Source organism: Anser anser (genome assembly GCF_964211835.1).
Source record: "Anser anser genome assembly, chromosome: 3".
In the NCBI taxonomy this organism is placed as follows: Eukaryota; Metazoa; Chordata; class Aves; order Anseriformes; family Anatidae; genus Anser; species Anser anser.
Genome location: NC_139722.1, coordinates 121,951,001 through 122,072,168, shown reverse-complemented (window position 1 = coordinate 122,072,168; position 121,168 = coordinate 121,951,001). Strand labels below are relative to the sequence as shown.

The window sequence follows — 121,168 nt, the reverse complement described above, 5'->3', positions numbered from 1 at the left end:
AAAGCCCCCACTTTGCATCCACAGCAACAGGAAAGCTGTAACAAAAAAATCATCCAGGGTGCCTTGAAAATGGCCGGTGTAGCTGATGTCCAAATCAAGTTGTTTGTGCAGATGAGTTTAAAATTTCATTCCAACCAAAAATACACAGTTCTACTTCTGATCACTTAAGCCTGGGTCATGCTAAGCACCACAGCCTGAAGTACAAACCAACTGTGGCAACTCCAAGGCCCAGAAAAATAATGCCACTGAAAAAGCTCATAGAGCATTTGAAGATGCTCATGTAGAAGACAAGATGAATACAAAAATAGTCAGTATCCTTCTGAGAATCTGGTGTAAATCCAAAGAAGGACACTAGAAGCCACTTGTAACAAAAGGGCAATGAGTCACTGGCAGCATAAACATTCAAATAGTAAAAACAGACCAGAAACAAAGGGCAGTTACAACAGGCATCTACAGTCATCCTAACAAAGAAAAATAAAGGAATGGTATTACTTTGTCTTCAAGTCCAGCCTCTTCTGACACTAACTGCTCTTTCTGGCCTTTTAATGACTCTTAGCAAGAGCAGCAGAAATACTTCGTTAAATAATTTAGCCTAAGTGGATATTTTTATCAGGTGTCCACCACAAGCCCTTTCTATCAATTACTGGAAAGGCAGTACACGCCAGCACAGAGAGCATTCCCTTTTATTCTGGCAGTCCCTTAAACCTCCAGAGATTCACTAGCTGTGCTGAAAATGCCAAACTAATTCAGACTTAAAATGAGATTTAATTTGGTGAGGATACAGCTACAGTATTTTGAAACTAAACTGAGAAATGTTGTGCTACCTCTGGTCAGTCTGTAGCTTAGGTTTAAAAAAGAGTGTCTATATAAAACTGTGCAACATCACATTTAAACTATTTAAAGAATGAGTTAGTCTGCACCTGGGTACCTGCCCTGCAAACCATTTCCCAACTGAAGTAAAGTTATGGCTCATGTCATTAAAAAGCAGAGTAGCAGAAGATATCTTTGAAAATTCCAGGTCAGGGCAAGCAGACCAGTTTGGGAGATCCTGGTCTTTGTACTGCACTAGTGTCTGAAGGCCTCAGCCATGTAAAGAAATTTCTGGGACAGGCATTTTGTGATTTTGAGGCCTGTTTCTCTACAATCTGTTCAGTGGTCAGACCAACAAATTACCAGAGGAGCGTGTGGCAGGAGTAAGCTCAAGCATCAGCATCCATCTGCTCACAGGTACCTGCCTGCCTGCGCTTGCTGCTCAGTGGACGAGGGGTGAGTACCTGCTGTGTCCCTGGCACATCACAAGACAAACACTTGCAAAAGGGCAATTACAGGCAGCTCACTGGCACTTTTATGGTAATTTACGTCTCTGCCTGCGTTCTGCAGAGATCAGATGTATGCAGGGAGCAGGGAAGCAAGGCAGGAATAGAGAATTCAGTGATTTATTACAAGGCATACAGCGAGTTGAGGAAGATGCACCAAGATATCGGACCTGTCAGGTCTGTGCCCCAATCACTAGTGAGGAGTCTTGAGGCTAACCCCCAGGGATGTCTCGCATCTTCAGGAGCTAAAAAACAACCAAACAAAAACACTGTAGCAGTGACACAGGACAATGGAAAAGAAGCGTGGCCTCAAAAATTTTCCCTGTTGTGATACAGCCTGCTGGACTTGGGGGTAGTGTATGTGGCACTCCAGGCCCAGGTGAACTTAGACTCACCTTTCAGTTAAAATGCTCTGGAAATGTCTTTTTTTTTTTTTTCCTGCACTCAAATTAGATTAGAATGGCTTTAAACATACTAAACACAGACTCTTTTCCCTTTTGAAAACATAACATTTCTAATCAAAATACAGATGTAAAAGTACATGGAAAGAAGGAAACTGAGCTTGATGTAACTTTGTTTTAGGGAGGAAAAATAATATAATTCAATAAGACTAGCTTAAACTCTCTGATTAAAGCTTTTTGAACATAACAGATAGGGAGGCTGAGATCTCTGCTGAGATAAAGATAGTTAGCACAGATCAAAAGAGCTTGTGTTCATGCCAGCTAGATTAAATGACAGGATGTGGTGAAGTGCTGCGTACCATATCTGGTTACTTCACGTATAAAGCTTTATTTGCTGAATGCAGATATATCTATTAGGTTACATGTATTTATATATGAAAACCAGAGAAATAAATGGAAGGCAATCTACCATGCGTGGAGTATTTGTTCTGATACTGTTCCAAGATTGCATTTTTTCCAATTAGTACGTAAAGCTATAATTTTTATAGCTGTCTCTCTCACTAAGATTGTAAAAGCAAATTGTATTAGAAATTGAGATACTTTTTCTAAAGGCATTAGCATTCCACCATTCTCACTTCCTAGCTTCTGTGCATAAACTCAATAGAACCATATATTTCATTCTCCAACTTCATTTTAGCATGAAGCCTGGGACAATTTCAGGAGTAAATCAAAACTGGGACCCAAATTGCTGTTGTCATTTTAAAGGATTTTTTCCTTGGTATTTATTTACCTGCGCACGTCCCCCGAAGAGGCAGGATGCTGGGCTGGAAGGCTCTGGTTTAACCCGCTGTGGCTGCTTTTGTGTTTGTCACACGTTCTGCAACAGCAGATGTGTGAGGAAGATTATGTGAATGTCAGGAAGGGAAAACGCTGATGGCTAGGAAGATGCCAGAGGCCTGTGCCACTGCGCGCTTCTGCGAGGCAGCAGGAGGGGTCTGTCTCCACATCTGCTGAGCAGGCAGCCCTGCCTGGTCGAGCTACACCAGCAAGAAACATGAAGGAGAAATTCTGTCAGCTCTGCAGGAAGATTGATGACTCAGAAAATGAAAGGTTTAGCATGGGATGCACCTGAACTGAGCAGATTTCATTAACTGCACCTACATTTTATTATTTTTCGGCAGTGCTGCCTAGAAACCTGAGCCTCGTGGTGCTCCAAGCTGGAAACCCTCAGGAAAAAATTGCCTTTGTTTCAGAAATCTTCCAATAGACAAAAAAATGAAGAGAGCAGGAGGGAAAAAGCCTCTCATAAACAGAGCGCATCACTAGCGTTGGAATATTTCTGATGGACAGATGCTGGAGCAACATCCCTGCAAAATCAGAGCCAGAAACAGCTACAGCTGCAGGAGAGGTGTACAGTCCCGTTATGCCCTAGGACATCGGGAAGGGGGTAAGAGGGCACAGCTTCCTTAGCCCCCAGCAAATCCACAAATAAGAATTTAAGGCTTTGCACCACACGTGGTCACTCTGTGCAAAGTGAGAATGAAGTCACGTTTGTGCTGTGTTAATAGAAACTTTAACACACAAAAATAATAAAAATCGGGTCCTAAGTATTTTCTGAGACACAAACATAGCTAGCGGGGGGTTTTCATGTAGGCAGTCCCGACCTGTGAGAGGAAAAACTGGAAGCAGCTGGGACTCGGAGAACCTGTGCTTTACTTAAAGTACTGTGGGCCTTACTGCCATTCTACAAACTACACGTCCTCCAGCTTCAGAGTGTCTTCACTGTTTCATAACCTTAAAACCCCAAGCAACCTAGGAGAGCTTGCCTGTGTTCGTTTTATTTATGTTGCTGACGGGCTTTTTATAGTGATGAAAAACATTCAGGTTCACTGCCACACTTAAGGTCAGGGTGTAATGTTCTGAGCAGGAAACATCCTGAGAGGCTGGCAACCTCGGGAGGCTTCTTGCACGCTGACGAGAGAGGAAGAAGCTGTTGTTGTGGGACCGGAAGCCCCGCGTGCGCGTTCCGGACAGGCTGTTCTTACTGACAGGCCCAGAGAGGGGAACTTGGAGTTACCGCCGTGTGGTTCTGTAGCCCCGCACACAGAGATGGTGACTGAGGGTGGGGAGAGAGTTACTAACAGCCTGCGGGCCTGGGAGTACGGGCAGGCAGGAAGCAGACCTTTTGGAGGCAGAGAAAACTGGAGCAGACACATCTGTTCCGGGGACTGCAGCTGTACCCAGCTAACAGCGACGGGCTTGCTGTCTGGCTCAGAGAGCAGCCGGCGTAGCTTGCGATCCCGCTTAAAATCGAGCTGGTCTCCAAGGCAGGGCTGCCACGTGCCTGTTAGCAGTGGCCCCTGCTCACGCTGTAGTCCTGAATTACCCAGCACAATGGCTGCTTTATTGGGGTAACTCCTCAAATGCTGGCATGCTCCAGAAGTTTTCACAGAGTCCTTTTCTTTTATCTGATGGTTCTTTTGATGCTGGTTTTGAATACCTTCCATATCACGGGTGAACTTTGGAGAAGTCAGAGACAAGAGGTGATGTTTCATCTCCCTCACCAGCACACTGTACTGAGGCTTCCCCTACAGAGTTATCACTTGTGTTACTTCGCTTGAAATTCAACCCAAGGCACGGATAAGCCTTAATTTATTTTTTGGTGACAGGAAGTATATGCTATAAACCACACATAGGCTACCTGCACAGAAAGCTTGGAGGGCTGTAATCTCCAAGAATCCGTATGAATGATGGAAGTCAAAGTTACTGATGTGAAAGAAGAGCCCCTGATTTGTAATAGCCAGGGATCTGGGTGGCACCTGATAAAAAACTGTGTAACACACACCTATGTTCTGTTTGCAGTCATGCCCATAAACAGGTTCTTCTCTGCCACGTGCGCATGGGGATGATTTGCACAGGAAGCAGGAGAGAGCTGCCAAGCAGGTATACTTAGTAAATGTGGTCGCTGATGGTAAAGCCAAACAACTCAGCAGCACATTCCATTCCCAGCCCCTGGACGAAGCAGGGGTTTTCCAGAGCATGCCGCGGTACTGCATCAGAGGGGACTCGTGCATTTCATCCCTGATGCGTTACGATTTTATTTAGAACACGCTTCAGCTCCCCAGCCTCCAGGCTGCGGAGGCAAGGTGCCAGTCTTCAGCAAGAGAGGGGGAGAGCTATAAATAGAACAGGCTAGGCCGCTATGGGCAGCTCTTGGTCTGCTTAAGTTTCTTGTTTAGCATGGGAGAAGCAGAAATTCAATCTGCTGAGGAGATGAAGCATAGTACAGGCACTGGCAGCAGCTCTTCTCTTCCAACCACTACCTTTCATTTTTTAGGTACACAGAAACAGCCACTCACCTTTCCTGAACAGGGGCAGCACTATCATTTGTCTACGTTTTCCTCTTAGTTTTTTGCAAACTCTCACCATGCAAGGCTGTCACTTTTCCATGAAACAAGCTACTCACGAGGGAAAACCATTCCTTCATTCTCAAAGTAACAAATAAAATGAATCCCATAATTAAGCACCTAGAGGTAGCACAAATTTAATCTTTGAGGCCCATGGAACACTAAGAAGTGTTTTTTAGGTTTTGTTCTTAATTACCGTTATCTAGGCTCACTAGGAGCTCTCCCTGAAGTTGCTTGTATAAGGAAGGAAAATTGCTGCTGCAGTCTAAGTATGTAACAGAAAATATCACCGAGAGCCTGGTCCTGCACTTGCAGTTGTTTGGTTTTGCTCACAGGTACCTACACTGAGAGCTTTTTCTTCCCTCACTCTGTACTTCACTCAGAATTGCTATTGAAGAGAAAAAACATTTTCCACAAACTTGTGCTGCCCAGTGTACCTTTCAGCGAGTACAAAGCATTTGCATGACAAAGCAAATGGAGCTCATCTTTAAACAATGCATTTTAACTCAAGTGCTTGAACTGATTCTTTGAAGTTCAGACCCCAGCTTTTCAAAGAAATCTGCAGCCAAGATTGCAGAGCAGTGGTTCCCCGTAATCCCTCCCACCCAAGATGCACACTAAAAGGGACAACATTTAAAATAATTTCAGGATACGCTCTCACTGTTACGCTATGTATGTAAGCAGATGGGATTACTTGTGTCAAAAAAAAAATGTATGCTAAATATTACACTTGCAAGCAAACCATCAAGTCTCAGGAAGACAGCTGGATCTCATAAATCTTTGCTTTCTGCCAGAATCTTTAGCCTACATTGCTTGAAAGAGCGCTTGTGGGCCAATACACATCTCACGCTACGCAACCTGCCGCTTGCTTGCTGAGCCAGAATGAAACCTGTGTGTGTCCCTGCGCCACACCAGAGGTTAGAGCTGCATTTTTGACAGATGGACAGACCTCCTTAGCTCCTCCTCAGGGATCCTGAAACTCTGGACGCAACCTCAGCAGCTCCGGTGCCTGCCCACAGCACAGGGAACCTTCCTCGCTAGGCATCCCCACGGCTCTGGCCATGCAAGGCACCTTCCCACTGCCAACCCAAGCGAGCTGCCTCTTTCGTGGCGGGGCAGATCCCCACTGGCCAAATCTAATTGCTCTTTTACTAGAAGTAAACTTTTGTTCCAGTTAACATACCCAAGAGAACTCTGTCTCACTTGTATTTAGCTGGAATCTTCTAAGATCAGAGACAAAGTGCAAATTTCTCAGTCCAAAGCTAGTCCCCTTCTGCCGCACATCTGCAAGACAGGGCTGACTGACAATGCACTGGCAATTCCGAGTCCTGTTTCTCTTAAATTTGTGATTTAGCTATCCCAATGCCAAGCCATTAGTGGGGGGGAGGGGAGGGATGTTTTTAGGTTTTGGAAAGCTGGTGAGACATGTAATTTATTATGAATACTTGCAAAACATACAAGCATACAAGTATAGCAAGGTCCAGCGTGGATCCATCAGCACATTTGGACCAACCTCGCCCTCTAGCATGTGACTTGCTGCAGCAGTGAACTCACCAGCCCCCCAGACAGAGGTAGCTTTGTAAGATTTCACGGCTATCCCCCAGCAACTTGCGCACTCCTCACAGTGCAAGGTTTGTGAGTTTTCATCTCTCCCACTACCTCATCCTGGCTTTAGTGTCACCCTTCTGCCACAGCTCCTCACCTTTTGGGTCAGTTTCAGCTCACCTTTCCAATTTCAACAGCCTTTGGCTTCCACACGGCTTCCCCCACTGCCATTTCCTCTACTTTAATCTTCAGTATTTTGCTGTTCCCTTTTCTTCCTGCGTCTTGCCTGGAAACCAGCTGGTGGCAGGACCAGCACAGACACAGCCCTGGTGCCTCCACCCTCTGCCAAGCAGCCTCTAGTTGTCAGGAGCAGTCAGCAGAAAGCCAGGCAGGAAAAGCAGAGCAGACAGCTCACCTGGATTTGTCAGAGAGCAATTCCTCATTCCAAAGCCTGAGAAAACTGAACTTCTTCACAAATGGACACAAGGTCTCTTTTGCTGTTGGCATGGACAAAGTTTACGTTTTTTTACCTCAGTCTGTTTTCAAAAACAGTTGAATACTTTTACCTGAAACTTGCATTTACACAAACAAGGCCAGACAAAGAAAGCGACCAGTGAAATGACTAACGCTTGCTGAAATCAGGAAGCCCCCCACCACACACACACAGATAGAGGCTAAGTGGGTGTGCCTGTTAAAACGGCTGGCAGCAACATACACAGTTAAAATCAGAAACACACCGTGGATAAGAGGAATTACAGAGTTCAGGTGCAACTACAGCACAAAGCTACTGTGTCACAGCAGGTTTTGAAGAAATACTGAATGTTATAAAAAAAAAAAAAAGGTAGTGATTTGGCAAGCTTATAAATTTTCTTTCAAGAGGGAGGTTAAGTTTTAGTAACTTTTGCTGCAAAATGATGAACTTCTAAGCATTACAGGCTGTTCTTGTAAACCTACAGAAGTCTGTTCCTTCCCTACATCTCCGAATGTTTGAATAACGTATTTTGTTTATATCAAGACAACACTCCATATAATTTTATTTGTAGAATACAAAGTTAAAAACAGATATAAAATCAACAGAACATAAAAACTTGTTACAAAACCAAACTAAAATGGTAAAACAGTGCATTTTGCTCAATAGTTTAATAGCAATACGATCTTCAATAAGAAGTCTACTCAATTAAACCTGAATATTTTAGTATTCATTATAGTTTCTATCATGTATTAAAGAACTCCAAGTCACTTTAACAAATATTCTAATTAACAAGCACAAAGAGTTCCTATGGGGAGCACACAGTAGTTCCCACTGCACGAGTGCATATGGACAATACTATATGCAGAAGAGCCAGACCATTTAACAAGCACCAACAGATTTGCGCTGCGGTTAAAATGAACACAAGCAATTTCAAGTTATCGCTGAAGTTACAGGCTGCGTTAACACAAAGGCACATCTTGTTTTAACGTAAATTCACATTTCCAGAAGGTGAAAGTTGCGTGCCCAGGCCGCTTCAAGTCATCACAGCACAATCAGCCAAACAACTCTAAGTGCACGTATCTGAACTTTCAATAGAAAGATCTGGTTTCTATTTCTTTAATCCAGTTTTAATAAGGGAGAAATTAAATTAGAAACAGGAGGTCTCTCCCTCCCATATTTACAGACTGCAAACTATATTGCTTTCTCATCAGAGATACGAGTTTTCCTGTCAGACTTTGTTAAGCTTGGTAACTATCAGTACCCTCACAGTTTGGTCAAAGGCACCACAAACACACAGCCCCTTCTTGTCAGGGCTCCAGTCTAGGCTAGAGATCGGCTGCGTTGACAGGGTCACGTTCTGCAAGAGGCTGACAGAACCTGCCACCCCCATCTCTGCTCCTTCAGAATCCTTCTTTGAGCGCTGAGCAGGGTACTCGCTGGCAATAAGAAAAGTAAAACACGCACTTAACATTTACCGACACAAACACATTGTTATCATTTTGTTTGCAAAAGACCACACAAAAGAGGCTGTACTCAAGATAAGGCAAAGAAACATCTTCCAAATAATGAGCCATCATATCCAGCCATATCCATGCTACATCCTTAGCAAATATTTCATGACAAAACAATGAGGTAGGAAGTTCTGAATCCTGGCACGTCTCTCCTATAGCCCTTTATTTTTTAACAGTTTGGCTTTTGCCACGGGCAAGTAAATTTCATCTCAGAGCTACCCCTCTGAAACCTAATGCGCCTACTTCACATTCGGGACGATTAAATTATTTTGCTATAATAAGACATTAGGACAAGAATCATTACAAGTCCAGGTTTTCAATATTTTTCAAAGATGCAACTGCAACCATACAAAAACTTTAAGAAATCTATTTTCTTCCATTTATTACCATGTTAACTGAGGATATAATTAGATCTTGAACATGTTACGAAAATTGACAAGGGCAAAATTCACCTGTGCTGCTGTCAATCTCATTCTTTTAGGAATCAGTTCAGGATTCCAGATTGAGTACTGACACCAAAATCACCATTTCTACTGTACTTGTAAGCAATAATTTTAACTTGATATTCTGAGCTTGGAAGCAGGACCCCGCTCATCATTTTCAGGAAGGTTCCTTCTTAAAACAAAAAAACGTTGTTTTGGTTTCTTATTCCCCGTTGTAGGCTGGAGAGTGATCACTTACTATTTCCAGAGATGAAGGCTCCCAGCTCCTCCGCTCGTCATAAATATATCTCTGTTCTGTGGTAGGTGCCGAACCTGCCATATGGTAGATTTGTGGGCCTAATAAAAAAAATAAATAAAAAAAAAAACAAAACAGCATTGTATAGAAGCCATTTACAGATGAGCTTCACAAGGACACAGACTCTTAAACAGGAGTCGCTTGTACGAGAAGACCCCATCCTTCTCACGGTGGACACTGGAACGTCCATTCTGAGGCCCCTTCCCCTCCTCCTGCCAGTCCCCACACAAAAAAGGCCAAGTCAGGTCCCCAGCACGCCCCATTCCTCCGCAGAGATAAGGTGGCAGCGGCCCTACCAAGGCCACCAGGGATACTTCAGCTTCTTGAGCCATCTGAGCAGAGCTAAACAGAGGTGAAGTGGCGGCAGTTCCTCTGGAACCGTTCTAGAACTACTTGATTCCCAGGCTCTTAAGAGACATGGTCACCACAAGGGGAGTTTCAATGTCTGACATCTCTTAAAGTCATTATTGCAAGCGAACGTACTACAAACACTGTGCAAACACACAACACACACACCTACAATTCACATTTGTATTTCAGCCGGGGCACAGAAGATCACACAGCAACAGAAATCACCTGAAGAAAACCCCCAACACTCGTAGCCCAACCTTATGCGTATCTGCCTACAAGCATCCAAAAAGAAAAACTTAGATGCGGCTAAGGAAAGATAAGAAATTCCACTTTTATATTTTGATTATTACAAACGCTAATTCAGCAAATAATTGTGTTATCTAATCAAAGTACTTCCAACATCTGATCTGCTTTGCCTGGTGATGTGGAAAATAGGAATTTAAAGGTACTAAGTTGAAATTCAGATTTTTCTAATTTAGGCAGTCCTGGAGAACTTAAACTAATTTTATTTTTTTTTTTTTGTGGTTAAGTTCTCCACATTCAAGAGCCTCCAGGCCCCTACGGCTCCCCTATATATTCCTTTCACTCACCCTCAGTATAGCAAGCCGAAAACGTTTGGTTCTGAAGAAAAATAATGATTTCTGTGGCTCATACGAGGTCTTGTGACAGCAAGATAAAACAGCATTTGCAGTGGGCTCACGTTATTTTTGGATATATTTAAGATTTGAATCTGCACGCTCATCCTACTTTGATGTACTCCTCCACTACACAAGACTCCCAGACTAGGGGCACAGCAGCTGAGGGCACAAACTTGAAACTGCAACAGGACCCGAAGACAAGAGAAGCCCCCAAAATCCAGGTATAAGAGAGGACGCCTCGGTGAGCACTGGCAGGATGGACAGGAGCCCTTTTGCTGCTTGCACCTGGGCCACACCAGCCACGCCACTGCACAGCTTGTTCCCAGGAACCTGTGCACCTCTTACTTACCAAAGACAGTAATTTTAAACCTGCAGTGCTTCCAACAACTTTAGGAGCATATATTGCAAAAGTTTGTCTTGTTTAAGAAGTTATCTGTCTCCCCATACCTTCTCTGAAACAGAAGCAAAGCCTTTAGTTGGGTGCTGAGTCCTCATATCGAAAACGTGAAATTTTCCCTCGAGTGATGTAGCCACTAGCTTGTTCATATTTACATCTTTTCTGTCAAACTCCACACTGCAAACCTGGAAACGCATAAAAATAAATGTATTCAGCCTTCAAGTTAGCTACTGCTAAAAATAATATTTTTTGTGTGATTTGTAAATCTCTGGTTATCTTTACAACAACATCACCACCAACTTGGACTTAACGAGATCACCCAAAAACACGGATACACTGAAGCTGGAACGAAACCCTATTTTTATGGTACCTTACCCCATTCTTAATGTTGGTCTCCCATCGTAGTGACATGGTTTTTAAGTCAAACAATTTAATGTCCCCATTGTCGTACCCAGCACAAACAACACGCTCCTCTTGAGTGTAAGCGTTACCTGGACACAGAGACAGAATTGGTTAGAATATAGAAACCCTCCTCAGGCTATAAATTTCAGATCTCGTAAGTCTGCAATTTCAGCTACATTTACACCAGAAAAATATTACTATTGGAACAGTAAGATTGAACAAGCAGGCCAGTTTTCTAACCTGAAAGGTACAGAAAGCACAGCTTCAGAACTGGCAGTCTGTTTCTTTAAACAGCGTGAACAAATTCTTACTCCCCTGCTAAGCACTGCCTAAATTGCACAGACTGCTTCAGCTGCTGTAAACCACACTCCCCAGGCAGGACAATGGCACCACAGCACGGAGCAGTCCAGCTGATCACCAAACGGCCCCTCACGCGTGAAGTGTTTCAGGGACAAAACTCTTCTGCAGACACGGGCATTCAGGGAGGCCCTGAGTGTTACAGTAGCCCTCAGACGCACACCCACAGAAGCCTGCCTCCAAAACCTGACTCCCAGCAGACAGGCTCAAGGAGGCGCATCAGCGCCTGGGAGAAGTTAGCCTGCGTGGACAGTGCGTAGCTTGGGATGGACCTGGCCTTGGCTCAACCACCAGGAACTCAAAAGCAAGCAGAAGAAAGTAAGAGGCCGCTTTTCTCTCCATTAGTCAAAGCAGAAGACAAAGGTCTCAATAGCAAGGAGCATTATAGCTGGACTTTCTTGCCAAGAAACGTCATCTCCCTACTATCAATTTTGTTATTATAACCCATGTACTTATTAGCAGTTTGTAAAACTTACTGCCTGAGTCTGGAGGCAGAAATGGAGCTAATCCAGAAATACCAGCCCGTGTACTACACAAACAGCTTGTTCTCTTCAAAGGAAAAATGCTGAGCCCAGGCGAAGCATCTCTGCTGTCTTTAATTAGCTCCTAGCTTCAAGGATTTTCTCTTAAATTAATGCCTTAATGCTTGACAGTTGGAATTACGCTACACCAGTGATCGGCTCTCCGAGCACTGCAACAGTTACAATGCATTAGGACAAGGTAGCTTCTCTGCTTTTACATTCCTAGACAAAAAAATTTTAAATTCCTACACCTAGGACTGTAAAAGTACCTAGGGATAAAGTGTGCACAGCTTACCTGTGAAGTGACTGACCAAAGACTGTGAGAAAATTAGGCCAAATCCAAATATCAAAAAACATACATCTTTGGAAAAACATATTAAAAACAGGTAATTTGATAATGTTGAAAAATAAAACCTGCTACTGACTCGTCCATACAAATAACTATTCCATAACACCTTGAAATAGTTTGATAATTGTCAAAGCACGGTCACATTAGAGGGGGGAACAGTAATTATCTGGTATCTTACCAAATGCTACTGTCCAGCAGTCTCTCTTGCTCTCTCCCTGAACAGGCTCCATATTAGCCACAGGAGTGTCTTTCTGCCTTGGGTCCCACACCTTCACAGTCCCTGTAAAGCAAGAGAGGGGATTTTGTATTAAGGACACGCTGCACTCATTTTCCCAGGAAAGGCCTTTGCTCTTCGGCCTGGTCATTCAAAGCACAGGAGCATCTTTTTACATTCCAGAAAGCCAGACTGGTTTAGTGGATAGCAAAGCGAAACAAAACAGAAACAAACGAGAAGTATGCTAAGGATGTATGTTCTCTAGCTGGTATTTTGTGTTTATTCTGCTTTGCATTCCTTCTGTCCCACGCTCAGCGACAAGAGTATCTTTTGCTTCTCTATAGCTTCTAAAAGAATTAGAGATCACTTGTCCCAAACGAGATTCAAAAGACAGACTTCATACAAGAACCAGTTGCAACAGGTTTGTAACTAGTTCAGATGGCAGACTGTCCCCTGCCATCACAGCTTGCAGGCTGCTTTCTTGGAATAATTGAAAAGACTCGTAGAGGTCACTAACTCACCATCTCGACTGCCAGTCACAATTTCTGGTGCACCTTCCCCAATTCCTAAGCCACCTACACCATCTATACTGTTTATGATTTCCTTATGACCTTTCACAGAGTACACTGGTATTTCAGGAGCTTCTAAATTCCTAGGCAAGAAAGAAAAGAACAGACAATATGGCATTTACCTTAACAGTCAGGATCTGTATAAAAATTGAGAGGAAACATGAGCACAAAAGTATGTGAGCTCAATTCTGGGAACGAAAAACGGGTGTCAACGTTATGAACGCTTTTTTGATTCCTTTGGCTGCTTCTTTAGACAGGTCTGAAAGCTTTTGGTCAGGTCTGGATTTCTCCATTTGTAAAAAACAGTTGCGGATTCACCACAGCAACCCTCGGGAATGGGTTTTTATGCTGGGCTCAAAGCAAATCACGCTACAGTTCAAAATGCTCCCATTAGCTTTACTTCCAGTAAGCATTTAAGGCGACCTCTCATCTATCCCCACCTAGCTCTGACAGCTGGCCTTCAGAGGACGTTTGCATCCACCTCTGGGTTTCGCCGCTCTTTCCCACTGATTCTCATCCTTGGAGAATCCCTCATGACGTTGTATTTTTAATCTCCTTTCAAGGAGGGACTAATCATAGAATATCCCGAGTTGGAAGGGACCCCTAAGGATCATCAAGTCCAACTCCTGGCACCACGCAGGTCTGCCCAAAAGTTCAGACCATGGGACTCAGTGCACAGTCCCATCGCTTCTTAAATTCAGACAGGCTCGGTGCGGTGACTACGTCCCTGGGGAGCCTGTTCCAGTGTGCGACCACCCTCTCGGTGAAGAACCTCTTCCTGATGTCCTGCCTAAATCCACGCCATTCTCAGCATTCCATCAAAACAGAACCAATAGCTAGCTCTTTAGCAAATTAAATACAATAGTAATTTTTTTAAAGTGCTTTTTGGACCCTATTGCTTAATTGATGATTGACTTTATCTACAAAAATTTATTATACAAACCACTGAGGGACCAGGAAAACCGATCAGGACCATAAAATGCACGCAGCACGGGCATAATGCTAAGGCTGAACGCAGCCTCTTACGGCCGGGCACCCACGCAGCAGCCTCTTTTACAGGAAAAGGGCCTCGATGAGGTGCTTGTGAACGCAGGAGGGGCAGCACCGGCCGAACCGCTGCGCAGAACCCGTGTTTTTTGGGGAAAACAGGCAGGTCGCCGTGCGGCCGGCTCGGACGAGGCTCGCTTACCACACGTTGAGGCTCCCCCCGAAGTCCCCGGTCGCCAGGTATCTCTGCTGCAGCGAGGCGGCGCCGAAGGTCCCGCATTTTATGGGCTTGGCCTTCTCGATCTTGCGAGGAAAGGACACGCTGCGCTCAGCGGGCTCCCCTCGGGGCCGCCGGCCCGGCACGGAGCGCGGCCGGAGGGGGGAAACGGGCGCCGGGACGCCGCCGCCCCCCCGCCGCCCCCTCAGCGCCGAGGCGCGGCCGCCGCCGCCCCCCCGCCGCCTTCCCGCCGCTCACCTCGCGCAGCAGCTCCAGGCGCCCGGCGCGCAGCTCGTACAGCTGCACGACGCCGGTGCCGCGCGCGGCGCTGCCCAGGCAGAGGAGGCGCGCGCTGCGCGGCACCCACTTGCAGTCGAACAGCGTGTAGCTCAGCGCCTGCTGCACGTGCGCCACCACCTGCGGCCGCTCCGGCCCCGCCGCCGCCGCCATAGCGCCCGGCGGGAAGGGGCGGGCCGGGCGCGGCGGAAGCGGCCCCCTCGCGGCCCCTTTCCGGCCGCGTGCGGGCGGGCGGGCGCTGCGGCGGTCGGGGCGCTGAGCGCGGCTAACGGCGGTCGCCATGGAGACCGAGGCGGCGGCGGGAGGGGACGGCTTCACCTCAGCCACCGGGCGGCGGCGGCGGCGGCGGGAGGCGGAGAAGAAGGGGGAGGACGAGGAGATGGCGGAGCCGCGGCCCCGCAAGAGGCCCGCCTTCCCGGCCCTGCCCGCCGAGGCCCTGGGGGTGAGCGGGGACGCGGGGCGGGCTCGGCCCCGGCCCCGGGGCGGCTTGAGGCGCCCGGCGCGGCGTCCTGACGGCTCTGTCGCGACAGGTCGGCGGCGGGGAGGTGCGGAAGGTGGCCGTGCCGGCCAACAGGTACACGCCGCTGAAGGAGAACTGGATGAAGATTTTCACGCCCGTCGTGGAGCACCTGCAGCTGCAGATCCGGTTTAACCTGAAGACGAGGAACGTGGAGATCAAGGTGAGGGGGTGCGGGGGGTCCTGGGGTGCTCCCGTGCGGAGCCCGGCGGTGGGCGCCGACATCCCGGCGTGTTCCGGGTGCTCAGCGGCTTCGCCTGGCTGGAAAACCCGCACCGGGGCTCAAAGTAAACTCGTTTAGAAGCAAGTAGTTTGTACAAGTAAAATTTAAAAGCCTTAAGGCTCTTCTAGAGGTGGCCTGTGTAAGCTGGCGGTTTTTTGGGGGGGACTTTTATAGAACATATACTTGAACATTAAGGAAGAGTCACAGTCTTGCACTGAACATGATTTGCAATGTGTATGTTTCCCAGACATTACGCTAAGTGCACATGTGGCGCTAAGGAGTCAGGTGACTTTTGAGGGGGCCACCAAAACTTTCAGTATCTTTGGCTTCTTACAGAAGATACAGCAATGTAGGTTAATAGTGTTTTTTTGTGAGTTATCCTGCCTTGCTTTTTCCAGTTTGTGACTACACTTTTCTCACTTTTCCCTGCTGGAATCTGTAAATGTAGATGCATACACAATTTTTTCCCCTGGCAGAGGAAGACGTTGGCCAAGTTTTAGGACAAGAAGTGAAAGAATGCCACCTGACAGCAGATGCTGCTGCCTCTGCTAGGGTGAAAAAAAGTCTAAAACTTAAAAAACAAAGCAAAACAAAAAATTTGATGCTTTGCCAGGTTGGTTTGTTCATGTTTCAAATATCTTGTTAATCTTTTTATTATCCCATATGTTTTATTGAACCTGTCCATGTTTTGTAATCTGCTAAAACATCTCAAGGCTACTGTCCTTAAAATAACTTCGCCTCAAGTTGTCTCCCACCATTGTCCATCTCTTCTCTCTGCTGTTCTGTGGTCTGGGTTTTGTTGGTTTTTTTTGTTTGTTTGTTTGTTTTTTGCAGACAACATAGAAGGGGCATTACCTCAGTGTGTCTTTTTTATGGTTAGCTTTCTTATCTTAAGAATTTTGAAGTCCCAATTCTGCTTGCATGTTCTTACTTTGCAAACTTAACTTTGTGTCTTGCAGACTTGTCAGGAGACAAAGGATCTCAGTGCTCTAACGAAAGCAGCCGATTTTGTGAAAGCATTTATACTTGGCTTCCAAGTAGAGGTGAGTCCCTAGCAGCTGGATTGGGAGGTTGGATGAACTTGCTTGAAATCTTTGGCTTCTCCAGAAATTGTATTAAGAAATGAAAATCTTCAGGGTGGTTTCCTATAAACAAGTTTGTTTGAAATTATGACTGAAGTGGAAGGCTAATTTCTGAAGCTAATTCAGAATAAAAAGGTAGTCTTCAAACAGCACACAAGTAAAATTGTGAAATGGAGGAAATACCTAGTAGTATATGAGCGTTCATTTTGCTTTAGTCCAAGCCAGTAGTCATTAATGTTCAAAACTCAAACTTTACTTCGAGAAAACAAAAACCTTTTGTAGTACAGAACAGTCAGGTTGTTGTCACAGGCTTGTACCGATGCTGGTGGTAAAGGTGGGTCTGGGTAAATGTGGTAGGGTCTAAGTACTTGCAGGGTTCTCTACACAGAATTTTTTATTTCTATTGAAAAGAAGCTGATCTAGCTTTAGCCAACTGTTGTTTGAGACATCAAATGGAGAAATATTGTTCACGTGATCTGTTGAGAAAGAAAACATAAGCTTGCCCTGTGTTGTGGTGCTGTAACACTCGTGCTGATAACAAATCTCTTAATATTCTAGGATGCTCTTGCTCTCATCAGATTAGATGATCTTTTTCTAGAGTCATTTGAAGTTACAGATGGTAAGTGGCTTCTGCTGATGTTCCCGTAGTTGTGTGTACCATCTGCGAGTTCTTGCTGTCTCTTTCCCTGCTCCATTTGTGTCATTTATCCTTGCAGATCAGGAAAATCTTCATGTCAGTACATGAAATTATTGTCTAGGTACAGGAGGCTTGAAAGAATTGTCATTTTTTTAAATGATTTCCTAAGAAAATGCTCCAACTCTTCATCCTTAGAAGTATAGCACTTCGTCAAATTGTCCACTGATGTGACTCATTACAGGAATTATTTTTTTTTAACATAAAGGTCACATGGAGTGCTTTGGGGAATATATACATTTATTTTTTTAAACTGGAATGGGCTCTGTTCCTCCAAGTATTATGACAGAGAGGTAGGAAGTAGGCATCAAAGCGTTTGTTTTGCATATTACTGGGACTCCATGGAGCTGGCTCCAAGGAGAACAGCATCTAAACTTGATCTGCGTCACTTCTACTCACGTTAATCGTGTGCTCTTGCTTGGTTTCTTTCTTCAACGTTAATCGCCCTGTAACACAGGGAATGCCTTCCATTGCCGATTTCTCTGACAGGCCTCACGGTCACATATCACTGGATTTTTCCCTTCTAGTCACACAGGTGAACATAGGTAATATTTCACCAATAGTAAAATTGTCTTAGTATTACTTAAAGTGAGTTATTTCAGTCACTTGAACAAGGGAAGCATTACAGAGGGATATGTACTACTGCTGTTTTACCGTTTTGTTCTCATTTTAGTCAAACCTTTGAAAGGAGATCATCTGTCGAGAGCAATAGGGAGAATAGCAGGGAAAGGTGGAAAAACAAAATTCACGATAGAAAATGTAACAAGGACACGAATAGTTCTTGCTGACTCGTAAGTATTGACTTCCTTCCTTCTAGACAGTATATTCCCTTAACTAATCTATCTTGTCTTCTAGGAACCACCATGGTTCAAGTTACTGTAAACTTTGGTAGACAATCAGTAAGACAAATGATTTAAGTAGCATTTTTAATGAATGCTAATTGAGTATTTGACCTTTTGTTATGGGAACAATGACACCAGCTCATCTAGTATTGCTTCCACAGTTGAAGAACTTCTTCCTCTGAGTAATCAAAGTTGAACCCACCAACCCTGCAACACTTTTTTCTCCTAAAGCTGCTATAGCGTTAAGCTTGCAAATTGTAAAAATCTATTTCTAAGAAGATTTAGAGGAGGACAGGTTCTATGGTGTAGTTTAATTACGGCTGTGGAAAAAGTAAGTATCCAGAATTCTGTGCTGACTTCTGAACTCCTGCTTGAGCTATGTGCTATTAACTATGCAATCATGGAGAATCTTTTACCCCATTAACATTGCTCTAATTTTTTTTTACAGGAAAATTCATATTTTAGGATCTTTTCAGAACATCAAAATGGCACGAACAGCAATTTGCAATCTAATTTTAGGTAAGTCCTGTTACTTAACCTTCTCCATTACAGGAAAACAGCTTCTGCAGTTTCAGACTGCTTTCTGGGGGGCTCCAGTTATGCCCTGGTGTGTCCACACCTGCTTTTGGGGGGTGGAGCTTGCTGAGAGTTGTCTGCTGCACTTGAGAAGGGTCAGGGGAAAATACTGGGAGGGGAACTCTGCTCATTCTCAGTTTTCTTCCCCTTCCTTTGGCCCAGGGCTTGGTTTCTGGCTCCAAAGCCCTCTGCACGGTGCAGAAGGAAAATTTTTAGCTTTTTGCTACTGCTGGTGCATTCCCTGAAGGGTTCAGTGTCAGGGAGCAGTGCTGTTTTGAACGCACTGTCAAGGAGCATTTAACAGCCATAAAGTGCAGTAAAGTGCTTGGTGCTGCTCTGCAGAACTGCTGCCAGCAGGACTGACGCAGAGCTTGCAGTAACCAACAAAGTAGCTAACCATGAGCATCCATCTTACCCCCTGGGCAGGTTCTCCCCACTAACACAGACTTAAAGCATGCTGACAGGGGAGCTGTTTCTGTAACGTGTTACCATGTTTGCTGACTCAGTTTGTGCTTTCTTCTGCAGGAAGTCCTCCATCAAAAGTTTATGGCAATATCAGAGCTGTGGCCAGCAGAGCAGCTGAAAGGTTCTGAGGCGCAGTGCAGCTGCTTTACCAAGGACTGGGGCTGGGAAGTGTGCTCACCATATGCACAAGCTGCGCATTCATGGGGGCTGCAGAAGTGCTCAGCCTTGGAAGCCCAGAAGAGAAATGGGACTGTTTGTGCAGTCTGACTTTCTTCAGGCACACCATCTGATATGAACAGTCTTGGTGTTGAATAGCCATTAAACGCTGTTCTAAAACAGTTGTGTATCTAAAGTGGTATACTGAAGTGTGAGTGCCTGACTTTACTTTATCCTCAAACCAAACCACAGCTGACTCTCTTTATCCACGTATTAAGAAACTGTTCACAGTACATCAGAAAGCCTTTGAGTTTTGAGCCAGAACTAATCAGCATAGTTGAGCATTCACAACCACACGTCATGGATCAGCATCTTCCTTAGGAAAGGTCAGCTAATAACAAAGTTTAGCAACAGGCTGCTGGAAGACTGCTACTGCTGCAACACTGTCACAGAAAGAAACTGTATAAAGACTAAGAGGTAAAGAGCTTATTTGCACTTGATTCTAGAATCTGCACCTACCAGGATTCTTGTTCTGTTCTCACAAATGATGAGTGAGGGCAGCCTAGTGAGGCTGAGAACCTCCCGGTACGGATGCTGGGCAGTGCCCAGGACTGGAGCACCACCAGCTGTCAGTGCTGGACATCCTGCCTCTTAAAATGCTGCGTGCAACAGAACAGGGAGCTGCAGTAACCATACTGAGTCGATTTATTACACAAGGGCCCTTTTCTCCTGCCTTCCACCAGCCAAACTTGTTACAGATCTTGCAAAATAACACTCAGCTTAGGTCTGTGAATCAAAACAGAAAGTGAAATGAGATTATCAAAAACATTAACGAGCAAGCATTTCTTTGTCCACATGAACAGTGCAGCACTTTATAGCCCAGCAATATCTTTACAGCTGAAATCATTCAAGCCTTCAGCTCCTGAGATTTAAGACTTGCTGAGTTACCTAAATCAGTTACCTCTGAAGTCCAAGCTATAGAGAAGAAAGAGCTTCCACTTCAAACAGCTCAAGGTAAAACAGTGCACTACCAACGTGGTTTGTTCAGCTGTTGCTTATGTCATTTATCTCAACTTGAAAGGTAAGAGGGGAGAGTGAGTCAAGGACACACAGAAGTGATAAGCCTTCCTCCTGAAGCAGGTACATACTGATCCTGGCCGACCAAAAGCTGTGGAAGGCAACGGGGCAGCATGCAGAAGGCCCAGGTAACTTTGAGACTTTTTGAAGGCTGCCTTTTAGGACACATGAAGCAATGGAGGCAATGCAAAGAGCAAGAGCAAAGGACTCCCAGGCTGCTTCTGTAAAAGGAAATACCTGCCTACAGGGAGGGTTGGTTTCGCCAGCAGGGGTCTCAGACCTTTCCCTGAGAAAGAAGCTGCCTTTTGGTTTCTACCTATTTAGGTTAGGTTTTTTTGTTGTTGTTGTTTTGGTGTTAAACGGCTTAAAAAACAATCATTCCCAATTTAGTAAGATTTAAATAAGATATTTTATCTCATTTGGGCATTTAACAAAGTTTCAGGTGTGCCCTTAAGAAAAACATTAAAGATTGGGCTCGAAACACGAAAAGCCTGGGAGTGTTCAGGGGACTGTCTGCACCCTGTGCCACTGACAGTAAGTCTTTAACAAGGAACAAAAAACTATGAACAACTTTTCTTTTTAGAGCAGGGTGCAGAGCTGCCCTAACTTTAACAAGAAGCATCTAGGTAAGTACTGAAGCACCCCAGCCAAGGTTCAAATATTTTATTTTATATTCATATAGTATGAAGGTTCTTATAGTTCCCACAACATATGATGTAGCATGCAGAGGAAAAACTAAACATTCAACGTAAATCATTTTTCCCCACACAAACTAAAAAACCTCATCCCTCCCCTTCCAATCCCCCTAAGGAAATAACGGTAGCACTAAATTTCTATAACGCCAGCCAAGATATGCACAAGCAAGTAAGAGAAAATCAAAAGCATTTGCTAAAATGTTTGTAACAAATACTTATGTACAAAAAATTCACAAAAGACTAGTTCCCCCTTGAAGCAGAGCACATGGCAGTTGACACTGGAACAGATACAACCACTGGCTGGGATTACAAGCCACGTACTGATCCAGAGGAAGAAAGTTACATGTAGTGGAGATTTTTGTTTTGAACATTAACATTTACCAAAGTTTGGCAACATTATCTTAAATTATGCAAATTATGTAAACAAGAGGAACATTTCAAATCGATCTACATGCAAAACTTCATGTCATGCAAGGACACCAAGCACCTGGATTTCTCTCTCACAGACAGAGCCCATGATGTGCAGCACTCAGTTGAAGGAACAGCTATGGCAGACAGGTGCTCAATAGAAGTAGGTTCAGACAACCTGCGCTTTCCACTGCTGATTATAAAACAATTGTTTTTAATAGAAAAACTACTATACAGGAAAGATGTACTGTCCTAAAAAATCTAGCAAATGTTTGTCTTCCAGCCAATAGTACCATTGCAGAAAAGGGAAGGGATGATATAAAGTTGTAAAACATGGCTCGCTACTTTTATATCACACAAATATATCAAGTTACCATCCATTACAAATTATGATATGGACAAATCTAGAAAAGAAAAAAATTCTCCAGGCAAAGGACTGGAGAACCGCAAGAGGTATAAATTTAGATAGTGTGAAGTTTTCCTCCTCTATGGCATAGGTTAACAAGATTTTCCCCCTGTATGAATCCTATATACATATATATATATTATATATAAAACATTACCAGTTATTTATGCTACCTGTAGTATTCTTTAAATGCAGAGGGGAAACTATCACTGTTGAAACAACAGAATTTAAATGGCAAGAACACTTTATAGTCTAAGAACTGTATAAAATAAGTAGATGGGAATCCTGCACACTTACGTAGGTCCTAATTTCATTAAGCTAAGCACAAAAGAAAATCATGAATGTGTCTAACACCTTGAGCAGCCGTATCTAAAATGAATCCAAAACAGCAGATGTGCACTAACTGTGGGACAGCTCTAACTGTTCCCGATCCCTAGGTGACAAAATCTAGTGGCCACCGAAGCGTTCTGCAGTTACTATACGCACATGAGGGCTAGTTCTTGGCAGTAGCATTAAACTATATTCTCATATTAAGTAGAATTGTACTAAGTTATTTAGCAAAGAGACACAGTCCCTGGTAATATATTAACAGGTATAAATAAACTTAGTCTCCTGTGTTACAAAAAATGTCATTAAGGTAAATTAATAAGAAGCAATGCTTTGTCAGCCAGTCAATATATAGAAACATCTGAACAGTCACAGGAAAAGGAAAAGAGTTGACCTAACACCCAGTTAAAATTTTACATTCTTCTACTATATATATAAAACTGTGTGAAATAAAAGTAAGGATGTATATCCATATATTGAACTGTTAATATTCTGCTTGGCACTTTGTACTCTAGTTTTGTTTCTGAATCAAGTATATTAAATTAAAGCCCACCTAGCTACTACATATAGAAAGCTACATATATATCTATATATAAATACACACACACATATATATATATAGATAGATATTTCCTTGTTATAAAAGATGAAGAAAAATAAATTAAAAAGCCAACCCCTTCCCTTTCTCCACCACACTGATATGCTCTTTCCATCTTTGCTGTCCTTCAGACTTTAAAGTGCTACACCGAGTTATTGAGAGAATAAAAGTTCAATAACACTTAGTTGGCTTCATGAGGCTCATGTTGGAAAATGTGGCTTCACAGAGAAAAATACTTCCATTTAAATACACAGAGAGCATTGCTGGACGTCTTGAGCAGATCTTCAGAGATGGAGAAGAAAGCAAAAGTGTTGGGTGGTGCCCTACAGAGTCACACATCTACCACCATCTTTTTGTGGATATCTAGGCCGCCTACAACCTGGGAGAAAAACAAGCACTCGTAAGTAGATAAGAATTGAAAATTGGCAAGACAACAAGCACACTTCATTCAAAAAGATGCATTTATCTCTATTATAATCACAATACTCCTGTCCTCTTCGATCTAATTTACATTTCACAAGCATTGCATGATACGCAAATTAATTAGGTATTACCCAAGGTAATTATATTATACAGGTTATACAATCATGTAAGTTACACCATCTCGGCTTTCTTCCCCCTCATCTCCTATTCTGACCTTGTATTATGCTGCTGCATGTTAACTGAAACGCTAACTTATTTCTAAAACATCCTATAAAACCGTGCAGCTTTACAAAGAGAAGCAAGGAGCAACAGCAAAGCAACACCCCCAGTTTTTAAGAGATGCCTTTCATCTGCTTGTCCTTTTTCAAGAGCAGCACTCAAGGGGTTACTCTCCCTGTAACTGACAAATCCCACTACCCTGGCCTCTGTAAAATCCCTGTGTGCTGCAGACCTGATAATCTCCCCAGGCTCTCTCTCCGCTCTGTGCAAAGATAAACCTTTCTCAAGAGTGATTTGGAGCAGACACCTAGTTTAGTGACAGGAGATTAACCTGAAGTTAACCTCTGCGGTACACACCTCTCCCCTCCAGCTACCACCTCTGAGAAAGAGGCTTTGTAAAACAGAGATCCGCTGTGAAGTACTCCTTTTACAGTTTACACATAATTTGAAGCATTTGTCTTCACTCAGACTTACATGCCTGCCCACTGTTCTTTGATTTTTCCAGTCTATTCTACTAAACAGCTAGAAACAGAACAACTGGAAGTGCTGTTTCTTTTTTAATCAAACTGTTGAAAACAAAGAAAACCAGGCTCCTACGACAAGCCAGTCACTTGCAAATCATCTTTAAATTTGCTATTTTCTACCAGCATAAGACCTGGAATCCAACACATGTCTTCAAGCTAGCTAGCTTTGTCTCTATATTTAAGATTATTTAGGACTGGTCTTGCATTTAGTATGCCATAAAATAGCATAGAAAGTATTTTGCAAAAGTTGCTATTCTCTGAATGAAACCCTCCTCCCCTTCAGAGGCACTAGATTCAATGGGAAAATTGCATCCCCCCAATGAACCAATTCATGACTTACTCACACATCAGAAGACACGCTGCACTCTACTGAAAGCCAGAAGACAACGCCATCTATAATAAAGCTGTGTTGTGAGGATCTTTGGCCAGATCAGAAGAAACGTTCTGCTTTTACAACCTTACCCTTTATACTGTTTACCCTCCTTTTATTTTAAATAAAAAGTTTTCCTTAGAGGTTACTTACAGCACAGAATTCTTCAAAAGATATTCTTCCATCACCATCCTTATCTGCATTAATTATGGTTTTATCTACAATTTGCTGTAACTGAGTGTCTTTGAGATTGTTCCCAACCATCATCTTCAGCACCTGGAAGAGCTCTCCATTTGAGATATACCCATCTTTGTCCATATCATAAATGCGAAAAGCAACTGCAGAAGTAAAACGTTAAAAAAATTTAAAAAACAACTTTCAGCAACAAATGGGGTCAGAAAAGAGCAATAAGAATTTGTGTGCTTTGCAACAAGGCTGTGCAGGATTGTGTCATCACAAACAGAAGAACATACTGCAATTTAAGTGGGATGTACTTCTAACAGCTTTTCAGTTTCATTCTAAAAAAACATGAAACATCAGAAACAATAAAATGAACAGTATTACTACAGGACTTGGAAGAAAATATACTTTGGAAGTGTCAGCTAATACTGTTTTTAAGCCCCAACAGTAGAAGAATCCTATAAACACTAAATTGGAAAATCTTCACTATCAGAATTAAAGTACCCAGGTAGCAGTTCATTTGCAAGGAAGACAAAAAATTTACAACCTTCTAGGGAAGGAATGAATCAAAATCCCACCCTGTTACTTTGCTGCAGTTTGACATAGGACTGAATTTATTTTTAAACATTTAAATATAGCAGATTTCTTTCCTAAACCTCTATTGTCTCTTACGCTACTGAAAGCTACATCCACGACTGAGCCTCTCCCCTCCCCACACCAAAGTCTTAGGACGTGTTCCTGAGATGCAGTCCTCAAACAAGAAGAAATTAGTGCTGTTCTACTGAAGCATCCAAAAAGCCATCTTATTTTTATGCTCCCATAAAGCAAAGCACACTGCTAACAGTTTTCTGAAGTATACTTAAATATTATTTGCACTTCCCCCACCCCTGAAATGGGAAACAATTGAGGATACTCAAAAGGTACCCTCCTGAAACCTTCCATGAAGAAAAGAACACTGGCAAAATCCTCACACAAATTAAAGTGTGAACAAAAGCTTCCAAACTACCTTCATAATTTCCCACTTTCAAGAAGTATCTGGACTTACTGTTTTATCAATGTTAACTAACGAAAGTACATTTTTGAGGGCTCAGTTTTGTTAAGGAAAAATCAAAATACTTACACCTCAACTTCTGTTCCTTATCTCCTTTGACACTGAACTGGGAGACTCCTTCTATAAATTCTAAAGGACACAGCACAGAAAAACATTTACAAAAATAGTATGTTTTTAATAAACCAAAGGAAACAGTTCAGAAATGGAGAGATTTTAAGACTCTAAATTACTATAAAATCTTTAATACATTGCTTACACCCTGCAACACTTAAACTCACATACTTGGACACTGTTGATTAGCGGGAAGTACTTCAAACCCAATACTGCACTCACTGAACAGATTTTTCCACGTCAGTATTAAGTAATTCTGAACTATGTTTTCATGACAGTCTCATAAAAGCCCATCTACATCTCTACTAAAACTACTCTCCTGTGAGGATTCCAGTTGCAGAGCTCTTTTCAACAGTGGTTTCTTCACTTAAGGCAAGCATTACATGAAACTGAAAACTTCTCTATAACACATGCAAAACAATTTTAGATAAAAACAAGGTAAAAAAGAAAGTTTACATTATTTACCTATGAATTCATTATCCCAAGAACAAACTTTTGAGTTGCCAAAAAAAATAAAACTTTGAGATGTGATGCATCTGGATGAGTTCCCATAACTAGACTACCTAGAGCTTTGAATGGTGAAAGTGACAACTGTGTAAAACTGCAACTGTGGTACAGAAAAAACAGAGGTATGGCAATATAGCATTAGATTGAAAGGCCTACCGCAGCTTCAGCAGGTTTTGTGAAATTAAGTGAACAACTCAAATACTTGGCTAGTAATTTTTTCTTTCTTGAACCATTATGTTTCTGAAAGATTACGAAAAACTCAGGTTTTTTAACAAAACAAGTTTCCTCACACTAGTAATTTATTTTTTTTTGAGCTTCCATGAGACAGAAGTCAAGTGAGTCAAACTTGGCCAGATGACAACAGCAGAATTCATTACCGCCGATTGCAACAGCATGATTTTACTACACCGAAGTGATTTTGACAACTTCCTGTTCCCACCCAAGAGAAACAGCTCTTGGTAATTTTGCTAATCACAGCTCAATGTCACACACAATATAGCATCATCTTTCCTCACTGCCTGTTTTTCACATGGGGATTTTTAACTGTAAAACAACACAGTTTTGGAAACAGATACAAAGGAAAAAGTCACAAAAATCAACATTCTGGTTACGCTGTAAGTCTCCCTACAGAAGTTTGAGGGGGTTTGTAAAGTCAAAATCTTTGTCATTAGTTTTTTCTGTGTTTGTTAACATGGATAATAATTTGAAAGGTCAGTCTGTCAGTATAAATGAGATTTATTAACTTTCAATTTAAAATAAAAAGCAAAAAATACCTGAACAACTTTTTCTAGTCATGATCTATAAGAGATCTGTAATAGCTTCAACACATGTTGGACACCATCACTTCCAAGAGTAAGATTGTTTTAACAAAGTAGAAATTAAGTTTTCTGACCTGCTGATTCTCATAATCAGCAATGGTTAAGATAAATTAGCTAAAAGCTAAAGCTTTGGAAAAATCTAAGTCAAAGCTCTTGGTTTTTGCCTTAAGTGTCTACCCAAAACCATTAAAAAAAACTCCTGTAAGGGAAGTATCAACAGAGAAATGTACATCACTTTCACAATTCGGAAAACTATTTTCAAAATACTTCAAAAGATATCTTGTAGCAAGTTTTGTGTAAAAAAGATATCTTGTAGCAAGTTTTGGGTAAGTACAATTCAAGCAGAAACACAGCATTTGCAATCTACCCCACCTTCTTTCATAATGTCTTTATACTTCAGATAGCACCATGACTGAAAGTCTGAATCAGTGCACGTAAGAGATACTTAATGAGTAGTCATAAATCAATAGGACCAGGAAAGCATATTACTAAAGACTTTGCTCTTTTAATCAATTTAGGCCGAACTGTTGCCCTAACACACCAGAGAATTTTTCTGGCTGGCACAGTTTTACTGGCACTCAATTTCATTAGGAATTAGTATCTATTTTGATTAAAAAGTTTTCTCCACCCATCCGTTCTCAACTGAAGTAAAATTTAATTTCCGAGTCTCCAGTTATTCTGATAAAATGCCACCACCTTTCAGAAAGCGCTGTATCTTACCTTTGAAGTCCACTTCTCCGTTGCCATCTGTGTCAAATATATCTATTACTCGCTGTACTAACGGGTTCTGTTGCAATTCAGGTAAAGACATGAACTCTTCCACACTCAAAGAACCAGAGTTGTCCAAATCAAGCTTCTTAAATCTCTTTCCTAGTCGTTTAATCTCATCAGCATCAACTGAAAGGAAAAAAACACCTATTCTTAGTATTCTTAGCTTCACAGTAAACCCTTTGCCAGTTAAACCCAATGCATGTTTCTCCCTAGCTTTCTGATCAGCATTTCTCCTACAGTATTAGGGCCATCAAACGCTTGCATGGAAGATTATAAAGATAATGTCAAACTCTGAAAACAAACACACGCCTTTTCATTTTATTTTAATTAAAACTTACCTTTTTTCCTCCCTGCACCAGCCATAATACAGTTAGCCTTGTGACTCACTGAACATCACATGCTGACACAACATTTTAAAGGATTGCGGATGCTTAGCTAGTTCTTAGTCAGAGAGCTCTTACAAATACCAGGTATAAAGAAATAATAAAAAAAAGACCAAATTTCCTTACAGGAAACTACCATTAAGTTTACAGTAGACTAACATAGTAAGTTATGAAGACAGTTATATTAGTAAATATATTAGCACACCAAACACAAGACCTCCTGGCACACATGCCAAGTGAAGCAGGTTAGCAGTCTGGCTGCTGCCCAGCTACCACTCACCTACTCACTCATCACCCTGACAGATCTAAGATAATTTGTCTCTCCATCTCAAATGGGAAATAGACATGCATGTAGCCATAATATTCGTACACCTATTTTCTGTCACAGAGTTAAAACAGGTTCAGGTTCTGCAGCAGTACCGCTTCACCTCCCTTCAAGTTTAAAGCAAACCCTTAGTTACAGCATATACCTCGTACCCTACTTCGCATCTGATTTCACCAGGACTAAAGCTGTGAGCATATAACCACTCCTTAAAAAAAAAAAACACACCACTTGTCTCTCCCTGTCAGTGCTGAAAAGCTTGAAATTTTTTCTCCATAACAACCTAGAAATTTCCTATCAGCAGCTTGATTTAACTCACCGAAGTTAGTTCACAAATTACTCACCATGTTTGGGTATGAAGGAGGAACTGTGGTTCGTAGGAAGTACTAGAAAGTGACTAGCATACAACAAACCACAGCAAATATATCTTACAGCACCTGAAGGTTTCCAACTTGCCATACAAGTTTCTTTCCTAACATTAACAATCTCCTCAAAATTTCTTAGCTCTGTTTAATGCATTTCCTCTGATAGCAGAAGAAATTGTTTCGCAGCTTCTATGAGGCACAGACATACCACCTCATCCATTTCACATCACATTAATACCCTCTTAGGCTTTTGTAAAAGTGCAACATAAAAACAAATATCACTTAGACTTCCTGACATGTAAGGACTGCCAACATGCAGAGCTTTATGTTTAGAAATTGTAGCAGATTCAGAGACCAAAAGATTCCTCTACACCAAAGCAGTCAAACTTTCAATTAAGTTCCTTGGTATCAGTGTTTACAAATCAACCAATAAAGATATATGCATTATTTAGTAACAATATTTAACTTCACTTTAAAATATTTAAAAAGCAAATTCGAAGTATTATCTATTGTGTACGTAATACTGTCCTTCTCTTACCAGATCAGTGAAGTGTCACTTCCAATCTTAATAAAAAAGGTAACACTGACTGAAATTGAACTATTGCTCCCTAAGCAACCTGAAATACTTTATAGTTCTGTAATTTCACAAAATCACAACAGAGAAAAATTAAAGAAGCAGTAATATACCTGATCTTACCTCCCCTGCCAAACAAATCAATGAGCTATGAATTGCAAGTTTTGAACCATTAAGTTACATTTAAGAAAACCACACGTATTCAAAAACAACTACAAAAAAAATACTAAACCAGAACACAAACAAAGAGATGTCTGAGCCAGGCCTGAAGACCGGCAGCCACAGCATCACTGCCTCAGAATGCTAAAGCAGCATTCAGTAGAGTCCTGTCTCATGACGACTCTAGTCCATTTCCTCCTTTGGAAGCTGAAGTCCATGGTATTTTTCCTCTTCAGTATATAAGCAAAGACCAAAAATGAAACCCAGAGTTCTGCCAATAGCCTGCCCTAAGTTGAGCTGATCACCTCATACACAAGTCAGTCCAACACAGCTTTACACTCGATTATTACACAAAAATGACACTAAAGTACTGGACCAGTTCTGCCATCACACTTACCTGCTTCAACAGATAGCAAAGAACTTCCACAAGATGTGCTAAGAAGGCAAACTACAAGGGTATTTTATCTTAAGCTAGTCTCTATCTTTTAGCAGGACCTACCAATATGAATTCAAAAGCTACATTTTACTAGGACATTCAGAGACTGATCTACAGCACACAATCCTGACAACCAGTGCTATAACAGTGCTCTAACATCACCTGCTAAGCGTACAAACCGCTGTTAACCAGTCATGCATGAGACTTGAACTTACACAATCACAATACTTAAGAGGAGATGAAGCACTTTTCTTAAAATTTATTTTTTAAAATTTGAGGATCACAGTCAAGGATTTTAAGATTAAGGACAGTGAAGACGAGAATCAAAGATGCGAATACATTGGAAAGGTACCTAAGGAAACCACTCCAGAATGCTTTGTCTGTTTTGCTGAACACTGGCAAAGCAGCAACCACTCAAATCATGAAATCACAAGAGTCTCCTGACAGTTCAATTGCAGTTCAGAATGCAGATGCTGAGCAGAGAAAAGGGGTATTAGAAATTTCTCACCCCTGACTTTGACACATTGAAACAAGGGTTTGCCTGCACTGCAGAGCCAAGGAGGTTCTACCCTTGGGAGGGGCAGAGCAGGTCATGCAGGGACAGGGAGGTCAAAGAACAGGAGTAACGAAACTGAATCTCTGCCAAAGCTGGCCATGCGTAGGTTTTGTCCAAAGCTTTGTTTCTGGCAGCAGATACACCATGGATGAGCATACTGGGAGAAAAAATTTCACGGTAATCAGAGCAGTTATGGGAACAGGCATATTTCCTTTAACAGTTCACATGTATAAAAGCTGCTGTTCATCATGAACATATAGATAAAATCAGCACCTGCAGATCAGTTTCATAATTTTAATTTACTGAGCATTTCCCATCAGAACGATTTTTTCTTTAAACACACTGCAAGCATCACCTACATTTTCAAAAGACCTACCTTAAAGAGCTTATACACTTAAAATCATATTTCAGTAAATACTTGTCTTTATAAAATGGCTTTCAAAAAATCAAAAAATAATAAAACAGATTTTATTTTAATTTTTAAAGCCTTCTTTGAAATTTCAAGAGGTTTTGCCTATCCTTTTTCCTTCAGTTCAGTCAGCACCTGTGATAACTCTCTCTGGCTGAGCTGAAACATGTAGAGATTTTGTTTGGCTAGCTTTTAAGGAATAAAAGCAAACATTTATTGTAAGAGCAAATTCCAGTATTATCCTATGCATTTTTTGTTCAGACTTCCTCTACAAATACACACATACAACAGTCCTCACCTATGATGGACGTGCCCCCTTCTTACAAGGCTACTCTTTCCTTAGTATTTAGCAGCAGGTTGACTCTCCTAGAATTTCACATAGCTATCGCTGAAGGCCAGAGCAGTGAATTAAGTTATCAGAGGCTGAACAAAAATACTTCTTTCCTTCTTCTCTAAGGTCTCCTTACAGGCAACCTAATGCTGACACAAACATCCTGAAGCTCTACTGGAATGCAAGGCATAGGATAATCCTGATGAAGGTATTTGAGCCAGAAGGACTGATGGTGGCAGTAGCAGGCAGAATTTTACAAGACTCAAGCTCAAGGAGACCAGGATAGAGATGAAAACACTGGGAAATCCAAGGAGGTCCAAGTCCACTGAAGTGTAAACAGGGTGATAACATCACTGAGCAGAATAAGGAGTATCAAGCTTTGTTTACATCATTTGAGGCAGAGCTTGCCTGTGACTCATCACAGTGGTCTGAGCTTCCTCGAGCTCTGGCTGCAGTGAGCGTTCCTCTAACCTCAAACTCAAGTTAGCCTTTTTTGTGCTCCACTCACCCGCTGACGTAAGGCTTCTTAAGCTTTTACACAGAAAAATATCCCATCAGCTTATCACTCATGCCTGGCCTTACAGAAGATACTAACTAGATAGAAATTATACCTAGTGATTCTTTTAAGAATGCTTTGCTCACAGCCCTGTAAAAAATAAAGTTATTCAAGTTTTTTCATAATCCAATTTGAATTTCTTTCACTTTTTAAAGAAATATCAGTATTTTCAAATGATTCCTCTTCCAGACAAGTATTACAATTCCAGAGGCAACAATACCTGCTTCATATTCTGAACTCATTTGCATACACCTAGAAATGCTATGAATCAGGTTAAAACACAAGACCTACATGCTTCCATGAAATGACATGCAAATAGATTTGCGTAACTCCATTTTAGTACAGCAGCTTTATCTTCTAGCTGGACACTCTCTAATATGCTGCTACAGACTATTGAATATACCACTCCTTTCCTTAACACAGAACAACAGAGATGATGATCCATAAAGTATTTTTAAAAATAAGTTTGTTTCAAGCTGTTATTCACATCACTGATGCTCAAACAGTATTATAAAGGGCATTCAAGTGGCAACTCAAAAAGCCCCATTAAAAGCATATCTGAAGTGCATTGCACTCTACTTTGAAATAAGTTATTTCAGAAACATTGTTTTAGTGTTATTGCTTCCAGTCGAAGTAAAGGTGCACCTGCATGGTTAGTTTGCTATTAATGTGAAAGCCACAAGTAAAAGAATACCTTAAAATACACATCTCTTTAAAATCCACTAGATTTAGTGATATTTTAACAGGGTAACTGCTTGTGTCTTCAGAAGTGCTGGGCATTCATTGCTGCACAGTGCACTCCCCTGAGAAAAGCTGTACATCTCAGCAAAGAGGTGCACTTCTGAAATCTAAGTGTTTATCTAAATACTTAAAGATACACATAAAAGATTGGCTTTTCAGATACCCTTAAAATACTAACTCTAACTCATAACTAAAAAACTGAAGAGAAAATATGGTGACAGAAAGCCTACGTTACACTTTTTAAAATATCAGTAAAAATAATACTTTCCTAATGTTTCAATATCCTTGTAAAACATTCGAAAAAAGCTTTCTGTAAAGAGAACATTACTAAATTTGAAGTGTTTCCAGATAAAAAAGATACACATTTTCCATAAGAATGGACTGCAGAGATCTCAAAATAAAACAGAGGTGAGAGCTTTTGCTGAAGGTCTAGCCACAGCCTTGTCTGGTGCAGGAATATAATGTTTCAGAGCAGCAACCAAGACAGCCATTTCAGTCTTGGAGATCAAATTTCAAAAAGATGACGCCCTTGAGAACACATTCAACCACTTGTCTTGTATATGCTTACACGCAGCTGGTCTAATCCTTTTCATGACTTCAGATGTGTCAATTACAATTTCTAAGTTAGAAAAGAGGTACTAGTCTCCTTAACCTAAAACCAAAACATAAATATAAAACTATTTTCTTCACAGTTTTTTGCTATGATATTTTTTTCTTGTGGATAATTTGACAACTTGGTTCAAATCAATTTTTTTCCATGTGAAACAGCAGTAGATTTTCAGTAATTTCTCAAACAGCACAGCTGAGAAAGTAACTTTTTTTTTTTTTTTTTAGGGAATCCAGCAATGCCAATTCACCTACAGAAAAATAATAGTATTCTAAAATGAAGGGTAGAGTAAAAGAAATATTGTAGCTTTGTTAATGGTATACATACCCTGCATAATATCCTGAATTTCCTTTCCATTACTGCAAACTTCAAAACAAAATTCTTATAACATGAGACACCAAGACAGCAGTGGCTGCAGGGCCAGGTAGGGGGTTATGACCCTGCCACCAGGAAGACAGCATAAATTTGTTACTGCTTTCAGTCACCCAGAAGTTTACCATTCAAAAATCCTTATCAAATGATCTTTAAAAACATTGTCCAGTCTGTACCCATGCCCCTCAATCCCTAGATCTTTCACTTTTACTCAGGCACGCGGAATCTTGAAGCACAGTGCAACCATTCCAGAGATCAGTCACAAACGAGAGGGACTTCTACACTAACTACATCTTCCCCACTGTTTGCAGTTGCGTTGCCCAGACAAGCAGTGACACGCTCTCTACCGTGAGAAGGTCCATCAGAGCAGAAAGTTTTAATCATGCAAAACCTCAGATTTACATGATATCCTCAAAATACTGTTTAACCACAGAATATAACAGAAATCATCTCCTCTGCAATAAAAGTGGGTAAACAAGCTCAGCAATGAACCTTTAGGTTAATAGTAGCTACGAATAAATAGAGCTTGTCCCAGAATTAAAAGTTTATAATAGCAACTTGCTGCTTACAACTCAGACAGAGATATGGCTAATAAAAAGTTATCTTCAAAGGTCAACTTGTCCCTAAGGAAAATCTGACCAGTAGAGCAGTAGCATAAAACCAGATGTAAGATTCAGAAAAAGACTGCTAATGTCTGCACTGCCTGGGAAGTTCTACCCACATATACGTACTTAACAAGATATATATTGAGAGCATAAGACCATAGTGCAGTGCTTTAGTGAAGTGGGTAAGATGCTCCTCATGTGCAAGTCTCTGCTAGCTGATGACAAACTAATTAACAAGGACATTCACTAGGCATTGAAGACTTGCAAGTTATTAGCAAAAGCCTCATTTCTCTGAAAAATGCTTAGAAAAAGATTCCTCTGCATATACTTACTTCACATTACTGTTTGACTTATGATGAGAGCTGGAATTCAGGTATGACTAGCATTGTGAAAGCAGTCTAGAAGTTAATTCCTAATTTGAAGGATTTTTTCTATTTAAAAACAAGAACTGATTAACCAAAGAATACTAATTCTATTAAGAGTTCAGACATATATGCACAGGCCTATGCATGGTTTAGTGCTGAACTAAAATGGTCAAGGAAAGAAAACAGTTAAAAATAAGTACATTCAGCATAACGCTGCCGGGACATTTCACAAGACAATCCTTTCTTTGGGCAGCTTTAGGCAAGAAATATTTTGGTATTTTTACAGGGTAGCCTAACCTCATGAGACAGAGCAATGAGTTTTATTGTCACATGGCCAAAAGCAAATAACACCAACTTAAGTGGCTTCTCACCTAAATGCCTGGCTGCAAGCGTACACAGGAAGGAGAGAAAAAAAATCCTCTTACAGCTTCAACCTCTCTTTCTCCAAGGGTGCCAAGACAGCCTAGGCAATATCCTTAGCTCCTGAGATAGCACATACTGCACCACAAGCTGTTCCACAGCCCTGAGAAACTGGCATTGGGACCCATGGAAAAGCCTGACTGGTTGAACTACCAGTTAATGCTTCATTGTATGGACACCAGAATACAAAACAAACTTATGTTAGTTTCCATAGAAAAATAGAAAAAAGATCAGTCAAACAGCAAAAGCCTACATTTTTCAAAGGTAATCTTTCACCTTTTAATTTTTGCGCTTACTGTATAAACTGCATTAACTTTTCAAGCAGCAAATTCTGTAAATTCACATGAGAAGTTGTACATAAATAATATTAGCCTGTAACAATATAATGTAGTGGTTAAAAAAAAACTTACAGTGCGAGCACATTTCCAAAGGGTAGCTTGCCTCATTTCCCTGCAACACAAAAAAGAACAAAGCCGCAATTATTCCCAGGTTCACTTAGAGGAACTATTGTAAGTTTCAGCACTGTAAATATCTTCAGTAATACAAGTTATCCATATTTATATATATATATATACACACACACACACTAAACCAACAACAACTTATTTTATTTGGATAGTTCTATGTTACCAAAATATACAAAGTAATATAAAACCACTGAGGTTTCTCTCTCATGAGAGTTCCCATGAAAATATCATCAGTCCACATGATACAGAGTAGTAACTTCAACCCTATATTGTAAAAACCAAAACTGAAGTTGCCAATTACTTATAAATTATGCAAATGCTACTTTTCAAGCTAAGATAGGATTTAATTTCAAGACTTCACACACATGGAAGCTGCTTTACCATTTTATTTTAAGAACAAAATCATACATGTCCTTATGAATTGCCACGACAAACTTTGCCCAATGAGCAAAAGAAAATCCCAGTATATGTTCTCCCCCTCCCCAAAATATTCACACAGGAAAAGTGATGGGAAAGTGAGGTTTACATGCCCAGAAATTAACTTTACATTTAAATATTATTTTGTAAGTAGTATCTTAATGTGTTCCTGCATTGTAGCTGAATGGAAAGTTAAACGCTAAGATTTAAAATCCTTGCTGTACTACAATATCCATAGCAACAAAAATTAAAACTTTATGGGGGTACAGTCACTTTGAACTTAAATCATACAGAAACATATAGAACTTAAGAGGAAACCACAACTACTGTAACATGAACTCCAAAAGACAGTAGAAATAAATGCTGGTATTTTTCCTCAAATGCCTTTGAGCCAGAGAAGATCGCAATGCACACATACTTAATATTTATGTGGATTCAGTCAGCAAAGGAGTGACCAGGTAGCTGAAGAGATTCACAACCAAACCTTATCAAAAATTATTTGAGGGAGTGTTTTACAGAAGAAAACATATTTAAGACGAGTATATAACACATTCTATTCATAAGTAGTTCTCTTTTGGTGTGGATTGTAAGGGATTCCACAGCTGAGCTCTGGCGCAGAAAGAGTCCTTAAAATTATGCAAATTGTACACAAATTAAGAGATTACTTGACAGAAGAAAAAAGAGAACTACATTTAGCCTGGAAGCATGCGATTGCATTTCCTATTAAGGACAGAAAGGGGCAGAACAAACATCTCATGAATCTAAACATGTCTGAGAAGAGATGTGTTGGGTTGTGTGCGTTGTTTGCTTTTTTCTTTCTTTGCCTCCAGAACACACATTCATGATCCTTATGCCCCCATAACACACAAATCCTCTTGCTTCTTTAAAAAAGTTCATACCTTGCTTTATAAGTAGAGTAGCAGAAGAGAGCCTTAACATCTTCCCCAATGTCTACTTATAGCAAGTCAAAGAAGCAGAATAGGAACTGACAGGGTGGGAACAGTCAGGTCCCTAAACCTAAAAACCATGACTGAAATACTCTGCAAGAGCAACTTCTTTCACTGCAGCTGGGAATCAAAGAGAACGGTGCCACGTGGAAAATCTTGGACGGAACCCAACCAAAGTCTTAGAAAACCAGTGAAGACCAAAACAAGCAGTAAAAGCTTAGTGTATGTATGTGAATATAAAAAGGTGTAGGATTTAAAATCGAGGAAAGCAGAATTTTGGAATAAGAAGAAACAGGAACCAGGGGATCCAGCTAGGCTGCTCTTAAGACACGAGGCCATGAAGAGGCAAGAAAAACACCAGACTGGAAGGCTGCAAATTAAAGGAGAAAGTTGAATTAAAACCAGTGCACTTGTGCACATACACATACAATCAGAACTACATTAAAAGACTGTTCTGGGAACTTATATACTTGGTGAGATGTTGGGACAAAGTTAATTTCTAGTGCAGGCCACTGAAATCAATCTGGCTAAAACAGCGTAAAATGCTTCTAAAAATTGGGAAGGAATGGGAGTAACTTTCTTCAGTTAATTAACTAAGTATAATGTTTATAAGCAGTCTTACTATGAATCTAGATGCACATGCTAAGCCATAATCAAGTTATCTATGTGAAGTAGCCTACGAAGTGTTTGGAGAGTAGAGAAAAAAGTGATTCAACTTCAGCTTAGTTTTTCTGTGAAATAGTTAATGCTAACAAGAAATGTTATGAATACTTACCTATCCAGGACTGGAACTTGGATCTCTACAAAAAATTAGAAAAATCTAGTAAGCGGCAGTGCAAAGCATACATGACTATTCAGTATTTGCTATATTTAAATAGGGTATTTTAAAAAGTAGTTACCTGTTTTTGATGTGCTGTGTTCACTTCACAGGAGAATCCAAAAATCCACTATATTTTCAAAAATGTTTTAATCCCCCTTTTTTGGCGAGAATAGAGGCTCAACCTACTCATGCCACAGTTGAGATTCCTGTTTGCACACCTGTAAGCTGGACAAACACAAAGGTTTTCCTATGCACCAAAGACTTGTTCCTCACAGATGAGTTTAATGATTTGGTCTTGGGAGCTGGCATTTTTCACTGCATTTTGAAAAGCAGTAAAAAGATGTCCCTTATTTGTCTCCAGATACAATCAGTATGTGTTCAGACAGCACGAAGTGAAACGTAAGCCCTGAAACACACGTGCTAAAATAGGTCGAATATTTTCTTGCTGTTGAATGACAGATAGGTGGTGGGTAAGATTAAGGCCTACAACGACATCCACCTTAATGGCTTAAAACAAGCAGGCAAGTAAGCACAGCTACAGAACTTCATGAAGTATCAAATGAGCCCTTTAAGAAAAGGGAAAAAAATGGGTGTACATTGTTATTTATACGGTTTTAATGCAGAGTTAAGATTTAACACCACGTAGTATTCTAAAGAATGCTGGAAAATATTAGATTCCGCATACTAACAGAAAAATTGACGATAATCACATTTTATAATTATAAACCTTATTCAGCAAATGGACACTGCAGTGACTTTATTCCTAAAGTTTTAAGATGATACTCATTTATAAAGGCAAAAGTTATTGTAAAATCTCCGAACAGCAGCTGTCATTTATTCTCTGATGAAGTGATACTTGTATAATAATGTGTAGCGTAAAAGGTTCTGACAAAACTCCAAGATTGCCAATTAAAAAAACACATTATATTATTAGTTCTTGCTGCCAGATATATATTTAGCATACCTCACATAAGTGAGTATCCTGTCACGTACACCATATTAGCACATTTAGAGATGAGTGACGCAGCCTCTTGAAGAAACGCAGCTTGTACAGCATCAACACTCCCCAACAGATTTATTTGGCACCTACACCTAGTATAAAACATGCTTTCCCTAGCTGCATCTGGGTATTACTACCATACTGCTGGAGTTTAACTCTTTTCTCTTGAGTTACGTGATTAAAACAAGTGGCTGGAAAATGACTGATATTTTGAAATCCTTTTCTTTTTGAAACAGTCCTGAGACGTTCTTGAACGCTCTTAGATCCCTGCAAGTTCTTTCTTCGTTAACCACCAGCAAAATCATGACTCCTAGACCAAAAGAATTACCTATAAAGGAACAGTCCAGAGTCTAGTAACAAGAAAGCTGACCAAATTCTGAATGCTGCAGAAATATCAGTTCACTAAAGATGAATCAAAGCACACCACAGAAGTAACTTCAGAAGTTCGTATGACATGCAGTTTGCTCATTTAAGAAAAAAGCAAGCTTTGCAATTATATTCTCTACTAATCTCTCTTCTTTTGGCAGCTATGTCTTTTTATTGATTAAGGATAACCTAACGGCCTTTAGTCTTTATTTCTCCCATATATTATCCATTAAAAAAAATATGTTTCTTGATGTCTTTCTTCAGCAACTATTTCAAATAGTAATCATTCTCTCTTCTTGAGAACAATTTTGTACATGCTCCTCCACAGCAAGCTAGTTAAGGTCATTCTGTTCATGAAAGCTTCCTCTTAGTGAAAGACAAAAAGCTGTGGACAAAAAAAAGGAAAATTGCACTTTGCAAAATCAACAGCAGAAGCTAAACTTCACAGCTGAAGCTGTTCACACAGAAAAGCTTGTACACAGTAAAACATTAAATTGCAAAACTGTTCTACATTAGCAACATTTCTAGACCTGTTTGTATGCAACTTGTCTGCACATCTTTTTGTCAAATGTTCAGGGGGTTAAGCGTCAGCCTTCAAATACTTTTCTGCTTTTATAAAAGCAGATTAAATGTATTTTAAATGCCAGCAAGCCAGTCCTAAAAAAAAAAAAAAGTCCTCAAAACGTAAAGCATGAGTGGCTACCAGTACAAACACCTGCAAGAGGTGAGAAGCCAGGTTGTTTCAAAGCTTCTGTTTCCACAGCCAGACAACGAATGAATTCACTGAAATGTCGAGAATGAATTCAATGAAATGTCGAGAATGGTCTCTTCAAGGTTAGTTAAGTACATGCATAGGAGTAGCTGTCTGAGATCTGCTATTTCTTCAGCAAAGTACAAGTGCAATAGCCCATCCTTGCTGTGAATGGCCTTAAAACATGCCAACTGCCTTGATACTGCAGTTGACTGTTACACCTAAGTACCAAAGTCTCCCACAGCAACGTGTTCCTGCATTTTTTTTAATGCACAGGTACATCATGAGGTCTTGTCAACACTGCTATATGGTGAACTTCATTTGCTCCTGCATCTTCTAAATTACTAACTAGAATTTTTCACAAGGAAAAATACAGCCTGCAAATGCAACAGTTAACCAAGCCACACCACCTGGGAGTCAGAACTAGGGCTTAATCAAGATAATTAATTTCAATTATCAAATTACACAAAAAGCTGTTCTCCATCACTTACTACTACAAGTGAAGAGGAACAGGCACAGTGAGACTGCAGAGGCTTGTAGTCAGCATTTAAAAAAAACTATTCCTCCTTCACAAACAAGCAAAGTGCTTCTCTACCTCTTCCTCCTTATTCTCCATACCACCTAAATTAACGATTAATGAAAATTACCACCTGTTATAGAGAATTTTTCCTCCTCCAAGATCATCTTCCATATATTGCTGTTTTCCAAGCTTTAACAATGAAGAATTGCCAGCTTGGTGAAGAGCGGTTCTTTTTTTTGTTTTGTTTTGTTTTTTTAAATGACCATTATTTAACATGTTACTTGAGTTTTGGCTGTCATATAGATTGGCACTGTATTCTCCATTAACAACTAACAGGCAAGTTGGCAAGCTGATTTAAGACAGATGGTGTTTCTTATCAAGACCGCAAAAACTTTTGCCTGAAAAAAACATGCCATACATCCACAGTGGTTTAAACATTTATTAAAATAAGTTTCAGACAAAGCCCTAGAGACTTCAAGACACATTAATATTCAAGTATCTGAATTCATGATCAGAAAAGCATGCAAGATCTCACCTTTTATAATTTGTATATTTCATATGTGACTTATGAGAGCAATGAAAACCTACAAGGAGCTTACCAGAGCACAGGGGAAAGACACGCCCAAAGTTTCTGTAGACACCCCAACAAATCAGCAAGTATGGCTTAGAACAAGACAAGCAGGAATAAGGTACAACTGGAAAAAGCAGCAAGAACATCACCTAATAGAATATACTTTTTGGTTAAATTCAATGGATGAGGGTTTTTTTTGGTTTTGTTTTTAAACAAGTTACTCAACATATAGAAGTTGTCTTAGCCTGAGAGGAGCCTGTAATACCAGAAAGACCAACAGGTCAAGAAAAAGATCTTACTGATTATCACAAGCAAACTCGTAAAGATGATGTCATAGATAAGACTGCCAGCAAATTCAGCATTCGTGTTTGGTAATTAAGCCACCTTTTAAGCTTTTCATTGCAGCCATTAAGAGTAAAAAAAATCTACTTAAAATTGGGATATCACAGCATAGTTACTGGAAAACAATGACTAAAATTAAGAGCTGATAATAGGGCAGACTAACTGCCAAAATGTAGACATTAACATTTAACATAACTTGGTCGCTGCTACACAGTACTTGCTTCATATAAAAGTAACGTACTTGCTTTCCATAGAAGTCCCCCAGGCAGAGCCCTAACACTACCTCAGAATTAGAAGCTCTCTAGCACTTCTCCAAGAATATTGAAAGAATAAATCTACCCGAGGTCCTTTTAAAGCAATAATTTTGAGTTAGATGTTGTGATGCAAAAGAATTAAGTGAAGACAAGAAATCAGATGGCTTAAAAAGACACGTAAAAGTTGGAGCAACTCAAGAGCAGTGAGTTTCACTGTTTACTCCAAATTCTCAACCTCATTCCTGAGATTCTGAGCTACAGAAAGAATTAAACGCATAAAAATGCCTGACACCTGCCCCAGTAAGTTTCCAAAATGAGGTATCACCTAGTGGTACTGCACTGGCAATCCTACATTATTTTTCCAGGCCATCCACAAATCCTGTTACTCTTTTGAGGGGCAACTCATTTCCTTGCCCCTCTACTCATGGAACTAAAACAGTATGACAGAAGTTCAGGATGCATTACTTCCAAGCTGAACCCAACTCAGAACATGATTCACGGAACCTTCAAAAGAATTAGTATTTTCAGAGCCTCAGCTCTGCTTACACCTCTCATTTTTGTGCTCAAAGCTGTGGAAGAGTCCCTCCGCATATTTCATGGTCATCGTCTTCTCTGTCCAGAAGTCCAATATAGCACGTGGGAGTTGGCAACAATCTCATTTCTCTTCTGGCATTTGGACTGTCAGATCCGGCCTCCATGTTACACGTTGGTGTGAGCATTTAGTTTATCCACAGGAGCAACAGAAGGGATTAAGCAGCAAGGAAGTACAAGCAAGGAATTCTTACAGGGTATCCAGACAAGCAAGGAATTACAGAAAATAAACTTAGGGAGGGGGAAAAAAAGGCAAGAAAGAAAATCATAAAAGCAACAGTATTGGTACCCAGTAAGTAGCACAGACCTCAAATGTGACAGTAAAGGACTGCATTCATCTGATACTTAAGAGTTGTGCTTTTCTGCTCTCCTCTGGGTAAAATTTCAATTAAAAAAAATAATGATTATTAACAAAAGCTGAACACCTGGAGTTACCATCAATGTTGAATTCACAGAATGGTATCAGTCATGGAAGAAACAGAATGTAGTCTTTACCAAAAAGATTTTGCAAGGTTTTGTTAGCAAGCTTTTTTTTTTTTTTTAAACAGACTAGCATCCACCACTTGTTTCTTATTCTTTAGTAAACCAGAAATAAAGTATACAGAACTTACATCTACAGAAATAAACTATGAAGTTATGTATTGACCAAAATTCTCGGTACTGAGCAGTTCCTATGAAAAGTCATAAAAGGAAAAGTTTCCTAGGGATACAGAGATAAGGAACAGATTTAAAACCAATCAAGTTTTAGGATGTTCCCTAAGCGTTAAAAAACATAAACCAGACTTCAATAGTCATTTGCTTTTAAGTTCCTCCAACAAGTGCTTTTGGGATGCATTTGCTTTCCCAACTATGACTGCTGCCTATTAGGAAAATTGCATGAGAAATGGAAGTTACAGAAAGGCTATTTGTTCTAGTACAAAAGTTTATTTTATTTAGGAATTTCTCTAATGATTCTTATTTCTTTGACTCAGCTACAACCCAAGTTCTTGAAGCTTCTCATGTTGAGGACACTACACCAAATGCATCCCACAATAAAGAAAAACAAACTGAAAACTGCTTTCACATAATGCTCGCATCTTAATGCAAAAAAGTACATATTTTTCAACTCTAAATTTGCCAAGGTACTGCTAATGTGTTCTCCTCTACTTTCTACTTAAACAACAGAAATATTCTCCAAATACTGATTCTACAATTGTTGAAAAAAATGTTAAGTATGTTCTTAATGGCCGAGATAAGAACTGACTTGTTAAATGCCTTAGAATGTAACATTTTCCCCACCACCACCACACACACACTGAATCTAAAAGAGAAAAAATGGAGGCATTTCATTTGGGATAAGAAAAATGAATATTCTCTTGCATTTGCTAGACTCCACTCTGAGACTACAGCATCAACTGTGACCTCTCAAATACCCACTGACAAGCATAACCATCATTCCTTGTAGCTGTGGTATTACTTCACTCAACACTTTCAGTTTAGCTGTTTGAATTCTGATAAACCTCTGAACTTTCTGCTCTCAGTTTTTAATCACCTTAATACAAATGAAATAATTATGAAGTTCCAAGGGACAGGTCTCACAGCTGTTGCTAACTCAGCATCTCATCTGAGCACTAATCAACAGCAAACATCAAGAAAATCTCAGGAGCATTTTGCAGTCAAAAAAGGGCACTACTAGGAAAAAAATGCAGCTTGTTTCAACTTACCTTTGGAAGAAGATTTCAGCTTTTAAATGTGTTATCTACAAAACAGCCAGAATTCATTAATCCTGCCTCTAAAGAAAACACTCAGTGACCTTCAGTACCAAAGGAATTCAAAAAAGATTAATACCTAATTCTTGAACATGGCATTTAAATTGCAGACATCAGAGATAATGAACCAAGGCAAAGGGGATTGCTGGATTTGGGATTACTGTAGGGATCAAGTCAGGTTAAAGCTGTTACAGTATTCTGGCATTGTTGTTCTTTGTACGAATGCAAATGAGGTGTGTTAGTTCACTTGGACGCATTTAAAAAATAAGTAGTATTATGAAAAACTTATTTCGGACACATTTTTTTAATTTGTTCACAATAAATCAGGTGATGTTTCTTTAGAAGATTGTCCTCTTGCTTGTACATCAGGTTCCACCACACACCCCCTCATTCCAAGGTGCAGCAGGCCAGGAAGATGGCACAGGTCTCAGGATAAGGCCACAGGTTACTCCTCAGTCACCACCAGCCGTGGCTGTGCTCAAGCTCTGCCAGTCATTTCAAGGGAAGCCACTTGTCCTCTGGCTGGCAGTTGGCCAGTCACTTCTGCTATGCTTTAAATCCTACGCTGTCCAGGGGTCTCCTCCAAAATGAGATATTAATGGCTTAAGGCCATCACAGGCAAGTAGCTATTCTAGGATATCACAGGGAAGCCCTAGACCAATGAAGCAAGAAGCGAACCCGATATTAGAGAGAGATGCTGTTGCCAAAACCTCTACCAGACAGGAAAACTGAAAGAATCAAGAGCAGAGTTAAAGAAGTTCAACCTTTAATATGCCCTTTTACTTTATTAGTGTCAAAGGGAAGATAGAAAAAATAAAGTATATATATTTTAAAATTTAAAACAAGTGGGTTTTTTCCTCTTTGAATTTGAAGTGTTCAGGACCAAAAAAGCAATCAAAAATCTGTCCAGTTATAGCAGGGACTACGATTTATATTCATATAAACATCGCGGCTTTTAAAATCTAAATATAATTACAACTTCACAGCTTTCAGAAAAAAATCTAAGCTTTCATGATCTTGAAGGTAAAATAATATCTATACATGCACACACCACACTCATCTGCAGATAATCTAAAGGTGTCTCCTAGAAAAAACCCTGTCACCTAAGACATACCAATTCATAAAGACTCAGCAGAAATGCCAGAGAACAGTTCACAAAACCACTTATGCAGAACGCACAATCAGTGACAGAACAGTTCTACTGCAAAGTCCTTTTCCTAAGCCTGGAGGTAAAAATAATCCATCAGGTCTGAGGGTACAGTCAGCATCAATAATACACTGGGTTTGTGTCTACCCCCACAAGTATTCTTATGCAGGTTTGATATAGACATAAAAACCTAAAAAGGTAACCGGGTTGCTTTAAACTTAATATAACTCAACTGTTGTATCTTTGACGTGTTTAAGTTTTCTGGTCTACTTGAAGAACCCCCTGTAAGCATTTGTAAGATGTCTGGCAGGGAGATGATTAGCAGCACTGGATTCAAACATGCTGCTGTTTTTAAAACAAGGTAAGGCAGAGGCAAGATTGTACCATACATTAAGAAAAGTAACAAATAATCCTCGTTATTTGAAGTTGAAACCCCAATATGCATGAGTAATCAAACTCCCATACAAAACAACAAGATCTGTCATTGCAGAAACATACCTAAGTATCACAACCTGTAAATGAAGCTTGAGAGAAACACACTGACAGGAACACAAGTGGTAACTTCATGCCAAAAGTGAAATTTTCTCATAGCTCAGTTTCCAGCTACTACTCTTTAAAGGCAACAACCCAGTCTGCTTCGCAATCACTGCGGAGTTAGCATTTCTAAAGCTTGCATCAGTCTTGAAAATTCTCAAAAGCCTGTAATTTTCAGTACATAAATAGTGAATCCTCCAGAAGACAAAGACAGGACATTTTCCCAGAAAGATGCTGAAGCAACTCAACCTTTTGTAGGGGAACAATAAGGTTCTGTCATTGCTACATCAAAGTTCTGATGCAATTAAGAGTTCACATTAGGAAATCTTTGGAGTAAGACAGGTTGGTCCTCCATAGCTTCTGGATAAGGCATAAAAAGTTTACGAGATGCCAATTTAATTGCTCTGATTACATTAACATATTGGTTGCACCCATAAAACTTCTTACAAGGTTTACTGCTGTAGCTGGGAACAGCAGAGACCTTCCAGGCACTCAAGTTCAAGCCACAGATCCAGAAGAGCTTGGCATGTTGTCCCTGGTTCTCCCCAAGTGACCACAATACAAGCCACTAGGAGGCTTGAAAACTTTTGGCAAACAGAGGCAATTGCTAGTGGCAAGCCAGATGTGCTCTCAAAAACATTAACGATTTTTCACAAGTTACAACTTCTGTTTTCAAACCACAAAATAAATCAGCTTTGCACTGTCCAAAAATTGTTAAGTGGTTGTATTCCAAACTGATACTCTGGATGAGGATATATACCCACATACCAAAACCTGGCTTTAACCACTCTTTCAGACACATTCACCATAACATCTTGAGAGAGGGTCCAAAAAAGACAGCACCAAAACAGCACCCCACTCTAGAAGATAGAAGAAATGATCAGAGTCAGAAAAAAAAAACTAGTGATAGATAACTGTGCTAACAATCCTTTCCATTTAGGAATGCTATCACAGAAACACAGGAAACAAACACACAAGGCTCTTCACTGAAGTTTACTCAATAACCATAGCTAAAGAGACCACAGCAGCCTTCTTTAGGGACTTAAACACAAGAAAGTTGCCCCACCAACCCACCCTAAGACACTGCCCTTACACAAGGATACCTTGTGCTACATGCCAGGGAAAACAAAAGCAAGACCCCACTGCCGTACCAGAAAAGTTGTAATCCAAGTACAAAGCCTGGTAAAACACACAGAGAAGCCTACAAGGAAACAGATGTATCAATTACATGTTTGAAAACTACATAGATCTTCATGAATAACAAAGTTGTGTTGAAGAGTTTTATAGAGCATCTCAGGGAAGACTTTTTTAAGTTGGCAGAAGCTTGTAATTAACATCATGGGAGAAAGCAAAAAACACGACTGAAGATCACAAGTGACTGAAGTATCATTGGATTTTCACAGTTAAGGGTGAAGAAATGACAGTAAGGCACCAAATATGTCAAAAAATCCCTTCCAAAGCCAAGTACAACTTATACTTAATAGGATAATATATAACAAAAAAACAAAGCATAGCACATTGATCTTGTTCTTAGGGAAATTAGTGGATATAAATTGGCTATTAATAGTGATTTATAATCTTCTTTGCTTTAAAGCTTTGACTTATAGAAAAGACTGTTTTCTCTTCATTGGTGATTATGAACATAGGAAAACCAAGAAACTGCAAACAGTAAATTGCATGCACTTGTGATAGAATAACAACTTCCGATTTGGAAAAATTAAGTAACCTGTACAGCAAAGGAAACAAAACTTGATTCAACATTAGGCCAAAGTATGCGAGTATCGCTGAAAAACTGGACAGACTAGGAGAGAAGTCACACAGTTTTGACTAGTAATAAAAACCAGATCACACTTAAGCTATTATCTAGCATCTTATCTGTCAAATGGTGAAACAAAACTGAAGAGTCAAAACACCTGTTTTGCAGGTAAAATATTTAGTAGGTACTTAAAGCTCTTTCAGTGTCTCCCTTTCTCTGTAACAATCTGGAGACAAAAGTTTTTGTCCAAAGTAACCTCCCAGAAAACTGTCAGCATTCGAGACTTCCTCTCCAACACAAAGCCATAAAAGAGTGGTCCAACAAAACTGAGAATTAATCACTGGCTGACCTACATAGAAAAATAGGAACAGAAGAATTACTTTTTATAAAGATATTAATTTGACCTAAAGCCATATTGAACTATAATTTGCTTTATAGAGATGCTCTCATGAGGCTGCTTTCAATTACGCCAGTTTAATTCTCAGCACTTCCAGGTACTATAAAAACAAGAAAAAGCCAGGGAGCTTTAGCAAACAGCTCCTCAAGAACCATCTGAGCAAAAACTCGGCCAAGTTAATTGGTATTTCAATACCTCCCTCCAAATTTACCAGAAATAGTAAAAAAACACACCTTTAAAATGTTATATTACCTATAGTACTTCCAACCAAACTCTCTTGTCACTGGATCAATGAGAGCTGTACAAGTAGGTTTTTATCTTCTGAATTGTTTTTAAAACATGCTCTAGTATGTTGTGGAAATCACTGTTATTTGTTACTATGCTTGGAAATTTAAACTTATTTTTAGAATAATTTTGAAAAAGTTATAGCTAAGCATTTTCAGTATCTGTAGAACCAAGAATTCTACCTCTTAAAAATATGACTTGTGACAATACAAATACAAAAAAAGCGAGCAAAGTTAACGGTGGTCCAGTCTTCTGAAGTTTCTGAACTACCTCAGTTTGCTTGTACCAAAGTCAGATATCAACACAAAGCCATAACTCTAAACATGCAGCAAGAAAACTGCTAATCATTAGATCAGTTTCACTAATACTCAAAGCTACAAGCATTAGGAAGGAGTAATAATACTTCTATTTGCAGAGGATTTTCCAAAAGCAGAGAGTGAGCTGTAGCAGTCAGAGAACTCCCAGGAGAGAAAACAAATCTTCCTAACTTTGGCAAGAAAAGGCTACAGGCCTGCTTGTGACTAATCAGATATATCTGAGGTACATATTAGACTGAGGCAAATATGAAAGATGAGAACCTAGCTGGAAATCAAGTGGAGCATGTCACCCTCTGACAGCAGACAAACATATAAATTAACTTATTTGTTCCCAAAACAAAGTTCCCTTGCCATAAACTTATCTGAACTGTGCAAGTGAAGACGGGATACTGGTATCAGAAGATCAGCTGTAAAGGCTTCATTTTTTTCATGTGGTTTAGACATAACAGATTCCTGTACTGCTGCAAGTTGTATTTGGAGAGAAAAAGAAATAACAAAGATACATTCTATAACATAAACAAAAATAACATTATACTACATCTTGCAATAGCATACTGCTTGGTATTTAAGGTTCTACTTTGTATTACCATTTAATATAACTCCCTATTCAAGGAAATAGGTTAGAAATACTCAAAAACAACATGACCAAGGTATCTCTGTCTATGAACAGATCACTAAGTTTTTAGATTTCAACAGTTTATTCAGTAATGTGTTGACTGCAAAAGTTAAGGCTATGGGGCCAGTTGCACAGATATTTTGAAATTGATCAGAGAGGGCCTAGAAGAAAAAGAAAGCTGATGCAACTCTATAGCATAGGACAGCCTAGTAACAGTTTAACAGAGGCAAATGTCCTTGAGCAGGGAGGTTTAAGTGTGAATTTGAGAGAATCATCAATTCACAAAGGCTATGCCACAAGAACTTAAAAGTTTCAAGAAAGTCACACAGGTCAATGCACGGTACTTAATCAATGGCAGTGAACGCACACAGGAACAAGCTGCATAAATAGATGCTGTCATCAGCCCTCCTTCTTGTTTAAGCAGCTTAGAAAGAGTTTGATACCACTTAAGAGTGAAAAATGGAAGTCTGAGTTTGAAACGAGATGAGAGTCTTGTGGCTGGCCAGAAGGAGAGAGAGAAAATGGAAAGAGCACATCAAAAGAAGATAAAGGAAAGTAGACAACTAATAAAATGTCCTTCACGATCTGTCACAAAAAGGGCTGAAGAACATTACGAAGAACTGAGTGAAGGACATGCATCTGAGAACAGAAAAGACACAGGATTTGATTCATGAACTGACAAGAAAACAATCAAGGAGGCAAAGACACAGAATTGGGCAAGATGTGCAAACCAAAGGAGAACCAGACTGTGCTGAAGAGGAACAGCTGCACACATAAAAAATCTGAAAAAGATTGTATTCCAGTATTCCTGTCTCTAATAGTTAAAACTCATCTTAATACTTATCTCTTCTTTCCAAAAAGAAAATAACTTCATCAGAACTTACAGCTGTCAGATACTGAGACATTTTAACAAGCTCTGGTTTGGTTTATGACACTCACGGATGCATGAAGAATTAATTCAGTAAAGAATAAAGATGAGTCATGGTTTGAAAACAGGCCCTACCAAGACAGTGATCCAATACAGAGGGATCAAAACCAGTATAATTAAAATAACAAGAATTTAACAAAACATTAAATAGGTCTTCGGGGGCATTACCATCTCACCTTCTAAGGGAATCTGCAGAATTTCTAGCACTGCTGCTCCAGCAAATTAAGAATTTATTTTCTGAAAGAGATGCACTGCAAATTTCCAAAGTCTTACAATTATGACTATTAGTCTTTCAGATCAAAGGAATGCAAACTGAAAAATAGTAAGACACAAAAATACCACACTGCTTTCAATTAAGCTTTTCGCAGCTAAGGAACATTTCAAAGCCTGACACAGTTTTCTTTGTATTACCCGAATGATGGATTAAATAATGATTTTTTCATATCATAATGGAGAGGTGATATCCATTCAGTAGTTACTTATGTGATACAATATTTGAGCACAATGAAAAGGAATATTTAAGGTTACGTTCCTCAGGGCAGTGACTGACTTGTTACACATTTTTATGCAAGGATATGCAAATATTTACCATTCAGTAGCAAATACAGACATCTAGCACCTTTAATACAAGCTAATAAAATGAGGGTACTCAACAGATTGAATGAGAGTTTAAACCCAGTTTCAGTAGTTTATAAACAATGATGGATATGTCAGATGTTTGGAGAATTATCCACAAATCTAACTTACTTTTGCTTGCATTTTTGTAAAGATTCATAGCACCCGGTGAAAAAAGATTCCTTCAACCTCTCAGAAATCAAAGCCCATTAATTGTTGTGACTAGCAGTAAGATTAAAAACAGCTGTCTCAAAAAAAAGAGTTGTAAACATTAAGTTGTAAACGCACATAAAAGCAAACATGAAAGTACGCACAAAGCGGCATTAAAAATTTACTGCTATTTATAGGGTCCACAGTCTCCCAAAATAAGCCAAGTAGACGCACCCCTGCAGAGCCCCAGTGACTTCCAGTAATAATTACCAGTTGCTCTGGAGGCTCACAATCAAGAATCTAGTCATCCTAGTCCAAAGCACAGCACAAATAATTGCATCCATCCCCCGAAGACTGACACAACTGTGCACGCATACACAATTTACCCACAGAACCACAAGCTACTGTGTTTCTGCTGCTTCCCATCTTCTCTCTTCAAAGGCTATGCTTTCTGAAGTTTACTGCTTGCAAACCTTAATGGAGGCATGTGATAAAACACTTCTAATTTTAAAATGAGTGTTTTCAGTGCTGTTTGAGAGATGTTGGGAAACATGGATTAATTGACTTTACAAAACAAACAACAGCACAGATGTTAAACAATACCCTTGAGAAAGAACCCAGAATAAAACCACTGCTAAAAATCCCTTGCTCAGACCAGCTCTTCCAAATTCTCCTACAACCTTTAAGTGCTCTGCCCCCTACTAGAGAACAATCCAGCGCTGTCATTATATACAACACCTACATCTTAAAAACATCATCTGCTACATCCTGTCAATTTTAGTCCCTTTTACTCACATGACCTTTTGTTTTTTCATCAGTAAAGGGAATCTGACCACCTTCTAGCTAACTCAGGCCTCTCAAAAGAAAACTGTTCACAGCTGAGCTCCAGCAACTCAGTTTTAACATCAGAACTGCACTCTAATGTTCATGACTACAGAAGATTTAACTTACTAAACTTTCAAGTTTTACAAATTACTTTTGTCATTAACCTGATTTTTCAATACACTGTATGAAATATAACACCCCCCCACGCGAATCCTTTAATCAGTTTCATTATTAAAAGAATCAAACTTTGTGTTCTGAGTAAAATACTTTGCCTTCCCAAGCAGGGAAAACTGCTGGCACTATAAACCCTAATCCATATAAGGAACAGATTTTTATCAGATACCCGTCTAATACAGTGATTGGAGTGCCAGTATGATCAACTGAAGACAATTATAGAAATCAAGTCTATTTAATTCACATGGATTTTTTCTTTTTGCTGTTTAAAAGTTAACAGACTACATATAATCAAGCTTTGATCTGTGAAATCTGCAAAGTGTCCTTCCAGCATTACCAACAAAACATTACTGCTCAGACACCAAGGTGTTAAGCTTGTTAGGCAGTGGCCCAATACTGAATTAAAGTTCCCCAAGGGAACATCATTACACACTGAAAGTTTCATTACAACACTGAAAAAGCTGTTCAGTCATCATGCCTACCAAGCACGAATAGTTCTTCTTTGTAAATTCATGGGTCTGAAGTTGTATCATGGAGTTTGTTTCAACCCCGTGGAATTTGTTTCCAAAATGTTCCTTTTGAAGTTCTCTCTGCTAACCACAGTATCATTGAACTGAGGGAATTCAGGTGACTTGTTTCAGCTTCAGTGATGCTATCCAGAACCTATGCGGTCAGCAGTGAAACAACAGTTGTTCCGGCTTTTACTACCTATTATGAAGAAAACAAAATACCTGATAAATGCAGAGAAGCTGTTCACAAGAGGACATATGAGAAGACCTATAAGAAGACAGAAAAGGTACGAATACTGTAGCAGAGGTTTTCTTTCCCAAGGTTTCCAGCTACTTAAAATAAACAGTAAGAAGCCTCTGTATTTGTCATAGACATATTGAAGGAAGAAAGGATCATCTTTAAAAGCTGGGGAACTAAGATCATATTCTTGTGCAAATCACAGCTGAATTCCACTTTTCCAGTAGACTGGTTTCTTTCCAGAAACACATTATCCCTGGTTTTCATTTCTGGGCTTTCTATCTGTTTTCCTATCCCCCATCCCACCCGTTCGCCCCTTCCATCCTCATGCTCCCCCAAACTCTCCCTTAAGTTCTTTAGCTAAAAATGTGGGAAGACATTTGTTAATGCCTAAGTTAGTTAAAGTAGGAAATGATCTAAAGTGCTTGTGAACTTCAAGCTGACTACATAAGCTTTTTAAAATAGACACAATATCAGCTTACTGGGGGAGTTCCGGTTCTTTGCCTTAACAGTTTGCTTTAGAATGTCCATCAACACAGACTTCACAAATATTCACCTGAGTATTAGCTGCCATAACCTGTTTACAGCTTGGAAGCCAAGATTTTTATTGGCACTTCCTGAGCAATGCTGTTCTTTAATCCAAAGCATCTAAATGACTTCTGAGACTTCTTAACATAGGTAAGAATTATTATTTCTATAACTGGGGGCTGCTCACTACTTGTGGAATAGAGTATCAATAGCAGGCTCAACTGATTGTGAAATCACAAGCAAGCCAGATACAGTCTCCAACCTCTTTTGCACCACCTATGCAGTTTTCCCAAGCAGTTATAATAAAAAATGTGCTTGTGGCTCTGCTAGGTATAATCTAAAAGCAACATGAAACATTTTTATAGCCTTTCTGTATGTGCAAGAGGCCTAATAAGGTTAGGCACCAAACTAAAATTTTCTAGTTATGCATTTTGAAAGCTACTTAAAATGCCACCATTATTTTTCCCGATTTGCTTAAAAGAGCTTTCACCCCCAAAATGACTTCACTTGAAAGATGTGGGTTTTATTCTTAAAAAGACCCAAACACCCCCTCCACCTCCCACTCTAAAAAAACACTGAACAGACTTTTGCCATTCAACTTGTATATAACATCTGAACAGGAAGACAAGCCACAGTTTAACTCTGGTTAAACTTATCTTGATATTCAGCATTACTAAGGAAATAAGGTTTCACATGGTGACCAAAATAATCTAGTTACATTGTATGTCACAGCAGTATATAATGCTTCTAGCCCGTACTTAAATCATTATGAAATCGTGAATGTCTAGTCATTTAAGCTCACTGAGAACTAATCCAAGGAAACATCAGTGAAAATGTCCCCAGAATACTTGAACTCGTATACTAAAATATCTATCTATGCCAGATTAAAAGACGCTGGTCCATATCCAAGTCTGTCCCTCTTCATTCACCACAGCAAAGTAATCTTTGCAGCAGATCTTTTCTCGAACGGCTGGTGTTAAGATTACTTTACGCCATCGACATCTAGGCAACTGAATAGCTTCCACTGGATATAAAAGGTACATTTCCAGGTCTAATCTCTAAAAGAAAATGGCTAACACAATGTTACAAAGACACTTTAAGTGTATGACCGAAGTTTCAGGTACTGTGTACCATCAAATGCCTTAAACTAAATGGACAGTGTACTGCAAGATTCTTCGGGACTGCATGCAAACTAATCCACCAGCCCCAAGACCTCAAATTCTGAGCAGTTCATTTGATTTAGACTTAGCATTTTTTTCAGAACTACAAACACATTATCCACTTCCCAGATCACATATTACTGTTAACTTCTAAATAACAAAAAGGGCCTTGGATAAGTTATTACCCTGCTATTACCTCAACCTTTTGCATTTGTAGAACAAGGGCAATATTTACCAGCTTCGTGACAGCGCTGCAAGATAAGCTCTTACGGTCTTTGGGAAAGAAAGAACACGTGTAAGTAATTTATATAATCAGTCAGCCAATAAAATTCTTACAGTTTCCAGAGGTAAGGAGTTCCAACTTTTTTCTGTTTTAATTAACAGACTTACATGCAAGTACAACAAGATACTTATTTTCTTGCGATACCCTGCACAGAAGGTTCCAGTTGCTTACCCTTTAAGCGCAAGCACTTTTCCCTCCTCTCTTCTGATGTAGATCCATGCCTCTTCTCATCCCTTTCCCATCACTCCAATCTTTACTCCCCCATCCCTTCCAGTACTTGCTCCTCCAGAAGCAGAGGAGTTTGATCGTGACAAGGCCTTTGCACAGTAGCACCTTCCCTATTTCTGCTGATGATTCTGGGAAAGAACGAGCATGTAGGAAGCATGGGAACAAACAACTCCCTTTGCCTCTGTGGTCCTTCTGTAAGGAACACACAGCAATAATCAAGTTTAGGAGAAGAGGAAGAAAAATGTAAGCCAGATGAAAGAAAGGATGGAAAAATAGGGAGACGTGTTGCTAAATGAATTGGCTGCTAAACAACAAATAATAGTGCAGTGTAATTTTTCCCCCGATTAGCAATTTACAAAAGATACTACCCAGAGCAGGGAGAAAGAGGAGGGGCAAGGAAATCAAGAGCAAATGGCTTTCAAGAAATCGTACATTAGCTCAAATTACAAAAAAAATAAGTTCTTCCACGAACACAACTTTTGGTCACCATTTCCTATAACTAAACCAAGGTCTTAATAACTTCATGCTCAGTCAAATCACCATTCAGACTTACATTTTAGGAAACGATACATTTTTCTTTAACAAAATTTAAAGAATCACAGGCAGTAAAAAAGGGAGGGAAAGGAATTATTTTACTAGCAGGGAAATCAAAGTAATGTTGAGAAATCTCACGCAACTTATGAATTATAGTAGCAGACCACCATAAAGCGTACCTACAGCTAAAAAAATTCCTCTATGATGCTGCCAGATAGGCACTGATATAACACCCAGCTAGAGGAAAACTGCAAAACCTTCACTGCTAGATTCATTTTTTCTTAACAGCATATATTATTACATCAACAAAAATTCGTAAGTATTTCTTAGTCTGACTACACCTCAGCAACTTTTTGCATGTCTACATGACACACAAAAATGAGAGAAACGATGAGGCAGAAGCAGACTGAAGAACAGTTCAGCATTAAAACACACATCTGCCTTGTTTCCCTAGAAATACCAGATTACTGACGCTGCCTTTTCTTGCAACACCAATGGGCAAAAGGCAGCCCCGTCTTTAACATACCAATAAAAATCCTAATTTATATGTTATTCATCTCACTCCCTTAAAGCGTTAGTGCTAGCTCTGGTACCTTAGAAGATGAATAAAGTTCCTGAGGCATGCCCATCACACATCATTTTCCCTTAAACTACTCCATTTTCCCTCCTACGGAAGAGTTAAAGATTTAAATCTTAGATTTAAAGTTTGCACCTTGCACCATATAAAGACAGAATTCCACTTTGATTCCACTGGAATATTATAATTATTTTTAAAAGTCTTTCCTCCTCAATCAACAGTCTCTTCCTTAGCAGATCACAAAGCTAAGTAAACTCAAATATTCAAATTAGCCTCAAAAGGAAGCCCCTGAACACTTATTTACTGCCACAACAAATTCCTTTGTTAAGCAAAGTGGCTTAAATAAGCCTACCACATAATTTTTTCTTAAGACCTACATGTGAGCTTCCCATCTTGAATCCTAGATTATTCTACCTGTGGTAGTAGACCACCAGCAAGTCCAACACAATAGAGGGATTGCTTGATGGCCTCTCTGTTCCTACCATCCATGTCTGCACTCAGGCACAGACAGAACGATTACAAAACTAAAATGACTATCCAAATGCTTGTAATAATAGAAGTCAAATTGCGATTTGGCAGCAGAGTAGCTAGTTTTTTCTTCAAGAACTTATTTAGTACCTTTGCTGATAAGTAGTAAAGAAAGACTCAACTTGGTCTTCTGGTGTATTTTTGTTTCATTTCAGAGAAAAAACTTTTGGTGGTTCTTGGATTCCATAAATTAAAAACCCTGTTCTAGATCAGCCTCTGAATGAATCGCTTCATCTGGAGAAAATGCTCAAGTGCCAGAAGCACCACTACTCAAGTGAGTCACAACTTCTAAGAAGAGTCTAGCACCAGCAGTGTCCAAATTTAAACTGGTCTCCTCAATTTCCCAAAGACTCTCTCGGCTTGCTAAAAAGATGTGTGCATTATGTAACATGGTTTGGGTGACTTCAGTACATTTCTGTCTTTTCTGTCCTACAAGTATAAAGCTCGAGAGCTAGATATGAACGAGGACCTACCAGAATACAGACGGTCCCAACAAAACATTTATCCAAATCCAAGATTGTTTATTAACATCTGCGCTATTTACCTTTTTCTAGTAAGTTTTGCTATGAGTAGTATTTTCTAAGCCAACTCTGACAGAAACAGCTCATCTGTATTACTTCTAGGATTACATAATGCATCATATTATGCTCTCTGCTTGATAGGTTATTTTAGAACTGGCTATCCCAAAACATCCAGAGCTATGTTCTTTTACTTACTAGGTGTTTATCTTAAGCTACCTACTATGAACACAACAATATGTTCACCTCTTGTTCTTCACTGTAACTGTCAGCTCCCTGGTGCCGCAAGAACACAAAAGAAAAGTTACTCCGAACTGCAAAAAGGGCTGCTGTATTGTAATTAACAGTTGAAACAAGATCTACTCTATTTCATCATTAAAAGTGAACTCCTTCAGTGCAAACATCCACAGGTAACAACAGTAGGAAGAACATGATTTTTTACAAGGCACCTAAGATCAGATGCTATTAGAAACAATGTACTGATACAGCTCTGGTCAAAACCTTCCACTTGTTGTTATTGCTTACTGTAGCAAAGAAACACCTTTACTGGTGGAGATAATATTCAGAACACCTTTTTCACGCATCTGTATTTACATGTGGTAATTGATCATATAGAAACACTGTTCAAGAAGTCAAAGTAATAACCAGCATGGCTATACCAGCAAGAGATGCTAATGCAGCTTCAGTTGAGGCAGAACAGAGGAAAAAAAAAATGAAATTAATGATATATGAAAGTTAGTTTCATTACAGGTCACCAATACACACATGGACATCACCATTGAGCAACATTTTCTTTCCTTTTATGCATGTCGGCATGTCTCATCAGACAAGTCTTTGAGAGCAAAATTTTTACGAAAGACCCAACTAATTGCAGTATGAACCCAACCGTTGTGTGGAACATGATCACCGTTCATCTGTATATTCACAGCAGTACTAGCATTACTGCAACTATGGCATAATTTCTAATCATAACTTTTTTTTCCAACGCTCAATCTCACTGATTCTTGCTCTCAAAATACAAACCTTCTTTTCTCGGCCTTATATTATTCTAAGTGTGTGTAAAGGTATTTGTTAAATACATTGCTTTAGTCCACAACTGAAAACAAGCCCAACCTCTGCATATTTCAAAATATTTATTCAAATGTACATCTAAAAGACATTGAAGTGTACATTCAAAGAGTATGCCACCTCAGTTTTGGCTACAACTTTATTTTTTAAAGCAGAGACTGCAATCCCCTGCTTAAAAACAAAAGGAAACCCATTTCTGGCTCCTAGGCCCTGTGAGGTCTCATATGAAATGGTGATAAACAGCTGGCTTTGCTCTTTAAGAGTTCAGAATGGAAAAGCTTAAACCATCTGTATTTCTCCAGTTATAAAAACCCAAAATATTGCCAGAGCCTTCCTGAAGCCAGGGTACCGGATAATTTAGGCTAGGATAGATGTTTATTAAAAAAGGGCGTTGATTTCTTGGCAGTGGTGGCAAGCAGGAGACACCCCTAGTGTCGACGTAAAATACTACAGGACTCCATACTGTATCTCTGGATTAATTTTACGGCAGTAAAAGGGAAATTTAAATCGTCGTGATTAATAATAATAATAATAAAAAAACAGCAGAGCAGCTCAACACACACACACCGGGACATCCCACATTTCCCTCACCCGCAGGCTCCGAACACCACTGCCTATCGCATTTAAAGCTAAAAAGCCCCGTGTACATTATAAAGTGCCCGTCTCCTGCCATGGGCTACGTGCGTTGGAGCTTTCCGCCCTGCACATGAGGAGAAAAACGCCGCTGCAGCAACGGGGGCGGCTTTGGGGACTGCAAAACCAGCCCCACAGCACCCCAGGGGCTGAGGGGAGACCCCGGGGTGATGGTGGGGGACCCTGAAGCGAAGGGGAGAGGGACCCCAGGGCTGAGGGGGGCCGAGGGAAGGGCTGAGCCCCAGCCGGGGCGCAGCGGGGGCGAGGCGGCGGCGGCTGTGGGCGGCGGCGGGGGGGCCGCGCCCGCCCCCGGGGAAGGAGGGAGGGAAGGAGGGAGGGGAGGAAGGGGGAAGCCCGGCGGAGGACGTGGATGGCTCGGGGGCGGAGGAGCCGGCTCGGAGGCAGGGCAGCGGCCGCCGTCGCCCCCTTTTCCCCCCCTCCCTCCCCCACCCCGACCGCCGCCCTCCTCACACGCAGCCTGGAATATTCCGTCGGGGCGGGAGCGGGGGGCTCGGCTCCTCACCATGGCGGCGGCTGGGCGTCAGGCGCTTCCCCCCCCGCGGTCGCGAATCCACCGAGCCCCGGCCTCGCTGTCAGCCTGTTCGGCGTCGCCGCCGGGCCCGCTGCCGGCTCCCGCTGCCCCCTCACTGCGGCAGTAGCTGGCGCTGACCCGCAACAGCGGCGCAGGGAGAGGAGAGGAGGGAGAGCGAGGGCGGGGGCGAGCGGCGCTGAGGCTCGGCGGCGGGGGCGGCACCTCCCACATCCGGGCACCGCGCCGGGGAGCGGGGAACGGGGCGGGGCGCCGACATGGCGGCCGCGGCGGGAGGGGAGCACAAAATGGCGGCCGGGCTGAGGGGCGGGGAGGTGGGGGTGGTGTGGTACGCTGGGTTCTCCCCTCCCCGCAAATAAAATAAAATGAAGTTTATCTATATGCACGCATATATAAATGATTATGGGGGAGAAGCTGGTAGCGGGGAGTCCAAGTGAAAGGTTGCTGTACTTCAAGGAAGGGGCTCGCACGAAGCCTTGTACTTCGGGTGTTGCCACAGGATGGGCTTGAGTGTGCTCCATGAGGCCCCTCGCTCAGGGAGCGGCCCTGTCTATTTGATCAGGTGCTCTGTAAGGCCTCGCAGTTTCTCTTTGTACCAACATAACGCACCTCTATGGAGGCTCGTCCCCATCAGCTGCTGTGTAAACCTCCTTGCCAGGGCCCTCACTGCCCTAGCTTTCTTCCTTGTGGTACTCCTCTCCATAGAAAACCAGGCAGGGACGTAGCCTCAGGTAGGCCTTCCTGACTGGGGCCTCCTCGTGTTCTGGCTGTTGCTCTCCTCAGGTTTTAGTGTAAACGTTGCGAGAGGTGCTCAGTATTTAACAGATTTTTAGGGAATTGTGTTTCTGTAAGACTAATATGTTCTTAGACCAAATTAACAGAGATGCACTTTGATGAGGTAATTCTTAAGTGTTTACATATCTATCTGTGGTTTCCTTACCAGTAGTTAGGCTTTGTATCCTGGATAATTTACAAAATAAAATGTCTGATAATGTTGAATGCAAACTAAGATAAAAGATAGAGGTTTAATAACACCTTTGAGGCAAGATTTAGGGCAATGTAACTACTTGTGTAAGTAAGGCTGACCCACAGGGAATGATCTATCTGTATTGTAAAGTTTCAAGTAGGCCAGAGGATGCCTTTAAAAATCTCTGTGAAGGGTAATATAAAATAGCAAATAAGGATGGGAGGATTTTACATTCTTATTGCTGCTTTTTGCTCTTCTCTCTGGCTCACTGTGTTGAATGTTTATTTTGGAGCACCATAACAGTGCATAGCACTGTGACAAATGAAGTGGTGATGTGAAAATAATAATTACGTATAAAATATTACTGCGTTAATATTGCCAAAGAGTAGATTCAGTACCATGTTGATGTTATTTTTCAGGCATTTGATATTTGGCTCACGATAACCAAATGCCTTGCCAGGGAAAGACAAATCAATCTTGCCAAGTTCAAGGTGAATGGCAACCTTATTTGTGGGGAAAGGGGAAACTGGATTATTACTTTAAAACCAGGCTAATTTATTTGGACCATAGCTGAGCATGAGCTTCCCAGTCTAAAATAGTAATTTCCTCTTTCTTTAGCTTTATGGAAAAGGAACTGACTGTCTCATCACTCTTGCCGTGTTTGTGAGAGTTTGAGCTGGTCTAAGGCTAGCAAACATTACCTTAAAAGTTCCTGGACAAACCTAGAATCTTGAAATGCTGATGCGTAAATACTAAGAGGAACAGGGAATCTCCTGTACAAAAGCCTGTTCTAGAAGCTTAATAAATAATAAATAAAAGAATAAAAAAGAATAAAGAGTAAGCTAGGGAGATTGCAGAGAAAAACATAGCAAAGATGAGGAAATGAAGAACATGGCAATGAGTAAAACTAAATGGCTTCAAACACAAAGTAATTTGCACCAAAAGAAAGCAAAACAAACAGTAGTGCATAACTTGTAAGCTTTAAGTTAATAGGAAAACCAGAGAAAAGGCCTTGGTGATAAGAACCTGAGCTTTGCTGCAGTGAGAGGTTGCACAGTGTGAAATGGTCTGATCCAGGCAGGGAAGTTCCTGCCTCTCCTCAGACAGATAAAGGTGTGTAGGACAACCATTCTCCCGGGGAAAAAAAAAAATCTCGTTGCTAGGATGTCTTAAAATAAACATTTCTTAGATTTTTATGGAAAGCTAGACAAAAGTAATAATAATAAAAGTTTAAGAACTCCAAAAGAAAAATAAATTCTGGTGTCAAACAGCCTTACTGCTTACATCTCTGTCAGTGCGGCCTTATCTAGCAGATGCAAATATGGAGTAAAATCAGCTAACTGAAGTTGGAAATGACTAGAATTTTTATTGCATACAGTAATGGGGCTAAAACAGATATGAGGAATACAATACCTTAATTGTTACCTTTTTAGGTTTTGAGTAGAGACAGCCAAAAGCTTACGAAAATATAATTTTTATCTTGCTATGCAGTTAGGTTGTTGCTAGCAATTTTGAACCTCTAGATGCAGTACAAAGACATGCTAATTAATTTTTAATTCTTTTTTTTTCCTGTTGTCTTGACATGTCAAAATTAATTTTCTTTTATATCTGGCTTCTAAAAGATGTTAAAAATGCAAGATGGCATTTGTTAGTGTGTAGCTAAGAATCCATAGAAAGCCGTGACTTGCATTTAACACTTTACTATTCAGAAATGCAGACAACATAATGCATTCTTGCAAATAGCAATATTCAAATGTATTTTTAGAGTAAGTTCCAGGCAATGCTGTATTTTCTCACTTTCTGGCTTCTAATAAAGCTCCTTTGCAGAATAATTACAACCACTCAGACTAGGATAAGATGTATTTCCATGGGATGGAAAGCTGTTTTAGTTTCAGATAAATAAAGAAGTAAGTTAATTCTGTACCTGTTTAGGTTCTTCAGTGTCGTAAACAGTATTGATGTGGTTTGCATAGTGCTTGACCTGGAGAACAATTTGGTCTGGATAACAATTTCCATACCCCTTCTTATATGACTGGACTCTAGCTGCAGTTCTTTTCATAGCATGCTTTTAAAGTGCTGTTTGTGGTGCCTCATCTATCTAAGTTTGAAAAAAAAATAATAATATATGTATCTTTGATTGTTTGAGCATATCCTTTGTCTTGCCTTGTGCTGGTCTTCGTAAAAATATTCCTTACTTGCAGATGTCACAGGATGTATTTTGTATGGAGCATTCCTCTCTCTGCTAACCCAGGGTTAGGACTGCCACCTAATTAAATAATCTTCTGTCCTGACCCTTAAAAGGCCATAAGCAGCTTTTCCCAGCAAAGCAGGTGAACTCTTGGGACAGTGCAGTAAAGCTTGAAAATATGCCATTTTTAAGCATCTGCGTATTCTTATTGGCTCCAGTGGTGTTTTGTTTTGTTTTAAAATAATTTCTTATTCTTCTTTAATGATCTAGAAGGTAAAAAGGGAAGCTACCTTTTATGACCTGACTTGGAGGGAAAATACTTTGAGCTACCAGGGTTTGGGGGGAGGGCTATATTTTATCAGCAAAAGAGGAAGGCTATTTAGAGAGAAATAAAAACTACCCTTTCTCAGCATGTTTGAATTGCCCCAGTGCTGCAGATCCTGAATTGTTAAGTCTGTAAAACTGATGCACCATATTTATTCATCTCATTCCATTTGTAATAATGGATAGAATAATAAGCAAGTCTAAAGATATAATACTGACTGGAACTGACAAATAGATGGAAAGATAAAGTAGCTCTCTTGCTGTATTTCTCTTACACCTACATCTGTCTTTTCAGTTGAAAGAAATCAAAAGGAGTCTGCCCTTATTTTCTGGCATATTTGTGAGAGCGTATATAAATTGCTGAGATTTGGGAGGAGAGGAAGATAATACTTCTCAGATCAAGTAAGGTACAGTAGAAAAAAATGACCAAATAAAAGGGTTGGAGACACAGGGGAACACTGTTCTCTTTACCTAGAAAATGAAGAAGGGGACTTGCCTTAAAACCAGGAGAAAGGTGAGGGCCACAGAATCTTTGGGAAGCTGTGGGTTAAGGGTGCTTTTTGGTAACCTGTTGGGTCATTTTGCAGCACTGCAGGACAGTAGGTTTCAAATTGCTAGACCTGCCCTGTATGTGACGTCGTCTTGAGCACGTGTGCTTACTAAAACACTGAGTATTTCTGATCTGTGCATCTTGCTGCCCAAGGTGTTGTGGAATTAAATGTCCTGAGAGTAGGATTATTTCTTTAGGTATCCCTTTGAGCTCTTAGTGGTAATTAACGGCTCATGAGAAGTTGAAGTCACAGTTTGAAAATCACTGCATGTAATTTTTTTTCCTTTAATCCTAACTGGATTTTAAAGAGTGATCTTCTGATTTCCTAAACTTATTGGTGCTGCTGGCTAGGATAAGCTGGGGACAAAAATGCTTTCTGCATAGTTGCCCCTCTGCCTATGATTATATCACTGTATCAGATAGCTCTCTGCAGAACAAATATATGGAAACTATTTGCAAGGATGGCTGAGACTAAAAGCTTACATTTTTTTCTAGAGACTATACTGTTGGCATAATAATTTAATATGGTCATCTTATTTGTCTAGCAGTTGATAAGATTTCTTGATGGCATCAAGCTGTATCTGGGCTTGGTATAATTGACTTTTGCTTTTTTTTGTAGTTGTTCTGTTTTTTTGAGGGGAGTGGGTAGGGACATTTGTTCAGGGGAACTCTGATAAGAACAGTGAGCAGACTCCTCACAGCAAGTGGAGGTAAATGTTGCAAACACGAGTACACTATTTGATTTTTCACTGGTGTACTTGTCTCTCATGGGTGTAAAGAGTTGTTGCTTTTGTTCTAGGGATGTACATACACTGGTCTGTGTTGTGAAGGTGTTATCTTCCTGCAGTAACTGATTAGGAAGCAGATACTGGCCTGCACAGGATTTTAATGAACTATTAATGAACATAACTTCAATCTTGCGAAAACAATCACTTGAATTATCTTAAAGTGGTACCTGTTTTTATCACTGTCTGACTGATTCATATTCTGGCCAGTACAATTTCTGAAGGTGATGACTTAAATAACAAACAGACTGATAATTTAGTAGTGAAGCAATAGTCTGAACTGAAACAATACCCAAATGTCTCAATTTCCTTCTTTCTCTTGTAGCAGAGAGAAAACTGGGGAATTGCTTGCTTGTTGATCCCTTAATGAGTTGGGGACAACATTTAAATACCAGTAAGTCACATGACTCTTTCAAAACTAATCAAAGTAGATGTTACTGTCATATAGAACGCCTTTTAGCATACCAGTTCGTGTTGTGGGGAGTTAAATTAATGTGGTATGGAGTTCTACATGTGTTAACTCTTTCTGTCATCGTGGAGGAATAAAAGAGTTGCATTAACAAACTCTGTAGTATCATACAGTAAATTGTGTCCGTTTTAGCTGTGTGTTTTTCTATAGCTTTGATTGCCACACGCATTCTCAGTTCTCATATAATCTGTTTTAATTTGCAGTGCCATCATCTGTGTGAAAAAAGAAGTTGCTGGAGTTTTCAAGAAAAAATGCGATGCAGCATGATCACATGTATTCATGCAAATGAATGCTTAAAGATCCCCTCAGCTGAGGAAATGAGACCACACTGTGGTAAGTAATATTCTCTCTTTTTCTGATCACTGTGCTTGTGTGATTCTTTACTGCATGCCTCAGTTCCATGCAGGGACTTTCTCAGGAGCATGTATCAAGGCCTGTGTGGTTTGTAGTTTCAATTTGAGAAACAGGAGGAAGTTAATCCTGTGTGCCAATTAACTCTGGCACAGGATGTGATTTTTTGTCATGGAAATTCAGAAGTGCATCTAAGAACTTGAGGAACTCATTTGGTGCTAATGTAGAATACCACCTATATTTTTATAGCTATGACAATTTTTACTACTTTAAACATGGCAAAACTGGTTTTGGAGATGCTCTTAAGGTTCAAAGCACCTGGTCTATCAACTGTGCCTGTCTGTCAGTGTTTTGATTGTCATTGGATACAACTTTTTTTTTCAACTTTTTTTTTTTACAATTGTAATCTTCAGATACGGTGTCTGCAGCACTGGACTAAAAAATGTCCTCAGTTCCTCTTTGGTGGTGGGTGAAATTTCACTCCTGCTCTGCTGCTTTCAATAGAAAAGTGAAGTTATTCTCTCTCTGAATGGGGTCTCCTTGTTTTGTTCCCATGAAGTAGGTTCAGGTTCTGAATCCAAAGTGTTTCAACATCCTTGTTTTCATCCTTTCACCCTGATGCTAGAAGGGATAGATTCAGTTGCTGAATACTTGGTGTTTGCATTTAGTATAAAACAGTCATTGAAGGAATAATTAAAAGATCTAGCTTCCCTGCATCATCCTCTTCCTTGAAGAAAAAGGAGTTATGAAACAACAACTGTTCTATGTGCAGTCATTATTGTTGCTGGGAGGTCTTGCTCTGCACAGAGGGTAAAGAATCCCTTTCAGGAATTATAACTTGTCTGGTCTCACTGTTAATCACTGTTAATCTGAAGATCTTGTGTGCTTTAAGTCTTTGGGCCTTCATGTTGCGAAAGATTGCCTAATGAAAAAGGGCACTGGTCAGGAGTGGGGTGCAGCTTTTCACTGTGGTACACTGTAAGTCATTGTGCCTCCTACCTGTTTGGGAAAGTACCATCCACTCTCTGGTTTGGAATGGATTTGTAACTTCAGTGGATTTAATGTCAGTTTCTGATCAGTCATGCTGTTGCTGAACTCTCCCACAAGAAGTTGCTAGAATGGAGATTTTCCTTTTCCAGAAGGACCTGCTGAAGTCAAAGACATTTGATCATATTTTCATATCAAACTTTCCTCAACTACTTCTCTCCCACTACAGACAAAAGATAGGCATAAGTTCCTAAGTAAATACCATGAAATTTTGGGTGTCTTAGTTATACAGTACTCTTTTTCTTCCCTCTGTCAATAGGGAGGAGTTCTGCTGTTTGCTTGGAAGTTGTGCTTTGTATTTTGCAGCCCGCTTCGCACACTGAGAACAACTTCAGGTTTTGTGCTGTAAAGACCCACCACTGGAATTTAACCACAACCTAAATAATTTCACCACTGGATGACAAACTCCTCAAATGTGCTGCCTCTATTGAGCTCTGTTGAGCAGCATATATAAGATACTCCAAGCAATACTTAATGTAAAATGTAGTTTCACTTAAAAAAGAAAAATGAAACAAAAAGCACCAAAACAGACAACAACAAAACCTCCTGTAAGTCTTGTCTGATGCAGGAAGAATAAGACCAGTAGCGGTTCTAGTGCTTTTTAGCTGGTGGAAAACTCAACTGCATATTTTGTGGTGTAGATATATGTGTCTATAACCAAATGGATGTTTAAAAGAGCAATGTCACACAAAAAAGAACAGTGCATACTAATAATTATTTGTATAACTAAAGAGTATTGTCTCATTAGTATTGTGTTGGGAAAAAAAAGAAGAAAAAGTTATCTGGTAAAGAACTTCAGCTTCCTTATGCCTTTTCCCATTCATCTGAAGTTGCTGTGTGACCATTTGTGCAGACATAGGGATAGCTGGTAAAATTACCATGGAGAGTTGATGCACAGGTAGGTGAAGCACATAACTGTATTTCCCAGTGCTGTGAAGGCTCTGTAACACATGTAAATCTCGGTATTTAAAAAAGCAAACTTGCTTAATGTTATAATAAGCATGTCACCTCTGAGTTATCCTACAACTGCACTGGACAAAGATTTACTGCAGTGTATCCAGTTCTGGTGGACCTGAAGGTAGTAGCAGCCTGTGGGTGAGACACTATCACCGCTCTGACGAGCCTTTCTAGTGACATTGCAGGTGTCCTTTCCCTTTTATGGCTCTCACCAATTTTGGACTAGGATAAACAACACTCTATTGGCTTTTTGGTCAACATAATTTGCAGTTTTCTGGCTGATTTATGTTCACAGGAATATTTTGCTACCTTCCTGTTGCTACCCACCAGAGCTAAAAGTGTAGGCCACGTCTGGGAAATGTTTATGTTCTGGCCTTTTTTCAAATAGGAACAATTCTGAGAAACACCCCTCATGGCACAGTGAGGCAGCACGCTACGTAGTGATTTTGACATACATAGCTAAGAATAAATACAGATCATCAACACTACCTTGCCCTTCTAGATATGAACTCTGTAACTCTCGCAATACTTCAGGAGCTCAGCAGCAAGCTCCTGACAGCTTTCGTTCCCTATGCCTGGATACTGTAATCCTAGCCTGGGAGGAAAGGGACTAATTAATGCCTCTCTACTAGGGAACACATGCTCAGTCTTCTACTGACTGAATGCAGTGGCAGTGTATTAGGTTTAGCTTGGGGTGTGGGGGAAAAGAGAAAAGGACTGCTAGGGAGTAGTAGGAGGATGTATATAATCCTCTTGGGAGCAAACCCTGTGGTGCCTTTGCTGACCAGGATGGTCTTGATCAATAGCGTGGCAGATGCAGGTACATCTGATACAGAATTTGGCTGGCATGTATGGAGGCTTCCTCTTTTTCTTTCCACTCAGACACATAAATGGAAATCCACCTTTGCTGAACAACCTGCAGCCCTTCTTGTGTGGGCTGGTAGCTTTTTTTTCTTTTTCTTAAGCACTGCGGTTCTGAATGCAATAAATAGAGCATGTTTTAGATGAATTCTCCAGGGAAGCCATTTTCATTATAAAATGGTTGTCAGCACTCAGAAACCTTTGAATATAGCCTAGAACTGTTTGTTGGAGATCTTGGGAGGTCAGAGCCTTTGAAATAGTTGTGTGGAGTAAGCAGTGTTTTAAAAATAAAACCAAAGGCTTCCCTAGATCTGAGCTGTCCTGCTTTCAGAGCTTCCCAGTTGGTGGAAAGTCTGAGTGACCCTGTGCATGGTCTTTTAAAGAGGAAATGCTGCTAGCTGATCAAGGTCTATGAAAGTGCTAGAGAAAATCAGAGAATGTCTAAATCCAGTAAAGCTTTTGGTATTAAGGTAAAAAAAACATCCATCATCAAAGCAGTCAGAGCCAGAATCCTCTGAAGTGCTTGGGATCTGTGGATAAAGAACAGTGTGTCCTAATGTATCCTGTAGCAATATGTTCCTACCTGATGCTGTAGCAATGAAGACTACAGAACAGCTCTAGACATTCTTAATTGCATAGCCTTTAGTTTACACCCCATTAACTCTGTTCTGTTTTGTGGGATTACCAAGCACTAGAGTACAAAGTTTCATGTGGAGCTGGGTATTCCAAACCTTGATCAGGACTACAGTGATTCTTTACTTACAGCTATTAACAAATGAGGCATTTTAACTTCTGTGAGGTAGGTAAGCGTTGACCGTATGAATCCTGAGACAAGTTATTTAGTATACATGGTTTTCTGAATGTCACTTTAGGAACACCTCAACTAATGTTTTGTTCATGCCAGCAAGTTTAAATAGAGGATTTTTATCACCAGGTTTGTCACTCATTTGCTGTGTGACCTTATACATTAGGTATCTCAGGTGGGCACATAAACTTAACGGCCTCTTTTGCAATGGTAAGGCAATAGCAGTACTAGATGGAAGATTCAGAAATTCTTACACGAATATGTAGTGTATTTGTATATGTACCGATATTGACATAGTATAATTCATAATTATTTATATTTGAATGTCATGTACTTTATGTACCAACCATGGCATATTCAACATCACCTGATGTGTCTAGCCTAAATACTTTTCTGTGGGAAAAAAAGAGAAGTGATTAAGGTTTCTTCTTGACTTAAAGCTTTTCCACAATATATTATTTCACAGTTTTAGGTTAATTTTTGTTCATCTGCAAAATCTTCATAAAAGATAAGCAGAATAGCTCACTAATAAAATTTCAGACATTAAAAAGTAGAAAAAGCTTAAGTTACATATTTTCTTTAATCCTACAGCCTACATCTATGGTGAATCCATTATTTTTAAGAAAATATACTCAGCTAAACTTTTAAAACTACTGTTCAGTGCTTAACTGCAAATAGGATCACTAAGGTTGTGTACCATAAAAGTTCAAAGACACAAAATATCAAAGACATTAGTAAGAAAACCCACTTTGAGGCTGTTGATCTGTACAATAAGCAGTTTACCTGCCTCTCAGCAAAACTGATAGCTTCTAGCATCAGTGTTCGGGGATGTCTGGTCCCTTGCTATGGATTATCCTGTAGACTTCAATGAATGCTTTGTGAGTTGAGGGTAATGCGAGTTTTCTAAGGATAAATGGAGATTGTTTGGCCTAGTTATTGTCCTTTGCAATGGCTCTCTGCTCCTTGTAGCTATCGCTACTCAATTGATATGAGGATCTCTTCTATAAATATTTAAATATTTGTCACTTAAAGATCTTTGCACAGAAAGAGGCTAAACCATGCTGCTTGAGAAGGCTGTCTTTGATTCCAGTGGTCCCTGAAGAGACATTCAGATTCTAAGCTGAATTTCTTCACTCGAATACACACATTGTCTTCAGTAATAAATTTGCATACGAACTGGAGGAAGGAGCTTGGCCTATTCTTAGAGCAAGTCAAAATTACTCTGCTTCTTCATGAACAGCTGTACATCTTTGTATTATATCTTGCATATCAACAATGTATGCAAGGCAGAGAGGAAAGTCTTTGCCTTGGAGGAATTCACAGCCTAAATATGAAGGCTGAAATATTACTCAATGCCTTCATTAGGGTTAAGATCTCATTATTCTTCACTATGAGCTTATAATATGCAGGTAGATGCCAGGCTCCTGCTGGGCTTCAGGAAAAGAAGAGTATATGCTAGCTGTCATTGCTGCCCCTCTTACTGGAAGTTTCTCTGATACCATCTATTTGCATGAACTTGCATGTGTCTGCTTCCTAACTCAGTTCTTAAGATATTATCTGTGTTAGCTTACATACTTTATGTAGCTGAAGTTTGTCTAAAGTTACTTTGACAGTCATGTTGGGGAGTGAAAGCATATGAAGTTATGTTGGTGGACTGGGGAGAATAGAAAAAAAAAATCAGTGAAAGAAAAGAGTGATAGTAAGTGGCTGGGAGCAGAAGCCTCCTTACTTGCCCACTGTCACCAAAGCCCCACCTCCAACCACAGTTGTAGTTATTAACATCCATTGGGTGGGTAAAGCTGGATTTTATTCTCAGACTTCTGACACCAGTGTTGGATCTGGGTCAGGCTGAGATTCAGAGGGAGTTCAGTGCACATGGACAGGGAAGAGCTGGCAACAGATGGCATCATAGTGGAAAGAATGAGGCAGCTCATCAGCTGGCAACATTTCTACTGTGTTTTGCCAATCATTTGTTTTTCTTCAGGGAGGAATTCAGGGTTCGGTTAAATTTTGTCATTAGTTTTTATAGTCGTTAGTCCTAGGAAGCCATCTTGTCTACTCTGAATTTAGTATTCCTTAAGTTTAAAGCAATTTTAGATACCAGAGAATATAACTAATGATCAGATTTTAGGAGTGGATTTTCTTAATGAAAAAAAAAAGTCAGTTATACATAAATGATAAATGTGGCAAAGCATTTCCCAAAACCCAAGACAGAATGTTCATCTCTGTGGCAAATAGTTCTGCTGTAATTACTGATTCATAAGCTTTTGAAAAAGAAAGATACTCATGAGTTTAGGAACTAAGTATTTTAACTAGATTGATCTGTTTATATCAGCTTACTGCTTTTACAATAATCTGAGAGTTGGGAAACATTGCTTCTGTTTTGCAAGTAAGGGTGATTCAATTTAGTGGTGGCACAGAAGTAAACGACTCGTTCATTTTTGATTCAAATAAGAGTTACCGCTTAAGTTTTGTTAAACAATTAAATAAAGTTTTCTGTAATCATTCCCAGTTTTCGTAAGTGAGAAAGCACATAAAACCAAGCATTATCTTCCTCTCTAGGGAGTTAGGCAGTTTTCAGAAGAGCTGGGATTCTCTTTGTCCAATTTTTCACATGCTTTTTGTTAATTCTTGCTGTAGGTTTAAATTATTAATTTAGTGATCATTAAGCTTTAAAATGTTAATACATTTTCTTTTTACATCTGCTTTGTTAAAAAAAAAAAAAGTAAATATGAATAGCTGCCTGTGAGAAGGACAACTATTTTCTTGAAGGGAGGATTTATCTAATTATACATAAACATTTATTCCATGCTCATCACCATAGTAACTGAGGCCTTAAGTCAGTGTGCTTTACTGAGCAGGGTTGCAAATACTGTCATGAGCCAAGGCCTGAACTTCTGTATGAAAGTGCAGTTCCTCAGCTGGTTGAGGCACAGCTAGTTCCTGCTACGCATTCTTGACCTCTTCCTTGTGCCAGTATTTGTACTCCTGTGGCTGCAAAAGCGGTGGGATCAGGCAGCTAATGGGACTGCAAAATAACCTCTCCAAAAATCAGCGCGTGCTGAACCAGCTTTCTGATCTGGCCGGCCGCACGGTTGCCTGAGCACTTGTGAGGCAGTGGGAAGGGACGAGAGCGAACAATTGTGAGAAGTGTGGGGAGAGACAGTGTCTTTCCCTGACAGCTACGAGTTAAGCTGATTACAAAGCTGCTGCTAGAGCTGCTTGTTTGGGGCCTGATGACGACGTAGCTGAAATCATTGGAAAACAGGTATTGGCTTGGGAGTTTGGTTAGTCTGAGTGAGGAAGTGATCTAACCCCTATTCGTTTTGAAGTGTTTTTGTGACTTCAGCAACACGTTCCTGAGCCAAGCATATCTTCTGCCTATATTGAAACGTTGCCTTGAGAAAGGAAAATGTTAAAGGGATGGAAATTCAATGTCTCACATGCTGACTTGTCTTCTGTTAATCTCTGAAAAGTGGCCACAGAATTTTAACAGGATGTTCACTTCAGGAGGTAGATCCTGCTCTGCTACAATCAACTTTATTTTCTTTTTTATCTTTTTATCTGTACCTAAACAATTGCTTTGAGGAAAGCCTCATCTTTTCACTGTAGCTTTCCCTGTAACAGCAGCAGAGGTAGTGTCTAGTTATTTCTGTAGCTTATTTGTAAATAAATCTCAGATGTATTAGTTTTTTGGCTGCTCACTCTGCCTTATAAAACATTGCAGTTGAATATGTCTTAGAACTACACTGTATTGAACAGAACTTTACAGACCAAGCTTTTAAAACATATTTATCCTAGAAACTTGGTGAGGGCTTTTATTTTTTATTTGCTACATTAACCAGGCCTTCATTTGGAGCCTTTGAAATCATGCTGCCATTTTATTTCCCTGCACGCTTCAGCTCACTTCACCATCCAAGGTCCTGATCCCATGGAAAGTTGCACACTCGCTTAACAATGTATGTTTCAAGTGCTACTGCTGATTTATTGCTCTTTGTGTGCTGTTGGCTGATTTGAGGACAGTCAGGTATTAGGCTATCTAAGTGACTTGTGCAGTATCTGCAAAAAGATAAATGATTTGCAGGTGTAACACAGCACTACAGTTAATCATGCTAGCAAACCACAGTGTGAAATGTGATCTTGTATAGCCATTTATAGTCTGAGTTTTTAAGAGCTGTAACTCTGCTTTTGGCTTGGTTAACTTCTGTGGCTGTTGTAGATTACATTTGCAATCACGTTGTTGCCAAACTTCCACTCTAACTTAAGGTCATGTTTACTACTGCGCAACTGCATAGTGAAGAGTTGCAGTAGAAGCAAAATAAACTTTAAGACTCTTGACAAAGCAGCTTAGTGTCGCTCTATGGGAGCCTGATAGCTAGTGGATGTTGGGCAGAAACTCAACTGACTGTAGACCAAAGCAGAATGTTGTTGGCAGCAGTTAAATTTTACTGCTTCATTATAGCTGATGTGTCCTTGACTGCAGCTCTAATAAAAACATTTTGTGCATGTTTTGAGTACTGTTTAAAAGAGAACATAGATATAAGAAAACAGGAGTCTACAGCTCTCCATATGTGGTGTTAGAACCGTGCAAGGTTTTCATCTCATAGCCAGATTGAGTGATCTGGTAGCCTCCTAGAAGATCTCTGCACTTTAAATTTCTGGCACTGCTGATGAAAAGAATGCTGTTGTTGGAACATTTGAGTTCCTTTTCCACTTCCAGAGAATGGATGCAAAGGCTAAATGTCTTTCTCGCAGATGAGGGTTAAGGTCTGTTAGCAGTGAGCTGCAATGGAGCTTACATTATGACTATAATAACTGTTGTGGGTTAGACATCCACACCCACACACTCCTTTTTGGTTAAAGTTTTATCGATAAAACTCAAATAGTTACTGGCATTCATTACAGCAAAGATGCATCTAAAAGAGAGAGAGAAAAAAAAGGAAAAACAAAACAAACAAACAAAAAAAGCCAGAGAAGGAATATCACTGCCACTGACATTTTGAGAAGCCTTCTTTAGCTGACTATAGTGAACAAGGTATACGCGATGACGGTGCATATGCCCTTCTAATAAACCTAAACGTGTTAGTCAATTTCAGCTGCATTTGACAAACAGATTTTTTTGGAGATAAAATTCTCCAAAATACTAAGTTCTGAGCAACCATGTGAAAACAGGCTGCAAAGCAGAGGAGACGGGGGTTTATTATTATCCCCAGTTAGGGGAAGAATGATGTAAAACCTAGTTTTCATTAGACAGCAAAAAAAATATGGAGAAGCAAGACCTTAATGTCCCCCTTGTAAGAAAATCTTCAACTGGAGATCTCAACATTTTAATGACCAGTCAACCAAGTATGGACTATTAATGTATGGGGAAACCAAACTTCTTTGTTTCCTGTACTGTGGACAGACTTTTTTTTTTCCAGTTTTTAGTTCCTGAAAAGTTGAGAGAACTGCTATTTGTGGGGGATGATTGTGCTAGCTTTTTGGTGTGTTGCGAATAAATGTGTAAAAGCTCACAAAACTATAGTAGAATTGGAGATATAATAGGATTTCTGGCCTGACTCAGTATGGTTTATGTACTGTCAAACCCCAGTGAACCCAACAGGGTCTGAAACCATTTATCACAACTGGACTGAGCCCTTTCTTCCACAGCAAATTACTTTCGCTTATCTATTTTTTAGTATTATTTTCCAGTATAGACGAGATTAAAGCTGTTTTAGTAACTCCGGTCCTCATGTGTATCAGGGAAGGACTAAACTACTAAAAAGGAATCAATTTTGGTCCTTCTGTTTTAATATGATACGTTTCAAATCTCAGGAAAGATTCCCATGTGCTTTCTAAGTATCTTAAATATCAGTATCTTAGGGGAAATTTTTAATGTTTAGTTCCCTATGCTTCTACTTTAATGCAGACACTTTTGCAGGCTCCTGCTCTTATTTAATTGTTGTGTTCAATGTATAGAAAGTAAGAACACTTTTGTCTCCACTGATGCTTCACAGATGCAAATTATTTAGAAATGGCAGCTCATTACAGAGAATGTTGCATATGCTTTCTTTCACCGGGCAGAGCAAATACCTTAAATAAAGCTGTTCTGGCTCGTAAAAAAGTTTAATAGGATTGAATGCCTTCTATAAAGCTTCGTACATGTTATGGTGATGTCCAAGCATCATGTGAGCGTTTCGTGTTCTATACATGAGCTTCCAAATTCACGTATTGACTTTGCAGCTCCTGGGTGGGAGGCAATGTAGTTGCCCAAGTTCAAGTTTCACACTTGGACACCAGTCGAAGTCCTGGGAACTGTGATTTGTGCAGAAACTGAAGCAGAAAAGCCTTGATAACCATTCTGTTTCACTGTGCTTGCTTTCAGCACCTAGAGTGCAAGGCAGGAGTTAAATCATGCCCTCTGGAGACTGCAGTTGGATTCTCCAGTCATGTCCCTTTGCTTTAATTAAAATTGTGGTATGCCTCCTATGCAAGAGTAGCACAAAAAGGAACCATATTGGGATAAAAGATCTGGTAGTCATTATTGTTCAGGGTTTAGTAGATATGTAGTTTACAGGCATCATACCCAGCCATTTGTTTTTGCTAATTTGTAATGAGAGAAAGGGTTGAAGGCCATGAGAACCTTAGAGGGCCAAATGGTTATTTTAACCTTTCATCTTGTTAGAAAGCAATACTTAGAAGAGGAAAAAGTATTACTCTTCATGCTCGTGATGTTTATTAGTCTAATGCCTGTGAACCACGTTAATTTTACAAGAATGATACAGAGATAAGTCTACACTATTATTTAAAGTACAATCCTAATTACGAAATGCTTCTTAGAGAGAAATAGCTCTTTAGACCAAAATAGTTTTTGTAAAAAATTTTCTGTTATAAGAATGTCCAACTACTTGATCAAACAAGTTAAGCAGTCAATACTTCGGTTAACTTTTTTAAGGATTTCATTTCTGCTAAATATACTTGAAAACAAAAAGGTTTCAGTTGGCATGTGTTTTGCTAAACTTTATTTGAAAAATAACTAATTTTTTTCAGATATCTTTAATATTGGGAAACACTTTAAATAACAAGGGACAACTGCTCCCTTTTTGGAACTGAGACTCCTCTGATTCTTACATCTCCTCATGTCCCTTTTTTCTTTCAAGTCAACTAAAACAGATGGGTGCTTAGCAACTCTGAAATTCAAGCAATATATCTAAGTATCTGGCTTTGGCCAAAACATTTTGGATCTCTTTAAGAGTGATTACTAATATTGGAGTTAACCCAAGTAAGTCCTGTTTACTAGGCTCAAGTTGTAATTGCCCACCTTGTACTCTGTCATTTGCCTTTTTATCTTAGAGTAAAATCTACACCAGTGTTTTGTGTTTCTCAGGTGCAGTTTCAAGTTGTAAGAGAATGATTCTTCTCAGGATCTTTAAAAGATCCATCATTTCTCTTCAAAATGTGGAGAGGAAAAAAACAAATCATGAACGGGTGAAAATATTGATACCGTCTCTGTAAGCTGCAAGTCCTACTGAGCAATTTGATGTCAGGTTCACTTTAAGTTCTCATATTCAAGATGTGTCAAATGAATGCTGAAAATTCAGTGTTCCTCAGTAAGGATTTTTACTTGATATAAAGAGATGAATTACCCTTCCAAGATCATGTCTATGTTCCAAAATGTACCGCTGAGGATGCTTTTTTACTTGGTTTATATGTTCAGGCTCTATCAATATTCACATTGAACTTTCAGGAGGCTCTCTGGACAATTGATTTTATGAAACATCAGTAACAAGTAATTATGGTGGAAAAAAAATTGGACAACCAGGGTAGCTTTACACAGCTGTCCCTTTTCCCTCTGAGACTTATTAAGTGTTATACAAACAAGACTCTCTTTGATTGCGTTAGCTTGTATTGGGACTTGCAGTCTTTTCTCAAACTATGCCTGTTTTGTTTCATTATTAATAATCTGTTACCAATTTACATTCACTATATAGTATGATAATTTTGCAGGGTTAATCACCTGTGAGCAGGAAAAGTTTTGTTCTGAAAAATTACCCTGAGCACAGTGTGTGTGATCTGGGGGTCTGCAGATTGGATGTATTTTTTTCCAAAATGTTAGATAGGTCTTTGGTTAAAGAAGTTCGATTAACATTAGGTTATCAGACCAGAACTGTTTTCTGAGTTAACACCTAACCTTGTGTTTAGTTGACTGTTGCCTGTGACTGAATCTGCCTTTGCTGGTGTTGATTATGCATGAGCCAAAACACAGCACCCACGGTCATAGCATAGTTGGTTTTGAAGTAATAGCAAGTACTGGTGGCAGCGAAGACTTGCAATATTTTGGGGTGTTATTTCTTTGCGTGCCTGGAGGAGAGAGTTCTGAGCAGCAGGTGCTATTTTTTGTGTGCCTAGTCATAAATCAAGATGGTGAGACCTTTGGAGCAGAAGATGTATTTCACCTAATCCTTCCCACCGCATTTGGTTCCACGGAGCTTTGATCTGTGATTAGATCTGTGTGTATAGATCTGTATATATAGAACTGTATAAATAGCAGTTAGTTATTCATGGCAGAACTGTTTCTTAAAACACATACAAAACTGGGAGCTAGGTGACTAGGTTATCTCTAGTTTATAATGTGTTCTGAGTGCACAGCCTCATAATGCATTCTTTAACACAGAAACTGGTGCCCAGGCTTATTACCTATCTCATGCAAAATATGTTTACTCTGATATTTTGAAATTAGTACTGCAACAGGCCTCAAGGGCTCATTGTCCCCTCGGTGTGCTTGTGTTATTCCCACTCCTGACAGGGGGAATTAGCTATACACAAGAGGAGGAGGATATACCTACTGTTCTGTAACTTAGACAGCAGGGAATATGAAATTCTCTAGCTACTAGATGATGAGAACAGCACAGCTTAAGCATTGCTCCCTTTTGGCTTGTCACCTGTGATTTTCGTGATTTTTTTTTTTCTTCTTTTTCGCTAAGGAAACAGTAGTGGAAGCAGCAACTGTGAAACCCGATGATAGCACAGTGCTACCTTGATAGAAACTGCAGCTCAGAGCTCCAAATCAAGTGTGAGACAGAATTCTGAGCAGTGGAAGCGAGCTGTTTATCTGCAGAAAAACTGCCACTGAGGTTAACCCTAGTGAAATCTGAATTTCACTTGAGGTTGGACTAGTAAGTGGTTTTCCAGAGAGAGGGTTGTTTTTGTTTGTTTCCTTTAAAATACATTTTCAAATTCGATTCAGTAATTTCAGTTATTAGGCCAAATGTCTTCTGAAGATGCTGTGTTCTTTGAGTTACTGAGACTTATTGTTCCTCTTAGAGTGCACTGTCTGGTCAGCTGATAGCTTCAGTTGTTGTGTGTCAAGCTTGAGTCATTTGTCTGGACATAAACGGTGCCACTGGACTTGAAATTCTCATATATTCTCATATATTCTCATCTCTATATATTCTCCACTTTTTCTGTATTATGGAGAGGATGATGGGGAGGACTAATAGTGTGGCATAACACAGGGATCCAAGAAAGGGTTTAGCTTAGAAATGCTTGATTTTTAGTTTTTATTTTTTTTATTTTTTTTTTCCTCATCTTTTGAATCTGCTTTGCTAATCCTGCTTGGAAGCTGTCAGGCGTGGGGCCCTCCAGAGCTGTTTGGAGCTCCTACACATTTCCAAAATGAGAACTGCAAAAGAGCTCATCGTCTTTGCAAGAGAGAAGCTCCCTCCTGTGGAAGAGAGGAACCTCTGCACTGATTAGAAGCAGTGTTACAGCCTAATACCATGATTTTCAATTATTAGGGAGAAAAAAGGGGCACAATCTCTGTAAGTGTTTGCAGATGTTGGAATTCAGAATCCCCTTCCCTCTTATTATGTTTTCTCCAAAGCAAGTCCTTCAAGTTTTGTGTGAGCGTCTTTCTAAAAATGTTTATCAGTTATAGCTGGTTGCGTGTAGGCAGATCTGAATACTTTAAATGATATCTTGCAGCCACAGCGGAATCGTCAGTGTTAAAGGGAGCTAAAGCAGTAATTCTTATATCAAATTTTATGTATAAATACAAATTTATATTTTATATGCATACAAAAACCTCAGTATTTCTGAAACATCTGTGAATTCCAGTTCACAGAACTTGTGTTGTGTTTTGTGGGTTTTAACTTCTTTTTATTTTTCCCTTTCCTAAGTGTGATAATCTGTTCTGTATATCCCAAAATCTGTACCAAAGAGATTTTGGTTCTTGCTGCAATTGGGAGTCCTTGGTAGAAGACTCTGAGCTCCAAGCCCTATCTGACTTACAAAATACAGCTGTACCGCAAGCATAAAGATGAATTTGTGATGGAGGAGCTGGAACTAAAATTCATCTTGATACCAAATTTCTGTTAGACCCGGTATTTTACCTTTGAGATGAATAGGATTCATGCCTGTGATCCGAAGGTAGAAGGTTCTAACTCATTAGCAAAACCCTGAGGCATATGCTTCCATAAATGCTAATGTTATTCCCCTGAGAATGAAGCACTTTGGAGGGGGTGGGGAGAGACAGATCATTGAGCATTGCAGTGGAGGTTTACATTTATCATCTCAGTTTCATTGGCAGGTAGATGACTGAACCAGCACAGAGTGCTGATCCACTGCAAAAAAGGCTGCTGTCCTAAGATTGAGTATTGGGAGCCTGCTGACCAGCAAAATGATAAATTAGGGTTTTGTTCAAAGATAGCTGGGTTCCAGCTTGTGGCACATAGCTCTTAGGACATCACAGGTTTCTGACATTTTTTTTTTTCAACGTGCAATGGTGAAATGAAGTTTGGTTCTGTCTCTAGAAATTTCTGGTGCATCTGCTCATTTTGAGACAGTTTGGAGTTATCTGTGAAGTGGGGGATAGTAGCTCTTGTAAGAAACTAGTATCCTCTTTTATAAGAACTGTGAATGATGAGTAATTGGATGAGTAGTCCTTCTGGTCACGCTTGTCAAGAAATGCATGTGCCTGAACTTGCAGGAAAGCAGAAACTCCTCATGAGGCTGCACACAAGGAAGGCTAAAATCAGGGTAATGAGGGGTGCTGGGAGAAGTGCCAGGGACGAGGCTCAGTACTGCGTGAGCTCACTGGACCTCCGTCCAGCTGCGATCCACGGCTGTACCACGGAGCACTGCTGCTCCTCAGGTGTCAATTTGAATCCAAAGACACTCCACAGTAGCAAAGGGTTGCTTCTTTTGCATGCAGGTGCGCCTGCAAGATCGCAGGGTGTTTGAGTGGGCGGGGAGGTGGTCGATGCAGTCACGAGTGGGATGAGGAGTCTTTTTAATGTGCCCTACACCTTACATACAATTCCTGCGTTTTTCAAGATCCTTCATGGTAGATACTTCCTCTTAGTAGCACCATCTAGCGGTATCCTGGAGTATTTTTTTTTTTATTGCTGCTTTTTTCCTCCGGCAATTCTCGCCTGGCTTCTTAAACTGAAGCTTGTGTTGAGTACACTTTGTCCTGCTCTTCCTCCTCCGCAGCCCTCCACTCACAACATCAAATGTTTTACATGAAAATGGAAAGAAAGGCTGAGATACCACACTGAGTTGCTTCGAGTTTTATGAAGTTACTTATCTGAAGAGAGTACGGTGGTTGAAACATTTATCCGTAATGCCAGAAGGGCTGCAGTATGAGTCAAACCATAAAATTAAAACACAAGAGAATCCACATGAGACGGACAAGAAATTAGATTGCATAAGTTCCACGATTCATTCTGATATATTACTGAGAACAAAAGTCAATTTTTTTTTTGCTATGTTTTTAGTATTCACATGGCACTGATTTCTGTAAAGCAACTATGAGCTGAAAGAACACTGCTTCAAATCCCTAAATCCTCAGCAGTTAATTTTCTTTTACTGGAGCTGTGGGATTTGAAATAATGATTAAAAATACAGGGGAGAAAGCATAAGCAGAGCTGGGAGTTTATTCTTAGCTGTAATGACTAATAATTTGTAACTGCTCACACTAAATGAAGTCTTGTTTGAAAATGTGTGTATTGTGGATGAAACAATGTTACAGAGAAATGTTCTGAGATTTTACATTGATTACTTAAAGCATTGGTTTGGACTGCTTGATGTAGATCACAATCAAACCTTGTCCGTCCTCCAGGAATTCTGCATCAAAGGGGCTACACAGCAGGTAACTCATAACTGGTCTGAGATACGATAGTCAGCTTAGTTTTTTCACAGCTTCCATTGCGTCACTTAATTCTTCATTTCTATGATTTGTGTTAAAAGCCCAGCAGGTAAAAAAAGTAAATCGGCTAAAACTGATTCCAGCTTTTTTTCTCCTGGCTCTCTGGTATCAAGTAAAATGTTCAGTAAAACAAGCTTGAATCTCTTAGAGTGGGAGGTGTTTGCGTGGAGCTTGTAAAGAGCACATAAAGGAGAAAGGTTTCCTTTCCAACAAGACACTTGAACTTGTTGTTAACTTGTTTTTTGGCCCTGAATTTGTAAATGTCTTCAGAATTAGGGCTAATGTTCAGCACATCAAAACACTTCTTTACCTTGCTTGTGTGTGACCTGCATATCAGTATGTAAGTTCTTGCCATTTTTCTCTCCAGGTGAAAACTGTTTTGCTGGATGTATGGAAAAAGAGAAAATCAGGTGGCTATTTAAGTATTTGCTCTGCAATTTTGTCCATGCATTCAAGGTTTGTAGCTTGTAGAAATGAAGAAGTTAAAAATAAAAGAAAACGAATATAGTCTTTAGAACAAGCAAATGAGAATAGTGATGGTGAAATTAGTCTCTGAATTATCCTGGGCTACCTCATGCTGTCTCCACAGAGAATACACTTCCTTTCTGTAGGGAGAGCAATGTAAAAAGGTGCTTCTGTGATCCTTGGACTTGCTTTAGTTGACATCACTGGCCATGAGAGGTTGTCCTGCTTCAGCAACATTGGTGTCTCATGTGACAAGAACAAAACAGTCTGGATCCTGGTTGGGTTACAGGAGTTCTCACTGTCAGGTCCATTAGAAGCCATAACCTAAGCCTCATCCTGGGATCTAATGAAGGTGGGAAGAATTCCCCTCATGTTGTAACGTCAAAGACAGGCTGCTACCCTCTGTACGATGCCTTCTGCAGGACTAACCACTTTGATTTTAGGACTCCAGTTTCTAGATTTTTCACAGCCAAGTGTAGGTTGTGTGAAGTACTTGTCAGAAGGTGGGTTGATTTGTCTTTTATTTGGAGCCAGAGATGTAAAAACAGGTATTGGGAGCTAACCAGGGAGAATCTGTGCCTTTTCTCCAGTACAAGGTTATTCTCTTCATAGTCTGTTCTGGAGAATCATCACAGCAGGGAAGAAGGCTGTGATGGTAACATGGCAAATGTCTAGATTTTGGTGTTCTGATGAGAATAAAGCTGGATGAGGTAGTTGGTAAGAGGTAAGCCTGGCCATGTTATAATATAGGTGAACATTGTGTTCTATCCAATCTTCCTTATAAGAATATAGCAAGTCCCTCAGTCGTGTTGTACACATGGGTTGTTCACCAATGTTTCCTTTTTGTGGGAAAACAGGGTGGAGGAGGTGGAGGAAGGGAGCACGTCCAGACTTTACCCCGGTGTTGAATTTGGGTTCTACCCTGACCCAGGAGTTATACACACTCCCCAGTTTCCTTAGCTGCTTGTTCTTTTGGTTGTAGCTGTGCCTCATGGGAAGCTCAAAGGCTGCAGTGGTGCTGCCTGAACCAGAGCAGAAAGTGGGAGAAGGCTGGAGCACGGCACCCAGCCTGTCTGCGCTGTGCCAGCCTCACATGACACTCGTGCTCTGCGTACTTCCCGGTATTGCTGAGTGGTGCTGCCCCACAGGGTGTTTGTTGATGCACTCATTGGTATGCCCTTACATGCCTCTGTGGAGGATGTTCAAGGGCTCCCTTGCCCAACCCAAAATATGGTGCTTCTACACCCACCCCTCCGGATTATTCTAGTACATGCCACTGAATGACTGGGGACCTTACAAGTTTCATAAATAGCTCCTTTCTGCAGAGCCTTTAAGGCAAATATGAGTAATAGATTGAACAGCAAATGGTAAGAGAAGAAAGCCTTCTCTCCCTCTCTTTCTCCTTTCTCTCCCTTTTCCCTCACTTCTCTCTTTCCCCATTACAGATAAAAGACAGACAGAACATTAGAGGGAGGTGAGTAAATTATGACAGTATTTACTAGCAACTACTGACTGCCTAGAGAACACTTTGGTGAGATGGGAGAAGTTACTCAGAATGACAAGTAATCAGTGGTGTAAGTGATTGAGCTTATCGAGCCAGAAGCTTACAGCTAGTTACTGGTGAAAGATGTGGGGAATTCTGTAGATTTTTGAGGTTAGCTGCAGCCCTAGCAGAATCTGGAAGGAGTATTGGAGGTGACTGAGATGGAGACTACTGAAAGAATTTTCTTCTGGTTCTCTTATATTGTTATATTTTTATATGAAGCCTCCTAGTGAGTGTGTCCCAACTGTCTGGGGGTTTACTGGAAGCAACATCTCAGTGTCTTTGTGCTCTGAGTCTCTGTCTGTCTGTCACTCTGTTTCTGTAGTATCATGACTTCAAGTTCATGCCCCTCCACTGTTTTCCCTTTGGACATCTGGACAGAAGCTGGTGTCTAAGATAAGGCATGATCACACATAGATTTGTAGAATGGAGTGCATGGCAAGAATGTGTGCCTATCTGTCCTAGATGTGCTTTTTTTTTCAGACTGAAAGCCACAGGAAGACCTGTGGGGGGCTAATACTCTCTCTTTGCTGTGCTGTTCAGATCATATGTCAGTCCTGGAGCTAAACATATTCCAGTGCTCCTCCTTTGCTTGCTTATTTGTGCCTGAGTGCCTCTGCTTCTGGCACTGCAGGGCTCAACTGGCAAGCCTAATGAAAGTTCTCAAAGTTATTTTTCCCAACTTCTCATTTTTACGGGAAGTTCGTGGAAAAAGATGCTTGGTTCATTTTTACTTAAAAGATTTTATTTTTAAAGCATGTAAGAATTGATAGCTGTTTTCATTAAAAAAAAACAAACTGCAAGAAGTTTTTCAGCTCTGCTAGTTCATTATGTAACTGATTTTTGTGCCAGAATGCAGGCACAAAATGTTAGTTGATCCCTAGAGGAAAGTAAAGATTTTATAAGATAGGGCAAATGATCTGTAGAGGAAATCTTTTCATGGTATTTAAAACAACCCCCTTGGAACTATTTCCGCAATGGATTATATTTCATTTGTATTAAGATGGTTAGGTCTGAGTTCTTACAGTTCTATTTTAAGCAAGGCCAGTATTAATCCACATTTTAGCCTGTTGGGACAAATTTGTCCCTTGTGTTAACTACATTCCTTACAGTGGAGCTCTGTACCTGGAGTGAATTTGGCACCTTTTCTTGGCTTCTTAACCATCTACCTCAAGAGTAGCAAAGTTGAGTGTAAGCGTGGTGCCTCTGAAAATAAGATCAGCATACTTATATATGACTGTTGCATTGTGCTGATAGACAAAACGTTGCCAGCCTCTTGAACATGGTTCAGTCTGTACCAGAACTAAAAGAGTCATGAAGCCATTTCTTCATTTTAATACCATTAAATCTTTGCAGTGCAGGCGCATAGTTGCCATACAGAACTGGGACAACTGCAGTTTTGTTTTCACACAGTGGTACTCTTTGCGTTATCTTCTCAGCTTGCTTATCGTGTAGTATTTAGGCAGAGAAATGTCTCTGAAGATAGAAGTAAAAATCATACAGATCGTTAGAAAGGGGGACACAACAACAAGCAAACAAACCCCACCAACTCAACATAGGATTGGCCAAGGCTCATTCTCTACAAAAAGACCCTGGAATTTGGAAGTACCTTAGGTTACTTGATTGGCCTAGCAACTTAGACTGAGTGGAAGATTGCCACCGTAGTCAAAATAGAATATGTTGTGATATTATAGAATCATACTGCCATTTCTCTGCAGACAAAGCCCTCTGGGGTTCACATTAAACTCATAATGATTTGTTTCCAGCTTCTGAGAACATCTCATCCCTATATGCCACAGTTTAACGTAGATATTATCACAGACATTATCACAGTCACTTCCTGACAGCAGAATGGCACCGGACCTTGCAGTAAGTGTGGAAAGAATTGGCAGAAGGTCCATCTTACCTCCAGGACAGTCATATGGTTCTTACTTGTGCTGTCTTAATTACCATCATCTGATAGTTTGTTATTGCTTCTCTATGAATTGTTCAAAGGCTGCAGAATTTACCTGATGGGGGCACTGGGTTATTCCTTACTATTTGGGATAAAAGGAGTAGCAGTGTTTGTTTTCTGTGGGGGAGAAACAAAGTGCATCAGGAGAACATGCAAAAGTTTCCAGCTCTTCACTTGTGTGTATCTTATTATAAAGAGGAGGTCAGTGATTGTGAGAGCACTGTGGTATGTAGTTGTCCGAGTTCTCCAGCAGCGTAATGGCAGGTGCTGCAGGACTTACACCAGTAACCATCAGCAGTGCTTTCTGTAGTCTAACTTCACTTTATTTTTCCGGTAGCTTGACATTTTCTTCCTATTCTACAGCTGGAATACGGTCTGTGAATTTCTTTGCCATGAAGAGGCAGAGAAGGTTATATGTAACCTATAAGGTCACTTACGTCACTTGTGGGATTATCCTCTGTGAGCAAATAGAAGTAATCTGTGTCCACCAGTTAGAGAAATAATCAAAAAATTCGAGGTAGGTACAGAGAAGGCAATGCAGGGAGAGTTGGCTTGGTTCTTACTGTGTTGGTGCAGCCTTGCCTTCCTAAGGCCAAAAGCCAGGTTTCACAGGGATTTGAAGCCTTAACTGCTGGCCTTAGGAAGAGGAGAAGAGGAAGCAGTCCAAAGAACACTGGTGAAAGCTGCCAAGCATGCAGCATGCATCCTGTGGGCAGGAGTGTCCATCTCTCCTAGTTCAAGACTAGGATTAGCTGCACTGCACAAACTTCCCAGTCCTTGCTTGTGAGCTTTGTAGAAGTAAGGGAAAACATAAATGCTCTAAGACTCGTTACACTACTGCTTTATGCTTCGGGCTTGACACAGTTACAGGGCAATAATTTGAATTCTGAAAGCCATGGCACTTATTTCAAACCTCAGAAAAAGATTTGCACTGACAACAGTGCCACGCTCTTATTTTTATGTGGAGGTTTCAGAAAAATTGAACTGTTCAAAATAGCACATACCTCAAAGTTTTACATAGCAAATCAGCCAGGTGCTCTTAAAGAAATGGAAACCAGTCTCTGCTGGCATGTGAAAACCTTGCATTAAAAAACTTACAGCTTCATTGTACAGCAGTTCCATTCACATCTTCTGTAGGAAGAATGTAACAAATGAGGCTTTCTGAAGCTGAAGCCAGTGAGACCTCACTAGCTTGTGTCAGTAAGGCTTGGAGACTTCGGCAGTATTATTTTTTTCAGCTATAGTGAGATGGTAGGAGATATCCAAAGCCTGTAGTAGTTGTGCTAAACAAAAAACAATGCACAGACTCTTATGATTTCGTGTAAGCCCTATGCCAGACTACAACCATAATAATCATGACTAATTTGCTCTTGGATCCTTTTACTCAGCTGTCTGCAAGTGCTAACAGCTACCTAAATATAGATGAAAAAGTAACTCTGGAAGGTTCAATATATTCATTTCAATCTTTCTTATGAAAATGAAAGCTGGAAACTTTCATGGAAACACAAGGGACAAAAGAGAAAAATCTTTAAGGCTTTCATGTAGAAAACCTTCAGGTATCAGTGCTTTGTGGTTTCAGCTGGATTGACACATTGTCAGCATTTTCTGACAGTGTGTTGGATAATTATAAAAAATATCTTTAAGCTTAGTATATTGTGTCCTGTTCTGAATTTTGGAGTTCTCTCAAGAAATGGAAATACTAATTAGAAAAAGGTGTGTAAAGAACAAACTTGTCTGGGGATTAAATGCTGCTGATTAAATAATGCATCAAACTGTCACAGCGACAGTTACTTTAGTTGATTACCCACAAACTTTATGAGATTACCCACCAGTTTTATGAATGTTTACCAGAGCTGTCCTGAATGTAAGATATTTCAGAACATTACTTTGAAGGAGTTTCTAAAGACATGGGTCTCTTTTACTAGGAGCAAATGTTTGTTGAGCAGGGGGAAGTCTGTGGGATTATGTTGCTTTACACGTGGAGAGTATCATTGCTGTCATCCTTAGCAGTATGAATACACAAGAAATACCCCACGAATAGTCTTTTTATTAGGCAGGAATAATGCAAGGCTATCAAGCCACATTTCTCCACACTTAAAAATCATGCAGGGGAGAAGGAAGTAACAGCTAATAAAAGCTATTTACCTTTCCCAATATAGCTGTTAAGCAGTCTTCTTCACCCCCCCCCCCCTTTTTTTTTTTTAAATTATTTTACTTTAATCACCGCCACTGTCTCTAAAAGGGGGGCTTCAGTCCTGGACAGCAGTGTTCAGTCTCAGGATGTGGAGCCTGCAGGACACAGCTGGTCTGAGTGCTCTCTTCTTCCTTTTAAAAGCAGCTCCATCTGCCCTCCTTCTTGACCACCGTCTGAACTGAATTGCAGTCGACATGCTAGGGGCTTGCTGGGACATGAGAAAGAGCTGCCCTAATTGCCGTTAATGTAGACACGAGTATTTACCTTGGGAAAGGTGTGCTTTTGTTTAGCTGATGATAACATCCCTCCCATGTGAGCATAGGCTGGATTTGCTGTACCATTTCATAAATGCTGGAGGGCTCAGATACTGTAGGCCGAGGATTTCACAGAAGCTGAACTCAAGAGTTGTAGGCCTATCTTACACATTTTAATTGTAGTAGGACAAAAACATCTGCTAATTTATGTATCAAACACTTCATGCTGATGTGCTTCTATGTACAAACAAACAAAATATACCAAGTGTTGCAGAAGAAAATAATGCTTTAGTAGTGCAGAGGTGGAATTGATCGACAGCTGAACATTTGGTATTATTAACTATGTCTCTTGAAGTATTGTTTCAGAGAAAAAAAGGTTCTATAGAATCACAGAATATCCCGAGTTGGAAGGGACCCACAAGAATCACCGACTGAATCATCAACTCTCGGCTCCACACAGGACCCCACCCCCCCATCTCCAGGGTTGAAAGTGGCGGTTTTCCTCCTGTCATCGAAGATTTTAAACTGGACTACTTCATGGTGACTGTGGCCAAAATTCTTCTTTTCTGGGATGGAGGTGGTCGTGATACAGGGGTAGGCTGACTTGCTCTAGGTGACCCCTCCAATCTAGATGGGCCTTTGTCCACTTCATTTGCCTGTAGGCTAGGGAAAGTCCAGGACAGAAGTTAGCTTAGAAGACTTTCTAGAATTTCATAGCAATGAAATGTGCCTGTGTAATACTGCCTCAGAGCAGAGATGCAGCTGCCTAGCTTACTGCTCTGGTAATATATTACATCAATACTATGGTCAACCTTTTTTGTCTGTAGAAATTTACAAACAGTCAAGTTTTTTGATTAAGAATTCAATGGACGAAAAAAATTTATTTCACTTCTGTCCTAAATCTTGACTTGCCACACCATTAATGCAGCAAAATGCTGTTGATTTTGTTTCAGTTTCTACTGAGCACTATCACATTCACAACCTGCGTTCTAGCACATTGGATTTGTATTTCCTAGAAGGAGCAGCTTTGGGCACTGAACATGAAGTGCCTCAGACTGAATTCTCAGAAAGCACTGAATAGGTACCTTCTGCTGTCTGACTTTTTAAAACCACTGCCATTTTTGATATAATATTTTCTGCTCATTTAGATGGTCACAGTAGAGAAAAATTTGTTTTAAGTCCTTTATTACAAAGATCAAAAGTCATGGTTACCATTTACATACACAATTTACAAATTATTCACAAAGGGAGTAACAGATATGCAAGAACTGACAGCTTACTTCAGCCCAAGTAGGGGATGGGACAGTATAGTTGTTTCCCTGGTTTATTTACTGAAAGAAAATATATATTTGTTTTCTTTGTTGTTGTTGCCTGTATATGTTAAACACTGACCTAGTGTTTACGTAGCACCTTTAGTCATAACTGTGCAATTGCTTACGTGCTTGTCCTTATGTGAAAGAAGATATGCATTGGAATCTGCACTTCAGTCACAATAAGTGAGGAGTTTTTTTTGGCTGGAAATCCTGTAAATTTTGATATAATACAGCGGTCAGGCTTAAAAAAAAGTTGATTTGTGTGTTTTCACTGATTTGAGCAATATTTCATTAAAAGAAAACCAGAGATTACTATCAGAACTCTTACTGTAAGAACTAAATTAAGGATGGCTGCTGTACCTTTCAAGACTATATAACCTTGACATAGACACTAGCCATGTTGTTAGATGTCTTTAATACCACAACTAATTTATTGCTTTTCTTTCATTTAGGTTAGCATGTTTTATAGTGTTCTCTAAAGCTATTTCAGAGACTGGGAAAGTTAACATCAAAGAATGCTAATTTACCAAATCTCACAAAATAGGAAATTTATACCAGGGTATCTTACAGCACTTGACAAAAGAATTTCCAAATCCCTTGCTATGACATCCCTTGATACCAACAGTGCAGTAGCTGCCATTTATCTAAACCTACAGACATCCATAATTTGCACTTTTTTGCTGTCCACTGGGATGACATGGAAACGAAATTCCTGAAGGAGCACACTGATTTAGGAGCAAACAAATATAAATATGGAAATTTCCAACATGATAGATATCGCATCCAAATTCTAAGCAATAAAGCAAAACACTTCACAAAGGTTGTTACATCTAGTGGGCATAACCCAGATAGTTATGACACTAATTTATGATAGGATGACTTTCTACCCAGGAAAATATTCTTTACCATGATGCCTACAGTATTCCCAGGGTATAGATAAAGAATGTTGCGGATGCCATGGTAAACTTGAAATACAGTAATAGGCAAAGATTTCAGTGGCACCACCAGTACATACAACTGAGTTATTGGAACCTTACGGAACAAAGCGACGTTACAGTATGCCTTTGTTAAGGCTTCTTGCTGGTTTAAAAAGGTAGATTTTTTTTTTTAAGGAGTTTGTCCAGCAGTATTGGTTGCACTTCTCTTCAGTGGAAGGTCTCTTTATTGATCCACATAAGACTGCGTGTTTCATTCGGTTTGCATTCGTACTCAATACTGCCAAAACTATTTCCCCATTGGCAGTGATCCCGTTTGTGGTAGTTGTAGAATTTGACTTGCCAGACTGTTTCAAAAACACCAATGTCGTTAAACTGTGAGGAAAAGGGAGCATCAGTGTTAGTAAATGAAAGGGGTGAAAATGTATGTTCAAGTTCCCATATTCATAAACGTTACTAACAGCAAGAATCAAACCTATAATCCTTCTCAAGATGACACAGCAGTGGTGGCATGATGACCTCGAAGTGACTTACATATACTACAGATCATGTAGCAGTGATCTGTAATGAAATAGGCTATCACTTCAACCACACCTAGAGGCTGCAGTTAGGATAGGGAAGATTCCTTCTCTGTAGCCCTCTGTCTACAGTGCCATGTCTCAGTGTCATGGCTGAGACATGCTGCTATCAGATCACTTACTCCTCTGGGTTTTTGTTCCACATTTTACATGAAACTTAAGCAAAAGTTCCTGTTCCTACGTTTCTGTAATTGCTAGTTGTACTGTGGTAGCACAGCTTTTCCAACTTAGATACAAGTACCAGAGGGCAGGAAGGAGATGATCAGCACACGTTAGTAGCTAAGAGTCTAATACAGTGAAGGAATAGTGAGACATTGACTGTAAGTTTTCTGTGCATGCAACTTAGTGAATAAGACTACAGCTATAGTAAGTTCTGTATAATAAGATCTTTAAAACATTTTTTTTCCTTTTAAAAATTTCCGTCACTCACTAATGACAGCCTCTTCACTTGACTCTTTTCCATTCTCATCATGTGCCTGGAAGCTGACCTTAGATCATCTACCTAGGATAATCACACTCACAAAGTCAGCATGAAAGCTCTATTTCGTAGTGACTCTTACTGAGTTGCAAGCAGAGCCTTTTGTACTCAGTTTTCTCAGAAGGGCATGGAGGTTTTCTTTTTGCTTGTTTTTTGTCTTTAATCCAAGATGTGGTTTGTAAGCTGCTGCTGCTCAATGGACATTGCTTTAAACCTCCCCCAGCCCACTGTGGTATCTTAAATTTAGCCTGACAATGGCAGGAGCTGCTGCGTGCTGACAGTGGAAGGTTTTTACTTGGCTCTAGTTGCAAGTGTTACCTTAAAGGAGTAGTTGAAATATTTCTGTCGTTTCCTTTGATGAAGGCAAAATCAGACATACAAGCTATTTTACCCCTCTCAGCAATCAAAATCTTAATTAAGGATCCTTCATTATTGCCCTCTGATGGTAATCCTGAAACCAGCAGTAATACAAGATAGTAAAGGTGAAGCACATTGAATATTACTGGGCACAATCCACATGGAGAAATCCTCAGTAGAGAGGAGCACCAACCACCCTCGCCCGAAAGCTGAGGAAGAAAATGGATTGATCCAGAAGAAAAAAAGTGTTTCTTTACAAAAGTATTTGTAAAAGGTGATGTGATCAAGAGCAGTATTGCATTTCATTAATGTACAGAAAAATCTGAATTTCTAAAGAGATGAAGGAGGAAAACAAGTTGCTGAGCTACTCGGAGTAGTTTGTCTGACTGCTGTGGATTTCCAGGAGAGGGAAAGAATTAAATTGCAGAGCTTTTCTACTACCGTGTGCCTCCCCACAAGCCCAGTTCTTAGCACATGCAGCAACTCTGTGGCACAACAAACGTTCTGCATCCTCTGAGCTCCCCTGAATTCCTGTGGCTCCTGCGGCTGAATCCTGGCTCCTCCACTGGGCCAATATGTGGCCTTCCCCAGGGAAGAAGGATGTCCCTACCCTCGGGCAGGCTCAGCTTGGTGCTATAGGCAGGAGTAATTATTTAATTGCTCCCTCTGAATCTGTGTGCTAGGATGACTTGGTGGCTATTTGTTATGGGAATAGAGATTTAGCTTCTTAATCAGTCTTGGTCTGATCTGACTAAGAATAAAATCAGACCAAAGAGAGGTATCTAACTTGGTTTACACCATTTGTTAGACAGTTTAGAGTTTTCTGGTTAGTGGGCACAAGTGAGCAGTCAGCTAACAGCAATGCATCCTCATTTTCTGGAATCCAGAAACAGGATTGTTGTTTTACATGTACATACTATGGCTGTAAGAGGTAAGACAAAGTAGGAGCACAAAAAAAGTTATGCATTTAGAATTTCAAAGCAGACAGGAAATAAATTTATCACTTTCATGGATATTCTGTCTTCTGGGCATTAAATTGGCAGTATCAGACCAGTTTCAGTCTATTCCTAATGTGAGTTCAGACTTTTAAGCTTTAAGTAGTCCTTTTCTCGCTAGGATATGTCAGGATCCTGCCTGTTACAGAAAAGGAAGTGGAGGCAGAACTTCCTCATAATTGAAAGAAATAGGAAAATGTAAAGCAAAGTACAATGAGCCTAGTTTTGAAGATTCAGGAAGTAGGTATTTGAAGCAGTTTTTGAACTGGGGTGCCTGAGGCTTGTTCCCTAAATCTGTCATAGCTCTGGCTAGCTAAGCAGCTAAATGAGGAGTTAAGCATGTAAATCCCTGTTGAGGTGCCTATATTTGATACTTAAAAGTATCAATTGTGGACTTCTAACTCTGTACTGAAGAACCAATCTGTCAAGATCAAACCCTAAAAGGGGTTGAGGACTTGCTTAACACTTGAAAATCCTATTAGTTTCATGGTTTAGTATATCAGGATTTGATTTGTAAAGCTACTGTTTGGATAAATATTGTGGCTGCTCGTTCTTATGTTGCAAGAAAACAGCCAGGAGCTTGTGTCTGAAAACCAGACCTACCTTCCATTATTTGGAATTCCTTCATTTGTGTTTTTTCGGTCTTAGTTTTCTCCATGGGAGAAGTTAAATTTGCAGATTTTTAAAGTTCACCTCAGTAATGCAGTTGAGGGTACAATCCACATAGGTATCAAAATAGAGCTGCCTCAATCAAAGCACTTGTTTTTGGGTCAGTGCCCTTTAACCTCCTGGTATAAACCCATTATGAAACAGAACTGCTATGCTGAACAAGTGGTTTCCAACAACCCTGCTCAGTGTCAGCGCTATACTGCTACAGCAACTCTCACCCTTCTCCTTCCCCCTGAGAAGAATATCACCAGCCTATAGTTTCTGTATTTGTTAGAGGTACAGGGAGTCTGCTGGTCAAAGTCATCCTAGGCGTTCTGTTTTCTTGGGTGTTAAAAGGAGACAAATGTATAGAGAAGAGATTAACATGGACAAATACTGCAGGGTAGCCTTATTAGGCTAAGATTATGGAGTGGTAACTGTTAATGGGACGTTGGTCCCCAAAGTTACACATTGTGTAATTGTCAGAAACTTTAAATTAAGCTGTTACAGTTCTTATCCAGAAGGGTATTGCCACGCCAAATGGCAGAAGATTCCAGAAGAAAAAACAACAACACAACAACAACAAACACAGTAAAGATAAAAGTTAAGAAGAAATCTTGAGTGCAGTGAACAAATGTGAGAAAAAGCTGAAATCTGAGAGGCTTGGAAACCTTGGTAGGGTCCTAAACTCGTAGAAATTAGAACAGGCCCTTAGGAGGGCATCAGCTGAAGATGACATACTGCTTCATTTCCTCTCTGTGGTACAGGAGCTGCAGAATAAACAGCACAAATCCCTCACAGCTGTAATCGGGGCGGGGAGAAGACTGATGGAAAGCAAAGAGGGCAGCAGCTGTGAGCAGGATTTGCCCTGAAATATTTCTCTGCCACGCCTTCCTCCATGGGCATCACGTCCCCGCAGGCCGCCCTCGTCGCTCTGTGCGCGGAGGACCACGTACCTGCATGTTGACCTGGATGGGCTGTCTCTCCCCGCTCTTGGTGTGGGGCACCCCTTCTGTGTCGTAGATCCCCGTGTAAGAGGCCACCTGAGCATCCCTCGATTTCTCCTCCAGTGGCACATTGACACCCCCGATGCCCATCGTCCTGCAAAGAGACAGGATCCGGCCTTTCAGCAGCCCTGCAGGCCCCTTGGAGCTGGCATGGGGGCTCACAGCCTGCGTGCCGGGGATGTGTCAGTGGTTTCAGCAGACCTGCAGGTGCTGCTGACTCACTGGGGCTCCCCGCCAAAAAATACTAAAATCAGGGCTCTGCAATCACCCAGGGAAGGTGAAAAAGGAATGTGAGGATCCCCAGGAGCTGGGGAGGGCTTGGGTGAATCCCTTCTCCGTGGATGGCTCTGACTGGAGGACATTTTCTCGTCTGCATCCTCCCCGGTGCCGGTCTCTGCTTTGGTGAGGTGCAGTGGGGCCGGGCTGGGAGCATCCCCAAGCTCCCATCCCCTTCTGCCCCTAGGGCAAACCACGGGGAATGAGGGAGAAAAGGAGCCAGGCCCTAATAAGCTACAGGAGGAGGGAAGGGGAAAGAAGCGACTCGCAAACTCAGGCTGTCTCTGGAGCCAGCAAGGGAACAGCTGCCCAGAGACCTAGAAACACGGCAGCGAGAGGGCGGAGAGGGAGAAATCACGGAAACCCCGCGCTGTCAGCCTGCCAGGAAACACTCTTAAACCTCTAAAAATAAAAGCCCTGGATGCACTTACGTGGCCTGGACGGTGCCGGGCCGGAGGGCCACGTCGATCTTGTACTTGGCCCCGGTGAGCAGCTTGATGGTGCGGTTCTGGCCGAAGCGCTGCCCGTCCACCTTGAAATACACGGCCCCGTCGTTGGGCTGGATCCGCAGCGACACGCTGATCTTCACCAGGCTGGGGATGTCGCCCATGGCGAGTGGCCGGGGGGGGGGGGGGGGGGCTGCCCTCGTCTCTCCCCCCTCCGCAGCAGGGCAGAGGAGACCGAGGCGGCGAGGGAGAGGAAGAGGAGGAGGGAGGAGGAAGAGGAGGGGCTGCCGACGCCCAGCCGGCCCAGCCCTTCCCCAAAGCAGCGCACGATGGGTTTAGTTTGTCCTTCCCCTATAATCACGGCGCGGCGTCTGGGCGCCGGGTTCCCTCTCCCCCCCTGTCCCTCCCTGTCCCTTCTGTCCTTCCGTGTCCCTCCCTGTCCCCCCCGTCCCCCCGCAGCCCCGTTCCCAGCCGGTGACCGCCGCCCCGGCCCGCCCCGTTCAGCACCGCGGCCCCGGACAGCGGCCCCGAGCCCCGGCTCCCCCGCCGCCTTCCCTCCCCGCCCCGTCCCACGCTTTCATTTCCACAGGAAAAAAACCACCAAAAAGGCGGTGTCAGACCGGCATGGCGATTCTTCATCTCTTTACCAATGGCTGCCACCATCCCTTCAAGGATCTGTGCACGTCCTACCCTAATTCAGCTCTATGCCGCTCCGGTTCCAGCCTAATGCTCAGAGATTGCTTGTAGAGCAGCAGGAGGTTCAGGCACCCTTTCCATTCTTCTGCAAAGAATAATTTTTTTTTTTCCTTTTTCATATTTGTTCTATTTACCGTTAAAACTGCAGCATTCTCAAAGCTGACACAGGATTTGGACCATAAATGTATTTTTTGTTTGATTGAATGTTACAACAGTTAATGATTTCATGAGGAGCATTGCACAGCTAGTTCACCTACATGTTGTGCTGGGCCTGATATTTTCTTTGTTTTCCTAAAGCAAGGACGTACACGGGGTGGTAAAATGTAGTATTGTTAAGTCATATGGAAGATCTGGCATTACCCAGCTGCTTTTCGTTGTTTATGCAAGTTAGTTACTGAATTAATTTTTTTTTTTTTGTGACTAACGAGCAAAATAATACATACTGCTGAAAACTTAACTTCTACAACAAAAATCTTACTGTATTTGCTTCGATTAAGTATCCAGCTAAGAATAGGCTTCATAATTTGTTCAGTAAGCAGGGTTTCCACAAAAATAAGAGCAGGGTGTGATTCCTACATCCAAGAACTGTGTATATAGCAAGCTCTGTAACTAACATTCCACCTCTGATAGCAGTCATTGGTAGCAGGGATTATCCTATAGGAAAGTTGTTACATGATGCAGTCATTACTTCTCCCACTGAACAGTCAAGAGTGAAATAAATGCCGTTTCAAAACAAAGCAAAACCAAATCAAACCAAACAAAACCAGTTCTTTATGTATGATGAGGTAGCTGCATTATCAACATTAATATACGACAAGAATCTTATGGGCTTGGTGAGTCACCTAAGACTCTTGTATTGTCATAGGACAACTAATCAAAAAGTAGTTGCATTTAATCAAGTTCTAAGTTCCAGGAGCAACTCATCCCACAGTGGGGGCCTATGTTTCATCATAAGTCATACACTGAACTTCGTTGATTTATTGCCCAGATCTTTGCTGACTTTAAAGGTCCTCAAGAACAGACATCAAAAATTGAGTAAAATGAATCCCTCCAACACTCCAACCATTGTCTAGGTCAACAGTGAATGGTCTCGAAAATACCTTAGAAGTCATCAATCAAGTGGCGTTGACAGGTTTTCACATGAGGAAGCATCTGCGATATTTAGACAAATATAACTTTATGGCTCAAAAAAGACCAGGTGTGCATTTCTCCTTGGCTTGTTTGATCGTTGCAAGAGACTTCCCTTTTTTCATTATATTCTGCTGAGAATATAATTCTGCTGTGCTTTGTGGCTTGTTGAAAGTTTTGCTTGCAGCACTTCCCACTTCTGTAAGTTTAAATGTAATTCAGTAAGAAACCACGGAGGCCTTACACATGGGGAATCTGATAGCATCACTTAAAGCAGTGTGAAGAATAATGGTCATTGCCAGGGATCGGTTTCACTCCCCTCACAGGCCAGACATATCATGTTATAGTAAATTGTGTGTGGCTAAAGGCATTGATTGCAATTAGCTTCCCAAGTACATGAGAGGTCAGATCTATAACGAGTTTTTTTTCCCCTTATTATTTCTGCCTGCATGATCACCTTTCTCTGGGCACAGCTCAGGCTGTGATTTTATTCCAGACCACTATAGCAGAATAGCCAACACAAGGGAGAACTTAAAAAGCATTGTATTATGGATCATGTATACATAGGCTGAGTAACTGTTTTACTGTGTGAAAGTGAAATGTGGTGAGGGTGGAGCATTTATGCAGAAGCAGTTTTAAAAGTGAGCATTGTCTTTCTTTTTCTTGATCTGATAACTTCATGTGCCTTTAGTGCTTACATTTATATGATCCTACCAAATGTTCTTTATCATTGTAGATGACAGGGGAAAGGCTACCTTTCATAAGTCTTTCTGGGAGGTTATTTTTGTTGCTGCAGCATAACAACTGCCCTTAATAGTTGTGACTGGCTTCACCTGGAGTCTCCACCCCATGCCTCTACCTATGGACCCTATTTGAGGTCAGTCCTGAGCCTTCAGTCTTTGCCTAAGCTGTGTGCTGGTCTTAAGTTTTGCCACAGGCAATGCCCTGCCAGTTCTCATAGGGATTTTCTGTGGGTTTCAGGCCCTAGGGAGATGCTGGTCTGCATAGTTCCCTGGTATTACGTACTTGATTTTCCGTGTGGAGTAAGATAACTGCAGGAATAAGGAGGCAGTGTGCTTTTTGCTGCAAAAAAACATTTGCTCTGAGCACAGAGCAAATGTAGTGACCCTTACAAGGTTCAAAACTAAATATGTTGTTGTAGGACCTATGCCATGTTTTAAGTCATAACAGTATTTTTTTTTCTAGAAGCAAATAGGTAGGCTTACGTGTCCTTCCCTTCATTATTATTATTATTCTTTTTTATTCTTTCAAGTCTGCTTTTTGTTTCTCTGGCATCTGAGACTTCATAGGCTATTATCCGGAGTCAGTAGGATACATTAAGCTAATTCCCTTTCCTTTGGGGACAGGAACACTGCAAAATTCCCATGTGCACTGATGAGCCCCTTAGTGCTCATGAAGAGGGTGGCGAGCTTCCTCAGGTGAGCAACTACCAACATGTTCATTCATCCTCATCTCTTTTCCTTCCAAGAGCTATGATGGTTGCATGCTGCAGCTTCATCTTTCTAGACATCTCTCTTGTGCCTAGGCCTTCTCTGCTTTGCCTGCATCGCTTACGTGTGTTGCTGATGGAGAAATACTCTAGGGAAGAGGTAAGTCACAGGTGAGGTTGGTGAGCATATGCTATGTGCCGGTCCAGTTTGCCTAGAAAACATTCTGGATAAGTCCATCTGGTGTCTTGAATCCACTCTAAATGGTCATTCTGAGTGTGACATGTCAAGTGCATGAACATTTCACTATCACTGTTTACGTAGATCTCCCCATTTTCCATTTAATATATTAATCCTGCGGCATGGCTCTACAAGAATTAAATACGTGAAATGTGCCTTGAGGTCAGAATAAGATGGCTCCTTTATGACAGACAACACACAGCATTTAGGTCCCAAGGTGACAAGAACAATTCCTGCAATCTTTTCCTGCTTTCTTCTCTTCGATTCCTTTCTTAATACCATGCTAACTGTGAATGTTCTGGTTTGGGTTTTTTTTTCGAGAAGTGGATGTAAAGCCACAATCTCTCGTTTGCTAAAAATAGCCGTGTGTGGTGCCACATGGAGTGAATTGTGCTGAGCCGTGCATCTGCCAGCTCTCAGTTTAATACTGTAATTCTTCTGAGATCTCTGCCTCTGAGTAGAAGTCAGAAAGGGTTTTACTTCTACTTGCAGCTGGACCTTTGCAAACCTTATGTTATCTTTTGCATGTAGACAGTCATTTTGTTCACATAGCATTTGATTTAATTTCTCTGGGGAATCTGGCTTGATTTGCTGGAGAGATGAATGTTTCTGGAGAACTCAACCGTTCTGTAAGAGATGGAGTGGGCTTACAGCACTTAAAGAGCAGCAGGCAGATTTGAAATCCAGCCATGCAAGGGCTAGCACAGAGAGCAGCAAAGCTGATGTAACAAGCTGAAGAGCTGCCTGTATTCCTTGCAGACGACACATTTATTTGCAAAGGGATGGCTGGGTGTAAATGCCCATCAGTCTCTCAGCTAGATCCCTTGCTCACATAAATTCAAGTCATTGCTTTTTTTTAATGCTTGCAGGAGTGAGTCCTGAAGTGGCAGAAACATAATTTTCTGAGGAAGTATAGCAGCGAGATGTCTCTTACAGAAACGGTTCACTTGCCAATAAACTGAGCTAAGATATTCATCTGTGATCTCTGCTGCAGATTGTGTTGTTGTGGCAAATGTTTGTAATCTGCCATCACGCACCTTTACTTTAGGCAGAAATGGGGAGAACAGGGTAACTTACAGCAGATTTCCACAATTCAGGTTACAATCTTTTGCTGCCAGAAATCAGCCCTTCTGTGGAGAGCCAGAAGAATGCAGGCCTTCCTCTTCCTTAGGCCTGCTGCTGCTCTTTATGACCAGCTTGTTAAAGAAGATGTGCATCAGCACCGTGTCCTTCACACTGGCCGTGATCACTGCATGGTTAAGGACCATCTTGCTTTGCGCGAGTGATTTAGTTGATCAGCACATTTCTGCCTGGGGATGACAAAGCGTTGATTCCCCTGTGATGATGGGTGATAAATGTAACAAAGTCAGAAGGGCAAAAGGAATAGCTGAGCTTTGAAGATGAGAGAAACAATACAGAGAAATGTTATAGCTGCATCCAACTAAAACTCAATGAAGATAATTTTATGCTTTGACAGTGAGTTGCTTAAGTAGCTAATGGTAAATTCTGGAGTCATTGGCTTGGTGCCACTGTATCTCTAATTTCATTTCACACATCTTCAAGGACTTTTCATGCAGGTAAAAGAGAAATTGAGCTTCCTTTGCTTAATGGTGGAGTCAGCATCCTTTTCTGTTCACAGTAAACCACTTTCTAGTATAAGGTCATATAGATGTTCTATCAAAGGACTGTCCCTGGGCATTTCATATTATCAGTTCATCACTGTAATCCTGACTAAGCATAAACACCAAACCAGCAGGAGCAGGTGGGCAGGGATGCCAAGGGGAAAATCTGTGCAAAAGCTGCCTGCAGAGAGAAAGACGCTGGCAGTTTCTTAGTCTTTGTTTCCATAAGCCCTTCCAGCTGGGGAAGGGGTTTCCTTTCCTCAGGACTAAAGGGCGGCAGCAAGGTAGACAAAGAAGTAAGAGCTAACTGAGAGCTACTTTGTGGTCTTTAAAGTTTACCCCCATGCTCTGTAGCCTTATGGGTGCGCTTTTTTTTTTTTTTTAATAGTCTACAAGCTTCTGAGTACATCAGGCATTACAATGGGCCTACAGAGATCATTTAAATAGCAGCTAGCAGAGAAAGGTTTGAGAAAATTAGAGCAGGCGGTTTGGCTGTGGAGCTTGTCTGGTAGGAGCCTTGTTGCAGCTTCACAAAGAGCTAAACAGATTGCTGACCTGATTCTGGGGCTCAGCAGAGCATGCCAGCTAGCAGGAGACTTCTTTACAGTGTATAAACTGTGCATCACTGCTAGCACAGAGAAGGGAGTAATCCAGTTTCCGTGCCCATGGTGGATAGGACAAGTTATAGCAAGTGGAAATCATTACAGGAAAATCTCAGTTCAGACAGCCAGGAGAAACATTTAGCAGTTGGGATAGTGAACGTTACAAAAGAGGGAGTGGACTCTTATCTGTGGGAAAACCAATAAATACACATTGCTGAAGAATGGCTAGAGAAAGTCTCAGAGCTTTTTTTAATCCTCTGTTGTAGACCTTGTTGGACTTGCATACACTTCTAAGTAAAAGCTGGGACAAGACAGGAGCCAAATGGAGAACAGGAATTTGTCTGAGGAAAAAGTCACGTTTTTTGGGGGGGGGAATTTGGCAATGGAGCACTTCAGGACGCAGTGGCTATGGCCTGCACAATGCTGCTGTTGGGGGGAAGCTCCATGCCTTGTGCCTGTCAGGGTGAAAGACCTTTGCAAGTAGCAGGGGTGACAGATGAAGTAACGCTGGGTTCATCTGTAAAGTGATACGGAGTCTTCCATGTGGGAGAGCACTTGGCAATGCGTCACTGCCTCCTGTGTCGCACCACCCTTCCTCCCGTATGGGAAAGAGGGAGCGTGACTGCTCTATACCAAATGCCGGAAAATGTTTTTGCCTTATCTTTTACCAAACATAGCCAAATGGGCTGTGTGACAAGTGAAAGATGCTCGTAGAAGGTGACCTTCAGTGGTGCTTCATACAATGTGCTCGTCTAATCCATTTGTGCTGCTTGACGCCCAACCTCTGTGGGAAGCCTCAGCGTCAAGCCCCAAAACCTGACCACGTCTGATAAACAATTTTCTTGTATCAGCAGAGGGCGCAGCACGATTAACCAAGCGAAGGCTCTCCAGTTCACCGCCAAACCCTACCTGCTCATGCACTGGGAGTCAGGCTTTAAAGATGGGATGAAGTAACGCTGGCAGAGCTGGTGAGTTAGAAACCTGTCTCTGAGATCCTTTTGGTGTGCGTCAGGCAGCCACATGGTACGCCACCCTCTGTTGTTTTCCTAGAGTTCATGTATTTACAGAGTGGGCTTGAGTCCTTGGGATTAGGCATTAAAATGCTTACTCAATTTCCCAGGACTCTGTCATCAAGGCTGGCAGTGTTTGATACACTTGGGCGTTCTGTCATGCCGTTGCCTGTTCTGTCAGAGGCAGCCTATAAATACACACGTGCTTCTGCGTTTCCCTATCTCTCACCCTAAGAGGAAATGGGCTTGTTTTCATGTGATTAGCAGGCAGAGGAACTTGTGAAAGTGACACAGCTGTACCGTAAAAAACTCTACCCCACAGACTTTGTTGCCAGAGGAGCTTAACTGCCGTCTCTGATAGACCTGAGAGCAGGACCGTCCGAGCCATGGAGCGAGAACCAATGCGCATAAGAGAGGGCTACTTGGTAAAGAAGGTAAGGGGGTGGCTTTGGACAGAGGAGGAGGAAGCTGACTGAACGGGTTGTGGGACTATGGGAAAACGTACTTTGGTTTCAGTTACTTAAACAGAATAGTTTTTTTCCTATTTTTCTAAAAAAGAATGCAAATGAAAATAATTCCTTGAGCAATAAAACAGTGTGATGTTAGTGATTACAGAGGTACTTGCTAGCAGTTATATCTTGTTAGTGTCCTATACGATAAGGTACTTTGCATTTATCGTAGATGTACCTCTGGGTCAAAAAGTCTTATTTTTATGAAGAATGCCTTTATTGGCAGCTTGGCAAAAGAGGTAACAGCTTGAAATGGCCACAGCCTACTGTACTGCACTTAATCAGAGTTAAACGTTGGGGATGTGTAGTGGTATCACAAGTCAGAGTCTGGCCTAGGGAGAGTTTGTGGGGCTGTGGGCACTCCTCTCCTCTGTGAAGGCAGTCACTGCCCCACTGCAACCTCTGCTCTGGAGTCTTTTGTGGTAGAGCCCACAGGATAAGGTCAAGATTTTTATGTAAATCTGTAGTGAGATCAGTCTGGGGTAAAGCAGTTCAAATTGTGTCAGTTCTGGGGCTCTGTGCAGCGGTGTCTGTGCTCATCAAATCTAGAATTTCACTCATTAGAGCTGCTGGCTGGAGGGGTCTCTAATCTGGGACCGCTGTTGCAAAAAGGTCATTCATCAGTCTTATTTCCACCGACACTGAAAGGAAGCAAGTTCATAAAGTAATCTCAAAGCTGCACCGATGCTGCCGTGAGGAAGGAGACGACCAAATTCACGCACAGCAGGTTGCAGATCTCTACTTCTCATGGCCCAATTTGAGCGCAGGTGGCTCATGATCCATATTTCTCCATGGCAGGGGAGTGGCTGGAAACATAGACACTGGAGTGGACGATCCCACGTTGTGTGCCTGGCTGGGTATGCCAGGGAAAAGATGCATACAGACATGCCAGTATGAGTCCCTGCTGTTCCTCTGAGTTCTGGGTCCCCAAGAAGTTTTTCTGTGGGTGTTGCTAATGGAAAGTTGCAGCTGGGTGCTATTGCAATGGCAACAGGGAAGTGGAAAGTGTGCTCCTGTTCTCTAACAGCCTTGTAGTTGGCTCTGTCTTTGCAGAAGTGAGCTTATGCTGCTGGTGAGGAGCAGCAGTGTGCTTAGAGGGAGGCTGGTGGGCAAAAGGAGCAGAAGATGCAGATTGGAGTGGTACCAGCTAACATGGATCTGTCAGTGAGGCTGCTGTGAACTCCACAGCCAGAGCATCCAGCTAGGATGGGCATGTTCTCAGTTGCTCTTCTGTGCTAATTAAGTAGTCTCCTCCTCTTCTTTGTGCCTGTAAAGTGAAACTCTTGATCAGACCTGCCAGAGTAATCACCCGTGCAGCCACAATCATCTTCAAAAGGGGTGGAGGTGATTTTTCACGGATTTTCTTGTTATTTACATTAGGCTTAGGGGTTAGTGTTTTGGCTGGTACAACATGATCTCCACTGAATATGGATTCAGATTTAAGAGTTGATCTTATGTCAGCTTAAGCCAATGTTTGTATATGTGGGGGACCTTGGGTCATCTGAGCAAGCACAGAAAACAACTCATTTTCTACTCATGTAGTGCTACAAATATTTAAAAAAAATAAATAGGGAAGTTGCATGAGCTATTAACTTGGCTAATGATTTCAGAGGGCAGTTCAGGGAACACTCATCTTTATCTGCAGTCTTTGGAGCAAGGGAGATGATTTGTTTTTTAGTCCAGGAAAATCAAATCCAGCATCCTGCATTTGTCTTTCATGAGCTGTTTTATCTGAGACCGACATGACTATGTTCAGGCTTGCTGATTGTGTGGATCTGAGACTGCCAGTCTAACCCTGCTCCGCAGTGGCTTCCATTGACAGAGAATGTCAGAGTCTTCAGGAAGTACTGGACTTGTCTCTTTATAAGCAGAAGTATCGTAAGATGCAATAAACTGGCAAAAGGAAATTGCAGTGGTTCTTCTATTGGCTCACCATCTCACTTGATTCCTTAGCAGAAAATCAACCTGTGGGTCAATTTGGGTTCTCCAAAAATGATAAATTCTTATGGCTCAAACAAAAGAAAACAGCATTCAATCCATATGTGGTATCCACATCAAGGTTGGACCGTTCTTTTAGTTCTCTGTTCATCTGGGTTTCCAGAGAGCCTCCAGCACAGCAGTTTACCTTCGGAAGGCAGCATTCACTTGTGGGGCACCTTCTGCTTGCAGTGAGTGCTGCAGAGGCTGGAAGCAGGTCCCATTCTCAGTAAGATCTTTGCTGACAGTTTTTCCTCTCCATCCTGTAATTGAACTTAAGGTCTGATTCAGAGTGCAAAAGGCCTTTCTTGAGAGCTAAGGCAGGAAAAAAAGGATGTGATGGTCAAAGGTTTCATCCTGGGGGGGAAGGAGGGAAAGACTCAGTGTTTCTGTCCTGTTCACTTCTGCAGAAATGCAAATAAAAATAACTCTGCCCATTTTAAAATCAAAACAATCCACTTGCGCAGTGTGATAGTGGCCACCTCATTTCTGTCTGCAGCTTTAGCTCTGCTTAGCCACCATGGTAGGAGAGGGAGCATAAACCGAGGTCTCTCTTCGTGCCAGAAAGATAAAGAAATCAAATGTTTTTGGAGGATAGCCTCTGATTTGAGGCCTACAAATGTCGAGTGTGCATCAGTAACTCCTCAGAACTGTTGATTTTCAGCACATCTAAATGCTCATTTGGCTGAGCAGTAAGTCACTTGGGTGTCTGGGATTGTGACCGTTTTTGAAGCTGTCTGCAGGCTGGACCAGAGGTAAGCTAGCTAGGACATGACAGTCTTAATAATTCTAGCACTTAATTGTGCTCAGCACAGAGACAGGTTGTTCCTCTTTGAGGCCCTGTGAATTTTGCCATATGTTTCACTATACGTAGGATCTGGCCCTGGCTTTATTTCTGAATTTCTCACATCTAACTGCTGTGATTCAGAAACAGGAAGTAAAAGCTTTAAAAGATGAAACGAAGCACCTCAATTTCTCACCTCACCAGTTGGAGATCCGCAGCCCAAGGCCTATGAACTACTCCTTACCCTTACTGTTGCTTTCTTAAGTCTAGAAGTCCTCTGAGATATGTGCTTTCTTATCTGACAGCCAGGCCTCAAGAGCTGACTGTATTGTGGCATCAAGTCCTAAATACAGCACAGGAAGCCCAGAGTTAATGAGAGCGCCCTAATGGGTCAGTTCGCATCTGGAATTTTTGAGGATTGTTCCTAGTGTTGTCACTGGGTCATTTTGAAATCACAAACGTACGGAAAAGAAACATCATCTGGGGTCACGACGCAATTTTGGAAAAATTCACAGCAGAGGTGACTAGAAGGGGAAATAAACAGTTGTCAGAAGAATAACAACATATTTTAACAGCATGGTGAGATGGGTGTGGTTGTGGCTCATTATTTCCCTTGAGACCCTATAGTTATTTTAGAGTCAATCAGATGTTCCCTGGTCTTTGGTGGATATCATATGAACAGTGATTTATCAGACATAATGTACACCATGATTTATTGATGCAGGGCAGCATGTTTAATACCTGGAAGCCGATGTGGGTCGTGCTCTTAGAAGATGGAATTGAATTCTATAAGCGGAAGGCTGACAACAGCCCCAAAGGGATGGTCCCACTAAAAGGAAGCACTATTAACAGCCCATGCCAAGATTTTGGCAAAAGAACGGTAAGTATGTTTTTTTATAACAATGATTGACAGTATACTTGAACTCCTGGAGGCACTGAAGGGGCACAAGGCTGGTAGTTAGATTCTTTACATTTATCCTGGTGGTCACCTTCCCTTGTCTTAGAAGGTCGGAAGCAAGATTGGACTTGTGTAGAGTTTGAAAGGTGTGACTGTTTGAGTTAAAACTCAGGATATTTCAGGAAGAGCAATTCAGGCAGTGTTTTTTTTTTTTTTTTTTATTTCTAAATCTGTCAGAGCAGAGCTAAATTATATTGTCGTGGGACACTTAGCAGCTGAATGGGGCAACTTTTGTATTAAATATAAATTCAGCTGCTAAGAGCCACAGAATAAAATTGTGGAAAACTATTTCATGAGCAACAGAAAAAAATAATTATTAATTACTGAATAATAATTATCATGGCAAAGAGCCATGACTAGCCTATTTGAACAGGAAGGAGATAAATGCTGTGGTACAAATGCCCCCCAGAAAGCTGTGATTCCTGTTTCATTACCCTCTGGTAACTACCTGACCCCACGTATTTCGCATTCACATGATGTGTATTAATTGCACATTGCGTGGTTATGTGTAGAGCTTTTGTGTGTGACTAAGAGCTAGCTACGTGTATACTTGGGGAGAGAGAGGAAAATAATTGGGGGAAATGAGTTCGAATGATGTACACATTTGGGCTGTCTGTGGCTGAGCACAGCAAGCACATGGGTAAGGTCTAAGTTGGACGTATTAGAACAAGTCCAGAGGAGGGCCATGAAGATGCCCAGGGGGCTGGGGCACCTCTCCTATGAAGACAAGCTGAGGGAGTTGGGGTTGTTCAGCCTGGAGAAGAGAAGGCTGTGAGGAGACCTTATAGCGGCCTTCCAGTACCTAAAGATATTTGTCAGGGAGTGTAGAGATAGTTTAAAGCCATTACTCCTTGTCCTAAAAAAGGTTAGATTAAGATTAGATATTCAGAAGAAAGTCTTTACTGTGTCGGTGGTGAGGCACTGGCACAGGTTGCTCAGAGAAGCTGTGGATGCCTCATCCTTCACAGTGTTCAAGGCCAGGCTGGATGGGGCTTTGGGCAACCTGGTCTGGTGGGAGGTGTCCCTGCCCATGGCAGGGGGTTTGGAATTAGATGATTGTTAAGGTCCCTTCCAACCCAAAGCATTTTTTGATTCTAAGTTCTCAGTGAGACGCATAGATCATGATATTCATAAATTAAGAGTCTTATTTGAAAGAAAATAAAATGCAGGAAAATGCAAGCATACATATTTGGTTACAGGGTTCCAGAAAAAAAAATATCTGTTGGTGAAACAGGATTTCCATGAGCAAAGAATAATATATTTAGCCCTTTGATAACTTAACAACTCTCAATTTCAGTTTATTAAATAGGTGCTATAGACCCAGGAATTCCTCTCACAGAGAGTTTCCCCCAGAATCTGGGAGATCATCCAATTGCAATTCAAATAAACTTGCAGGCGGATGACTGAAAAACAAAACAAAAAAGAATCTCAGGGAGTGTTAGAAAAGTAGAAATAGTGTGAGAGAGTGCACTTCAGAGAGCAATTCATTCTCTCATATGTATAAACTGAGGAGAATTATCTGTCCTTCAGTTCTGTGGTGAGTGGAGTCAGGGTTTAGACCTGCTTGCTTTCTTTTCTTTCTTCTTTTTTTTTACTTCTCTTTTTTTTTTTTCTTTCTGTGCTCTGACCAATATTTATATGAAAAAATTATGTTGATTTTATGGAGTCTTTTTAGACTTGAATGTGTTAAGAGGCTCTTAACTTAAAAGCTCTGTTTGGGCCAGTACTCGCAGAGAATAAGATTGCTGTTAATCCTGGGCTGAGTCAGGAAAGTGATGGATGGCTGCTGCTTCTGGGGACAAAAGGTTTTAGAGGACCATTACTGTGTAAATCCCACTGTGGGCAGGATCATCAAGAGCTGCCAGCTCTTCCGAGATCTCTGTAGGCACTGGGAGTTGTCCACGGAAGGAGACCATTATTGTGCCCAGACAGAATTTCATGATCATGCATCCCTAACCTGTCCCGCGCCTGTCATAGATGTTGCACTACCTGAACTGGCAAGGGAGAGCATCCAATTGATTCAGAAGCAGTTGAGATCAAACCCATTTACTCTTTCGTCTCCCCAACAGCACTGCCTGGCTCACCCGTAGGCATGGCTGGGCAATGCTTACTGTTTGACTCCTGCAGCTTTGCACCTGACCTTCTGCTTCAGCAGGCATGGCTTTGTGTCAGTGGATTGCCCGAGCACAAGGCAGGGGCTCTGCATTGTTGCACTTGACTCCACCTCTTTTGCAAACCGTGAATAATAAGGGTGCAGTATAATTATATCCAGGGCTAGAGCATGAGGTAGGACATTAAATAACCAAATAAAGGAACTCAGTTTATCTGCACACATTTAGTTCTAATTCAGCTAATTAAACTGTGTTCCTACATTATCTAAGTAACAATCTTCTGTACAGCTCTCCTTACTCTTTATGTGAGGTGTTACTCATGGGAAGGAGGGTACTGTGTTCAAGAGTATTACAGGTCCTACAACATAATGCTAGAAGTAAAGCTTTTCTCATAAAGCATTTCTTTCCAGGCAGATTTTGCTAGTTTTTAGGTCCCACAAAGGCACTAAGATCAAATCAGTATTGTTCTGTAGTGGTTGCTTGGAAATGTCAGTAACAGTATCATCCTTAGCAATAATGAAAAGATAATTCACCAGCGTATGTGCACTCTACAAAATGGGCAGAGTCCGAAGTGTTCAGTGTCAGACCTGGGGGACAAGGCACCCAAAATGTCTTTTCATAAGTAAGATCTGCTGCAGAGTTTGAAGTCAGTAAAAGTGATACGAACGACTTCAGCAGGTGTTGGAGCAGATCCTCCTTGGGTCAGTGGGATGTTTATGCAAGCCCATAGACCAGCAGCCCTGGAGACATACTTTGTCTGAAAACTTGCACTGTTCAGACAGCCAAAACTGCAACATGCTCATCTGTACCAGCAATACTGTCGCTGGGATTGTTCTGACAAGCAGTTACTGCCCAAAATGAGTGAAATTAATTTACTGCATGTATTCCTTGAAAATACACAATTTTTATCGTTGTATCTTAAATCTTACAGCTGTGTTTCACAGCTGAATTCAAAGCCTCTGCATTGCATACTACGTTCTAGTTGGTTATAAGGTAAAACGTACAGTTCTGCTTCTTATGTGAATTATTCTGGTTTGCAGTGGTTTGTGTACATTCATATCGACCTAAAACTAAACTTTCATTTCTAGCGAGACTTCTGTAGGGTATGAAATGGGATCTTTCTCGTTACGTCAGTTGTAAGTTCAGTCTTACTCACTTAGTCCTTGCCCCAAATTGGACCCATCGAGCTGTGAGCAGACTTTTGTATTCATCTGATTTGATTTTGGCTTTTTGAATTGGAATGTGTCCCTGCCTTGAGGCCTATCTGAAACCTCACAGCACATCATCAGCACACTTGGTTTATTAAATCAATTGCAAAAAGCTGATGTTGGGGGGAAAGGAAGCGACCTTGGATTTGTTAAACAGATATATCCTGTTCACAAGAGGCTGTGACTGTATATTTAAAGATTTTATTGTAAAATGTATTCACCACTGTTCACTGTTGTCGATCTGTTTCATCACTACTTAATCTGATGTTAATTCTGCTCTATTCTTTTTCGCTTCTCCCTTGGCTTTCCTCTGGATAGCATTATCATGTATGGTTGCTCATAGTAGGATTCATTTCTCTTAATTTAGCTAAACTGTTGGGGTTTAGTGCAAGTTGATGCTCTAATTTTTCTCAAAAATACAAATAGATGTGCATCTCCAGAAAGAAGACTGGTCAGTTCTAGGATTGGAGACTTAGCCTTTCCACCAACTTCAGAGGAAGCCTGGATGCCCAGCCCAGTGGCCTAGGTTTCTGAAAGCTAGAGTTAAGAGAAGACTTGGAAAGCTCTTTCTCCTCATACTAGAAATAAAAACTCTAACTTTTCACTGTGTATCCAGTGCTTTGCAATTTTGAAATCTCCACAGTAGTCACTGGGACTTCTGTGTGGTTTCAGGACATCAGAATATTCTCCATTTACCAGTCTGGAAGATAGATATTTGGGATGTTCAGAACCATGCCATTTACAAAAGCAGGCTTCAGTAGACTTTGGTGTTTTGATGTCCATGTTTTAGATTCACTGCTTTCTGCCCTTTGATAATCTCTACTTGTCCTCATGAACCCATGCTGTTTGCTCCCTTATTAGCTTGATGTTTTTAGTTAGATGCCAGCTGAGTCTGTTTATTCCAGTACAACCAGAAACCTGGTTTGTTCCACAACTAGTGGAACAAATAACAGTTCCACTTACGGGGAGCTACATTTTAGAGGAAATGGAAGCCCTCTTGACTGAGTACTTAGATCTGTATTTTCCATCCAAAAGATCACTGGATGAAAATGAGATCAAACAGTCTAAACTTTTTTCTTCTTCAGGTTGGTGTTTTTTTCTGCCTAGACCTACCTTAAAAGATCTGTTCTCGCTTCTGGGGTTTTGGGGAATACACGCTTTCCATTGTGATCAATTTAGAAAAGCAGTGATCAGAAGGTGTACGTAAGGGTCAGATATTTCATCTACCTACCAAACCCTTAAAAGAATGCAAACGTGTTCAGTTACCCTCCAATGTGACTGTGTCCTTTTCTCCCTGTGTGAATCAGTACCTTAGCAGCATGATGCAGTTTGTTTTAATGTTGTTGTTCTCCTCTGAACTGACGACATCTCTAAATATATTAAGACAAGTTTATGCCCGCTGTAAGCATGCAGGGACTGGGTATTTCAGTCTTTCAGCTGTTTTGAACTTCGCAAATCACCAGTTATAGCAGTGCCACTCTCTTCTGCTGACAACATCAGGAATGCTCACTGGGAAGTAACAAAAGGAGTCAGTTACGTATACTGCCTGTCCGTGTTTTTTTTTCAGAATGTTTTTTATTCATCTGGCTCTAAAGCACTTTCTGTAGCCCCTTAGGCATAGGTAGGCGGTATGCCATGGTGATACCAAGTTAATCATATCCAACCAGCTACACCAAAGTAACGTTAAAAAACAATGTTTATCCTTCCAGTTTGTCTTCAAGCTCACTGCAGCCAAGCAGCAGGACCACTTTTTTCAAGCTGCCTACCTGGAAGAGAGAGATGCTTGGGTACGGGATATCAAGAAAGCAATTCAGTGCATAGATGGAGGCCAAAGGTTTGCCAGAAAATCCACAAGAAAATCTATCAGACTGCCTGAAACAATCAACCTGAGGTTTGTTCTTGTAGCTCTGCACCCCTATTTACTTCCACCTGCACCCAGTGTGGCATGTGCATAACATCGATGTGGAAGAGCTATAACCGTTTCTGCTACCTAGCTGGCTTCCCTTGGAGTCCTTTCTGTGTAACTGTTTTAGAGCATGCAGCATGATCGAAATGAGCTAGTGGTTAGAGCTCGGTAGATCATTTTAATACATTGACTTTCATCAAAGCATGTGTATTTGTCAAAGGATTCTACTTATGAGGAAGCTTCTGAGCACACTGCAGTGCAAAAGGAGACCCCAGCCGAAGTGTGATTCTTTCAGGAGAGGCATTTTTGTACAGTACAGAATTTATTTTAGAAATATTTTATACATTTGTTTGCTCTGCAGGCAAATGCTATTGTTAGCAATAGTTTTTGGATGGTGATGAGAGAGTGGTGCCTGCCAGAGGTCTTGGAATTTGTAAAGGGAAAAGAAGAGATAAAGAGCACATACAGAAAGCCATCTGCTTGTCAGTACTTAAAAAAAAAAATAAAAAATAAGGACAGTGTAACTTCTGTCTTCGCACAGTAAATACCAAAGTACAAGTGAGCCTACTGTGCTTCTTAAAGCACTGTATAAAACTGCACAGGACCAAGATCCAGCTAAATCTGTCTTCAATGGCTTCAGCAGCGGGATCACCCTGACTGAATAACGAACCAAAGGATTTAGCTTGTGACATTTAGTGTTTGTCCTACTCGTCATTTTAGAGCCCCGGGGCAATTAGTTTTGAGCAAGTGAAAAGCAAGGGGGGAGAAGGGAAGTCAGACCAGGAGTCACTGAAGTTACTCAGGGCCTCTGAGAGCATGCGGGTTTTGGGGATGTCACAGTGTTTTTGCTCTGCTGAGGACCTTTGGGAGAACATAGCAAAGCACCAGGGCTGTGAAGCTCTGCAGAGGAACCTCAGCAGTGGGTGTTCCTCTGTTCACACTGCAGTCATCACAAGCTGGTACAGTCTTAAAATAGAGGTGTGGTGAGCCCTTTGTGCAGTTACTCTTCTGTTCCTACAGTTATGATAGGGAGGCGATGAGGCCTCTGTGCTTTGCACAGTAAACTTTTCAGGAGACTAAACTAAGTCATACTGTAGGTCTATAGAGATTGCTATGCTCATAAAATATGAAGACCCTGTGAAAGACAATGATATTACTGTACCAGCCGACTAAAGCTTTTTATTTGCTAACAGTTTCTGTGGTTCTTTTTATGCACAGTGCTTTGTACCTCTCAATGAAAGATCCTGAAAAGGGAATAAAGGAGTTGAAACTGGAAAAAGATAAGAAAGTGTTCAATCACTGCTTTACAGGTAAGAAGCTCTTGTTCATCTTTTCCATTCAATAAAAAGAGCACAGAGCTAAGAGTCTCAAGATAGATCAAAACAGCTCTAAGCTCTGTAGAGCATAGAGAAGTTTTAGGAAAAAACCTGGCAGAGGTCATCTTGACCAACAGGGGAGATGCTCAAAGGATGAAGCTTAAGAAAGTGTTCAGATATTGCCATGTTAAGCAAGAGAAGGAGGAAATTAAACCAGTGCCAGCAAGTATTTTTAGGTTTCTGCCTGTCTGTCTTGGGTTGTGGCTGATAACGTTTATTTCTTTGTAACCAGGCACTTCTGTGATTGACTGGCTGGTGTCTAGCAACTCCATCCGAAATCGCAAAGAAGGACTCATGCTCGCCTCTTCCCTCTTGAGCGAAGGCTACCTACAGCCTGCAGGAGATACATCCAAGGCCGCAGCTGAGGGACTGTCAGACACCCCCTTCTTAGATCTCAGCGATGCCTATTACTACTTTGTGAGTGTTGTATTCTGGTTTTCCTTTGTCCCAGACTTGCAGATACTCTGCTCTTCTCAGGTTTGAGTTGGGATTCTTAAGTCCTGGAGGAAAGATTGTACAGAACTAGAGATCTATGTTAATTGTCTTTCTCTATGTGACACTCAGAATAAACTGTCTCACTTTAACATCTGTAACCAAGACAGTTCTTCTAGCGCTCTGTGTGAACCGAGTGCAGAGATTCTTCTTAACTTGGGCGTTATTCCCAGTAATTTCAGCACTGACGAGGACTTAGCCACCAGTTCCCCTGATGATTCAGTGGAGTGGAAGAGAGTAATTCATCATCATGGGGCTTCTCAGAGTGGCTCAAGCTGGAAACACATTTTTGTGCACTGAGCTGGCAGATCTGACTCGGAGCACAGGCATGCACGCACGCACATAGAGCTTGCCTGTGAGCAAAAAAGCAAAAGTTGTTTTGTTTTTTTTATTATCTACCTGGTAACACCTGTGCTGGGTAGCTTACCCAACCTTTTCAAGTTGTTTCATATTCTGTGGATGGATTTGTAGAACTTGCAATACCACAATCGCAGCCAAACATTTTAAAAAATGTTTGGTTTATGAACTGATGCTAACAAAGGGTCTTCCTACTGTTAAGTAAAATGGCTTAAATATTACAGTTTTGTTTATACTTACCACATAGAATCACTCCATGAAAAAATGAATCTCCCCTTACTTCATTTGTTTTCCTAGAACACCTCTGTGGTAGGAAGACTCTACCTGTGCAGAAATGGAAGCACAGACGGTGCTGGTGAAGGCAGCCATGTGGCCATCACAGTTCCTGGCTACCAGGGACACTTCTCTTGATACCTCATGTGTAATTTGCTTGCTTTCAGCTTGCTTTTAGTTTGATTCAGTACCAATGTGGTGTGAGGAGGCTGCAGCAGGTCAATGTCTGACTTGGTGTCAGGTAAACAGTAAGCACAAAAGCTTACTACATGCAATACGTGTGGTTATTCATACCTTTATTCATACCATTTGAGCAGTGTAAGGCTTCAGTAACCAGCATCACAATTTATCTGGTGTGGAGAAGATGGCCTAGATGAGAGTTTCCTCTTCTTCTCAAACTGCAGGTGCTTGTGATGGATGTAGGGAACGGAAGGTTATATTGGGTTGGGGAATGGACAGCCTGGGATGTATTGGCTGTGCCAACATCGCTTCATGTGGCTTCGTATGAACTGAGGTAGATGTAGATGCTCCAGCTCTCTTCAGATGCCCTAAGACCTGGTGTAGTCCTATCTCATACTGAAATGCTTCCATGGCAACTTGGAGAGGTCCTCAACTTTACAGGATGGTTTTCCAGTAGAAAAGTTGATTTTTTTTTTTTAATTTATTTTTTTTTGGTAACAGAAACAGGGTGAAAGGATGCCAAAGAGAAGTCAGATTTGTGTATATATATATATAAACAGGCACCATTTGTGTAACTTCTGAATTTTCTCTTGTGGTCATGCAGCCAGACAGTGGTTTTTACTGCGAGGGGAATTCTAGTGACGATGATGTGGTCCTGAAAGAAGAATTCAGAGGCTTAGTAGTCAAACAAGGATGTTTACTGAAACAGGTCAGTATTGCACACCTTCTGTTCTCTCACTGGGATGATGATCAATGGATACAAAATTACTCTTCTACACCTAAAAGTTTTAAAGAAGAGAGAAAAATTAGCTTATGCCATGTCCGCATTTGACAGGTTTAATCTCTGTCCCTCCCCCTTTTTACTCAAAGAACCCATTTTGTAGCATGGCAGCAGGGCTTTTGTCCAGAGTTGCAAGGTTTATTGTTCTTAGTACAGAACAAGACAGCTTAGTGTTTTAATTAAACACGAGAGTGCTAAAGCAAGAGATGTGACAAGCAGGAGGTATTTTAGCAAGGTTATCTGCTTCCTCTGGAAGTTTGGTGCCATGAAGGAAACCAGAAAATATCTGTTGGGACCATAAGTACTTTCTGGTGGTGCTCACTTGTATTTCTCTTGTTCAACCACATTACTCAAAAGCAACAGAAGAAACTGGACGTGAGTCTTTCTGCTAACGTTTACTCTGTCACATCCACCTCTGTCTAGTTAGTAGGAACTTCTTGCAAACAGCAGTAGTTAATTGAGAAACTAATATTTTGAAATACTGAGAGGAAATGATTCACGACAGTCTCCAGCAGTTAATCTGGATTTGGTCACCTTCAGTGAACTATGGATCACTGCTAGAGAGTGTCACCGTTTCTGCAGATAATGTGTGTTCTCAAGACTGCAGCAAAGGATGGGGAAAACCTAGATCTGCTGGGAAGCGCTGTTACCCCAGTTACTTTGTGAATGCTGTAAAATTAGTAAGAAGGTTTCATCTTCCTTGGTCACAGGGGTTGATTTCCTGGGATGTCTCCCAGGCTGTCCTCCCTGCAACTTTTATGATTTCTCATCAGGCTCAGGCTATGAATGGCAGGATGTTTGCATTGGAGGGAAAATTTCCTGTCTTCTAGGAAGACAGGCCAGGACTAGATGAACTGGGTATAGTCCATGAGTGCTCAGGGTCCATGTGCCCAGTATGAGTCTGTGAGGCTGTGGGCTGGCCCAGACTGAGCTCTCCCAGAGCTTCCAGGATGAGATCTCCCAGAGCTTGAAAGCACTTAAACAACACTGACTGGAGTTGGTGGACTATAAGCCAGGGCGTCTTGTTAATGTGATTTGGATGTCTATACCACTTGGAGCTAAATCTATTTGCTGTCTTTCTGCTTGGTCTACACCTGTGTGAGAGGTCCTACAAAGGCTGGATGCCTCAGAACAGCATTGCTGGAAGGCAGCAAACTGGCAGGGAAGCTTCCTAAGCCAGCCAGCAAGGGATACTGTGGAGAAAGGTTAGGGTCTGAACCCTTCCTGCAGGACATATCGCAGCCATGTTTTGTGGCATTTAAACCTTGTTCTGACATCTCATGTGAATGTCATCTATGTTGAAGCTGTTGTACTTTGTGTATAAAAAAAAAAGAGAGAAGCCAGTGAATATTTCCTGTCCAAAAGATTAATTTTTTCCCCTTCTGTATTCCCACGTTCTCTTGTGCATGGGTAAGCTGACTGCAAGCATTTGCAGGGAAAGCAGTTCATGACATGCCTCTTTTTTAATTTTTCTAGGGACATCGAAGGAAAAACTGGAAAGTGAGGAAGTTTGTTTTAAGAGAGGACCCTGCATATCTTCACTACTATGATCCTGCTGGAGTAAGATACATTTGTTCAACTTTGGTTTATTTCCCTGTTTATTTGGTGGTTTGTTTGTTTTTTTATTTTTTTAAAATTTATTTTCAAAGCTACATTCTTCTAGAAATATAAGTGGAGTATTTGCTTGGGGATGTGTGACGGAAAAGGTCAAGCAGGATAGTGGGGCTGTTTGTGCTCACACTACCTGGCTGCCTTCTGGAAAAGCAGAGGGAAGGATGGTTTCTGGGGCTGGCATGTGACATCCAGACCTGGGAACAGGCAGCACTGAACTGTTCTCTCACCTCTTCTTTGTGATTAATTAGAATTAATGTGTGGTCCCATTTGATTGAAGTGGATGAGGTTAGAAGAGCAAATTAAGACTATACCATCATTTTGCAGTTTGTAATCAAGGTGTTTTCTGTGTCAGACTGAAACATGGCATTTTGTTTCTCGTGTAATTCTTATGGATCAAGGCCTGCTCTGAGAAAGGAAGGGGCATCACCATAGACAAAACCTGACCCACAAAAGCTGGTTTCCAGATGAATTCAGCACATAGTATTTATTTATTTTGTCCAGCACTGCCACAGGAGCAGAGCTATTGTGGGTTTAGGTTCTCTAAGCTGTGTCTGTCCTGCTTGGCAGAAGCTGCCTAGATGCACTGGAGAATCAACGCTGAGGAGTGTGACTTCTGTTTCCAGCATCTTTCCCACTCCTGGCTTCTCCTCCCAAAAGGCTGAAGTGTGTCATCTCATAGGAACTGCTGGTTTCAGGCTTATGCCAACAAAAATGCTTCTTCACCCAATCTTTGGCTATTGCAATCCTTCTTCCTCAAGTGCAGAAAAAGACAAGATTGTAAATAAATGTATATCTGCTCCTGCTGCTTGTTTTTCAATAAACCACCACCACCACCAAAAACTTTTAAATATCTCTTCTTTATAACTCACCTGCTTTTCACTGTAACATCAAAGGAAAGCCTATAGCTGGCAAAAGGTTTATTATTTTTTTCACACCTTTGCTCAGAGCATGGTAAATACTCTGCAGATCCTGAATTCCAAATTCTGAAAGATTTCCTATTTATTTGCAGATTTGCACACCCCCTACCCTCCATATCATACAGATTGAGGATACCCTGGTTTTCTCATGTAACATACAAAGTCACCAAATGTTTTGTTTTCATTCTGGAGTTTTAGTCAGATATTGACATGTGAAGAGTTTCAGATGAGTTGTATTTCATTTTGATTTCTTATCTTTCCCAGGGAGAAGATCCTCTCGGAGCAATTCACTTGAGGGGCTGCGTGGTGACAGCAGTGGAAGATATGCCAGACTGTAAGGAACCTTACTGAAAGAGTTCTAAGTTTTGTGTTATAAGTTTCTAGTGTATTCTTTAAATCTGCCTGAAACCACAAGTGTTTTTTTTTTTTAATTCAAAACCAATTTGCAATGATTCAGTAATTCTTCTAATTACTAGGCTCTCTTAATTACTGGAGGAGGGTACTGTGATAAAGGTAGCAAGTGGGAATCTTGTTCTTTGTCAGTTGTTCAGACTTGTCAAAATGATGACATGGTGTCCCTATGTTAGGATAACTGGCCTTACACAAAATAAGCTGAGTTCTCATTTTAATTCATGGATTTCATGTGGAAGCTTTACATTACAAATGGTTGTGCCAATTACTTGTTACTCTACATGTTCTGTTCCCTCCCAAAGCTAGAAATTGTGGGAACAGCAATGGTTAAGCATTGCTGCAAGGAACGAGAAGCATTCGTTCAATGCATTCTCTGCTCCACAGGAGAGGCAGGCTCTCATCCCCAGCCAGAAAGTCTGTTGGCATCTCAATGCCTGTGTAGGCTGTGCTACAGTACATGAAAAGAGCCAGAGATTTCTGACGTGACTTAAATGTCTTGGTTTTATACCTGGCAAAGCACTGGAGGGCTTGGGTAATATAAGCTCTCTGCAGGGCTGCAGATTCTTCCATGGTTGGACATCAATTGAACAGGGACTCCTGAAAGTGAAATGTGCAGAACTCACGTTTTTTTTTTCTCCAAGACAGTGACAGATCTCATGGATCCTATCTTGCAAATGGTTTCCAAAGGCATGATCAGGCACAGCTGTAGAAAGGAAGGCAATCTGTTTACAGAATGCAAAAGAAGAAACATTTTACATACAGGAGTTTATTCTCTCATAGCTGACTTCCTTATTTCTTCCCTGTAGCCAAGAAGTGTGATGTTGAAAACAACCTGTTTGAAATCATCACAGCAAATGATGTCCACTATTACTTGCAAGCAGCTTCATCCACAGAGCGTACAGAGTGGATCAAAGCAATTCAGGCAGTTTCTAGGACTGGGAAATGAAGATGATCCACCAGCCAGAAGACAGACAACTGAAATTAATTACTCCAAACAAAACAGGAATTTTAGCATTTCACTGAGAAAGCAGTATCATCTGGAAAGGCCTCCTGAGGCTTGTGGGTTGGGGGGGAAGGGAGGGGTGGGTAGTAAGTTTCAATTCTATAGTGGGCACTAACAAGCTAACATTTTCCACTTCTGTTATGGTAATATCTTACTAAATTACAGCATAGAACATGTCACATTAGTGTGTGCTTCTTGTAAGAATTAGTCTACCTTGGGAAGGTTATACCTTAAGCCTTTCCCTGCTGCCACTGCAGACAGCAAGAATTTCACCATTACCAGGGGACAGAATCATGTCGCTGACTGTAAGGAACTCCGCTAGTCACCTGTGATTCAGCCTGTGTTGTGTTTCAGTATCTTCTAATAATTCAAAGGCTTCTTCAGACAAACTTTACACTTTCTTCTTTACCAGCCAGTAGTTTTTCTACTGCCATGTTCTCCCATCCAAAGTAATATAACAGGTTTAAGGAAAGAAATTAACTAATTCAAAAACCTGAACCAAACCTTTAAAATCCTTTAGTGTTAAGGAAAGGGAGAATGCAGACAATTATGGAAATGAAACACCATGTGGAAAGCACTTACAAATCTGAAAGATGTAGAAATTTCCCCACAGGAAAATTCTTCTCTTGTGGTATTTCAAACATGAAGCAATCCGTTTGTCTTCCATATCCACTTGATTTTGACCCTTGCTAAATTTCTCCATAAGAACCTGCTCCAGGACCATTGTTTTTCTTCATTTAGATCTCCAAAGCAGTTGCTAGGGTGTCATCTACTGCTGATATGACCTGTATTTGAATTCAGAATCGTGCAGGAGAAGGGAAAGGATCTATGCATTACGTGAACTACCAACTGAACTTCCAACTGAGGTGGTGGTGTTTAGGGTTTTTCTTTTTTAACCTACAGCAATATACTCAATGCTTGGCTCTGTGCCTGAGTTATATAAAAGAAACATTATTATTTTTGTAACTGAAATAAATGTTATAATTTGTTGATATCAGGTTACCTGAGCAATCTTTTTATTTTTTGTCTTACTGTATGCATCAAACTTTGAAGTCTTTAAACTTTAAGCAAGACCTGGAAGTCAAAGTAATACCAGATTCTGCATGTAGCCTGTTCCTGTTGCAGACAGTTCTGTGTGCAAGTAAACTTCACAACTTCAAAATTTTAAATAAGGTACCTTGAGAGTTCTTATTCAGATATCTTTAAAAATCAATGTGGAGCTAAAGCTTATCTTCACTTCTGTTTCATTATACCCTTATATGCGTGTATACAAGAAAAATAAGAAGCCAGAAGCTGCTGTCACTTCAGCCTAGGGTATTCTAATTGGTGTTCAAAGAGAAGCTCTCTCTGGTTCATTGAAGCTGTGGTGTCACACAACGTTTTTGGTTATTTTAGTTACACAGTATGAATATCTTTTGCTGTAGCTGAACTGTGCCTTGGTCTGCTGGACCAGCCTTGCGATACAAGCCTGTTGGGGCCTGGAGCTTAGGTTCAACGTGAAAACATAACTTTGGTGATCTACTTTATGCATTTAGGTCAATATAATTACCAGCACAATGGAAAGCTATAAATACAGTAACAGATCACTATGTAGTCTTACAATAAATTCAGGATGAATGCATTCATTTTTTTATTGGGAGGAAAAAGGATATGAATGTATCATCTTCTAATTCACAACAGCAGCAAAAACAGTTCATACAGAGCAGGTTTAAAGAGATCTGAGCCTAATATGTCTGAAGGTCCTTTGCTTATTACTCTCAAACATACTAATGCAAGTACCTCTCCCTCTTGCCTAAGGAACTCCCTGTGGGTACATTCATGTCGTGGAGATCTAGTTTGACATTGGTCTCTCATACTTGTGGAAGAACAGGCACCTCTTTTCTGCACCCCAGCACAGAGTTCCTCTGACACTGCTGAAACTCTGTACGTATCAGCTAGTGCTGTGTGATGAGATTTGGACCTCAGAGGACTTTACCAGCCCTAAAGGGAAATATCTTGGGTCTTAAACTAGGCTCACAGCTCAGGTGCCCTTTGTACTGTTTCTACCTCACCTGAATCCCCAATTTCTCTGTTTATGGAGACAATAGACAGTTTGGCCTTTATTGTTGTTTTTTTTTTTTAACCACAAAGTGCTTGGATTTTCAGAATTTACAGGCCTCGGCATATCTGTGACCTCAATGGTAGAGCACGGTGAATACTGGCAATTTGATTAATCCAGCAGAGTGTCCATTATCCTAAAGGAAACATGAATTTTGCTCAAGAAGCTTCTTGTCCTTGGGGTTGAATCTGGGTAGGTCTCTTGTAAGTGTGGTAGAGCACCCCGTGTGCCTCTCACTTCCTTGGATTACCTCAGGTAAATGATCAGGTCCTGTTCTTTAATAAGCTGTGTTTCTCCTCAGAAATAACAAAGAAAATGCAGCCACACTGAGGCAGCAGGCTGGCACAGACAGCATCCGCACATCCATTTAGGACATCAGAGGAAATGGGCTTCTAGCAGGCATTTCCTGTATCTCACGCAAGCTGACAGGATCGCCGAAGCCTGGTCTGTCATTCTGAGGAAGGAAGCCTCATGGCGCAAAGATAGACTGTTTGCTCAGCCCTGCTTTCTTGATAATTGCTTTGTGGTTGCTGCTCATTTTTGCTTCAGAGCTCACTAACGCAAAAATACCCTACAGCACAGGAAAATGAAAAATAGAAACTCACCCAACTTAGCAAACAAGGGGTGTAACTGTCTATTAAAAAAAAAGTTTTACTAGTTTTTGACCTTGTCACTTTTCTCTGGACCCAGTTAAGGGTACAGTTGCCCTCTTACTAGTGGTGCTTTCTCTGGTAGGCAATGGTAATGAGTATATTTGTTGAAGAGCTCTGGTGTTTGTACCAGACTATACCAATACGTTCTCTCAATATGGACCCTCAGGTGGTTCTTTTTAATATACGTCACAAGGGTTTAAACCTGTCTGTCTTTCTTGGAGAAAGATTGGAAGCTTATGTCTGATGCTACCCTACTCTCATTTCCTTCCCGTAAATGCTCTTATTTGCCTGAGACTGGTACTATAAATGACTCCAGACTGTTCTTTCTTTAAGTCAGGTTCTCACAAGTCTTCGCATGAATAATGAGCTTCATGTTCCAAGATGAATGTGTTCTGATGCGTTCTCAAAAAAATCACGATAAGAAAAAAAATACATTTCAGTAGGGCCTAGCCTTTTTTCTTTTTAGGGTTGAGGCACCTCTCTGATAAGCTTTTCACAAGGAATGAATTGGAGACACGTGTTAATATGGGGTAGTTTTCAAAGATGCTCCATTTTCAAACTCATGGCAGTGCTTTTGAAAATCAAAGTAGGCCTCTCAATGCCACCAGTAGTCTGACCTTAAGAATCGTGCATGATACAATGGAAATTGTCACAACCCTTGAACAGAATAAAGTCATTCAGAAGATAGCCACTGGAGTTGCAACAAGGTGACAAAGGCTACTCGAATAGATGTTTATGAGGAAAAAGGAATATTAGTTTTATGCCAGTACGATTTCCAGAGATATCAAATAGATCTTGTCCAAGGGAATTAAAGGTTAAAAAGCAACTACAAGCATATAGATTATGAGGCCGGTCCAGTCACTCCGGAGATGTGGAAGGAAAGAGGCATATACTGAATACTTGCACTAGAGAAGAGAGAGCAGGCCTAGCACAAGGAATTAATAATTGCAAGAGAAAAAAAGGAGTAGACCTTCGTGTTCCATGCTTCCTCCACCTGTTTTCACCTTTTATTTAGATCATACTTCCACACACTCAGCAGATACTCTTTCAACACCAGT

At 40.8% G+C, this 121,168-nt stretch overlaps 5 protein-coding genes across 22 annotated transcripts; 2 read left to right on the top strand and 3 right to left on the bottom strand.

Annotated features, from left to right (window-relative positions):
* Positions 1–7,668: 7,668 nt before the first annotated feature.
* Positions 7,669–14,971, bottom strand: DNAAF10 (dynein axonemal assembly factor 10; the record flags this gene model as incomplete). The annotated part of the gene is made up of 8 exons (XM_083828217.1): positions 7,669–8,577; positions 9,334–9,431; positions 10,827–10,961; positions 11,152–11,267; positions 12,584–12,685; positions 13,141–13,271; positions 14,378–14,478; positions 14,651–14,971. The coding sequence occupies 8 exons, from the start codon at positions 14,969–14,971 to the stop codon at positions 8,370–8,372; spliced, it is 1,212 nt and encodes a 403-aa protein (XP_083684343.1). The 3' UTR covers positions 7,669–8,369.
* Positions 14,970–19,426, top strand: PNO1 (partner of NOB1 homolog; the record flags this gene model as incomplete). Of its 2 annotated transcripts, XM_083828242.1 has the most annotated exons (7): positions 14,970–15,131; positions 15,220–15,369; positions 16,389–16,472; positions 17,070–17,130; positions 17,879–17,996; positions 18,496–18,566; positions 19,149–19,426. In XM_083828242.1, the coding sequence occupies 7 exons, from the start codon at positions 14,970–14,972 to the stop codon at positions 19,214–19,216; spliced, it is 714 nt and encodes a 237-aa protein (XP_083684368.1). In that variant the 3' UTR covers positions 19,217–19,426. The 2 variants fall into 2 exon arrangements, 1 of the variants encoding a protein (XP_083684368.1); XR_014581277.1 differs by lacking the exons at positions 18,496–18,566; positions 19,149–19,426 and adding an exon at positions 18,209–18,467 and having other exon boundaries at positions 17,879–18,104.
* Positions 19,427–20,969: 1,543 nt separating this feature from the next.
* PPP3R1 (protein phosphatase 3 regulatory subunit B, alpha) lies at positions 20,970–59,051 on the bottom strand. Of its 3 annotated transcripts, XM_083828245.1 has the most exons (8): positions 58,796–59,004; positions 37,661–37,806; positions 37,537–37,561; positions 35,341–35,380; positions 27,679–27,855; positions 25,592–25,651; positions 24,445–24,629; positions 20,970–23,134 (listed from the first exon to the last, which is right to left on the bottom strand). In XM_083828245.1, the coding sequence occupies exons 4-8, from the start codon at positions 35,351–35,353 to the stop codon at positions 23,087–23,089; spliced, it is 483 nt and encodes a 160-aa protein (XP_083684371.1). In that variant the 5' UTR covers positions 35,354–35,380; positions 37,537–37,561; positions 37,661–37,806; positions 58,796–59,004; the 3' UTR covers positions 20,970–23,086. The 3 variants fall into 3 exon arrangements, with proteins under 3 accessions (XP_083684371.1, XP_083684369.1, XP_083684370.1); XM_083828243.1 differs by lacking the exons at positions 37,537–37,561; positions 37,661–37,806 and adding an exon at positions 51,951–52,176 and having other exon boundaries at positions 58,796–59,008; XM_083828244.1 differs by lacking the exons at positions 37,537–37,561; positions 37,661–37,806 and having other exon boundaries at positions 58,796–59,051.
* Positions 52,183–118,356, top strand: PLEK (pleckstrin). Of its 15 annotated transcripts, none has more exons than XM_083828231.1 (16): positions 52,183–58,673; positions 62,597–62,708; positions 63,962–64,030; positions 64,309–64,438; positions 96,317–96,457; positions 96,948–97,019; positions 100,347–100,460; positions 100,825–100,936; positions 104,497–104,652; positions 109,759–109,940; positions 111,174–111,265; positions 111,564–111,748; positions 113,238–113,342; positions 114,891–114,974; positions 116,210–116,279; positions 117,163–118,356. In XM_083828231.1, the coding sequence occupies exons 8-16, from the start codon at positions 100,889–100,891 to the stop codon at positions 117,300–117,302; spliced, it is 1,062 nt and encodes a 353-aa protein (XP_083684357.1). In that variant the 5' UTR covers positions 52,183–58,673; positions 62,597–62,708; positions 63,962–64,030; positions 64,309–64,438; positions 96,317–96,457; positions 96,948–97,019; positions 100,347–100,460; positions 100,825–100,888; the 3' UTR covers positions 117,303–118,356. The 15 variants fall into 15 exon arrangements, with proteins under 15 accessions (XP_083684357.1, XP_083684358.1, XP_083684356.1 ...); XM_083828230.1 differs by lacking the exon at positions 52,183–58,673 and adding an exon at positions 59,195–59,720; XM_083828225.1 differs by lacking the exon at positions 52,183–58,673 and adding an exon at positions 97,127–97,190 and having other exon boundaries at positions 59,195–62,708.
* On the bottom strand, positions 87,892–94,143 carry CNRIP1 (cannabinoid receptor interacting protein 1). Its single transcript, XM_083828246.1, has 3 exons — positions 93,742–94,143; positions 92,984–93,128; positions 87,892–89,346 (listed from the first exon to the last, which is right to left on the bottom strand). The coding sequence occupies exons 1-3, from the start codon at positions 93,918–93,920 to the stop codon at positions 89,182–89,184; spliced, it is 489 nt and encodes a 162-aa protein (XP_083684372.1). The 5' UTR covers positions 93,921–94,143; the 3' UTR covers positions 87,892–89,181.
* Positions 118,357–121,168: the final 2,812 nt, after the last annotated feature.

Coding starts and splice junctions, on each gene's coding strand:
- PPP3R1 (XM_083828243.1), bottom strand. CDS start 52,001: ATGATACAACTTCAGACCCATGAATTTACAAAGAAGAACTATTCGTGC. Junction 25,652..27,678: donor CGGAGAAGTGGACTTCAAAG/GTAAGATACAGC, acceptor TGTGTCCTTTAG/AATTTATAGAAGGAGTCTCC. Junction 23,135..24,444: donor CTTTTGAAGAATTCTGTGCT/GTAAGTAACCTC, acceptor TTTTTCTCCCAG/GTTGTAGGCGGCCTAGATAT.
- CNRIP1 (XM_083828246.1), bottom strand. CDS start 93,920: ATGGGCGACATCCCCAGCCTGGTGAAGATCAGCGTGTCGCTGCGGATC. Junction 93,129..93,741: donor CCCGGCACCGTCCAGGCCAC/GTAAGTGCATCC, acceptor GTCTCTTTGCAG/GACGATGGGCATCGGGGGTG. Junction 89,347..92,983: donor CCATCCAGGTCAACATGCAG/GTACGTGGTCCT, acceptor TTTTCCTCACAG/TTTAACGACATTGGTGTTTT.
- PLEK (XM_083828232.1), top strand. CDS start 100,889: ATGGAGCGAGAACCAATGCGCATAAGAGAGGGCTACTTGGTAAAGAAG. Junction 111,749..113,237: donor GCGATGCCTATTACTACTTT/GTGAGTGTTGTA, acceptor GTGGTCATGCAG/CCAGACAGTGGTTTTTACTG. Junction 113,343..114,890: donor AAGGATGTTTACTGAAACAG/GTCAGTATTGCA, acceptor TAATTTTTCTAG/GGACATCGAAGGAAAAACTG.